Raw genomic sequence first — 141,195 nt, forward strand, 5'->3', positions numbered from 1 at the left:
AAGGTGCTCACTGTCCCAGGGGGCAACTCATGCGCAATTCCTTTGCTTTCGAAGCTCCCGCATCAATGGTTTTGTAGCTCAATGCGCGACTAACGTGCTCACTGTCGCAGGGGGCCACTCATGCGCCATTCCTTTGTGTTCGAAGCTCCCCCTCCATTGGTTTCGTATCTCAAAGCGCGACTGAGCTATCCACTATCCCAGGGACACCTATGCACCTCTCGTTTGCTTTCGAAGCTCCCGCTTCATTGGTTTTGTAGCTCAATGCACAACTAAGGTTGTCACATTCCAGGGGGCCACTCGTGCGCCATTACATTGCTTTCGAAGCTCCCGCTTAATTGCTTTTGTAGCTCAATGCGCGACTAAGCTGCTGACTGTCCCAGGGGGCCACTAATGCGCCTTTCCTTTGCTTTTGAAGCTCCCGCTGCATTGGTTTTGTAGATCAATGTGCGTCTGAGGTGCTGACTGTCCCAGGAGGCCACTCATGCGCCATTCCTTTGCTTTCGAAGCTCCCGCTTCATTGGTTTTGTAGCTCAATGCGCGACTAAGGTGCTCACTGTCCCAGGGGGCCACTCATGCGCCATTCCTTTGCTTTCGAAGCTCCCGCATCAATGGTTTTGTAGCTCAATGCGCGACTAACGTGCTCACTGTCGCAGGGGGCCACTCATGCGCCATTCCTTTGTGTTCGAAGCTCCCCCTCCATTGGTTTCGTATCTCAACGCGCGACTGAGCTATCCACTATCCCAGGGACCACCTATGCACCTCTCGTTTGCTTTCGAAGGTCCCGCTCCATTGGTTTTGTAGCTCAAAGCGCAACTGAGGTGTCCACTGTCCCATGGGGCCACTTGAGCATCTTTGCTATCCTTTTGAAGCTCCCGTTCGTTTAGTTTCGTAGCATAGCGTGACCAAAGTGGCCACTGGCCCAGGGGGCCACTTATAAGCCTGTGGTTTTCTGTCGAAGCTACCCCTCCAATGGTTTCCCCGCTTTAAGCGCGACTAAGGTGTCCTCTCCCAAATGGGACCACTTATGTGGCTTTACTTTCCTTTTCAAGCTCCCGCTCGGTTAATTTCATAGCTTAAAAAGCGCTACTATGGTGTCCACTGCCCCAGGGGGCCATTTATGCGCCAGTCGTTTGCTTCAGAAGCTCCCGCTTCATATGTTTTCTAACTTAAAGCGAGACTAGGGTGCTCACTGTGCCAGGGGGCCAATCATGCGCCTTTCCTTCACATTTGAAGCTCCCGCTTCATTGGTTTTGTAGCTCAATGCGGGACTAAGGTGCTGAATGTCGCAGGGGCCCACTCATGCACTTTCCTTTGCTTTCAAAGCTCCCGCTTCATATGTTTTGTAGCTTAATGCGAGACTAAGGTGCTCACTGTGCCAGGGGGCCACTCATGCGCCTTTTCTTTGCTTTCGAAGCTCCCGCTTCATTGGTTTTGTAGCTCAATGCGCGTCTGAGGTGCTGACTATCGCAGGGGCCCACTCATGCACTTTCTTTTGCTTTCAAAGCTCCCGCTTCATATGTTTTGTAGCTTAATGCGAGACCAAGGTGCTCACTGTCCCAGGCGGCCACTCATGCGCCTTTCCTTTGCTTTCGAAGCTCCCGCTTCATATGTTGTGTAGCTTATTTCGAGACTAAGCTGCTCACTGTCCCAGGGGGCCACTCATGTGCCTTTCCTTCGCTTTCGAAGCTCCCGCTTCATTGGTTTTGTAGCTCAATGCGCGACTAAGGTGCTCACTGTTCCAGGGGGCCACTCATGCGCCATTCCTTTGCTTTTGAAGCTCCCGTTTCATTGGTTTTATAGCTCAATGCGCGACTGAGGTGCTCACTGTCGCAGGGGGGCCACTCATGCGCCATTCCTTTCCTATCGAAGCTCCGGCTTCATTGGTTTTGTAGCTCAATGTGCGACTAAGGTGCTGACTTTCGCAGGGGGCCATTCATGCGCCTTTCTATTTGTTTCGAAGCTCCCGCTTCATTGATTTTGTAGCTCAACGCGCGAATAAGGTGCTGACTGTCGCAGGGGGCCACTCATGCGCCTTTCCTTTTGTTTCGAAACTCCGGCTTCATTGGTTTTGTAGCTCAATGCGCGACTAACGTGGTCACTGTCCCAGGGGGCCACTCATGCGCCTTTACTTTGCTTTCGAAGCTCCCGCTTCATTGGTTTTGTAGCTCAATGCAGGACTTAGGTGCTCACTGTCGCAGGTGCCCACTCATGCACCTTTCCTTTGCTTTCATAGCTCCCACTTCATATGTTTTGTAGGTTAATGCGAGACTGAGGTGCTCACTGTCCCAGGTGGCCACTCATGCGCCACTCTTTTGCTTTCGATGCTCCCGCTTCATTGGCTTTGTAGCTCAATGCGCGTCGGAGGTGCTGACTGTCGCAGGGGGCCACTAATGCGCTTCTCCTTTGCTTTTCAAGCTCCCGCATCATTGGTTTTGTAGCTCAATGCTCGACTAAAGTGCTCACTGTCGCAGGGGGCCACTCATGCGCCATTCCTTTGCGTTCGAAGCTCCCGCTCCATTGGTTTTGCAGCTCAATGCGCGACTAAGGTGCTCACTGTCCCAGGGGGCCACTCATGCGCCATTCCTTTGCTTTCGAAGCTCCCGCTTTATTGGTTTTGTAGCTCACTGCGCGACTAACGTGCTCACATTCGCAGGGGGCCACTCATGCGCCTTTTCTTTGCTTTTGAAGCGCCCGCTCCTTTGGTTTTGTAGCTCAATGCGCGACTAAGGTGCTGACTGTCCCAGGGGGCCACTCAGGCGCCATTCCTTTGCTTTCGAAGCTCCCGCATCAATGGTTTTGTAGCTCAATGCGCGACTAACGTGCTCACTGTCGCAGGGGGCCACTCATGCGCCATTCCTTTGCTCTCGAAGCTCTCGCTGCATTAGCTTTGGAGCTCAATGCGCGACTAAGGTGCTCACTGTCCCAGGGGGCCACTAATGCGCATAACCTTTGCTTTTGAAGCTCTCGATTCATTAGCTTTGCAGCTCAATGCGCGACTAAGGTGCTCACTGTCCCAGGGGGCAACTCATGCGCAATTCCTTTGCATTCGAAGCTGCCGCATCAATGGTTTTGTAGCTCATTGCGCGGCTAACGTGCTCACTGTCGCAGGGGGCCACTCATGCGCCATTCCTTTGTGTTCGAAGCTCCCCCTCCATTGGTTTCGTATCTCAAAGCGCGACTGATCTATCCACTATCCCAGGGACCACTTATGCACCTCTCGTTTGCTTTCGAAGGTCCCGCTCCATTGGTTTTGTAGCTCAAAGAGCAACTGAGGTGTCCACTGTCCCATGGGGCCACTTGAGCATCTTTGCTATCCTTTTGAAGCTGCCGTTCGTATAGTTTCGTAGCATAGCGTGACCAAGGTGGCCACTGGCCCAGGGGGCCAATTATAAGCCTGTGGTTTTCTGTCGAAGCTACCCCTCCAATGGTTGCCCAGCTTTAAGCGCGACTAAGGTGTCCTCTCCCAAATGGGACCACTTATGTGGCTTTACTTTCCTTTTCAAGCTCCCGCTCGGTTAATTTCATGGCTTAAAGCGCTACTAAGGTGTCCACTGCCCCAGGGGGCCATTTATGCGCCATTCGTTTGCTTCAGAAGCTCCCGCTTCATATGTTTTCTAACTTAAAGCGAGACTAGGGTGCTCACTGTCCCAGGGGTCCAATCATGCGCCTTTCCTTTGCTTTCGAAGCTCCCGCTTCATATGTTTTGTAGCTTAATGCGAGACTAAGCTGCTCAATGTCCCAGGGGGCCACTCATGCGCGTTTCCTTTACTTTTGAAGCTCCCGCTTCATTGGTTTTGTAGCTCAATGCGCGACTAAGGTGCTGACTGTCGCAGGGGGCCACTCATGCGCCATTCCTTTGCTTTCGAAGCTCCCGCTTTATTGGTTTTGTAGCTCAATGCGCGTCCGAGGTGCTTACTGTCCCAGGGGGGCCAGTCATACGCCCTTCCTTTGCTTTTGAAGCTCTCGCTCCATTGGTTTTGTAGCTCAATGCGCGACTAAGGTGCTCACTGTCCCAGGGGGCCACTCATGCGCCATTCCTTTGCTTTTGAAGCTCCCGCTCCATTGGTTTCGTAGCTTAAGGCGCGAATCGGGGATCCAGTGTCCCACTGACCACTTACGCACCTCTCTTTTGCTTTCGAAGGTCCCGCTCCATTGATTTTGTAGCTCAAAGCGCAACTGAGGTGTCCACTGTCCCATGGGGCCACTTGAGCGCCTTTGCTATCCTTTTGAAGCTCCCGTTCGTTTAGTTTCGAAGCATAGCGTGACCAAGGTGGCCACTGGCCCAGGGGGCCACTTATGAGCCTGTGGTTTGCTGTCGAAGCTACCCCTCCAATGGTTTCCCAGCTTAAAGCACGACTAAGGTGTCCTCTCCAAAATAGGACCACTTATGTGTCTTTACTTTACTTTTCCAGCTCCCGCTCGGTTAATTTCATAGCTTAAAGCGCTACTAAGGTGTCCACTGCCCGAGGGGGCCATTCAAGTGCCATTCGTTTGCTTCAGAAGCTCCCGCTTCATATGTTTTCTAGCTTCATGCGATACTAGGGTGCTCACTGTCCCAGGGGGCCACTCATGTGCCTTTCCTTTGCTTTCGAAGCTCCCGCTTCATATGTTTTGTAGCTTAATGCGAGACTAAGCTGCTCACTGTCCCAAGGAGCCACTCATGCACCTTTCCTTTGCTTTTGAAGCTCCCGCTTCATTCGTTTTGTAGCTCAATGCGCGACTAAGGTGCTGACTGTCGCAGGGGCCCACTCATGCACTTTCCTTTGCTTTCAAAGCTCCCGCTTCATATGTTTTGTAGCTTAATGCGAGACTAAGGTGCCCACTGTCCCAGGGGGCCACTCATGCGCCTTTTTTTGCTTTTGAAGTTCCCGCTTCGTTGGTTTTGTAGCTCAATGCGCGTCTGAGGTGCTGACTGTCGCAGGGGCCCACTCATGCACTTTCCTTTGCTTTCAAAGCTCCTGCTTCACATGTTTTGTAGCTTAATGCGAGACTAAGCTGCTCACTGTCCCAGGGGGCCACCCATGAGCCTTTCCTTTTCTTTTGAAGCTCCCGCTTCATTCGTTTTGTAGCTCAATGCGCGACTAAGGTGCTGACTGTCGCAGGGGCCCACTCATGCACTTTCCTTTGCTTTCAAAGCTCCCGTTTCATATGTTTTGTAGCTTAATGCGAGACTAAGGTGCTCACTGTCCTAGGGGGCCACTCATGCGCCTTTCCTTTGCTTTCGAAGCTCCCGCTTCATATGTTGTGTAGCTTAATTCGAGACTAAGCTGGTCACTGTCCCAGGGGGCCACTCATGCGCCTTTCCTTCGCTTTCGAAGCTCCCGCTTCATTGGTTTTGTAGCTCAATGCGCGACTCAGGCGCTCACTGTCCCAGGGGGCCACTCATGCGCCTTTGCTTTGCTTTCGAAGCTCCGGCTTCATTGGTTTTGTAGCTCAAATGCGCGACTAAGGTGCTCACTGTTCCAGGGGGCCACTCACGCGCCATTCCTTTGCTTTCGAAGCTCCCGCTTCACTGGTTTTGTAGCTCAATGCGCGACTGAGGAGCTCACTGTCCCAGGAGGGCCACTCATGCGCCATTCCTTTCCCATCGAAGCTCCGGCTTCATTGGTTTTGTAGCTCAATGTGCGACTAAGGTGGTCACTGTCCCAGGGGGCCACTCATGCGCCTTTCCTTTGCTTTCGAAGCTCCCGCTTCATTCGTTTTGTAGCTCAATGCGCGACTAAGGTGCTGACTGTCGCAGGGGCCCACTCATGCACTTTCCTTTGGTTTCAAAGCTCCCGCTTCATATGTTTTGTAGCTTAATGCGAGACTAAGGTGCTCACTGTCCCAGGGGGCCAATCATGCGCCTTTCCTTTGCTTTCGAAGCTCCCGCTTCATATGTTTTGTAGCTTAATGCGAGACTAAGCTGCTCAATGTCCCAGGGGGCCACTCATGCGCGTTTCCTTTACTTTTGAAGCTCCCGCTTCATTGGTTTTGTAGCTCAATGCGCGACTAAGGTGCTGACTGTCGCAGGGGGCCACTCATGCGCCATTCCTTTGCTTTCGAAGCTCCCGCTTTATTGGTTTTGTAGCTCAATGCGCGTCCGAGGTGCTTACTGTCCCAGGGGGGCCAGTCATACGCCCTTCCTTTGCTTTTGAAGCTCTCGCTCCATTGGTTTTGTAGCTCAATGCGCGACTAAGGTGCTCACTGTCCCAGGGGGCCACTCATGCGCCATTCCTTTGCTTTTGAAGCTCCCGCTCCATTGGTTTCGTAGCTTAAGGCGCGAATCGGGGATCCAGTGTCCCACTGACCACTTACGCACCTCTCTTTTGCTTTCGAAGGTCCCGCTCCATTGATTTTGTAGCTCAAAGCGCAACTGAGGTGTCCACTGTCCCATGGGGCCACTTGAGCGCCTTTGCTATCCTTTTGAAGCTCCCGTTCGTTTAGTTTCGAAGCATAGCGTGACCAAGGTGGCCACTGGCCCAGGGGGCCACTTATTAGCCTGTGGTTTGCTGTCGAAGCTACCCCTCCAATGGTTTCCCAGCTTAAAGCGCGACTAAGGTGTCCTCTCCAAAATAGGACCACTTATGTGTCTTTACTTTACTTTTCCAGCTTCCGCTCGGTTAATTTCATAGCTTAAAGCGCTACTAAGGTGTCCACTGCCCGAGGGGGCCATTCAAGTGCCATTCGTTTGCTTCAGAAGCTCCCGCTTCATATGTTTTCTAGCTTCATGCGATACTAGGGTGCTCACTGTCCCAGGGGGCCACTCATGTGCCTTTCCTTTGCTTTCGAAGCTCCCGCTTCATATGTTTTGTAGCTTAATGCGAGACTAAGCTGCTCACTGTCCCAAGGAGCCACTCATGCACCTTTCCTTTGCTTTTGAAGCTCCCGCTTCATTCGTTTTGTAGCTCAATGCGCGACTAAGGTGCTGACTGTCGCAGGGGCCCACTCATGCACTTTCCTTTGCTTTCAAAGCTCCCGCTTCATATGTTTTGTAGCTTAATGCGAGACTAAGGTGCTCACTGTCCCAGGGGGCCACTCATGCGCCTTTTTTTGCTTTTGAAGTTCCCGCTTCGTTGGTTTTGTAGCTCAATGCGCGTCTGAGGTGCTGACTGTCGCAGGGGCCCACTCATGCACTTTCCATTGCTTTCAAAGCTCCTGCTTCACATGTTTTGTAGCTTAATGCGAGACTAAGCTGCTCACTGTCCCAGGGGGCCACCCATGAGCCTTTCCTTTTCTTTTGAAGCTCCCGCTTCATTCGTTTTGTAGCTCAATGCGCGACTAAGGTGCTGACTGTCGCAGGGGCCCACTCATGCACTTTCCTTTGCTTTCAAAGCTCCCGTTTCATATGTTTTGTAGCTTAATGCGAGACTAAGGTGCTCACTGTCCTAGGGGGCCACTCATGCGCCTTTCCTTTGCTTTCGAAGCTCCCGCTTCATATGTTGTGTAGCTTAATTCGAGACTAAGCTGGTCACTGTCCCAGGGGGCCACTCATGCGCCTTTCCTTCGCTTTCGAAGCTCCCGCTTCATTGGTTTTGTAGCTCAATGCGCGACTCAGGCGCTCACTGTCCCAGGGGGCCACTCATGCGCCTTTGCTTTGCTTTCGAAGCTCCGGCTTCATTGGTTTTGTAGCTCAAATGCGCGACTAAGGTGCTCACTGTTCCAGGGGGCCACTCACGCGCCATTCCTTTGCTTTCGAAGCTCCCGCTTCATTGGTTTTGTAGCTCAATGCGCGACTGAGGAGCTCACTGTCCCAGGAGGGCCACTCATGCGCCATTCCTTTCCCATCGAAGCTCCGGCTTCATTGGTTTTGTAGCTCAATGTGCGACTAAGGTGGTCACTGTCCCAGGGGGCCACTCATGCGCCTTTCCTTTGCTTTCGAAGCTCCCGCTTCATTCTTTTTGTAGCTCAATGCGCGACTAAGGTGCTGACTGTCGCAGGGGCCCACTCATGCACTTTCCTTTGCTTTCAAAGCTCCCGCTTCATATGTTTTGTAGCTTAATGCGAGACTAAGGTGCTCACTGTCCCAGGGGGCCACTCATGCGCCTTTTTTTTGCTTTTGAAGTTCCCGCTTCATTGGTTTTGTAGCTCAATGCGCGTCTGAGGTGCTGACTGTCGCAGGGGGCCATTCATGCGCCTTTCTATTTGTTTCGAAGCTCCCGCTTCATTGATTTTGTAGCTCAACGCGCGAATAAGGTGCTGACTGTCGCAGGGGGCCACTCATGCGCCTTTCCTTTTGTTTCGAAACTCCGGCTTCATTGGTTTTGTAGCTCAATGCGCGACTAACGTGGTCACTGTCCCAGGGGGCCACTCATGCGCCTTTACTTTGCTTTCGAAGCTCCCGCTTCATTGGTTTTGTAGCTCAATGCGCGACTAAGGTGCTGACTGTCGCAGGGGGCCACTCATGCGCCTTACCTTTGCTTTCAAAACTTCCGCTTCATTGGTCTTGTAGCTCAATGCGCGACCAAGGTACTTACTGTCGGAGGGGGCCACTCATGTGCCTTTCCTTTGCTTTCGAAGCTTCCGCTTCATATGTTTTGTAGCTTAATGCGAGACTAAGCTGCTCAATGTCCCAGGGGCACTCATGCGCCTTTCCTTTACTTTTGAAGCTCCCGCTTCATTGGTTTTGTAGCTCAATGCGCGACTAAGGTGCTGACTGTCGCAGGGGCCCACTCATGCACTTTCCTTTGCATTCAAAGCTCCTGCTTCATATGTTTTGTAGCTTAATGCGAGACTAAGGTGCTCACTGTGCCAGGGGGCCACTCATGCGCCTTTTCTTTGCTTTCGAAGCTCCCGCTTCATTGGTTTTGTAGCTCAATGCGCGTCTGAGGTGCTGACTATCGCAGGGGCCCACTCATGCACTTTCCTTTGCTTTCAAAGCTCCCGCTTCATATGTTTTGTAGCTTAATGCGAGACCAAGGTGCTCACTGTCCCAGGCGGCCAATCATGCGCCTTTCCTTTGCTTTCGAAGCTCCCGCTTCATATGTTGTGTAGCTTATTTCGAGACTAAGCTGCTCACTGTCCCAGGGGGCCACTCATGCGCCTTTCCTTCGCTTTCGAAGCTCCCACTTCATTGGTTTTGTAGCTCAATGCGCGACTAAGGTGCTCACTGTTCCAGGGGGCCACTCATGCGCCAATTCTTTGCTTTTGAAGCTCCTGTTTCATTGGTTTTATAGCTCAATGCGCGACTGAGGTGCTCACTGTCGCAGGGGGGCCACTCATGCGCCATTCCTTTCCTATCGAAGCTCCGGCTTCATTGGTTTTGTAGCTCAATGTGCGACTAAGGTGCTGACTTTCGCAGGGGGCCATTCATGCGCCTTTCTATTTGTTTCGAAGCTCCCGCTTCATTGATTTTGTAGCTCAACGCGCGACTAAGGTGCTGACTGTCGCAGGGGGCCACTCATGCGCCTTTCCTTTTGTTTCGAAACTCCGGCTTCATTGGTTTTGTAGCTCAATGCGCGACTAACGTGGTCACTGTCCCAGGGGGCCACTCATGCGCCTTTACTTTGCTTTCGAAGCTCCCGCTTCATTGGTTTTGTAGCTCAATGCAGGACTTAGGTGCTGACTGTCGCAGGTGCCCACTCATGCACCTTTCCTTTGCTTTCATAGCTCCCACTTCATATGTTTTGTAGGTTAATGCGAGACTGAGGTGCTCACTGTCCCAGGTGGCCACTCATGCGCCACTCTTTTGCTTTCGATGCTCCCGCTTCATTGGCTTTGTAGCTCAATGCGCGACGGAGGTGCTGACTGTCGCAGGGGGCCACTCATGCTCCATTCCTTTGCTTTGGAACATCTCGCTTCATTAGCTTTGCAGCTCAATGCGCGACTAAGGTGCTCACTGTCCCAGGGGGCCACCCATGCGCCTCTTCTTTGCTTTCGAGGCTCCCGATTCATTGGTTTTGTAGGTCAATGCGCGACTAAGGTGCTCACATTCCAGGGGGCCACTCGTGTGCCATTCCTTTGCTTTCGAAGCTCCCGCTTCATTGGTTTTTTAGCTGAATGCGCGACTAGCTGCTCACATTCCCAGGGGGCCACTAATGGGCCTTTCCTTTGCTTTCGAAGCTCCCGCATCATTGGTTTTGTAGCTCAATGCTCGACTAAAGTGCTCACTGTCGCAGGGGGCCACTCATGCGCCATTCCTTTGCGTTCGAAGCTCCCGCTCCATTGGTTTTGCAGCTCAATGCGCGACTAAGGTGCTCACTGTCCCAGGGGGCCACTCATGCGCCATTCCTTTGCTTTCGAAGCTCCCGCTTTATTGGTTTTGTAGCTCACTGCGCGACTAACGTGCTCACATTCGCAGGGGGCCACTCATGCGCCTTTTCTTTGCTTTTGAAGCGCCCGCTCCTTTGGTTTTGTAGCTCAATGCGCGACTAAGGTGCTGACTGTCCCAGGGGGCCACTCAGGCGCCATTCCTTTGCTTTCGAAGCTCCCGCATCAATGGTTTTGTAGCTCAATGCGCGACTAACGTGCTCACTGTCGCAGGGGGCCACTCATGCGCCATTCCTTTGCTTTCGAAGCTCTCGCTGCATTAGCTTTGGAGCTCAATGCGCGACTAAGGTGCTCACTGTCCCAGGGGGCCACTAATGCGCATAACCTTTGCTTTTGAAGCTCTCGATTCATTAGCTTTGCAGCTCAATGCGCGACTAAGGTGCTCACTGTCCCAGGGGGCAACTCATGCGCAATTCCTTTGCATTCGAAGCTGCCGCATCAATGGTTTTGTAGCTCATTGCGCGACTAACGTGCTCACTGTCGCAGGGGGCCACTCATGCGCCATTCCTTTGTGTTCGAAGCTCCCCCTCCATTGGTTTCGTATCTCAAAGCGCGACTGATCTATCCACTATCCCAGGGACCACTTATGCACCTCTCGTTTGCTTTCGAAGGTCCCGCTCCATTGGTTTTGTAGCTCAAAGAGCAACTGAGGTGTCCACTGTCCCATGGGGCCACTTGAGCATCTTTGCTATCCTTTTGAAGCTGCCGTTCGTTTAGTTTCGTAGCATAGCGTGACCAAGGTGGCCACTGGCCCAGGGGGCCAATTATAAGCCTGTGGTTTTCTGTCGAAGCTACCCCTCCAATGGTTGCCCAGCTTTAAGCGCGACTAAGGTGTCCTCTCCCAAATGGGACCACTTATGTGGCTTTACTTTCCTTTTCAAGCTCCCGCTCGGTTAATTTCATAGCTTAAAGCGCTACTAAGGTGTCCACTGCCCCAGGGGGCCATTTATGCGCCATTCGTTTGCTTCAGAAGCTCCCGCTTCATATGTTTTCTAACTTAAAGCGAGACTAGGGTGCTCACTGTCCCAGGGGGCCAATCATGCGCCTTTCCTTTGCTTTCGAAGCTTCCGCTTCATATGTTTTGTAGCTTAATGCGAGACTAAGCTGCTCAATGTCCCAGGGGGCCACTCATGCGCGTTTCCTTTACTTTTGAAGCTCCCGCTTCATTGGTTTTGTAGCTCAATGCGCGACTAAGGTGCTGACTGTCGCAGGGGGCCACTCATGCGCCATTCCTTTGCTTTCGAAGCTCCCGCTTTATTGGTTTTTTAGCTCAATGCGCGTCCGAGGTGCTTACTGTCCCAGGGGGGCCAGTCATACGCCCTTCCTTTGCTTTTGAAGCTCTCGCTCCATTGGTTTTGTAGCTCAATGCGCGACTAAGGTGCTCACTTTCCCAGGGGGCCACTCATGCGCTATTCCTTTGCTTTTGAAGCTCCCGCTCCATTGGTTTCGTAGCTTAAGGCGCGAATCGGGGATCCAGTGTCCCACTGACCACTTACGCACCTCTCTTTTGCTTTCGAAGGTCCCGCTCCATTGATTTTGTAGCTCAAAGCGCAACTGAGGTGTCCACTGTCCCATGGGGCCACTTGAGCGCCTTTGCTATCCTTTTGAAGCTCCCGTTCGTTTAGTTTCGAAGCATAGCGTGACCAAGGTGGCCACTGGCCCAGGGGGCCACTTATGAGCCTGTGGTTTGCTGTCGAAGCTACCCCTCCAATGGTTTCCCAGCTTAAAGCGGGACTAAGGTGTCCTCTCCAAAATAGGACCACTTATGTGTCTTTACTTTACTTTTCCAGCTCCCGCTCGGTTAATTTCATAGCTTAAAGCGCTACTAAGGTGTCCACTGCCCGAGGGGGCCATTCAAGTGCCATTCGTTTGCTTCAGAAGCTCCCGCTTCATATGTTTTCTAGCTTCATGCGAGACTAGGGTGCTCACTGTCCCAGGGGGCCACTCATGTGCCTTTCCTTTGCTTTCGAAGCTCCCGCTTCATATGTTTTGTAGCTTAATGCGAGACTAAGCTGCTCACTGTCCCAAGGAGCCACTCATGCACCTTTCCTTTGCTTTTGAAGCTCCCGCTTCATTCGTTTTGTAGCTCAATGCGCGACTAAGGTGCTGACTGTCGCAGGGGCCCACTCATGCACTTTCCTTTGCTTTCAAAGCTCCCGCTTCATATGTTTTGTAGCTTAATGCGAGACTAAGGTGCTCACTGTCCCAGGGGGCCACTCATGCGCCTTTTTTTTGCTTTTGAAGTTCCCGCTTCATTGGTTTTGTAGCTCAATGCGCGTCTGAGGTGCTGACTGTCGCAGGGGCCCACTCATGCACTTTCCTTTGCTTTCAAAGCTCCTGCTTCACATGTTTTGTAGCTTAATGCGAGACTAAGCTGCTCACTGTCCCAGGGGGCCACCCAATAGCCTTTCCTTTTCTTTTGAAGCTCCCGCTTCATTCGTTTTGTAGCTCAATGCGCGACTAAGGTGCTGACTGTCGCAGGGGCCCACTCATGCACTTTCCTTTGCTTTCAAAGCTCCCGCTTCATATGTTTTGTAGCTTAATGCGAGACTAAGGTGCTCACTGTCCTAGGGGGCCACTCATGCGCCTTTCCTTTGCTTTCGAAGCTCCCGCTTCATATGTTGTGTAGCTTAATTCGAGACTAAGCTGGTCACTGTCCCAGGGGGCCACTCATGCGCCTTTCCTTCGCTTTCGAAGCTCCCGCTTCATTGGTTTTGTAGCTCAATGCGCGACTCAGGCGCTCACTGTCCCAGGGGGCCACTCATGCGCCTTTGCTTTGCTTTCGAAGCTCCGGCTTCATTGGTTCTGTAGCTCAAATGCGCGACTAAGGTGCTCACTGTTCCAGGGGGCCACTCACGCGCCATTCCTTTGCTTTCGAAGCTCCCGCTTCATTGGTTTTGTAGCTGAATGCGCGACTGAGGAGCTCACTGTCCCAGGAGGGCCACTCATGCGCCATTCCTTTCCCATCGAAGCTCCGGCTTCATTGGTTTTGTAGCTCAATGTGCGACTAAGGTGGTCACTGTCCCAGGGGGCCACTCATGCGCCTTTCCTTTGCTTTCGAAGCTCCCGCTTCATTCGTTTTGTAGCTCAATGCGCGACTAAGGTGCTGACTGTCGCAGGGGCCCACTCATGCACTTTCCTTTGCTTTCAAAGCTCCCGCTTCATATGTTTTGTAGCTTAATGCGAGACTAAGGTGCTCACTGTCCCAGGGGGCCACTCATGCGCCTTTTTTTTGCTTTTGAAGTTCCCGCTTCATTGGTTTTGTAGCTCAATGCGCGTCTGAGGTGCTGACTGTCGCAGGGGCCCACTCATGCACTTTCCTTTGCTTTCAAAGCTCCTGCTTCACATGTTTTGTAGCTTAATGCGAGACTAAGCTGCTCACTGTCCCAGGGGGCCACCCATGAGCCTTTCCTTTTCTTTTGAAGCTCCCGCTTCATTCGTTTTGTAGCTCAATGCGCGACTAAGGTGCTGACTGTCGCAGGGGCCCACTCATGCACTTTCCTTTGCTTTCAAAGCTCCCGCTTCATATGTTTTGTAGCTTAATGCGAGACTAAGGTGCTCACTGTCCCAGGGGGCCACTCATGCGCCTTTCCTTTGCTTTCGAAGCTCCCGCTTCATATGTTGTGTAGCTTAATTCGAGACTAAGCTGGTCACTGTCCCAGGGGGCCACTCATGCGCCTTTCCTTCGCTTTCGAAGCTCCCGCTTCATTGGTTTTGTAGCTCAATGCGCGACTCAGGCGCTCACTGTCCCAGGGGGCCACTCATGCGCCTTTGCTTTGCTTTCGAAGCTCCGGCTTCATTGGTTTTGTAGCTCAAATGCGCGACTAAGGTGCTCACTGTTCCAGGGGGCCACTCACGCGCCATTCCTTTGCTTTCGAAGCTCCCGCTTCATTGGTTTTGTAGCTCAATGCGCGACTGAGGAGCTCACTGTCCCAGGAGGGCCACTCATTCGCCATTCCTTTCCCATTGAAGCTCTGGCTTCATTGGTTTTGTAGCTCAATGTGCGACTAAGGTGGTCACTGTCCCAGGGGGCCACTCATGCGCCTTTCCTTTGCTTTCGAAGCTCCCGCTTCATTGGCTTTGTAGCTCAATGCGCGACTAAGGTGCTCACTGTTCCAGGGGGCCACCAATGCGCCTCTCCTTTGCTTTCGAGGCTCCCGCTTAATTGGTTTTGTAGCTCAATGCGCGACTAAGGTGCTCACATTCCAGGGGGCCACTCGTGCGCATTCCTTTGCTTTCGAAGCTCCCGTTTAATTGGTTTTGTAGCTCAATGCGCGACTAAGCTGCTCACATTCCCTGGGGGCCACTAATGCGCCTTTCCTTTGCTTTTTAAGCTCCCGCTCCATTGGTTTTGTAGATCAGTGCGCGTCTGAGGTGCTGACTGTCCCAGCGGGCCACTCATGCGTCATTCCATTGCTTTCGAAGCTTCCGCTTCATTGGTTTTGTAGCTCAATGCGCGACTAAGGTGCTCACTGTCCCAGGGGGCCACTCATGCGCCATTCCTTTTATTTATTTATTTATTTCGTGTACCCTCAGGGCCAGAGGCATTATAGAGGGGAGTGGTTACAAAAATTTAAGAAAAAAAATGTACAGTGCAGCAAACTAATTAGTAATACAAAAATGATTGCTCCTAGTTATACATTATTAGCTGTTGGGTTCTTGGTGTGCTGGTTAATAGTATATAATACACAAAATACAGCGCAGCAATACAGTGAAAAACAAACAAACAAAACGCTCGTACAAAAAACAACAAGAATATAGAATAAAAAGAAAGATGATGCTCCTACTTATACAAAGTTTCCTAATGCTGTTTTGAAGCGTTGGTTGTCAGTAATGGTAGCGGTAGATGCAGGAAGGTGATTCCACTCAGCAGCTGTGCGCCGAAGAAATGACTGAAACATGGCATTGGTTTTGCAAAATGCAATTCCGACTTTGTTATTGTGATCTAGCCTTGATGAAATGTATTGGGGAGGGGAGATCAGTTCGTGGCAAAGTGAAGGATGATAAAATATCTTGTGAAAAAGTGAGAGTCTAAGGGCTTTACGGCGAGATGCTAAAGATGGCAGGCTGAGATTTAATTTCATTGCAGAGATGCTGGCAGTTTGGTTATAATTACATACAATAAAACGAGCAGAATTATTCTGGACCATTTCTAATGAGTGAATTAGGTTTTGTTGAAAGGGATCCCACACTGCTGCAGCATACTCTAGCTTTGAGCGGACCAGTGTCTTATATAGAAGTAGTTTTAGGGAAGAAGGTGCCTTAGAGAAATTACGTTTTAGATATCCCAGCATGCGATTAGCATTATTAATTACGTAAGAAGTGTGAATGGACCAAGTGAGGTTGCTAGTAATATGGATACCAAGATATTTGTAAGAAGAAACAGGATCTAGAGGGACATTATTAAGGTGATAGGAAGGTAGCTGGCCGGATATTCTTGATACACGCAGAAATTTACATTTTTTGATGTTTAATTCCATTGACCATGATTGGCACCAAATACAGATAGCGTTAAGGTCTGATTGAAGAGAAGATATGTCATCGTCGCAAATTATTTCCCTGTAGATGACGCAATCATCTGCGAATAAATGAATGTTAGAGGAAACACAAGAGGGTAGATCATTAATGTAAATTAAAAAACGTAGAGGACCAAGTACCGACCCTTGAGGTACGCCGGACTGTACTTTACTTGGCTGCGAGGTTGAGTCATTAGCAGAAACGAATTGCGAACGGTTAAAAAGAAAGCATTCGATCCAAGCAAGCAGTTTGGTATCAATGTTAAGTTGATGTAACTTAAACATTAGAAGGTTATGGCATACTTTATCAAATGCTTTCGAGAAATCTAAAAATATACAGTCGGCAAGTGAACAGCGGTCAAGGATGACGTTTAGCTGATGCGTGAATGATACTAGTTGTGTTTCACATGAATAAGTCTTGCGGAAGCCATGTTGCGATGGTGAGAAAAATGAATTAGATTCGAGAAAGCTAGCTAGATTTGAGGCAAGGACATGTTCTAGAATTTTACATGGGGTGCAAGAGAGCGAGATAGGCCGGTAGTTAAAAGGACAATGCTTGTCACCTGATTTATGGAGTGGGATCACCTTCCCTACCTTCCATTCAGCCGGCAAAGAACTTTTTTCGAGCGACTGCTGGAATATCTTTGTTAGAAAAATGGAAGAATAACAGCTCGTTTTTTTTTCAAAAATTTCGCGTTGATTAAATCGTGCACAGAAGCGGAAGATGGTTTTCGAGATGAAATTATTGATTCGATGCCTTCTGCTTCAATGGTTATGGGAAACATTGCTGGATAAACATTGTTGTGCGTAGATTGGGGCGTAATATTGGTAGTTGAAGAAAAGTTGCGCAGGAAAACTTCGTTAAGTACAGACGCACATTCGTTAGCTGGAATAACATTGGAAGAGCTGTCAATCAAGGTTATCGTGTCATCCGCCCTGGGGTTAATCACACGCGAGAATTTTTTTATGTCGGTTTTAAGCATTGATGGCAGGGTATTATGAAGAAAGTTATTCTTTGCTTGTTTAAGCGCGGTTAAATACTCATGGGCTGCCAGTTTGTATTTAGTCCACTGTGTTATGCTAACAGAACCTTTCGCAGATTTGTAGAGACGCTTTTTTTATTAGACAAGCGCTTGAGACAGGTGCTGTACCATGGAGCGTTATGGTTACAGACAAGGGTGCGAAGTGGGATGTATTTGTTTGTTAATTCAGCAATTTTGGAAGAAAACATATTCCAGTTAGACTGAACACTACGGCAGTCAAAGTCTTGTAGAAAGACGTCAAGGAAGACTGATAATTCAGTATTAATGGCTTCAAAATTAGCTTTTGCATAATTTCGAAACGGTTTGAATTTTTTAACGGTTTTTGGTCGCAAGATATTCAAGTTGAATGAAAGGGCCGAATGGTCGCTCAAGCCGGGTAAGTACGTGATGTCGGAAACAAGATCAGGTTGCGCTGTTAATACAAGGTCCAGTGTGTTTGCGACAGATTCCATAATTCTTGTAGGCTGCGTAACAAGTTGTGAAAACGAAAAAACAGAGCACATTTCTAAGAACTCATTGGGTAATGAAGAAAAAGGCTGTAAGGTTGGAGATCCAGTGTTCCATACTATATTTGGTAGGTTAAAATCGCCAAGCAGAAATAAAGGTAACGTGGGATAACGGCATGTAACGATGTTAATGATATCATGTACCTCATTTACGAAGTTAGATGAATGGTTTGGGGGGCGGTAACAAACACCAATGATTATCTTCTGGTGGTTTAGTTCAACGATGGCCCAAACCATTTCTAAGTCAGTAGATACATGAATACACTGGGATGCAAGATCTTTCGAAATGGCTAAGAGCACGCCGCCTCCCTGTCGCATTGTTCGGTCACAACGATAGAGTGAAAAACGATGGGCGGTCTGAAAAAGTTCGTGATCTTGAACCTGTGAATGCAGCCACGTTTCTGTAAGCACTAAAATATTGGTATTGCAAGTATCTAAGACAGAAGTTAAGGAAGCGCGTTTATTCATGATGCTACGAATATTAGTAAAAAAAAACTGATACGTGGGACGCGTCTTGTCCACTTCCCCTCGCGCTTTCCTAACTTTGGACGTGTTCACAATCAACATGCTCGCCGCTATCTCGTGGTTCGTACGCGGCATTTTCACTGATGGTGTCTGTTGCCGGGTCATAGACGAACTGTTTTTTATTCATGATTAGTTTAGTGTATCTTAACTGGAAAGTACATGGTTGGGGCTGGCTTTTAGCGTACTCAATGAGTTTTTTTCGGGCATGGCGTGTGGCGGGCGAAAAATCTTCGGAAATAGAGACATCATTTTCTTTTAGCTTTGCTCGCGCGGAAAGTACTTTGTCTTTTGTTTTCGTGCTGGCGAACTTAACAACAATTGGGCGACACTTATGGCGCGTGTAGCGACCTATGCGATGGGCGCGTTCTATTGCTGTGTCGGGTAGGCTGTCGATCGCTTCGGCTAGTGCTGCCCTTACGTTCGACTCTGACTGTTCCCATGATTCGCGAGAATCGGGGATTCCATGAAAAATTAAATTATTGCGTCGAGATCTATCCTCAAGTTCGTCAACACGCAGTTTTAAAGAGTCGAGCCGATTTGTCTGGACTTGTGCTGACACTTGAATTCCAGCAATGTCATCATCGAGACGGTCTAATACCTTTGTTTTTTCTTCAAGATTGTCTAACCTCGTCTGGATTGCCTCAATTTTGGTCTCGATGTTCTTTTGACCATCCTTAATTGCCTTAACGTCGCTAACCAACTCGGCCTGGCCCTTAGCGGATTCTACAGATCGTGCCTGGAGGTCCTTTAATAGCCGAAAAAGAACTTCCATCTGCTCCGAAGGATTGGCGGGCAAATGTTGCAGTTCAAGTAATGCTTCAGTATTACGCGTGGTGGGCCCCGGATTAGTCTCTACATCACCGGAGCGCAGTATGAGCATCGCCATTGAGAAACAATCGCAGACAATTTCACAAAGCACTTGTTGGCACGGAAGCAATAGCAAGAACGGGTCGTCACTTTTCTTAGCATAAAGCGAAACGTTTTTACACACCTGCGAAGGGTGTGCTGCATGAGCCATGGTGTTCCAAATGCTGCTTCCGTGCCAATAAACGGACTGTCGCTCAGACAGCCGCTTAAATTGCCACTGCGATGTGACGTCAGAGTCGACGATGAAGGTACGTAGAAAGCCGGGCGCATTAACTGTAGTGGATCCAGGTGAAGATAGTTGAAGGGCTGCTGGTAGAATGCGTCATCGCTTGATTGTAGCAGCGCTGTGGAAATGTCATCCGCCGAGTATGCCGGGGGCGGACACAGCAGTACCAAGAACGCGAAGATCGTCTGCGAAGGGTAAAGATGCGCTGCATGAGCCATGGTGTTCCAAATGCTGCTTCCGTGCCAACTTTGCTTTCGAAGCTCCCGCTTCATTGGTTTTGTAGCTCCATGCGCGTCTGAGCTGCTGACTGTTGACTGTCCCAGGGGGGGCCACTCATACGCCCTTCCTTTGCTTTTGAAGATTCCGCTTCATTGGTTTTGTAGCTCAATGCGCGACTAAGGTGCTCACTGTCCCAGGGGGCCACTCATGCGCCATTCCTTTCCTTTTGAAGCTCCCGCTTTATTCGTTCTGTAGCTCAATGCGCGACTAAGGTGCTCACTGTCCCAGGGGGCCACTTATGCGCCTTTCATTCGCTTTTGAAGCTCCCGCTTCATTGGTTTTGTAGCTCAATGCGCGACTAAGGTGCTCACTGTCCCAGGGGGCCACTAATGCGCATTTCCTTTGCTTTTGAAGCTCTCGATTCATTAGCTTTGCAGCTCAATGCGCGACTAACGTGCTCACTGTCCCAGGAGGCAACTCATGCGCAATTCCTTTGCTTTCGAAGCTCCCGCATCAATGGTTTTGTAGCTCAATGCGCGACTAACGTGCACACTGTCACAGGGGGCCACTCATGAGCCTTTTCTTTGCTTTTGAAGCTCCCGCTTCATTGGTTTTGTAGCTCAATGCGCGACTAAGGTGCTCACTGTCCCAGGGGGCCACTAATGCGCATTTCCTTTGCTTTTGAAGCTCTCGCTTCATTAGCTTTGCAGCTCAATGCGCGACTAAGGTGCTCACTGTCCCAAGGGGGCAACTCATGCTCAATTCCTTTGCTTTCGAAGCTCCCGCATCAATGGTTTTGTAGCTCAATGCGCGACTTACGTGCTCACTGTCGTAGGGGGCCACTCATGCGCCATTCCTTTGTGTTCGAAGCTCCCCCTCCATTGGTTTCGTATCTCAAAGCGCGACTGAGCTATCCACTATCCCAGGGACCACTTATGCACCTCTCGTTTGCTTTCGAAGGTCCCGCTCCATTGGTTTTGTAGCTCAAAGCGCAACTGAGGTGTCCACTGTCCCATGGGGCCACTTGAGCATCTTTTCTATCCCTTTGAAGCTCCCGTTCGTTTAGTTTTGTAGCATCGCGTGACCAACGTGGCCACTGGCCCAGGGGACCACTTATAAGCCTGTGGTTTTCTGTCGAAGCTACCCCTCCAATGGTTTCCCAGCTTTAAGCGCGACTAAGGTGTCCTCTCCCATATGGGACCACTTATGTGGCTTTACATTCCTTTTCAAGCTCCCGCTCGGTTAATTTCATAGCTTAAAGCGCTACTAAGGCGCTCACTGTCCCAGGGGGCCAATCATGCGCCTTTCTTTTGCTTTCGAAGCTCCCGCTTCATTGGCTATGTAGCTTAATACGCGACTAAGGTGCTCAGTGTCGCGGGGGGCCATTCATGCGCCATTCCTTTGCTTTAGAAGCTCCCACTTCATTGGTTTTGTAGCTCAATGCGCGACTAAGGTGCTGACTGTCGCAGGGGCCACTCATGCGCCTTACCTTTGCTTTCAAACCTCCCGCTTCATTGGTTTTGTAGCTCAGAGCGCGACTAAGGTGCTCACTATCCCAGGGGGCCACCCATGCGCCTGTCCTTTGCTTTCGAAGCTGACGCTTTATTGCTTTTGTACCTTAATGCGCAACTAAGGTGCTCACATTCCAGGGGGCCACTCGTGCGCCATTACTTTGCTTTCGAAGCTCCCGCTTCATTGGTTTTGTAGCTCAATGCGCAACTAAGCTGCTCACTGTACCAGGCGGCCACTAATGCGCCTTTCCTTTCCTATCGAAGCTCCGGCTTCATTGGTTTTGTAGCTCAACGCGCGACTAAGGTGCTGACTGTCGCAGAGGGCCACTCACGCGCCTTTCCTTTTGTTTCGAAACTCCGGCTTCATTGGTTTTGTAGCTCAATGCGCGACTAAGGTGGTCACTGTCCCAGGGGGCCACTCATGCGCCTTTCTTTTGCTTTCGAAGCTCCCGCTTCATTGGTTTTGTAGCTCAATGCAGGACTAAGGTGCTGGCTGTCGCAGGCGGCCACTCATGCGCCTTTCCTTTTGTTTCGAAGCTCCCGCTTCATTGGTTTTGTAGCTCAACGCGCGACTAAGGTGCTGACTGTCGCAGGGGGCCACTCACGCGCCTTTCCTTTTGTTTCGAAACTCCGGCTTCATTGGTTTTGTAGCTCAATGCGCGACTAAGGTGGTCACTGTCCCAGGGGGCCACTGATGCGCCTTTCCTTTGCTTTCGAAGCTCCCGCTTCATTGGTTTTGTAGCTCAATGCAGGACTAAGGTGCTGACTGTCGCAGCGGCCCACTCATGCACTTTCTTTTCCTTTCAAAGCTCCCGCTTCATATGTTTTGTAGCTTAATGCGAGACTAAGGTGCTCACTGTCCCAGGGGGTCACTCATGCGCCTTTCCTTTGCTTTCGAAGTTTCCGCTTCATATGTTGTGTAGCTTAATTCGAGACTAAGCTGCTCACTGTCAAAGGGGAGCCACTCATGCGCCTTTCCTTCGCTTTCGAAGCTCCCGCTTTATTGGTTTTGTAGCTCAATGCGCGACTCGGACGCTCACTCTCCCAAGGGGCCACACATGCGGCTTTGCTTTGCTTTCGAAGCTCCCGCTTCATTGGTTTTGTAGCTCAAATGCGCGACTAAGGTGCTCACTGCTCCAGGGGCCACTCATGCGCCATTCCTTTGCTTTCGAAGCTCCGCTTCATTGGTTTTGTAGCTCAATGCGCGACTGAGGTGCTCACTGTCCCAGGAGGGCCACTCATGCGCCATTCCTTTCCCATCGAAGCTCCGGCTTCATTGGTTTTGTAGCTCAATCTGCGACTAAGGTGGTCACTGTCCCAAGGGGCCACTCATGCGCCTTTCTCTTGCTTTCGAAACTCCCGCTTCATTTGTTTTGTAGCTCAGTGCAGGACTAAGGTGCTGACTGTCGCAGGGGCCCACCCATGCGCCTCTCCTTTGCTTTCGAGGCTCCCGCTTAATTGGTTTTGTAGCTCAATGCGCGACTAAGGTGCTCACATTCCAGGGGGCCACTCGTGCGCCATTCCTTTGCTTTCGAAGCTCCCGCTTCATTGGTTTTGTAGCTCAATGCGCGACTAAGCTGCTCACATTCCCTGGGGGCCACTAATGCGCCTTTCCTTTGCTTTTGAAGCTCCCGCTCCATTGGTTTTGTAGATCAGTACGCGTCTGAGGTGCTGACTGTCCCATGGGGCCACTCATGCGCCATTCCATTGCTTTCGAAGCTCCCGCTTCATTGGTTTTGTAGCTCCATGCGCGTCTGAGCTGCTGACTGTCCCAGGGGGGGCCACTCATACGCCCTTCCTTTGCTTTTGAAGATCCCGCTTCATTGGTTTTCTAGCTCAATGCGCGACTAAGGTGCTGACTGTCCCAGGGGGCCACTATTGCGCCATTCCTTTGGTTTTGAAGCTCCCGCTTTATTTGTTTTGTAGCTCAATGCGCGACTAAGGTGCTCACTGTCCCAGGGGGCCACTAATGCGCCTTTCCTTTGCTTTTGAAGCTCCCGCTTCATTGGTTTTGTAGCTCAATGCGCGACAAAGGTGTTCAATGTCCCAGTGGCCCACTCATGCGCCTTTTCTTTGCTTTTGAAGCACCCGCTCCTTTGGTTTTGTAGCTCAATGCGCGACTTAGGTGCTGACTGTCCCAGGGGGCCACTCATGCGCCATTCCTTTGCTTTCGAACCTCTCGCTTCATTAGCTTTGCAGCTAACTGCGCGACTAAGGTGCTCACTGTCCCAGGGCGCCACTAATGCGCATTTCCTTTGCTTTTGAAGTTCTCGCTTCATTAGCTTTGCAGCTCAATGCGCGACTAAGGTGCTGACTGTCCCAGGGGGCAACTCATGCGCAATTCCTTTGCTTTTGAAGCTCCCGCATCAATGGTTTTGTAGCTCAATGCGCGACTAACGTGCTCACTCGCAGGGGGCCACTCATGAGCCTTTTCTTTGCTTTTGAAGCGCCCGCTCCTTTGGTTTTGTAGCTCAATGCGCGAATAAGGTGCTGACTGTCCCAGGGGGCCACTCATGCGCCATTCCTTTGCTTTCGAAGCTCTCGCTTCATTAGCTTTGCAGCTCAATGCGCGACTAAGGTGCTCACTGTCCCAGGGGGCCACTAATGCGCATTTCCTTTGCTTTTGAAGCTCTCGCTTCATTAGCTTTGCAGCTCAATGCGCGACTAAGGTGCTCACTGTCGCAGGGGGCCACTCATGCGCCATTCCTTTGTGTTCGAAGCTCCCCCTCCGTTGGTTTCGTATCTCAAAGCGCGACTGAGCTATCCACTCTCCCAGGGACCACTTATGCACCTCTCGTTTGCTTTCGAAGGTCCCGCTCCATTGGTTTTGTAGCTCAAAGCGCAACTGAGGTGTCCACTGTCCCATGGGGCCACTTGAGCATCTTTTCTATCCTTTTGAAGCTCCTTTTCGTTTAGTTTCGTAGCATAGCGTGACCAAGGTGGCCACTGGCCCAGGGGGCCACTTATAAGCCTGTGGTTTTCTGTCGAAGCTACCCCTCCAATGGCTTCCCAGCTTTAAGCGCGACTAAGGTGTCCTCTCCCAAATGGGACCACTTATGCGGCTTTACTTTCCTTTTCAAGCTCCCGCTCGGTTAATTTCATAGCTTAAAGCGCTACTAAGGTGTCCACTGCCCCAGGGGGCCATTCATGCGCCATTCGTTTGCTTCAGAAGCTCCCGCTTCATGTTTCCAACTTAAAGCGAGACTAGGGTGCTCACTGTCCCAGGGGGCCAATCATGCGCCTTTCTTTTGCTTTCGAAGCTCCCGCTTCATTGGCTATGTAGCTTAATACGCGACTAAGGTGCTCAGTGTCGCGGGGGGCCATTCATGCGCCATTCCTTTGCTTTAGAAGCTCCCACTTCATTGGTTTTGTAGCTCAATGCGCGACTAAGGTGCTGACTGTCGCAGGGGCCACTCATGCGACTTACCTTTGCTTTCAAACCTCCCGCTTCATTGGCTTTGTAGCTCAAAGCGCGACTAAGGTGCTCACTGTCCCAGGGGGCCACCTATGCGCCTGTCCATTGCTTTCGAAGCTGCCGCTTTATTGCTTTTGTAGCTCAATGCGCAACTAAGGTGCTCACATTCCAGGGGGCCACTCGTGCGCCATTAGATTGGTTTCGAAGCTCCCGCTTCATTGGTTTTGTAGCTCAATGTGCGACTAAGAAGCTGGCTGTCACAGGGGGCCACTCATGAGCATTTCCTTTTGTTTCTAAGCTCCCGCTTTATTGGTTTTGTAGCTCAACGCGCGACTAAGGTGCTGACTGTCGCAGGGGGCCACTCATGCGCCTTTCCTTTTGTTTCGAAACTCCGGGTTCATTGGTTTTGTAGCTCAATGCGCGACTAAGGTGGTCACTGTCCCAGGGGGCCACTCATGCGCCTTTCCTTTGCTTTCGAAGCTCCCACTTCATTGGTTTTGTAGCTCAATGCGGGACTAAGGTGCTGACTGTCGCAGGGGCCCACTCATGCACCTTTCGTTTGCTTTCAAAGCTCCCGCTTCATATGTTTTGTAGCTTAATGTGAGACTAAGGTGCTCACTGTCCCAGGGGGCCACTCATGCGCCTTTTCTTTGCTTTCGAAGCTTCCGCTTCATTGCTTTTGTAGCTCAATGCGCGTCTGAGGTGCTGACTGTCGCAGGGGCTCACTCATGCAGTTTCCTTTGCTTTAAAAGATTCCGCTTCATATGTTTTGTAGCTTAATGCGAGACTAAGCTGCTCACTGTCCCAGGGGGCCACTCATGAGCCTTTCCTTTGCTTTTGAAGCTCCCGCTTCATTCGTTTTGTAGCTCAATGCGCGACTAAGGTGCTGACTGTCGCAGGGGCCCACTCATGCACTTTCCTTTGCTTTCAAAGCTCCCGCTTCATATGTTTTGTAGCTTAATGCGAGACTAAGGTGCTCACTGTCCCAGGGGGCCACTCATGCGCCTTTCCTTTGCTTTCGAAGCTTCCGCTTCATATGTTGTGTAGCTTAATTCGAGACTAAGCTGCTCACTGTCCCAGGGGGCCACTCATGCGCCTTTCCTTCGCTTTCGAAGCTCCCGCTTCATTGGTTTTGTAGCTCAATGCGCGACTCAGGCGCTCACTGTCCCAAGAGGCCACTCATGCGCCTTTGCTTTGCTTTCGAAGCTCCCGGTTCATTGGTTTTGTAGCTCAATGCGCGACTGAGGTGCTCACTGTCCCAGGGGGCCACTCATGCGCCATTCCTTTGCTTTCGAAGCTCCCGCTTCATTGGCTTTGTAGCTCAATGCGCGACTATGGTGCTCACTGTCCCAAGGGGCCACTCATGCGCCTTTCTCTTGCTTTCGAAGCTCCCGCTTCATTGGTTTTGTAGCTCAGTGCAGGACTAAGGTGCTGACTGTCGCAGGGGCCCACTCATGCACCTTTCCTTTGCTTTCATAGCTCCCGCTTCATATGTTTTGTAGGGTAATGCCAGACTAAGGTGCTCATTGTCCCAGGGGGCCACTCATGCGCCATTCCTTTGCTTTCGAAGCTCCCGCTTCATTGGCTTTGTAGCTCAATGCGCGACTAAGGTGCTCACTGTCGCAGGGGGTCACTCATGCGCCATTCCTTTGCTTTTGAAGCGCCCGCTCCTTTGGTTTTGTAGCTCAATGCGCGACTAAGGTGCTCACTGTCCCAGGGGGCCACTCATGCGCCATTCCTTTGCTTTCGAAGCTCCCGCTTCATTGGCTTTGTAGCTCAATGCGCGACTATGGTGCTCACTGTCCCAAGGGGCAACTCATGCGCCTTTCTCTTGCTTTCGAAGCTCCCGCTTCATTGGTTTTGTAGCTCAGTGCTGGACTAAGGTGCTGACTGTCGCAGGGGCCCACTCATGCACCTTTCCATTGCTTTCATAGCTCCCGCTTCATATGTTTTGTAGGGTAATGCCAGACTAAGGTGCTCACTGTCCCAGGGGGCCACTCAGGCGCCATTCCTTTGCTTTCGAAGCTCCCGCATCAATGGTTTTGTAGCTCAATGCGCGACTAACGTGCTCACTGTCGCAGGGGGCCACTCATGCGCCATTCCTTTGCTTTCGAAGCTCTCGCTGCATTAGCTTTGGAGCTCAATGCGCGACTAAGGTGCTCACTGTCCCAGGGGGCCACTAATGCGCATAACCTTTGCTTTTGAAGCTCTAGATTCATTAGCTTTGCAGCTCAACGCGCGACTAAGGTGCTCACTGTCCCAGGGGGCAACTCATGCGCAATTCCTTTGCATTCGAAGCTGCCGCATCAATGGTTTTGTAGCTCATTGCGCGACTAACGTGCTCACTGTCGCAGGGGACCACTCATGCGCCATTCCTTTGTGTTCGAAGCTCCCCCTCCATTGGTTTCGTATCTCAAAGCGCGACTGATCTATCCACTATCCCAGGGACCACTTATGCACCTCTCGTTTGCTTTCGAAGGTCCCGCTCCATTGGTTTTGTAGCTCAAAGAGCAACTGAGGTGTCCACTGTCCCATGGGGCCACTTGAGCATCTTTGCTATCCTTTTGAAGCTGCCGTTCGTTTAGTTTCGTAGCATAGCGTGACCAAGGTGGCCACTGGCCCAGGGGGCCAATTATAAGCCTGCGGTTTTCTGTCGAAGCTACCCCTCCAATGGTTGCCCAGCTTTAAGCGCGACTAAGGTGTCCTCTCCCAAATGGGACCACTTATGTGGCTTTACTTTCCTTTTCAAGCTCCCGCTCGGTTAATTTCATAGCTTAAAGCGCTACTAAGGTGTCCACTGCCCCAGGGGGCCATTTATGCGCCATTCGTTTGCTTCAGAAGCTCCCGCTTCATATGTTTTCTAACTTAAAGCGAGACTAGGGTGCTCACTGTCCCAGGGGGCCAATCATGCGCCTTTCCTTTGCTTTCGAAGCTCCCGCTTCATATGTTTTGTAGCTTAATGCGCGACTAAGGTGGTCACTGTCCCAGGGGGCCACTGATGCGCCTTTCCTTTGCTTTCGAAGCTCCCGCTTCATTGGTTTTGTAGCTCAATGCGCGACTAAGGTGCTGACTGTCGCAGGGGGCCACTCATGCGCCATTCCTTTGCTTTCGAAGCTCCCGCTTTATTGGTTTTGTAGCTCAATGCGCGTCCGAGGTGCTTACTGTCCCAGGGGGGCCAGTCATACGCCCTTCCTTTGCTTTTGAAGCTCTCGCTCCATTGGTTTTGTAGCTCAATGCGCGACTAAGGTGCTCACTGTCCCAGGGGGCCACTCATGCGCCATTCCTTTGCTTTTGAAGCTCCCGCTCCATTGGTTTCGTAGCTTAAGGCGCGAATCGGGGATCCAGTGTCCCACTGACAACTTACGCACCTCTCTTTTGCTTTCGAAGGTCCCGCTCCATTGATTTTGTAGCTCAAAGCGCAACTGAGGTGTCCACTGTCCCATGGGGCCACTTGAGCGCCTTTGCTATCCTTTTGAAGCTCCCGTTCGTTTAGTTTCGAAGCATAGCGTGAATAATGTGGCCACTGGCCCAGGGGGCCACTTATGAGCCTGTGGTTTGCTGTCGAAGCTACCCCTCCAATGGTTTCCCAGCTTAAAGCGCGACTAAGGTGTCCTCTCCAAAATAGGACCACTTATGTGTCTTTACTTTACTTTTCCAGCTCCCGCTCGGTTAATTTCATAGCTTAAAGCGCTACTAAGGTGTCCACTGCCCGAGGGGGCCATTCAAGTGCCATTCGTTTGCTTCAGAAGCTCCCGCTTCATATGTTTTCTAGCTTCATGCGAGACTAGGGTGCTCACTCTCCCAGGGGGCCACTCATGTGCCTTTCCTTTGCTTTCGAAGCTCCCGCTTCATATGTTTTGTAGCTTAATGCGAGACTAAGCTGCTCACTGTCCCAAGGGGCCACTCATGCACCTTTCCTTTGCTTTTGAAGCTCCCGCTTCATTCGTTTTGTAGCTCAATGCGCGACTAAGGTGCTGACTGTCGCAGGGGCCCACTCATGCACTTTCCTTTGCTTTCAAAGCTCCCGCTTCATATGTTTTGTAGCTTAATGCGAGACTAAGCTGCTCACTGTCCCAGGGGGCCACTCATGCGCCTTTTTTTTGCTTTTGAAGTTCCCGCTTCATTGGTTTTGTAGCTCAATGCGCGTCTGAGGTGCTGACTGTCGCAGGGGCCCACTCATGCACTTTCCTTTGCTTTCAAAGCTCCTGCTTCACATGTTTTGTAGCTTAATGCGAGACTAAGCTGCTCACTGTCCCAGGGGGCCACCCATGAGCCTTTCCTTTTCTTTTGAAGCTCCCGCTTCATTCGTTTTGTAGCTCAATGCGCGACTAAGGTGCTTACTGTCGCAGGGGCCCACTCATGCACTTTCCTTTGCTTTCAAAGCTCCCGCTTCATATGTTTTGTAGCTTAATGCGAGACTAAGGTGCTCACTGTCCTAGGGGGCCACTCATGCGCCTTTCCTTTGCTTTCGAAGCTCCCGCTTCATATGTTGTGTAGCTTAATTCGAGACTAAGCTGGTCACTGTCCCAGGGGGCCACTCATGCGCCTTTCCTTCGCTTTCGAAGCTCCCGCTTCATTGGTTTTGTAGCTCAATGCGCGACTCAGGCGCTCACTGTCCCAGGGGGCCACTCATGCGCCTTTGCTTTGCTTTCGAAGCTCCGGCTTCATTGGTTTTGTAGCTCAAATGCGCGACTAAGGTGCTCACTGTTCCAGGGGGCCACTCACGCGCCATTCCTTTGCTTTCGAAGCTCCCGCTTCATTGGTTTTGTAGCTCAATGCGCGACTGAGGAGCTCACTGTCCCAGGAGGGCCACTCATGCGCCATTCCTTTCCCATCGAAGCTCCGGCTTCATTGGTTTTGTAGCTCAATGTGCGACTAAGGTGGTCACTGTCCCAGGGGGCCACTCATGCGCCTTTCCTTTGCTTTCGAAGCTCCCGCTTCATTCGTTTTGTAGCTCAATGCGCGACTAAGGTGCTCACTGTCCCAGGGGGCCACTCATGCGCCATTCCTTTGCTTTCGAAGCTCTCGCTTCATTAGCTTTGCAGCTCAATGCGCTACTAAGGTGCTCACTGTCCCAGGGGGCCACTAATGCGCATTTCCTTTGCTTTTGAAGCTCTCGCTTCATTAGCTTTGCAGCTCAATGCGCGACTAAGGTGCTCACTGTCCCAGGGGGCCACTCAGGCGCCATTCCTTTGCTTTCGAAGCTCCCGCATCAATGGTTTTGTAGCTCAATGCGCGACTAACGTGCTCACTGTCGCAGGGGGCCACTCATGCGCCATTCCTTTGCTTTCGAAGCTCTCGCTGCATTAGCTTTGGAGCTCAATGCGCGACTAAGGTGCTCACTGTCCCAGGGGGCCACTAATGCGCATAACCTTTGCTTTTGAAGCTCTAGATTCATTAGCTTTGCAGCTCAACGCGCGACTAAGGTGCTCACTGTCCCAGGGGGCAACTCATGCGCAATTCCTTTGCATTCGAAGCTGCCGCATCAATGGTTTTGTAGCTCATTGCGCGACTAACGTGCTCACTCTCGCAGGGGACCACTCATGCGCCATTCCTTTGTGTTCGAAGCTCCCCCTCCATTGGTTTCGTATCTCAAAGCGCGACTGATCTATCCACTATCCCAGGGACCACTTATGCACCTCTCGTTTGCTTTCGAAGGTCCCGCTCCATTGGTTTTGTAGCTCAAAGAGCAACTGAGGTGTCCACTGTCCCATGGGGCCACTTGAGCATCTTTGCTATCCTTTTGAAGCTGCCGTTCGTTTAGTTTCGTAGCATAGCGTGACCAAGGTGGCCACTGGCCCAGGGGGCCAATTATAAGCCTGCGGTTTTCTGTCGAAGCTACCCCTCCAATGGTTGCCCAGCTTTAAGCGCGACTAAGGTGTCCTCTCCCAAATGGGACCACTTATGTGGCTTTACTTTCCTTTTCAAGCTCCCGCTCGGTTAATTTCATAGCTTAAAGCGCTACTAAGGTGTCCACTGCCCCAGGGGGCCATTTATGCCCCATTCGTTTGCTTCAGAAGCTCCCGCTTCATATGTTTTCTAACTTAAAGCGAGACTAGGGTGCTCACTGTCCCAGGGGGCCAATCATGCGCCTTTCCTTTGCTTTCGAAGCTCCCGCTTCATATGTTTTGTAGCTTAATGCGCGACTAAGGTGGTCACTGTCCCAGGGGGCCACTGATGCGCCTTTCCTTTGCTTTCGAAGCTCCCGCTTCATTGGTTTTGTAGCTCAATGCGCGACTAAGGTGCTGACTGTCGCAGGGGGCCACTCATGCGCCATTCCTTTGCTTTCGAAGCTCCCGCTTTATTGGTTTTGTAGCTCAATGCGCGTCCGAGGTGCTTACTGTCCCAGGGGGGCCAGTCATACGCCCTTCCTTTGCTTTTGAAGCTCTCGCTCCATTGGTTTTGTAGCTCAATGCGCGACTAAGGTGCTCACTGTCCCAGGGGGCCACTCATGCGCCATTCCTTTGCTTTTGAAGCTCCCGCTCCATTGGTTTCGTAGCTTAAGGCGCGAATCGGGGATCCAGTGTCCCACTGACAACTTACGCACCTCTCTTTTGCTTTCGAAGGTCCCGCTCCATTGATTTTGTAGCTCAAAGCGCAACTGAGGTGTCCACTGTCCCATGGGGCCACTTGAGCGCCTTTGCTATCCTTTTGAAGCTCCCGTTCGTTTAGTTTCGAAGCATAGCGTGAATAATGTGGCCACTGGCCCAGGGGGCCACTTATGAGCCTGTGGTTTGCTGTCGAAGCTACCCCTCCAATGGTTTCCCAGCTTAAAGCGCGACTAAGGTGTCCTCTCCAAAATAGGACCACTTATGTGTCTTTACTTTACTTTTCCAGCTCCCGCTCGGTTAATTTCATAGCTTAAAGCGCTACTAAGGTGTCCACTGCCCGAGGGGGCCATTCAAGTGCCATTCGTTTGCTTCAGAAGCTCCCGCTTCATATGTTTTCTAGCTTCATGCGAGACTAGGGTGCTCACTCTCCCAGGGGGCCACTCATGTGCCTTTCCTTTGCTTTCGAAGCTCCCGCTTCATATGTTTTGTAGCTTAATGCGAGACTAAGCTGCTCACTGTCCCAAGGGGCCACTCATGCACCTTTCCTTTGCTTTTGAAGCTCCCGCTTCATTCGTTTTGTAGCTCAATGCGCGACTAAGGTGCTGACTGTCGCAGGGGCCCACTCATGCACTTTCCTTTGCTTTCAAAGCTCCCGCTTCATATGTTTTGTAGCTTAATGCGAGACTAAGCTGCTCACTGTCCCAGGGGGCCACTCATGCGCCTTTTTTTTGCTTTTGAAGTTCCCGCTTCATTGGTTTTGTAGCTCAATGCGCGTCTGAGGTGCTGACTGTCGCAGGGGCCCACTCATGCACTTTCCTTTGCTTTCAAAGCTCCTGCTTCACATGTTTTGTAGCTTAATGCGAGACTAAGCTGCTCACTGTCCCAGGGGGCCACCCATGAGCCTTTCCTTTTCTTTTGAAGCTCCCGCTTCATTCGTTTTGTAGCTCAATGCGCGACTAAGGTGCTTACTGTCGCAGGGGCCCACTCATGCACTTTCCTTTGCTTTCAAAGCTCCCGCTTCATATGTTTTGTAGCTTAATGCGAGACTAAGGTGCTCACTGTCCTAGGGGGCCACTCATGCGCCTTTCCTTTGCTTTCGAAGCTCCCGCTTCATATGTTGTGTAGCTTAATTCGAGACTAAGCTGGTCACTGTCCCAGGGGGCCACTCATGCGCCTTTCCTTCGCTTTCGAAGCTCCCGCTTCATTGGTTTTGTAGCTCAATGCGCGACTCAGGCGCTCACTGTCCCAGGGGGCCACTCATGCGCCTTTGCTTTGCTTTCGAAGCTCCGGCTTCATTGGTTTTGTAGCTCAAATGCGCGACTAAGGTGCTCACTGTTCCAGGGGGCCACTCACGCGCCATTCCTTTGCTTTCGAAGCTCCCGCTTCATTGGTTTTGTAGCTCAATGCGCGACTGAGGAGCTCACTGTCCCAGGAGGGCCACTCATGCGCCATTCCTTTCCCATCGAAGCTCCGGCTTCATTGGTTTTGTAGCTCAATGTGCGACTAAGGTGGTCACTGTCCCAGGGGGCCACTCATGCGCCTTTCCTTTGCTTTCGAAGCTCCCGCTTCATTCGTTTTGTAGCTCAATGCGCGACTAAGGTGCTCACTGTCCCAGGGGGCCACTCATGCGCCATTCCTTTGCTTTCGAAGCTCTCGCTTCATTAGCTTTGCAGCTCAATGCGCTACTAAGGTGCTCACTGTCCCAGGGGGCCACTAATGCGCATTTCCTTTGCTTTTGAAGCTCTCGCTTCATTAGCTTTGCAGCTCAATGCGCGACTAAGGTGCTCACTGTCCCAGGGGGCCACTCAGGCGCCATTCCTTTGCTTTCGAAGCTCCCGCATCAATGGTTTTGTAGCTCAATGCGCGACTAACGTGCTCACTGTCGCAGGGGGCCACTCATGCGCCATTCCTTTGCTTTCGAAGCTCTCGCTGCATTAGCTTTGGAGCTCAATGCGCGACTAAGGTGCTCACTGTCCCAGGGGGCCACTAATGCGCATAACCTTTGCTTTTGAAGCTCTAGATTCATTAGCTTTGCAGCTCAACGCGCGACTAAGGTGCTCACTGTCCCAGGGGGCAACTCATGCGCAATTCCTTTGCATTCGAAGCTGCCGCATCAATGGTTTTGTAGCTCATTGCGCGACTAACGTGCTCACTCTCGCAGGGGACCACTCATGCGCCATTCCTTTGTGTTCGAAGCTCCCCCTCCATTGGTTTCGTATCTCAAAGCGCGACTGATCTATCCACTATCCCAGGGACCACTTATGCACCTCTCGTTTGCTTTCGAAGGTCCCGCTCCATTGGTTTTGTAGCTCAAAGAGCAACTGAGGTGTCCACTGTCCCATGGGGCCACTTGAGCATCTTTGCTATCCTTTTGAAGCTGCCGTTCGTTTAGTTTCGTAGCATAGCGTGACCAAGGTGGCCACTGGCCCAGGGGGCCAATTATAAGCCTGCGGTTTTCTGTCGAAGCTACCCCTCCAATGGTTGCCCAGCTTTAAGCGCGACTAAGGTGTCCTCTCCCAAATGGGACCACTTATGTGGCTTTACTTTCCTTTTCAAGCTCCCGCTCGGTTAATTTCATAGCTTAAAGCGCTACTAAGGTGTCCACTGCCCCAGGGGGCCATTTATGCCCCATTCGTTTGCTTCAGAAGCTCCCGCTTCATATGTTTTCTAACTTAAAGCGAGACTAGGGTGCTCACTGTCCCAGGGGGCCAATCATGCGCCTTTCCTTTGCTTTCGAAGCTCCCGCTTCATATGTTTTGTAGCTTAATGCGCGACTAAGGTGGTCACTGTCCCAGGGGGCCACTGATGCGCCTTTCCTTTGCTTTCGAAGCTCCCGCTTCATTGGTTTTGTAGCTCAATGCGCGACTAAGGTGCTGACTGTCGCAGGGGGCCACTCATGCGCCATTCCTTTGCTTTCGAAGCTCCCGCTTTATTGGTTTTGTAGCTCAATGCGCGTCCGAGGTGCTTACTGTCCCAGGGGGGCCAGTCATACGCCCTTCCTTTGCTTTTGAAGCTCTCGCTCCATTGGTTTTGTAGCTCAATGCGCGACTAAGGTGCTCACTGTCCCAGGGGGCCACTCATGCGCCATTCCTTTGCTTTTGAAGCTCCCGCTCCATTGGTTTCGTAGCTTAAGGCGCGAATCGGGGATCCAGTGTCCCACTGACCACTTACGCACCTCTCTTTTGCTTTCGAAGGTCCCGCTCCATTGATTTTGTAGCTCAAAGCGCAACTGAGGTGTCCACTGTCCCATGGGGCCACTTGAGCGCCTTTGCTATCCTTTTGAAGCTCCCGTTCGTTTAGTTTCGAAGCATAGCGTGAATAATGTGGCCACTGGCCCAGGGGGCCACTTATGAGCCTGTGGTTTGCTGTCGAAGCTACCCCTCCAATGGTTTCCCAGCTTAAAGCGCGACTAAGGTGTCCTCTCCAAAATAGGACCACTTATGTGTCTTTACTTTACTTTTCCAGCTCCCGCTCGGTTAATTTCATAGCTTAAAGCGCTACTAAGGTGTCCACTGCCCGAGGGGGCCATTCAAGTGCCATTCGTTTGCTTCAGAAGCTCCCGCTTCATATGTTTTCTAGCTTCATGCGAGACTAGGGTGCTCACTCTCCCAGGGGGCCACTCATGTGCCTTTCCTTTGCTTTCGAAGCTCCCGCTTCATATGTTTTGTAGCTTAATGCGAGACTAAGCTGCTCACTGTCCCAAGGGGCCACTCATGCACCTTTCCTATGCTTTTGAAGCTCCCGCTTCATTCGTTTTGTAGCTCAATGCGCGACTAAGGTGCTGACTGTCGCAGGGGCCCACTCATGCACTTTCCTTTGCTTTCAAAGCTCCCGCTTCATATGTTTTGTAGCTTAATGCGAGACTAAGCTGCTCACTGTCCCAGGGGGCCACTCATGCGCCTTTTTTTTGCTTTTGAAGTTCCCCCTTCATTGGTTTTGTAGCTCAATGCGCGTCTGAGGTGCTGACTGTCGCAGGGGCCCACTCATGCACTTTCCTTTGCTTTCAAAGCTCCTGCTTCACATGTTTTGTAGCTTAATGCGAGACTAAGCTGCTCACTGTCCCAGGGGGCCACCCATGAGCCTTTCCTTTTCTTTTGAAGCTCCCGCTTCATTCGTTTTGTAGCTCAATGCGCGACTAAGGTGCTTACTGTCGCAGGGGCCCACTCATGCACTTTCCTTTGCTTTCAAAGCTCCCGCTTCATATGTTTTGTAGCTTAATGCGAGACTAAGGTGCTCACTGTCCTAGGGGGCCACTCATGCGCCTTTCCTTTGCTTTCGAAGCTCCCGCTTCATATGTTGTGTAGCTTAATTCGAGACTAAGCTGGTCACTGTCCCAGGGGGCCACTCATGCGCCTTTCCTTCGCTTTCGAAGCTCCCGCTTCATTGGTTTTGTAGCTCAATGCGCGACTCAGGCGCTCACTGTCCCAGGGGGCCACTCATGCGCCTTTGCTTTGCTTTCGAAGCTCCGGCTTCATTGGTTTTGTAGCTCAAATGCGCGACTAAGGTGCTCACTGTTCCAGGGGGCCACTCACGCGCCATTCCTTTGCTTTCGAAGCTCCCGCTTCATTGGTTTTGTAGCTCAATGCTCGACTGAGCAGCTCACTGTCCCAGGAGGGCCACTCATGCGCCATTCCTTTCCCATCGAAGCTCCGGCTTCATTGGTTTTGTAGCTCAATGTGCGACTAAGGTGGTCACTGTCCCAGGGGGCCACTCATGCGCCTTTCCTTTGCTTTCGAAGCTCCCGCTTCATTCGTTTTGTAGCTCAATGCGCGACTAAGGTGCTCACTGTCCCAGGGGGCCACTCATGCGCCATTCCTTTGCTTTCGAAGCTCTCGCTTCATTAGCTTTGCAGCTCAATGCGCTACTAAGGTGCTCACTGTCCCAGGGGGCCACTAATGCGCATTTCCTTTGCTTTTGAAGCTCTCGCTTCATTAGCTTTGCAGCTCAATGCGCGACTAAGGTGCTCACTGTCCCAAGGGGGCAACTCATGCTCAATTCCTTTGCTTTCGAAGCTCCCGCATCAATGGTTTTGTAGCTCAATGCGCGACTTACGTGCTGACTGTCGTAGGGGGCCACTCATGCGCCATTCCTTTGTGTTCGAAGCTCCCCCTCCATTGGTTTCGTATCTCAAAGCGCGACTGAGCTATCCACTATCCCAGGGACCACTTATGCACCTCTCGTTTGCTTTCGAAGGTCCCGCTCCATTGGTTTTGTAGCTCAAAGCGCAACTGAGGTGTCCACTGTCCCATGGGGCCACTTGAGCATCTTTTCTATCCTTTTGAAGCTCCCGTTCGTTTAGTTTTGTAGCATAGCGTGACCAACGTGGCCACTGGCCCAAGGGACCACTTATAAGCCTGTGGTTTTCTGTCGAAGCTACCCCTCCAATGGTTTCCCAGCTTTAAGCGTGACTAAGGTGTCCTCTCCCATATGGGACCACTTATGTGGCTTTACATTCCTTTTCAAGCTCCCGCTCGGTTAATTTCATAGCTTAAAGCGCTACTAAGGCGCTCACTGTCCCAGGGGGCCAATCATGCGCCTTTCTTTTGCTTTCGAAGCTCCCGCTTCATTGGCTATGTAGCTTAATACGCGACTAAGGTGCTCAGTGTCGCGGGGGGCCATTCATGCGCCATTCCTTTGCTTTAGAAGCTCCCACTTCATTGGTTTTGTAGCTCAATGCGCGACTAAGGTGCTGACTGTCGCAGGGGCCACTCATGCGCCTTACCTTTGCTTTCAAACCTCCCGCTTCATTGGTTTTGTAGCTCAAAGCGCGACTAAGGTGCTCACTGTCCCAGGGGGCCACCCATGCGCCTGTCCTTTGCTTTCGAAGCTGACGCTTTATTGCTTTTGTACCTTAATGCGCAACTAAGGTGCTCACATTCCAGGGGGCCACTCGTGCGCCATTACTTTGCTTTCGAAGCTCCCGCTTCATTGGTTTTGTAGCTCAATGCGCAACTAAGCTGCTCACTGTACCAGGGGGCCACTAATGCGCCTTTCCTTTCCTATCGAAGCTCCGGCTTCATTGGTTTTGTAGCTCAACGCGCGACTAAGGTGCTGACTGTCGCAGAGGGCCACTCACGCGCCTTTCCTTTTGTTTCGAAACTCCGGCTTCATTGGTTTTGTAGCTCAATGCGCGACTAAGGTGGTCACTGTCCCAGGGGGCCACTCATGCGCCTTTCTTTTGCTTTCGAAGCTCCCGCTTCATTGGTTTTGTAGCTCAATGCAGGACTAAGGTGCTGGCTGTCGCAGGCGGCCACTCATGCGCCTTTCCTTTTGTTTCGAAGCTCCCGCTTCATTGGTTTTGTAGCTCAACGCGCGACTAAGGTGCTGACTGTCGCAGGGGGCCACTCACGCGCCTTTCCTTTTGTTTCGAAACTCCGGCTTCATTGGTTTTGTAGCTCAATGCGCGACTAAGGTGGTCACTGTCCCAGGGGGCCACTGATGCGACTTTCCTTTGCTTTCGAAGCTCCCGCTTCATTGGTTTTGTAGCTCAATGCGCGACTAAGGTGCTGACTGTCGCAGGGGGCCACTCATGCGCCATTCCTTTGCTTTCGAAGCCCCCGCTTTATTGGTTTTGTAGCTCAATGCGCGTCCGAGGTGCTTACTGTCCCAGGGGGGCCAGTCATACGCCCTTCCTTTGCTTTTGAAGCTCTCGCTCCATTGGTTTTGTAGCTCAATGCGCGACTAAGGTGCTCACTGTCCCAGGGGGCCACTCATGCGCCATTCCTTTGCTTTTGAAGCTCCCGCTCCATTGGTTTCGTAGCTTAAGGCGCGAATCGGGGATCCAGTGTCCCACTGACCACTTACGCACCTCTCTTTTGCTTTCGAAGGTCCCGCTCCATTGATTTTGTAGCTCAAAGCGCAACTGAGGTGTCCACTGTCCCATGGGGCCACTTGAGCGCCTTTGCTATCCTTTTGAAGCTCCCGTTCGTTTAGTTTCGAAGCATAGCGTGAATAATGTGGCCACTGGCCCAGGGGGCCACTTATGAGCCTGTGGTTTGCTGTCGAAGCTACCCCTCCAATGGTTTCCCAGCTTAAAGCGCGACTAAGGTGTCCTCTCCAAAATAGGACCACTTATGTGTCTTTACTTTTCCAGCTCCCGCTCGGTTAATTTCATAGCTTAAAGCGCTACTAAGGTGTCCACTGCCCGAGGGGGCCATTCAAGTGCCATTCGTTTGCTTCAGAAGCTCCCGCTTCATATGTTTTCTAGCTTCATGCGAGACTAGGGTGCTCACTCTCCCAGGGGGCCACTCATGTGCCTTTCCTTTGCTTTCGAAGCTCCCGCTTCATTCGTTTTGTAGCTCAATGCGCGACTAAGGTGCTGACTGTCGCAGGGGCCCACTCATGCACTTTCCTTTGCTTTCAAAGCTCCCGCTTCATATGTTTTGTAGCTTAATGCGAGACTAAGGTGCTCACTGTAACAGGGGGCCACTCATGCGCCTTTTTTTTGCTTTTGAAGTTCCCGCTTCATTGGTTTTGTAGCTCAATGCGCGTCTGAGGTGCTGACTGTCGCAGGGGCCCACTCATGCACTTTCCTTTGCTTTCAAAGCTCCTGCTTCACATGTTTTGTAGCTTAATGCGAGACTAAGCTGCTCACTGTCCCAGGGGGCCACCCATGAGCCTTTCCGTTTCTTTTGAAGCTCCCGCTTCATTCGTTTTGTAGCTCAATGCGCGACTAAGGTGCTTACTGTCGCAGGGGCCCACTCATGCACTTTCCTTTGCTTTCAAAGCTCCCGCTTCATATGTTTTGTAGCTTAATGCGAGACTAAGGTGCTCACTGTCCTAGGGGGCCACTCATGCGCCTTTCCTTTGCTTTCGAAGCTCCCGCTTCATATGTTGTGTAGCTTAATTCGAGACTAAGCTGGTCACTGTCCCAGGGGGCCACTCATGCGCCTTTCCTTCGCTTTCGAAGCTCCCGCTTCATTGGTTTTGTAGCTCAATGCGCGACTCAGGCGCTCACTGTCCCAGGGGGCCACTCATGCGCCTTTGCTTTGCTTTCGAAGCTCCGGCTTCATTGGTTTTGTAGCTCAAATGCGCGACTAAGGTGCTCACTGTTCCAGGGGGCCACTCACGCGCCATTCCTTTGCTTTCGAAGCTCCCGCATCATTGGTTTTGTAGCTCAATGCGCGACTGAGGAGCTCACTGTCCCAGGAGGGCCACTCATGCGCCATTCCTTTCCCATCGAAGCTCCGGCTTCATTGGTTTTGTAGCTCAATGTGCGACTAAGGTGGTCACTGTCCCAGGGGGCCACTCATGCGCCTTTCCTTTGCTTTCGAAGCTCCCGCTTCATTCGTTTTGTAGCTCAATGCGCGACTAAGGTGCTCACTGTCCCAGGGGGCCACTCATGCGCCATTCCTTTGCTTTCGAAGCTCTCGCTTCATTAGCTTTGCAGCTCAATGCGCTACTAAGGTGCTCACTGTCCCAGGGGGCCACTAATGCGCATTTCCTTTGCTTTTGAAGCTCTCGCTTCATTAGCTTTGCAGCTCAATGCGCGACTAAGGTGCTCACTGTCCCAAGGGGGCAACTCATGCTCAATTCCTTTGCTTTCGAAGCTCCCGCATCAATGGTTTTGTAGCTCAATGCGCGACTTACGTGCTCACTGTCGTAGGGGGCCACTCATGCGCCATTCCTTTGTGTTCGAAGCTCCCCCTCCATTGGTTTCGTATCTCAAAGCGCGACTGAGCTATCCACTATCCCAGGGACCACTTATGCACCTCTCGTTTGCTTTCGAAGGTCCCGCTCCATTGGTTTTGTAGCTCAAAGCGCAACTGAGGTGTCCACTGTCCCATGGGGCCACTTGAGCATCTTTTCTATCCTTTTGAAGCTCCCGTTCGTTTAGTTTTGTAGCATAGCGTGACCAACGTGGCCACTGGCCCAGGGGACCACTTATAAGCCTGTGGTTTTCTGTCGAAGCTACCCCTCCAATGGTTTCCCAGCTTTAAGCGTGACTAAGGTGTCCTCTCCCATATGGGACCACTTATGTGGCTTTACATTCCTTTTCAAGCTCCCGCTCGGTTAATTTCATAGCTTAAAGCGCTACTAAGGCGCTCACTGTCCCAGGGGGCCAATCATGCGCCTTTCTTTTGCTTTCGAAGCTCCCGCTTCATTGGCTATGTAGCTTAATACGCGACTAAGGTGCTCAGTGTCGCGGGGGGCCATTCATGCGCCATTCCTTTGCTTTAGAAGCTCCCACTTCATTGGTTTTGTAGCTCAATGCGCGACTAAGGTGCTGACTGTCGCAGGGGCCACTCATGCACCTTACCTTTCCTTTCAAACCTCCCGCTTCATTGGTTTTGTAGCTCAAAGCGCGACTAAGGTGCTCACTGTCCCAGGGGGCCACCCATGCGCCTGTCCTTTGCTTTCGAAGCTGACGCTTTATTGCTTTTGTACCTTAATGCGCAACTAAGGTGCTCACATTCCAGGGGGCCACTCGTGCGCCATTACTTTGCTTTCGAAGCTCCCGCTTCATTGGTTTTGTAGCTCAATGCGCAACTAAGCTGCTCACTGTACCAGGGGGCCACTAATGCGCCTTTCCTTTCCTATCGAAGCTCCGGCTTCATTGGTTTTGTAGCTCAACGCGCGACTAAGGTGCTGACTGTCGCAGAGGGCCACTCACGCGCCTTTCCTTTTGTTTCGAAACTCCGGCTTCATTGGTTTTGTAGCTCAATGCGCGACTAAGGTGGTCACTGTCCCAGGGGGCCACTCATGCGCCTTTCTTTTGCTTTCGAAGCTCCCGCTTCATTGGTTTTGTAGCTCAATGCAGGACTAAGGTGCTGGCTGTCGCAGGCGGCCACTCATGCGCCTTTCCTTTTGTTTCGAAGCTCCCGCTTCATTGGTTTTGTAGCTCAACGCGCGACTAAGCTGCTGACTGTCGCAGGGGGCCACTCACGCGCCTTTCCTTTTGTTTCGAAACTCCGGCTTCATTGGTTTTGTAGCTCAATGCGCGACTAAGGTGGTCACTGTCCCAGGGGTCCACTGATGCGCCTTTCCTTTGCTTTCGAAGCTCCCGCTTCATTGGTTTTGTAGCTAAATGCAGGACTAAGGTGCTGACTGTCGCAGGGGCCCACTCATGCACCTTTCCTTTGCTTTCAAAGCTCCCGCTTCATACGTTTTGTAGCTTAATGCGAGACTAAGGTGCTCACTGTCCCAGGGGGAAACTCATGCGCCTTTTCTTTGCTTTCGAAGCTCCCGCTTCATTGGTTTTGTAGCTCAATGCGCGACTAAGGTGCTGACTGTCGCAGCTGCCCACTCATGCACTTTCTTTTGCTTTCAAAGCTCCGGCTTCATATGTTTTGTAGCTTAATGCGAGACTAAGGTGCTCACTGTCCCAGGGGGCCACTCATGCGCCTTTCCTTTGCTTTCGAAGCTTCCGCTTTATATGTTGTGTAGCTTAATTCGAGACTAAGCTGCTCACTGTCCCAGGGGAGCCACTCATGCGCCTTTCCTTCGCTTTCGAAGCTCCCGCTTTATTGGTTTTGTAGCTCAATGCGCGACTCAGACGCTCACTCTCCCAAGGGGCCACTCATGCGGCTTTGCTTTGCTTTCGAAGCTCCCGCTTCATTGGTTTTGTAGCTCAAATGCGCGACTAAGGTGCTCACTGTTCCAGGGGGCCACTCATGCGCCATTCCTTTGCTTTCGAAGCTCCCGCTTCATTGGTTTTGTAGCTCAATGCGCGACTGAGGTGCTCACTGTCCCAGGAGGGCCACTCATGCGCCATTCCTTTCCCATCGAAGCTCCGGCTTCATTGGTTTTGTAGCTCAATCTGCGACTAAGGTGGTCACTGTCCCAAGGGGCCACTCATGCGCCTTTCTCTTGCTTTCGAAACTCCCGCTTCATTTGTTTTGTAGCTCAGTGCAGGACTAAGGTGCTGACTGTCGCAGGGGCCCACCCATGCGCCTCTCCTTTGCTTTCGAGGCTCCCGCTTAATTGGTTTTGTAGCTCAATGCGCGACTAAGGTGCTCACATTCCAGGGGGCCACTCGTGCGCTTTTCCTTTGCTTTTGAAGCTCCCGCTCCATTGGTTTTGTAGATCAGTACGCGTCTGAGGTGCTGACTGTCCCAAGGGGCCACTCATGCGCCATTCCATTGCTTTCGAAGCTCCCGCTTCATTGGTTTTTGTAGCTCCATGCGCGTCTGAGCTGCTGACTGTCCCAGGGGGGGCCACTCATACGCCCTTCCTTTGCTTTTGAAGATCCCGCTTCATTGGTTTTGTAGCTCAATGCGCGACTAAGGTTCTGACGGTCCCAGGGGGCCACTATTGCGCCATTCCTTTGGTTTTGAAGCTCCCGCTTTATTTGTTTTGTAGCTCAATGCGCGACTAAGGTGCTCACTGTCCCAGGGGGCCACTAATGCGCCTTTCCTTTGCTTTTGAAGCTCCCGCTTCATTGGTTTTGTAGCTCAATGCGCGACAAAGGTGTTCAATGTCCCAGTGGCCCACTCATGCGCCTTTTCTTTGCTTTTGAAGCACCCGCTCCTTTGGTTTTGTAGCTCAATGCGCGACTTAGGTGCTGACTGTCCCAGGGGGCCACTCATGCGCCATTCCTTTGCTTTCGAACCTCTCGCTTCATTAGCTTTGCAGCTCACTGCGCGACTAAGGTGCTCACTGTCCCAGGGCGCCACTAATGCGCATTTCCTTTGCTTTTGAAGCTCTCGCTTCATTAGCTTTGCAGCTCAATGCGCGACTAAGGTGCTGACTGTCCCAGGGGGCAACTCATGCGCAATTCCTTTGCTTTTGAAGCTCCCGCATCAATGGTTTTGTAGCTCAATGCGCGACTAACGTGCTCACTCGCAGGGGGCCACTCATGAGCCTTTTCTTTGCTTTTGAAGCGCCCGCTCCTTTGGTTTTGTAGCTCAATGCGCGAATAAGGTGCTGACTGTCCCAGGGGGCCACTCATGCGCCATTCCTTTGCTTTCGAAGCTCTCGCTTCATTAGCTTTGCAGCTCGATGCGCGACTAAGGTGCTCACTGTCCCAGGGGGCCACTAATGCGCATTTCCTTTGCTTTTGAAGGTCTCGATTCATTAGCTTTGCAGCTCAATGCGCGACTAAGGTGCTCACTGTCGCAGGGGGCCACTCATGCGCCATTCCTTTGTGTTCGAAGCTCCCCCTCCGTTGGTTTCGTATCTCAAAGCGCGACTGAGCTATCCACTCTCCCAAGGACCACTTATGCACCTCTCGTTTGCTTTCGAAGGTCCCGCTCCATTGGTTTTGTAGCTCAAAGCGCAACTGAGGTGTCCACTGTCCCATGGGGCCACTTGAGCATCTTTTCTATCCTTTTGAAGCTCCTTTTCGTTTAGTTTCGTAGCATAGCGTGACCAAGGTGGCCACTGGCCCAGGGGGCCACTTATAAGCCTGTGGTTTTCTGTCGAAGCTACCCCTCCAATGGCTTCCCAGCTTTAAGCGCGACTAAGGTGTCCTCTCCCAAATGGGACCACTTATGCGGCTTTACTTTCCTTTTCAAGCTCCCGCTCGGTTAATTTCATAGCTTAAAGCGCTACTAAGGTGTCCACTGCCCCAGGGGGCCATTCATGCGCCATTCGTTTGCTTCAGAAGCTCCCGCTTCATATGTTTCTAACTTAAAGCGAGACTAGGGTGCTCACTGTCCCAGGGGGCCAATCATGCGCCTTTCTTTTGCTTTCGAAGCTCCCGCTTCATTGGCTATGTAGCTTAATACGCGACTAAGGTGCTGACTGTCGCAGGGGCCACTCATGCGACTTACCTTTGCTTTCAAACCTCCCGCTTCATTGGTTTTGTAGCTCAAAGCGCGACTAAGGTGCTCACTGTACCAGGGGGCCACCCATGCGCCTGTCCATTGCTTTCGAAGCTGCCGCTTTATTGCTTTTGTAGCTCAATGCGCAACTAAGGTGCTCACATTCCAGGGGGCCACTCGTGCGCCATTACATTGGTTTCGAAGCTCCCGCTTCATTGGTTTTGTAGCTCAATGTGCGACTAAGAAGCTGGCTGTCGCAGGGGGCCACTCATGAGCCTTTCCTTTTGTTTCTAAGCTCCCGCTTCATTGGTTTTGTAGCTCAACGCGCGACTAAGGTGCTGACTGTCGCAGGGGGCCACTCATGCGCCTTTCCTTTTGTTTCGAAACTCCGGGTTCATTGGTTTTGTAGCTCAATGCGCGACTAAGGTGGTCACTGTCCCAGGGGGCCACTCATGCGCCTTTGCTTTGCTTTCGAAGCTTCCGCTTTATATGTTGTGTAGCTTAATTCGAGACTAAGCTGCTCACTGTCCCAGGGGAGCCACTCATGCGCCTTTCCTTCGCTTTCGAAGCTCCCGCTTTATTGGTTTTGTAGCTCAATGCGCGACTCAGACGCTCACTCTCCCAAGGGGCCACTCATGCGGCTTTGCTTTGCTTTCGAAGCTCCCGCTTCATTGGTTTTGTAGCTCAAATGCGCGACTAAGGTGCTCACTGTTCCAGGGGGCCACTCATGCGCCATTCCTTTGCTTTCGAAGCTCCCGCTTCATTGGTTTTGTAGCTCAATGCGCGACTGAGGTGCTCACTGTCCCAGGAGGGCCACTCATGCGCCATTCCTTTCCCATCGAAGCTCCGGCTTCATTGGTTTTGTAGCTCAATCTGCGACTAAGGTGGTCACTGTCCCAAGGGGCCACTCATGCGCCTTTCTCTTGCTTTCGAAACTCCCGCTTCATTTGTTTTGTAGCTCAGTGCAGGACTAAGGTGCTGACTGTCGCAGGGGCCCACCCATGCGCCTCTCCTTTGCTTTCGAGGCTCCCGCTTAATTGGTTTTGTAGCTCAATGCGCGACTAAGGTGCTCACATTCCAGGGGGCCACTCGTGCGCTTTTCCTTTGCTTTTGAAGCTCCCGCTCCATTGGTTTTGTAGATCAGTACGCGTCTGAGGTGCTGACTGTCCCAAGGGGCCACTCATGCGCCATTCCATTGCTTTCGAAGCTCCCGCTTCATTGGTTTTTGTAGCTCCATGCGCGTCTGAGCTGCTGACTGTCCCAGGGGGGGCCACTCATACGCCCTTCCTTTGCTTTTGAAGATCCCGCTTCATTGGTTTTGTAGCTCAATGCGCGACTAAGGTTCTGACGGTCCCAGGGGGCCACTATTGCGCCATTCCTTTGGTTTTGAAGCTCCCGCTTTATTTGTTTTGTAGCTCAATGCGCGACTAAGGTGCTCACTGTCCCAGGGGGCCACTAATGCGCCTTTCCTTTGCTTTTGAAGCTCCCGCTTCATTGGTTTTGTAGCTCAATGCGCGACAAAGGTGTTCAATGTCCCAGTGGCCCACTCATGCGCCTTTTCTTTGCTTTTGAAGCACCCGCTCCTTTGGTTTTGTAGCTCAATGCGCGACTTAGGTGCTGACTGTCCCAGGGGGCCACTCATGCGCCATTCCTTTGCTTTCGAACCTCTCGCTTCATTAGCTTTGCAGCTCACTGCGCGACTAAGGTGCTCACTGTCCCAGGGCGCCACTAATGCGCATTTCCTTTGCTTTTGAAGCTCTCGCTTCATTAGCTTTGCAGCTCAATGCGCGACTAAGGTGCTGACTGTCCCAGGGGGCAACTCATGCGCAATTCCTTTGCTTTTGAAGCTCCCGCATCAATGGTTTTGTAGCTCAATGCGCGACTAACGTGCTCACTCGCAGGGGGCCACTCATGAGCCTTTTCTTTGCTTTTGAAGCGCCCGCTCCTTTGGTTTTGTAGCTCAATGCGCGAATAAGGTGCTGACTGTCCCAGGGGGCCACTCATGCGCCATTCCTTTGCTTTCGAAGCTCTCGCTTCATTAGCTTTGCAGCTCGATGCGCGACTAAGGTGCTCACTGTCCCAGGGGGCCACTAATGCGCATTTCCTTTGCTTTTGAAGGTCTCGATTCATTAGCTTTGCAGCTCAATGCGCGACTAAGGTGCTCACTGTCGCAGGGGGCCACTCATGCGCCATTCCTTTGTGTTCGAAGCTCCCCCTCCGTTGGTTTCGTATCTCAAAGCGCGACTGAGCTATCCACTCTCCCAAGGACCACTTATGCACCTCTCGTTTGCTTTCGAAGGTCCCGCTCCATTGGTTTTGTAGCTCAAAGCGCAACTGAGGTGTCCACTGTCCCATGGGGCCACTTGAGCATCTTTTCTATCCTTTTGAAGCTCCTTTTCGTTTAGTTTCGTAGCATAGCGTGACCAAGGTGGCCACTGGCCCAGGGGGCCACTTATAAGCCTGTGGTTTTCTGTCGAAGCTACCCCTCCAATGGCTTCCCAGCTTTAAGCGCGACTAAGGTGTCCTCTCCCAAATGGGACCACTTATGCGGCTTTACTTTCCTTTTCAAGCTCCCGCTCGGTTAATTTCATAGCTTAAAGCGCTACTAAGGTGTCCACTGCCCCAGGGGGCCATTCATGCGCCATTCGTTTGCTTCAGAAGCTCCCGCTTCATATGTTTCTAACTTAAAGCGAGACTAGGGTGCTCACTGTCCCAGGGGGCCAATCATGCGCCTTTCTTTTGCTTTCGAAGCTCCCGCTTCATTGGCTATGTAGCTTAATACGCGACTAAGGTGCTGACTGTCGCAGGGGCCACTCATGCGACTTACCTTTGCTTTCAAACCTCCCGCTTCATTGGTTTTGTAGCTCAAAGCGCGACTAAGGTGCTCACTGTACCAGGGGGCCACCCATGCGCCTGTCCATTGCTTTCGAAGCTGCCGCTTTATTGCTTTTGTAGCTCAATGCGCAACTAAGGTGCTCACATTCCAGGGGGCCACTCGTGCGCCATTACATTGGTTTCGAAGCTCCCGCTTCATTGGTTTTGTAGCTCAATGTGCGACTAAGAAGCTGGCTGTCGCAGGGGGCCACTCATGAGCCTTTCCTTTTGTTTCTAAGCTCCCGCTTCATTGGTTTTGTAGCTCAACGCGCGACTAAGGTGCTGACTGTCGCAGGGGGCCACTCATGCGCCTTTCCTTTTGTTTCGAAACTCCGGGTTCATTGGTTTTGTAGCTCAATGCGCGACTAAGGTGGTCACTGTCCCAGGGGGCCACTCATGCGCCTTTGCTTTGCTTTCGAAGCTCCCACTTCATTGGTTTTGTAGCTCAATGCAGGACTAAGGTGCTGACTGTCGCAGGGGCCCACTCATGCACCTTTCCTTTGCTTTCAAAGCTCCCGCTTCATATGTTTTGTAGCTTAATGTGAGACTAAGGTGCTCACTGTCCCAGGGGGCCACTCATGCGCCTTTTCTTTGCTTTCGAAGCTTCCGCTTCATTGCTTTTGTAGCTCAATGCGCGTCTGAGGTGCTGACTGTCGCAGGGGCTCACTCATGCAGTTTCCTTTGCTTTAAAAGATTCCGCTTCATATGTTTTGTAGCTTAATGCGAGACTAAGCTGCTCACTGTCCCAGGGGGCCACTCATGAGCCTTTCCTTTGCTTTTGAAGCTCCCGCTTCATTCGTTTTGTAGCTCAATGCGCGACTAAGGTGCTGACTGTCGCAGGGGCCCACTCATGCACTTTCCTTTGCTTTCAAAGCTCCCGCTTCATATGTTTTGTAGCTTAATGCGAGACTAAGGTGCTCACTGTCCCAGGGGGCCACTCATGCGCCTTTCCTTTGCTTTCGAAGCTTCCGCTTCATATGTTGTGTAGCTTAATTCGAGACTAAGCTGCTCACTGTCCCAGGGGGCAACTCATGCGCCTTTCCTTCGCTTTCGAAGCTCCCGCTTCATTGGTTTTGTAGCTCAATGCGCGACTCAGGCGCTCACTGTCCCAAGAGGCCACTCATGCGCCTTTGCTTTGCTTTCGAAGCTCCCGGTTCATTGGTTTTGTAGCTCAAATGCGCGACTAAGGTGCTCACTGTTCCAGGGGGCCACTCATGCGCCATTCCTTTGCTTTCGAAGCTCCCGCTTCATTGGTTTTGTAGCTCAATGCGCGACTGAGGTGCTCACTGTCCCAGGGGGCCACTCATGCGCCATTCCTTTGCTTTCGAAGCTCCCGCTTCATTGGCTTTGTAGCTCAGTGCGCGACTATGGTGCTCACTGTCCCAAGGGGCCACTCATGCGCCTTTCTCTTGCTTTCGAAGCTCCCGCTTCATTGGTTTTGTAGCTCAGTGCAGGACTAAGGTGCTGACTGTCGCAGGGGCCCACTCATGCACCTTTCCTTTGCTTTCATAGCTCCCGCTTCATATGTTTTGTAGGGTAATGCCAGACTAAGGTGCTCACTGTCCCAGGGGGCCACTCATGCGCCATTCCTTTGCTTTCGAAGCTCCCGCTTCATTGGCTTTGTAGCTCAATGCGCGACTAAGGTGCTCACTGTTCCAGGGGGCCACCCATGCGCCTCTCCTTTGCTTTCGAGGCTCCCGCTTAATTGGTTTTGTAGCTCAATGCGCGACTAAGGTGCTCACATTCCAGGGGGCCACTCGTGCGCCATTCCTTTGCTTTCGAAGCTGCCGCTTCATTGGTTTTGTAGCTCAATGCGCGACTAAGCTGCTCACATTCCCTGGGGGCCACTAATGCGCCTTTCCTTTGCTTTTGAAGCTCCCGCTACATTGGTTTTGTAGATCAGTGCGCGTCTGAGGTGCTGACTGTCCCAGGGGGCCACTCATACGCCATTCCATTGCTTTCGAAGCTCCCGCTTCTTTGGTTTTGTAGCTCAATGCGCGACTAAGGTGCTCACTCTCCCAGGGGGCCAGTCATGCGCCATTCCTTTGCTTTCTAAGCTCCCGCTTCATTGGTTTTGTAGCTCCATGCGCGTCTGAGCTGCTGACTGTCCCAGGGGGGCCACTCATACGCCCTTCGTTTGCTTTTGAAGATCCCGCTTCATTGGTTTTGTAGCTCAATGCGCGACTAAGGTGCTCACTGTCCCAGGGGGCCACTAATGCGCCTTTCCTTTGCTTTTGCAGCTCCCGCTTCATTGGTTTTGTAGCTCAATGCGCGACAAAGGTGTTCAATGTCCCAGGGGCCCACTCATGCGCCTTTTCTTTGCTTTTGAAGCGCCCGCTCCTTTGGTTTTGTAGCTCAATGCGCGACTTAGGTGCTGACTGTCCCAGGGGGCCACTCATGCGCCATTCCTTTGCTTTCGAAGCTCTCGCTTCATAAGCTTTGCAGCTCACTGCGCGACTAAGGTGCTCACTGTCCCAGGGGGCCACTAATGCGCATTTCCTTTGCTTTTGAACCTCTCGCTTCATTAGCTTTGCAGCTCAATGCGCGACTAAGGTGCTCACTGTCCCAGGGGGCAACTCATGCGCAATTCCTTTGCTTTCGAAGCTCCCGCATCAATGGTTTTGTAGCTCAATGCGCGACTAACGTGCTCACTGTCGCAGGGGGCCACTCATGAGCCTTTTCTTTGCTTTTGAAGCGCCCGCTCCTTTGGTTTTGTAGCTCAATGCGCGACTAAGGTGCTGACTGTCCCAGGGGGCCACTCATGCGCCATTCCTCTGCTTTCAAAGCTCTCGCTTCATTAGAATTGCAGCTCAATGCGCGACTAAGGTGCTCACTGTCCCAGGGGGCCACTCATGCGCCATTCCTTTGCTTTCGAAGCTCCCGCTTCATTGGCTTTGTAGCTCAATGCGCGACTAAGGTGCTCACTGTTCCAGGGGGCCACCCATGCGCCTCTCCTTTGCTTTCGAGGCTCCCGCTTAATTGGTTTTGTAGCTCAATGCGCGACTAAGGTGCTCACATTCCAGGGGGCCACTCGTGCGCCATTCCTTTGCTTTCGAAGCTGCCGCTTCATTGGTTTTGTAGCTCAATGCGCGACTAAGCTGCTCACATTCCCTGGGGGCCACTAATGCGCCTTTCCTTTGCTTTTGAAGCTCCCGCTACATTGGTTTTGTAGATCAGTGCGCGTCTGAGGTGCTGACTGTCCCAGGGGGCCACTCATACGCCATTCCATTGCTTTCGAAGCTCCCGCTTCTTTGGTTTTGTAGCTCAATGCGCGACTAAGGTGCTCACTGTCCCAGGGGGCCAGTCATGCGCCATTCCTTTGCTTTCTAAGCTCCCGCTTCATTGGTTTTGTAGCTCCATGCGCGTCTGAGCTGCTGACTGTGCCAGGGGGGCCACTCATACGCCCTTCATTTGGTTTCGAAGCTCTCGCTTCATTAGCTTTGCAGCTCACTGCGCGACTAAGGTGCTCACTGTCCCAGGGGGCCACTAATGCGCATTTCCTTTGCTTTTGAAGCTCTCGCTTCATTAGCTTTGCAGCTCAATGCGCGACTAAGGTGCTCACTGTCCCAGGGGGCAACTCATGCGCAATTCCTTTGCTTTCGAAGCTCCCGCATCAATGGTTTTGTAGCTCAATGCGCGACTAACGTGCTCACTGTCGCAGGGGGCCACTCATGAGCCTTTTCTTTGCTTTTGAAGCGCCCGCTCCTTTGGTTTTGTAGCTCAATGCGCGACTAAGGTGCTGACTGTCCCAGGGGGCCACTCATGCGCCATTCCTCTGCTTTCAAAGCTCTCGCTTCATTAGAATTGCAGCTCAATGCGCGACTAAGGTGCTCACTGTCCCAGGGGGCCACTAATGCGCATTTCCTTTGCTTTTGAAGCTCTCGCTTCATTAGCTTTGCAGCTCAATGCGCGACTAAGGTGCTCACTGTCCCAGGGGGCAACTCATGCGCAATTCCTTTGCTTTCGAAGCTCCCGCATCAATGGTTTTGTAGCTCAATGCGCGACTAACGTGCTCACTGTTGCAGGGGGCCACTCATGCGCCATTCCTTTGTGTTCGAAGCTCCCCCTCCATTGGTTTCGTATCTCAAAGCGCGACTGAGATATCCACTATCCCAGGGACCACTTATGCACCTCTCGTTTGCTTTTGAAGGTCCCGCTCCATTGGTTTTGTAGCTCAAAGCGCAACTGAGGTGTCCACTGTCCCATGGGGCCACTTGAGCATCTTTTCTATCCTTTTGAAGCTCCCGTTCGTTTAGTTTCGTAGCATAGCGTGACCAAGGTGGCCACTGGCCCAGGGGGCCACTTATAAGCCTGTGGTTTTCTGTCGAAGCTACCCCTCCAATGGTTTCCCAGCTTTAAGCGCGACTAAGGTGTCCTCTCCCAAATGGGACCACTTATGTGGCTTTACTTTCCTTTTCAAGCTCCCGCTCGGTTAATTTCACAGCTTAAAGCGCTACTAAGGTGTCCACTGCCCCAGGGGGCCATTCATGCGCCATTCGTTTGCTTCAGAAGCTCCCGCTTCATATGTTTTCTAACTTAAAGCGAGACTAGGGTGCTCACTGTCCCAGGGGGCCAATCATGCGCCTTTCTTTTGCTTTCGAAGCTCCCGCTTCATTGGCTATGCAGTGTTGCGACCCGGGTAGCATGGCCGGGGACCGGTGACGGGACGAGGAGTATGGGAGACTGGGTTTAGAAGAAGGTAACGAAAAACTTTATACACTTATTTACATTATTTACATAGAGCGGGACTGAGAATGACTCTCAGTGGAAGGGGAACGTCTTCGTCAACCGCAGTCAACTGGAGCTATCAGGCTTCTCTCGGCCACACTCAGAGCCGAGTTAAATATCGTTCGGTTTCCCCAGATCCCTGGCTGGGGAATAATGTTCGGAGAGCACTGTCCAATCGGATGGACCGAAGGGGACGTTCTTGTTACCACCCATGGCATGGCAGGTGCGGGCTTTTCCACTCTCTCGCAGCTGGGTCGATGAGAGGGGGAGATGCTGACTCATCCAGCCCGGCTTGAAAGGAATCTCTCGCAGTCTTCCTGCAGGTGTATGAACTTGCTTCCCCGCGGAATGTCCAGAACACGAGTCGAGTCGGGAACACAGCCGTCTTCAGTTTACAGCCAGCCACGTCGCCTCGGCATCCACGGTGGTTGCTCGGACAATAGCTCCTGGGCATCGCCTGCCTTCGTCGCCGCTGCCAGTCACCTGCACTCCGCTTCCGCTGGGGTCGCTGCTGACATTTGCTGCTGACATTCCTGCTGCTGACAATGGCCGCTGACATTCCTGCTGCTGACATTCGTGCTGCTGACAATGGCCCTTGCCTTCTCTGCTACACTAATCCGCTGAGGCTCGGAGGGGCATTCCAAGCATCCCACTTCACCACGCCGTCGCGAGGTTGTCGGCCTCGTCGATTGTTCACGATTGCTGCTTGATCGGGCCCACGTGGTTAGAAGTACGGTCACAACAGCTCGTCCGCCGCCAGGTAGAGGCCTCGAAAGGGGTTACGGCTCCTCGCTGTCCTCTGAAGAGGCCGCGTCAGCCAGGCAGGTCCTCTATTTCCTGGGTGATCCAAGGGTCGGTGTCTGCAAGCCAAGGGTCTCGGGTAGAGCATTAGTGGTCAAATCTGCACGATGCCCCCACCCCGGCAAGGCAAGAGCACCACCCTTCTCCCGAGTCGTGCCAGGCAAAACAAAGAACAAATTTACTCCCCTTTTTGGCTCCCCCCCCCCTCAGGCGGTCTGGTTGGGTGAGCTGCGGGCGATGAACGTGACCTATGCGGGCGATTTAATGCCACCGCATTTTTTTCCAATTTTGAAACAGGTTTTGTTCTGGAGAAATTACAGCTGCCGTTGCGATTCACAGACCAACGGCTCCGATAGATCAGACGAGGAGATAGTAGAGCTCCACTACTGTTCACGTAATCTCAAGCGCTAATCTATGCATAACACACAAAATCCACACACTGCAACTATCCATTCCAAAACCTCCAATGGTGTCACACCAAAAAAAGAAACTCTTTTACGCAGAGAATCAACAAGCGTCTTTAAGCTACATCATTACGGCTAGAAAACACGAAGTACAAAATCTCGCACAGGCATGAAAGCTCAACACTTCGTTTTCGTTTTTCTGCCGTACATGAATAAAAAAACAAACATCAAATACAAGACGCATGTATTCTTGGAATACACCTACTTCAGTCGCGCCCGGCGTGGTCGGGCTGCCGTTCTACCAGCTACTGTTTCCAAAAAGCTGCGGGGCTGATTAGTTCCGTCTCTTTGCGACTGGTATGCAAAGCCCGGGCAGCGCTGAAAAAGCTTTACACGAAAGAGGCGCTTCCCTCTCTCCCGGTTCCCTGCATGTCTCGTCTCTGTCTGACCCGCGCGCGCTCTACGGCGTCCTTTTGTCTGGCGGCCGCGCGCTTCTTTCTTCAGCCAGGAGCAGGTGTCACATGTCTCCTGACAAACCTTGGTGCGGTCCAACAATGGAGCAAGTGGCTTACGCCCTGCATGCTGCGGCCCCCTCCGACTTGCGGGTCTTCTGTGGCGCTCTTTTGTGCGGCGGCCTTGCACCCTTATCCCCAGGACGCCACCCGCGTTGCATGCCTTCACGCGTAGCCGTTTTCCGGAAATTTCGCCGGTTGACTTTCTTTTTCGGTCAAAATTTCTCGTGTTGCAAACAAGTGCTAAGCTGCCGGCTCTCGCCTTAGTTGAGCCATCAATTCTCAAAGGCTCATCGTTTCCGCCTTTTTTCTTGCGCAGCAAAGCCACTTGATCTTTGCTCAGAGTGTCAGCCAACGGCTCATCTGAACCGCTCGCTCCCGTGATATCCGCTGAACACGATGGTTCGCTCTCCTGCGGTCTGTACCTAGCCGCTGCGATATTGCTTACACTGAGCTGCTCTTTGTCGGGTGTTCGGTCGCGTGCGGAATTTTCCTCGCGTAGGGAAACTACCTGAGCCCTACTGTCAGTGCTAGGTAACGACCTCTCTGAAAAAATTACAAGGAACTTTAGCGGCTAAAGTGCTGAAAGGCGAAAGCCTGAGTGCTGCATTCTGCTACGCGATTGTTCACTTCACATTTTGTTGGTGCCTTAATTAACTGCCAATTAATGACGCTTAAGCTTCGCCTTTAGGAGTGGAACGCGACAGCGTGTTGTAGCGCTGCCACTGAGTCCATTGAACGCCACCACCCGTTCGGCGCGACGCCTTGCCCTTTGAACGCAATGCTTTTTGAGGAAAGTAAATGGCGCAGTAATTCTCTGTCGTCTCGGTGACACCTGAGCCGCACTGTACAGGAAGGGAGGAAGTGGAGTGAAAGAAGAAAGAGGGGCCGTAGTGAAGAAAATGAAAATTGTATTTGAGGAAAGGAAATTACGCATTAACTGTCTCGCATATCTCAGTAGACACTAGTCGAAAATTGTATTTGACGAAAGAAAGTTGCGCAGTAACTGTCTCACATATTTCGGGGGACACCCGTCAAAATTCGCGCGTGGTGACATCACGACAATTTGGACCAATCTGAAACGCGGACAAATACGCCTTGCTCGTCGGTGAATTGGTTTTTGAGGAAAGGAAATGCATCTGTCTCTCGTATCTCGGTGGACACCTAAACCTCGCCGTAACGGGAAGGGAGGAAGATGGGAGTGAACGAAGACACCGTATTCACTAGACGCACCTTTGTTCATTCCAAACCATCGAGCTGGCATGGCCGAGTGGTAGCGTGCTCGACTCGCACTCCGGAGACCGGGGTTCGATTCCCAAGCTCGGCCAATTTCTTACTCGGTTTTATTTATTTATCTGGTCTGACTAGAAAGGTTAATTGGACTAATTGGTGAAGTAAGCAATTAACTAAACTCAAACTTACTTGGAGCATCACTATACGATCCCTTTAATTGGTTGCATGGTTAGTAGCCAAAGTACAATTGGCCCCGTTTGAAATTCGCGCACTGTGACGTTACGACCGTTTCGACCAACTGAAAAGCGTGACATTTCTTGTCGACAGCTCCTGCTTACAACGATGAGGCATTAAAGGCTTCCGCCTTAAAATTCGCACGCCTCAGTGATTTTGTCTGAGCTCGGTGCTTCACTGTCTGGCGTTCTGTCGCGGGCCGCTGCGATTCTGTCGTCATCTACCTTCAAAGGACCTTTCTCGGGTGTCTCACCAGCTGTATTCAGATCAGGTTTTTCGCAGTCTATCTGACCCTGAGCTTCCTTTGCCTCGTCTTTACCTCTCAAATCGGCATGGCTCTGAGGGGTCGATATTGTCCTGTGGCACATTTCTTTGTTTCCAGCGAGTTCAAACAAATCATCGCTAGTGCCTTTGTTATGGTGCAGCGCTGATGCGCATTCCTCGCTTACAATCGATCTTTCACCTGTCGCTTTCAGTGCGCGACTGCTTTCTGGGGGGCTACATTTCGGCGCCGCGCCTACACCTATCTGGGTTGCAACGGCGATCTGTGTGGCAACGCACTTTTCCGCTAACGCTGTGCCGTGGCCTGGCGCTTCAGCGCCGCTTTCAGGTGACCTAAGGCAGCCGCGCTCTGTGCCGCAGATTATCACCTCCACTTCCTGACTGCCACTGTTTGCCAACTGCGCCGGCGGAGGACCTTCTCTGGTTTTGTCATTTCGTTGACATAAAACCTCCCTGCAGCCTATCTGGCGCGGAACCTCTGCCTTTAAATCATCCGTCGCAGTTTGTGCTGAACTGGCAGTTCTTCCGGGGCTTGAACCTGCCCTGTCACTGCTCTTCTGAGCAACTTTTTTGTGCGTAGCTGTCCAAGCGGGGCTCGTTGGCTGGTCGCTGACGCACTGATGGGAGCGCTGCTCGCTGCCATCACTTCGGCCTTTTGACTCGGTCTCTACACGAATTCCGAAGTATCGGAAGAGGGCACTTTTTGCTTTGTCGTAGTTGTCGGCATCCTCATCGGACAGTCGCGCTAATACGGCGGCGACATCACAAGGGAGGACAGCCAGCAACATCATTGACCATTCGCCCTGATCTAGCTCCTCTTCCGTACATATCTGTTCAAAACTCGCGAGGAAAGTTCTGAAGCTCTCGCCTCTTCGAAAAGTCCTCAACCGATCTCGGGCCCTTCGCCATATGAGAAGCCTTCGCCTTTCTCGCTCCGCTTTTGCTGCTTCTGCCTGAACTTCAGCCAGCTTCACCTCCAGTTGCCTCATTTCTCGCGCCACCTCATCTTTCCTCTTTCGTTCCGCTAATTCCAATTCCTCTTTTCGTCTTCGTTCCTGCAATTCCAATTCCTCTTTTCTTCTTCGTTCCGCGAGTTGCTCTTTTCTTTTCTGTTCCTCCAACTCTTCTTTTCGCTTTTGTTCCTCCAATTCCAGTTCCTCCCAGTGCTCCACTATCTCCTCATCCTCAAAACCGAAGTCCTCTATCGCACTGACAATCTGCAATTTCTTCATAGTTATCCCACAATTAATTCCCAATTCCCCAGATAAGCAGATCAGGTCCATCTTCCGCAGCTTTCGCCAATCCATGACTGCCCTTAAATACTCGGTAACAATGTGATCGCAAATCTCTCAAGGATGTTGTTGGTGCAGCGCAAGGTTTAAATCCAAACAGGCTACTGCAACCAACTTACACTACTAGGAAGAGCAGCACAAAAGCTAAGCCTGGCAATACTCAAGGAGAGAAGGCAGTACACTCACCAAAACCGGAGCACGGACACCACGCAGACGATTCCACCGCTGCCAACCAGTTGTTGCGACCCGGGTAGCATGGCCGGGGACCGGTGATGGGACGAGGAGTATGGGAGACTGGGTTTAGAGGAAGGTAACGAAAAACTTTATACACTTATTAAGCATGAAATGCTTTTAGCTCCCGTTGTCGGCAGTGTGGTGACGTCACGCCGAGACCGAGATCCACTCATCCGGGCACTGAAATCCACTCATCCGGGCACTGAATTCCAGTTATCCGGGCACTGAATTCCAGTTATCCGGGCACTGAAATCCACTCATCCGGGCACTGAATTCCAGTCATCCGGGCACTGAATTCCAGTTATCCGGGCACTGAAATCCACTCATCCGGGCACTGAATTCCAGTTATCCGGGCACTGAATTCCAGTTATCCGGGCACTGAAATCCACTCATCCGGGCACTGAATTCCAGTCATCCGGGCACTGAATTCCAGTTATCCGGGCACTGAAATCCACTCATCCGGGCACTGAATTCCAGTTATCCGGGCACTGAAATCCACTCATCCGGGCACTGAATTCCAGTCATCCGGGCACTGAATTCCAGTTATCCGGGCACTGAAATCCACTCATCCGGGCACTGAATTCCAGTCATCCGGGCTCTGAAACGAGAACATCCGGGCACCGTACGAGACTTAACGAGATTTAACGAGACTCTCTAAGCCCTCCTACGCGACCGGCATGCAAGCGCCGGTTGGTCTCCAAACGAGACAAAAAATAACTGCTGCCAGTGCCTTCTCAATGTTTATCAAGATATCAGTGGAGCTGTGGGTTTGATAATGCACGGAATTATAATTTCCGATTTCTAATAACGCGTGCAAAAAGCACATAAATGCCACGTTACACTTCGTTGTCATACGTGATCCGGGGGAGAAGCGCTGCGTTCAAAGGGCAAGGCATCGCGCCGAACGGGTGGTGGCGTTCCTCCCTTTCATTACGGCGCGGTTCGGGTGTCCACCGAGATGGCAGAGAATTACTGCGCCATTTCCTTTCCTCAAAAAACCTTGCGTTCAAATGGCAAGGCATCGCGCTGAACGGGTGGTGGCGTTCCTCCCTTCCTGTACGGTGCGGTTCGGGTGTCCACCGAGATGACATTAGGCCCTTAAACATTTCATGCTTGCTCTACTCTCGGTTACGGGAGAGGCAGAGAATTTTTTACATTATTTACATAGAGCGGGACTGAGAATGACTCTAAGTGGAAGGGGAACGTCTTCGTCAACCGCAGTCGCCTGGAGCTAGCAGGCTTCTCTCGGCCACACTCACAGCCGAGTTAAATATCGTTCGGTTTCCCCAGATCCCTGGCTGGCATAGAGTTTCTTACTAATACCTAGAGGGAAAGCTGGCGGCCCGTCTATGGGAGTTTGCATGGCGACTCCTCGAGACCACTTCAGCCACCATGGGTGCTCAAAGCATCATGGGGCGGTGAGCTGCTTGTTGCGGAACTGCAACTTTTGGCCAAAAAATAATAGAAAAATAAAGCTGTTTGATAACTACGATTGTCCTAACATTCAATATCTTGTCTAATGATTGCAACAAATGAGCAGAAAAGCATTTAAGTGCAAAGTTTGCCCAGAATAAGAGATGACTAGCTTTCCTATTGGCCAAGTGATGAACACTACAAAAACAAATATTTCGTAATTAACAGGCGCACTTTTAAAAGTAAATATGTTTTAAAAAAAATGTTGTTGCTTAGATACTTTAAGAGGTTTTTTAATGGCATTTCGAAAGAGTAGAACCTTTTATTGACGTCGTGTGCCATCGTGTTTTCACTACTATGACTTTTGCACACTGCGTTCGCGCGAAAGTCGTCTGCGCATACACGAACAGCGTGTTTGGAATGAAACATCTTAGTAATGACACTCCGTGTTCCTGAAAAACTACGACTGTCTCGCAACAAGTAGCTCACTGCCCCATGATGCTTTGAGCGTCCATGGTGGCTGAAGTGCAGCGCCGCCAGCTTTCCCTCTAGGTAATAGTAAGAAACTCTATGCTGGCTGGGGAATAATGTTCGGAGAGCACTGTTCAATCGGATGGACCGAAGGGGACGTTCTTGTTACCACCCACGGCAGGGCAGGTGCGGGCTTTTCCACTCTCTCGCAGCTGGGTCGATGAGAGGGGGAGATGCTGACTCATCCAGCCCGGCTAGAAAGGAATCTCCCGCAGTCTTCCAGCAGGTGAATGAACTTGCTTCCCCGCGGAATGTCCAGAACACGAGACGAGTCGGGAACACAGCCGTCTTCAATTTACAGCCAGCCACGTCGCCTCGGCATTGTTGACGCTGCCACCAGTTGTTGGCGAAGATGGGTCGGTTCGGGGTCTCTTGCTAGCTCGCTGCTGCTGCTGCTGCTCGCTTGACGGAACCGTGGTCAAGCTTCGACACCCGTTCCCACCACCACCACCAGGACAGGAGTGTCGCCAAGTCAAAGAGTTAAGTGATGGGAGGAAGATTAAAAGAGGGTTTATTTACATCTTTTTACAACATGGTTAGAGACTGAAGTGAGAGCTCTAGTGAGGCTCTGATGGGGCTAAGAGAGGCTTGAAGTGAGCTCTACGGGAGGCTATAGTGGGAGGCTATGGGAGGCTAGCCCGCCGCACTCGTTGTCGACTTTTATACTGTTCTCCTTCCCTAAATTCCCTAGGTTGAGGACGCCCACGCCGGGGTGGGAGGGGCCCAGATCACAAACAACACAAACTTGTGCGCACAAACACACCACTGCACTTAGGGCCACGCCCCCGTCACATGTGGAGTCTGAGGGAAAGAAGGTTGTCGAGGTAGCGTTGACTGCGGTAGGTGATGTCCTCCGGCCAGTCGAAGGTTTCTGTGGGTCACCGACATCTGCTGATAATCAAAGACACCCGCCGCTCGAGGCCGGACGCGAGGTCACGAAAAGGCCGAAAGTGGTTCCTCGTGCTTGGGTCGGAGATGATGCCCGCCAGCTTGTCGCGATGCTTGGCACGCCAAAGAGCAACAGGAGACGAGGCCCTTTGTTCCCTGGCATGGTCACGGCAAATGGGGAAGATAACGTTCGTCTCCCCGAGGCGGCGGCGGCGTTCTACACGTGCAGGCACTTTGTGTAGGGGGTCTGGTTTTGGTCCTGCACTCCAACCGGGCAAACTCCGTAATTGAAGCCAGCTGTCACCTGGGTCCTCTCAGTGCGTGCGGTCCATGGCGGCAGGCCCGAAAGTAATCACGCTGAAGTCGCTCGCAGCCATATACAGTGGAAACAGGTGTGCTGGCTGGTTCCAAACGAGACCCGCTGACGTCGATCTTAATAGCTCCTCCGCGGCCCGGAAAATCTCGAATGGCCAGCGTTCCCCACCGCTGGGCAGGAAGAGATGGGCTCGCGTCCACGTTGATATCTTGGCTTGCAACATCAACTCCCAAGGCAAACCCAAAACACCAACAAAGGAAAGCACAGATGGGACGTTCCAAACAACAAAGCACCGCTCCACGCGCAAGCGCTTGGAATTCACTCAAGACCCACCAGGCTTCCTTTTAGTTCCAAACAAAATCCTGCTCCAGAATGCTGACCCCTCAATTTTTCCCGAATTTAGTGTCAAAGCGAGCGTCCGCGTCACATCTGAGGTCGCCAAAGACAGACTGCCACGTTGTACGATAAGCGGTGGTGTGTCAAAGCCTACAAATTTTGAATAGAAACTCCATTCCTTATCAATCAAGCTCTGATCCCCAATACCACCCGAATATCGAAAGTCTGCTCAAAATTTGGCCCACGCTCAGTTTAATTTTCTGGCTCTTCTCAAAGAACCTTGATCGCTCGAGACTGAGATCAACTGCTCCAGTTAAACTCACAAAAATGCGACTGCTCATCAAAATCGGTAATACTTCCAGTACTGGCGCAAAACTTCTCTTAAACTCATGGTGTCAGGCACCATAACCTGTACACAAGCTGCTACAGCTGTTCTCCACAAAATTGTGGCACCTTCACTTCATTCGGTTAATCTCCGAATACCGCAATCGGATAACTAACCACGCGCCAGTAAACACGAGTAAGCAGATATGCATAGTTATGCGCACTTTCTTTGCCTTCGCAATGGATTAGCTACACTGCCGTTAATGTAGCAACAACCCCCTGGTATCTTAACCAAGTCTGACACGTCTGAGTCCACTATCGATACAAAAGAAATCTGTGCCAACCTTCAAACACAGCAAAACTTGAATGCTCTGAACGGTTCTAACTATGCAAACAGCACATCGTCTACTCAGGAATCTTCGCTACACTCCTTTAAGTGTCCTTCTTTCTCGGTAGCATGGCAAATTGAACTCTCATTTCTGACTCAGACTTTAATCTTTCTCAATTTTAAGAGAAAACACAGTAACTTCCGATCAGTCTAGCTCAAAACAAAGTAGCCTTTCCCTTTTTGATTTCGCACACACATAAAAGGAACAAAAAAAAACAGCTACTTCGAATGGCTACGCGGGGGTGGAAGCTGACTCACCTCCGCCGTGTCGAAGTGATTAGCCCTTCAGACGCGCCCTCTGGGGTCGCGCTTTGACTGATGACACTGCTGTCATTTCGCTACAAAAGGCCACTGAAAAAAGCCATCTACGACTCCTTCTGTCGTCTCCGCGCCCCCTCGACACGCTCAGAAAGCCTTGGTAGGGCATGCAAAGTCGAGAACCGGCTCTTGGCGACGCACAGCGACCAGCGCGAGAAGCTGTTCTTTGTTCTCGCCCCCAGCACGAAGCTCGGCTGCCCTTTCGCCCTGCGCGCTTCCCGGAATCCAGTGCCAAAAGTGAAGGACGCATCCTTCTTTTCAATTGCGTGCGGTGAACATGCCTGCGTGCGGGGTCTCTGTTTCTCAATCCCTGTGCTCGCATGCGCTGACGGTCGCGCAACCTAGCGCCTCCCGGTCTCTCGGGCAGCTTTGCCTTTTCCCTTTCCGCCTTCTTGTCAGGTACGGGTTGTCTGGGCTTTCCCGCAGGCCGATGCCCTTTGAAAAACCCCCCTCCTGCTCTGCTTGGAAGATGCGGTCTTCCCTTTCTGTTACTGCGGTCCGGTTTACAACAATCCCCGCGGGTCGCCTGACCAGTAACTTTAGCCCCAAACTTGCGAGCTCTAATGCGGGAAGGCTTTTCTTTCCCTTCTGCCGCATTTCCACCTGTGATAACATTATCACCTGTCCGCGCGCCTGAATTTAGGGCCTGACATTTCAACCTTTTCTTTTTTGTCCTTGCCCTTTTCCTTTTTCTCTTTGGACTTTCCGCGTGCACCACCTGAGCCAAGACTGTTTCCTCCAGCCCTTGACATGCATCGCGTGATCCTTCATTAGTCACAAAATTGACCTCTGTGCCTTCGCAGCAGACGGTCATCTCAACGGAGCTGACAGACGGACCTTCAGCTGCCCCGGAAATGAGCAGTTCGCTCCCCTGAAGGTAGTCCTCCGCAGCTGGCTTATCGCTCTCAGTGCTTTCCTCAGAAACGCACTGCTCATCTATAATCGGGCTCTCGTCCTTTGTTTCAGCATGGCGTTCAATACTGCGTTCTAACTCAACAGCAGCTTCACACTCTTTATACGCCAGCTTCGCCGAGGTAGCCACAACATTGGCTTGTTCACTGACGCCGCAGTGACGCTTTAACTCACAGTTGCCACGATTCTCAATCACTAAAGGGCTTCCCTTTGTTTCCTTTTCGAAACGTCTACCTTTGGGGAAGTTATCCCTTTCACTCCCGTGCCGGTTAGTCGCCTGTACAGGCCCCTTTCTAGCGTCCTCGCGCTTAACCAAATCGGCCACGGTTCCTACTCTCGCTGCACCGCCTCTCTTCGGAGCTCTCTCTTTTCTAAACCGCGGGTGCCGGTTAGACTCAGCTTCTCTGCCCTTAATCGCAGGTTTGCGACTACCTGACTGGGCGACGGTCTGTTTAGCTAGCTTGGGAAGTCTCTCTTGGCTCGGCTTTGTCCGACGCCATCCATGCCCTCTCCACTCGTTTTTTGAATGAGCTCTCGCGGAGTTACACTTAGCTAAGTCGGAGACGGTCTCTGTAGCCTCTCTATTTTGGCCGTGCTCTGTCGTGTGCCATCCATGCCGGTTTTGCGCCATTTCGCAATCCTGTATTATGGCGTCATGTCTCTCTAACTCGGCGATGGACTGGAACATTGAAGGCCATATCTGGACGGAGATAGCGTCACTCATTGCTACTTCGTTCCCATTAAGACCACTGAGCATTGCGAGCCGCCTTTTCTCAGCCTCGAGTTTAAGCTCTTTTAGCTCCGCTGCTAGCTTCTCCATACGCTCCTGGTGCTGTGCCTCTCGTTCCTCTCTTTCCGCTTCCTCAGCTCTTTTACGCTCCTCTTCTTTTGCCCACCTGTGCGTATTATCCCAAGCAATTTCAAAATCATCTTCTTCTTCCGTTTCAAAACTTTTGATTGCCTGGATAATATCCGAATCTTTCGCTCTTTCCTCCACATCCACACTTAACTCATCGCACAAGAACAACAGTTCTGTCCTCGACAACCTCGTCAGGTCCACGGTCGCTGCTTTTAAATATTGGCTTTGCTCGCTCATGGTGATTCTGTGCAACTACCCCTGTGCTACAGACATGAAAACACCCGATCAACCAGCAGTTCAAATTATTAACCCAGAATTTGAAGCCTGGAGGATCCAAAGCAAAAGCCAAACACTCACCCGCAGATGCAGCACCATGTCACCCGGTTCATCCCACCGCTGCCACCAGTTGTTGACGCTGCCACCAGTTGTTGGCGAAGATGGGTCGGTTCGGGGTCGCTTGCTAGCTCGCTGCTGCTCGCTTGACGGAACCGTGGTCAAGCTTCGACACCCGTTCCCACCACCACCACCAGGACAGGAGTGCCGCCAAGTCAAAGAGTTAAGTGATGGGAGGAAGATTACAAGAGGGTTTATTTACATCTTTTTACAACATGGTTAGAGACTGAAGTGAGAGCGCTAGTGAGGCTCTGATGGGGCTAAGAGAGGCTTGAAGTGAGCTCTACGGGAGGCTATAGTGGGAGGCTATGGGAGGCTAGCGCGCCGCACTCGTTGTCGACTTTTATACTGTTCTCCTTCCCTAAATTCCCTAGGTTGAGGACGCCCACGCCGGGGTGGGAGGGGCCCAGATCACAAACAACACAAACTTGTGCGCACAAACACACCACTGCACTTAGGGCCACGCCCCCGTCACATGTGGAGTCTGAGGGAAAGAAGGTTGTCGAGGTAGCGTTGACTGCGGTAGGTGATGTCCTCCGGCCAGTCGAAGGTTTCTGCGGGTCACCGACATCTGCTGATAATCAAAGACACCCGCCGCTCGAGGCCGGACGCGAGGTCACGAAAAGGCCGAAAGTGGTTCCTCGTGCTTGGGTCGGAGATGATGCCCGCCAGCTTGTGGCGATGATCGGCACGCCAAAGAGCAACAGGAGACGAGGCCCTTTGTTCCCTGGCACGGTCATGGCAAATGGGGAAGATAACGTTCGTCTCCCCGAGGCGGCGGCGGCGTTCTACACGTGCAGGCACTTAGGAAGGGGGTCTGGTTTTGGTCCTGCACTCCAACCGGGCAAACTCCGTAATTGAAGCCAGCTGTCACCTGGGTCCTCTCAGTGCGTGCGGTCCATGGCGGCAGGCCCGAAAGTAATCACGCTGAAGTCGCTCGCAGCCATATACAGTGGAAACAGGTGTGCTGGCTGGTTCCAAACGAGACCCGCTGACGTCGATCTTAATAGCATCCACGGTGGTTGCTCGGACAATAGCTCCTGGGCATCGCCTGCCTTCGTCGCCGCTGCCAGTCACCTGCACTCCGCTTCCGCTGGGGTTGCTGCTGACATTTGCTGCTGACATTCCTGCTGCTGACAATGGCCGCTGACATTCCTGCTGCTGACAATGGCCCTTGCCTTCTCTGCTACACTAATCCGCTGAGGCTAGGAGGGGCATTCCATGCATCCCACTTCACCACCGCCGTCGCGAGGTTGTCGGCCTCGTCGATTGTTCACGATTGCTGCTTGATCGGGCCCACGTGATTAGAAGTACGGTCAAAACAGTAGCTTAATACGCGACTAAGGTGCTCAGTGTCGCGGCGGGCCATTCATGGGCCATTCATTTGCTTTCGAAGCTCCCACTTCATTGGTTTTGTAGCTCAATGCGCGACTAAGGTGCTGACTGTCGCAGGGGCCATTCATGCGCCTTACCTTTGCTTTCAAACCTTCCGCTTCATTGGTTTTGTAGCTCAATGCGCGACTAAGGTGCTCACTGTCCCAGGGGGCACCCATGCGCCTGTTCTTTGCTTTCGAAGCTGCCGCTTTATTGGTTTTGTAGCTCAATGCGCAACTAAGGTGCTCACATTCCAGGGGGCCACTCGTGCGCCATTACTTTGCTTTCGAAGCTCCCGCTTCATTCGTTTTGTAGCTCAATGCGCGACTAAGCTGCTCACTGTCCCAGGGGGCCACTAATGCGCCTTTCCTTTCCTATCGAAGCTCCGGCTTCATTGGTTTTGTAGCTCAATGTTCGACTAAGGTGCTCACTGTCGCAGGGGGCACTCATGCGCCTTTCCTTTTGGTTCGAAACTCCGCTTCATTGCTTTTGTAGCTCAATGCGCGACTAAGGTGGTCACTGTCCAAGGGGGCCACTCATGTGCCTTTCCTTTGCTTTCGAAGCTCCCGCTTCATTGGTTTTTTTTTATTTTTTATTTATTTACAAATACTGCTATCCCAGTTGGGACATTGCAGGAGTGGTACATAGGATGGAAAACAGATAAAACAGTAGGATAGTGCATAAACATAAACAAACAAACAAACAAACATAAACATTTACATAAACAAAAGTGTGCTATTAATAAGAAAATACATGATTAGACAATTCTTGCGCAAAGCGGTCAACAGACATCTGACGTAATGTAATATCCAAATTATTCCATAGCTCCACTGTCGAAGGAAAAAATGAATATTTGAAAGAGTCCAAAAACGGCATAAACGGCACAATGTTAAGCGGGTTAGTACGGCGAGTGACACGTGCTGAAGAACTGGCGAAAGAAAAGAAAAGCGGGGCGTCAACATAAATGCATTTGTTGATGATCTTGTGAATAGTGATAAGGCGATCACATATGCGTCTGTGTTGAAGTGTGTCAAGTGATAAGGTGCGGGCATGAGCTGTGGGAGAGAACTGGCGGTCATAACGTTTATATATAAATCTTATTGCTTTATTATGCACATTTTCTAGTTTAGTGATGTCTTTAGCGAAATGCGGTGACCAGACTGCCGAGGCGTATTCAAGCACAGGCCTTACCAGAGATTTGTACGCCGTCAACTTACAGTTTTTAGTCGAATCCTTTAAGGTGCGTTTTAAAAATCCGAGTTTCTTCAGTGCCTTGGAGCAAGTTAAATCGACGTGTTTTGACCAATTTAAGTTAGAACAAAAGGTTACTCCTAGGTACTTGAACTCGTTTACGTGCGTTAGTTGATGAGTGCTGTTAGTGTACGAAAAACGCAAAGGATTCTTCTTGTTAGTGAATGTCATCGACACAGTTTTACTGAAATTTATCTTCATCTGCCATGTGTTGCTCCAAGCACAGAATGAAGAAAACACATTATTTAAAATTAGCTGGTCGCATGCATTACTTATGTTTGAATACAGAACGCAGTCATCTGCATATAGACGAATTTTAACAGGTGTGTTAGCAGTTATCTGGACGACGTCATTAATGTAGATGAGAAATAGAAGCTCAATGCAGGACTAAGGTGCTGCCTGTCGCAGAGGCCCACTCATGCACCTTTCCTTTGCTTTCATAGCTCCCGCTTCATATGTTTTGTCGGTTAATGCGAGACTAAGGTGCTCACTGTCCCAGGGGGCCACTCATGCGCCATTCCTTTGCTTTCGAAGCTCCCGCTTCATTGGCTTTGTAGCTCAATGCGCGACTAAGGTGCTCACTGTCCCAGGGGGCCACCCATGCGCCTCTCCTTTGCTTTCGAGGATCCCGCTTCATTGGTTTTGTAGCTCAATGCGCGACTAAGGTGCTCACATTCCAGCGGGCCACTCGTGCGCCATTCCTTTGCTTTCGAAGCTCCCGCTTCATTGGTTTTGTAGCTCAATGCGCGACTAAGGTGCTCACATTCCCGGGGGCCACTCATGCGCCATTCCTTTGCTTTCGAAGCTCCCGCTTCATTGGTTTTGTAGCTCAATGCGCGACTAAGGTGCTCACTGTCCCAGGGGGCCACTCATGCGCCATTCCTTTGCTTTCGAAGCTCCCGCTTCATTGGTTTTGCAGCTCAATGCGCGTCTGAGGTGCTGACTGTCCCAGGGGGGGCCACTCATACACCCTTCCTTTGCTTTTCAAGATCCCGCTTCATTTGTTTTGTAGCTCAATGCGCGACTAAGGTGCTGACTGTCCCAGGGGGCCACTCATGCGCCAGTCCTTTGCTTTTGAAGCTCCCGCTTTATTCGTTTTGTAGCTCAATGCGCGACTAAGGTGCTCACTGTCCCAGGGGGCCAATAATGCGCCTTTTCTATGCTTTTGAAGCGCCCGCTCCTTTGGCTCCATTGGTTTTGTAGCTCAATGCGCGACTAAGGTGCTGACTGTCCCAGGGGGCCATTCATACCCCATTCCTTTGCTTTCGAAGCTCTCGCTTCATTAGCATTGCAGCTCAATGCGCGACTAAGGTGCTCACTGTCCCAGGGGGCCACTAAAGCGCATTTCCTTTGCTTTTGAAGCTCTCGCTTCATTAGCTTAGCAGCTCAATGCGCGACTAAGGTGCATACTGTCCCAGGGGGCAACTCATGCGCAATTCCTTTGCTTTCGAAGCTCCCGCATCAATGGTTTTGTAGCTCAATGCGCGACTAACGTGCTCACTGTCGCAGGGGCTACTCATGCGCCTTTTCTTTGCTTTTGAAGCGCCCGCTCCTTTGGTTTTGTAGCTCAATGCGGGACTGAGGTGCTGACTGTGCCAGGGGGCCACTCATGCGCCATTCCTTTGCATTCGAAGCTATCGCTTCATTAGCTTTGCAGCTCAATGCGCGACTAAGGTGCTCACTGTCCCAGGGGGCCACTAATGCGCATTTTTTTGCTTTTGAAGCTCTCGCTTCATTAGCTTTGCAGCTCAATGCGCGACTAAGGTGCTCACTTTCCCAGGGGGCAACTCATGCGCAATTCCTTTGCTTTCGAAGCTCCCGCATCAATGGTTTTGTAGCTCAATGCGCGACTGACGTGCTCACTGTCGCAGGGGGCCACTCATGCGCCATTCCTTTGTGTTCGAAGCTCCCCCTCCATTGGTTTCGTATCTCAAAGCGCGACTGAGCTATCCACTATCCCAGGGACCACTTATGCACCTCTCGTTTGCTTTCGAAGGTCCCGCTCCATTGGTTTTGTAGCTCAAAGCGCAACTGAGGTGTCCACTGTCCCATGGGGCCACTTGAGCATCTTTGCTATCCTTTTGAAGCTCCCGTTCGTTTAGTTTCGTAGCATAGCGTGACCAAGGTGGCCACTGGCCCAGGGGGACACTTATAAGCCTGTGGTTTTCTCTCGAAGCTACCCCTCCAATGGTTTCCCAGCTTAAAGCGCGACTAAGGTGTCCTCTCCCAAATGGGACAACTTATGTGGCTTTACTTTCCTTTTCAAGCTCCCGCTCGGTTAATTTGATAGCTTAAAGCGCTACTAAGGTGTCCACTGCCCCAGGGGGCCATTCATGCGCCATTCGTTTGCTTCAGCAGCTCCCGCTTCATTCGTTTTGTAGCTCAATGCGCCACTAAGGTGCTGATGGTTGAAAAACAGCGCACAAGACTAGACACAAGAGTAAAGGAGACGACAGGACAGCGACTAAGGTGCTGACTATCCCAGGGGGCCACTCATGCGCCATTCCTTTGCTTGTGTCTTTGCTTGTGTCCTTACTCTTGTGTCTAGTCTTTTGTGCGCTGTTTTTCAACCATGAACCTATACCAACTCGCAAAACTTAACGTTCTACTAAGGTGCTGACTCTCCCAGGGGCCCACTCATGCACATTCCTTTCCTTTCAAAGCTCCCGCTTCATATATTTTGTAGCTTAATGCGAGACTAAGGTGCTCACTCTCCCAGGGGGCCACTCATGCGCCTTTGCTTTCGAAGCTCCCGCTTCATATATTGTGTAGCTTAATTCGAGCCTAAGCTGCTCACTGTCCCAGGGGGCCACTCATGCTCCTTTCCTTCGCTTTCGAAGCTCCCGCTCCATAGGTTTTGTAGCTCAATGCGCGACTCAGGCGCTCAATGTCCCAGGGGGCCACCCATGCGCCTCTCCTTTGCTTTCGAGGCTGCCGCTTCATTGGTTTTGTAGCTCAATGCGCGACTAGGTGCTCACATTCCAGGGGGCCACATGTGCGCCATTCCTTTGCTTTCGAAGCTCCCGCTTCATTGGTTTTGTAGCTCAATGCGCGACTAACCTGCTCACATTCCCAGGGGCCCACTAATGCGCCTTTCCTTTGCTTTTGAAGCTCCCGCTCCATTGGTTTTGTAGCTCAATGCGCGACTAAGGTGCTGACTGTCCCAGGGGGCCACTCATGCGCCATTTCTTTGCTTTCGAAGCTCTCGCTTCATTAGCTTTGCAGCTCAATTCGCCACTAAGGTGCTCACTGTCCCAGGGGGCCGCACATGCACCATTCCTTTGCTTTCAAAGCTCCCGCTTCATTGGTTTTGTAGCTCAATGCGCATCTTAGGTGCTGACTGTCCCAGGGGAGCCAATCATACGCCCTTCCTTTGCTTTTGAAGATCCCGCTTCATTGGTTTTGTAGCTCAATGCGCGACTAAGGTGCTGACTGTCCCAGGGGGCCACAAATTCGCCTTTCCTTTGCTTTTGAAGCACCCGCTTCATTGGTTTTGTAGCTCAATGCGCGACAAAGGTGTTCAATGTCCCAGAGGGCCACTTATGCGCCTTTTCTTTGCTTCTGAAGCGCCCGCTCCTTTGGTTTTGTAGCTATATGCGCGACTAAGGTGCTGACTGTCCCAGGGGGCCACTCATGCGCCATTCCTTTGCTTTCGAAGCTCTCGCGTCATTAGCTTTGCAGCTCAATTCGCGACTAAGGTGCTCACTGTCCCAGGGGGCCACTAATGCGCATTTCCTTTGCTTTTGAAGCTCTCGCTTCATTAGCTTTGCAGCTCAATGCGCGACTAAGATGCTCACTGTCCCAGGGGACAACTCATGCGCAATTCCTTTGCTTTCGAAGCTCCCGCATCAATGGTTTTGTAGCTCAATGCGCAACTGAGGTGTCCACTGTCCCATGGGGCCACTTGAGCATATTTGCTATCCTTTTGAAGCTCCCGTTCGTTTAGTTTCGTAGCATAGCGTGACCAAGGTGGCCACTGGCCCAGGGGGCCACTTATAAGCCTGTGGTTTTCTGTCGAGGCTACCCCTCCAATGGTTTCCCAGCTTAAAGCGCGACTAAGGTGTCCTCTCCCAAATGAGACCACTTATGTGGCTTTACTTTCCTTTTCAAGCTCCCGCTCGGTTAATTTCATAGGTTAAAGGGCTACTAAGGTGTCCACTGCCCCAGGGGGCCATTCATGCGCCATTCGTTTGCATCAGAATCTCCCGCTTCATTCGTTTTGTAGCTTAATGCGCGACTAAGGTGCTCACTGTCCCAGGGGGCCACTCATGCGCCTTTCCTTTGCTTTCGAAGCTTCGCTTCATATGTGGTGTAGCTTAATTCGAGACTAAGCTGCTCACTGTCCCAGGGGGCCACTCATGCGCCTCTCCTTCGCTTTCGTAGCTACCGATTCATTGCTTTTGTAGCTCAATGCGCGTCAAGCGCTAACTGTCCCAGGGGGCCACTCATGCGCCTTTGCTTTGCTTTTGAAGCTCCCACTTCATTGGTTTTGTAGTCCAAATGCGAGACTAAGGTGCTGACTGTTCCAGGGGGCCACTCATGCGTCATTCCTTTGCTTTCGAAGCTCCCGCTTCATTGGTTTTGTAGCTCAATGCGCGACTGAGGCGCTCACTATCCCAGGGGGGCCACACATGCGCCATTCCTTTCCTATCGAAGCTCCCGCTTCATTGGTTTTGTAGCTCAACGCGCGACTAAGGTGCTGACTGTCGCAGGCGGCCACTCATGCGCCTTTCCTTTTGTTTCGAAGCTCCGGCTTCATTGCTTTTGTAGCTCAATGCGCGACTAAGGTGGTCACTGTCCCAGGGGGCCACTCATGCGCCTTTCCTTTACTTTTGAAGCGCCCGCTCCTTTGGTTTTGTAGCTCAATGCGTGACTAAGGTGCTGACTGTCCCAGGGGGCCAATCATGCGCCATTCCTTTCCTTTCGAAGCTCTCGCTTCATCAGCTTGGCAGCTTAATGCGCGATTAAGGTGCTCACTGTCCCAAGGGGCCACTAATGCGCATTTCCTTTGCTTTTGAAGCTCTCGCTTCATTAGCTTTCCAGCTCAATGCGCGACTAAGGTGCTCACTGTCCCAAGGGGCAACTCATGCGCAATTCCTTTGCTTTCGAAGCTCCCGCATCAATGGTTTTATAGCTAAATGCGCGACTAACGTGCTCACTGTCGCAGGGGGCCACTCATGCGCCATTCCTTTGTGTTCGAAGCTCCCCCTCCATTGGTTTCGTATCTCAAAGCGCGACTGATCTATCCACTATCCCAGGGACCACTTATGCACCTCTCGTTTGCTTTCGAAGGTCCCGCTTCATTGGTTTTGTAGCAAAAACGCAACTGAGGTGTCCACCGTCCCATGGGGCCACTTGAGCATCTTTGCTATCCTTTTGAAGCTCCCGTTCGTTTAGTTTCGTAGCATAGCGTGACCAAGGTGGCCACTGGCCCAGGGGGCCACTTATAAGCCTGTGGTTTTCTGTCGAAGCTACCCCTCCAATGGTTTCCCAGCTTAAAGCGCGACTAAGGTGTCCTCTCCCAAATGGGACCACTTATGTGGCTTTACTTTCCTTTTCAAGCTCCCGCTCGGTTAATTTCATAGCTTAAAGCGCTACTAAGGTGTCCATTGCCCCAGGGGGCCATTCATGCGCCATTCGTTTGCTTCAGAAGCTCCCGCTTCATTCGTTTTGTAGCTCAATGCGAGACTAAGGTGCTCACTGTCCCAGGGGGCCACTCATGCCCCTCTCCTTTGATTTCGAAGCTCCGGCTTCATTGCTTTTGTAGCTCAATGCGCGACTAAGGTGGTCACACTCCCAGGGGGCCACTCATGCGCCTTTCCTTTGCTTTCGAAGCTCCCGCTTCATTGGTTTTGTAGCTCAATGCAGGACTAAGGTGCTGACTGTCCAGAACCAACTCATGCACCTTTCCTTTGCTTTCATAGCTCCCGCTTCATATGTTTTGTAGGTTAATCTGAGAATAAGGTGCTCACTGTCCCAGGGGGCCACTCATGCGCCATTCCTTTGCTTTCGAAGCTCCCGCTTCATTGGCTTTGTAGCTCAATGCGCGACTAAGGTGCTCACTGAAACAGGGGGCCATCCATGCGCCTCTCCTTTGCTTTCGAGGCTCCCGCTTCATTGGTTTTGTAGCTCAACGCGCGACTAAGGTGCTCACATTCCAGGGGGCCACTCGTGCGCATTCCTTTGCTTTCTAAGCTTCCGCTTCATTGATTTTGTAGCTCAATGCGCGACTAAGCTGCTCACATTCCCAGGGGGCCACTAATGCGCCTTTCCTTTGCTTTTGAAGCTCCCGCTCCATTGGTTTTGTAGATCAATGCGCGTCTGAGGTGCTGACTGTCCCAGGGGGCCACTCATGCGCCATTCCATTCCTTTCGAAGCTTCCGCTTCATTGGTTTTGTAGCTCAATGCGCGTCTGAGGTGCTGACTGTCCCAGGGGGGCCACTCATACGCCCTTCCTTTGCTTTTGAAGATCCCGCTTCATTGGTTTTGTAGCTCAATGCGCGACTAAGGTGCTGACTGTCCCAGGGGGCCACTAATGCGCATTTCCTTTGCTTTTGAAGCTCTCGCTTCATTAGCTTTGCAGCTCAATGCGCGACTAAGGTGCTCACTGTCCCAGGGGGCAACTCATTCGCAATTCCTTTGCTTTCGAAGCTCCCGCATCAATGGTTTTGTAGCTCAATGCGCGACTAACGTGCTCACGGGCGCAGGGGGCCACTCATGCGCCTTTTTTTTTCTTTTGAAGCGCCCGCTCCTTTGGTTTTGTAGCTCAATGCGCGACTAAGGTGCTGACTGTCCCAGGGCGCAACTCATGCGCCATTCCTTTGCTTTCGAAGCTCTCGCTTCGTTAGCTTAGCAGCTCAATGCGCGACTAAGGTGCTCACTGTCCCAGGGGGCCACTAATGCGCATTTCCTTTGCTTTTGAAGCTCTCGCTTCATTAGCTTTGCAGCTCAATGCGCGACTAAGGTGCTCACTGTCCCAGGGGGCAACTCATGCGCAATTCCTTTGCTTTCGAAGCTCCCGCATCAATGGTTTTGTAGCTCAATGCGCGACTAACGTGCTCACTGTCGAAGGGGGCCACTCATGCGCCATTCCTTTGTGTTCGAAGCTCCCCCTCCATTGGTTTCGTATCTCAAAGCGCGACTGACCTATCCACTATCCCAGGGACCACTTATGCACCTCTCGTTTGCTTTCGAAGGTCCCGCTCCATTGGTTTTGTAGCTCAAAGCGCAACTGAGGTGTCCACTGTCCCATGGGGCCACTTGAGCATCTTTGCTATCCTTTTGAAACTCCCGTTCGTTTAGCTTCGTAGCATAGCGTGACCAAGGTGGCCACTGGCCCAGGGGGCCACTTATAAGCCTGTGGTTTTCTATCGAAGCTACCCCTCCAATGGTTTCTCAGCTTAAAGCGCGACTAAGGTGTCCTCTCCCAAATGGGACCACTTATGTGGCTTTACTTTCCTTTTCAAGCTCCCGCTCGGTTAATTTCATAGCTTAAAGCGCTACTAAGGTGTCCACTGCCCCAGGGGGCTATTCATGCGCCATTCGTTTGCTTCAGAAGCTCCCGCTTCATATGTTTTCTAACTTAAAGCGAGACTAGAGTGCTCACTGTCCCAGGGGCCAATCATGCGCCTTTCTTTCGCTTTCGAAGCTCCCGCTTCATTGGCTATGTATCTTAATACGCGACTAAGGTGCTCAGTGTCGCTGGGGGCCATTCATGCGCCATTCCTTTGCTTTCGAAGCTCTCACTTCATTGGTTTTGTAGCTCAATGCACGACTAAGCTGCTCACTGTCCCAGGGGGCCACTAATGCGCCTTTCCTTTGCTTTTGAAGCTCCCGCTCCATTGGTTTTGTAGATCAATGCGCGTCTGAGGTGCTGACTGTCCCAGGAGGCCACTCATGCGCCATTGCTTTGCTTTCGAAGCTCCCGCTTCATTGGTTTTGTAGCTCAATGCGCGACTAAGGTGCTCACTGTCCCAGGGGCCCACTCATGCGCCATTCCTTTGCTTTCGAAGCTCCCGCTTCATTGGTTTTGTAGCTCAATGCGCGACTAAGCTGCTGACTGTCGCAGGGGGCCACTCATGCACCTTACCTTTGCTTTTGAAGCTCTCGCTCCAGTGGTTTTGTAGATCAATGCGCGTCTGATGTGCTGACTGTCCCAAGAGGCCACTCATGCGCCATTCCTTTGCTTTCGAAGCTCCCGCTTCATTGCTTTTGTAGCTCAATGCGCGACTAAGTTGCTCACTGTCCCAGGGGGCCACTCATGCGCCATTCCTTTGCTTTCGAAGCACCCGCTTCATTGGTTTTGTAGCTCAATGCGCGACTAAGGTGCTGACTGTTCCAGGGGGCCACTCATGCGTCATTCCTTTGCTTTCGAAGCTCCCGCTTCATTGGTTTTGTAGCTCAATGCGCGACTGAGGCGCTCACTATCCCAGGGGGGCCACACATGCGCCATTCCTTTCCTATCGAAGCTCCCGCTTCATTGGTTTTGTAGCTCAACGCGCGACTAAGGTGCTGACTGTCGCAGGCGGCCACTCATGCGCCTTTCCTTTTGTTTCGAAGCTCCGGCTTCATTGCTTTTGTAGCTCAATGCGCGACTAAGGTGGTCACTGTCCCAGGGGGCCACTCATGCGCCTTTCCTTTACTTTTGAAGCGCCCGCTCCTTTGGTTTTGTAGCTCAATGAGTGACTAAGGTGCTGACTGTCCCAGGGGGCCAATCATGCGCCATTCCTTTCCTTTCGAAGCTCTCGCTTCATCAGCTTGGCAGCTTAATGCGCGATTAAGGTGCTCACTGTCCCAAGGGGCCACTAATGCGCATTTCTTTTGCTTTTGAAGCTCTCGCTTCATTAGCTTTCCAGCTCAATGCGCGACTAAGGTGCTCACTGTCCCAAGGGGCAACTCATGCGCAATTCCTTTGCTTTCGAAGCTCCCGCATCAATGATTTTGTAGCTAAATGCGCGACTAACGTGCTCACTGTCGCAGGGGGCCACTCATGCGCCATTCCTTTGTGTTCGAAGCTCCCCCTCCATTGGTTTCGTATCTCAAAGCGCGACTGATCTATCCACTATCCCAGGGACCACTTATGCACCTCTCGTTTGCTTTCGAAGCTCCCGCTTCATTGGTTTTGTAGCAAAAACGCAACTGAGGTGTCCACCGTCCCATGGGGCCACTTGAGCATCTTTGCTATCCTTTTGAAGCTCCCGTTCGTTTAGTTTCGTAGCATAGCGTGACCAAGGTGGCCACTGGCCCAGGGGGCCACTTATAAGCCTGTGGATTTCTCTCGAAGCTACCCCTCCAATGGTTTCCCAGCTTAAAGCGCGACTAAGGTGTCCTCTCCCAAATGGGACCACTTATGTGGCTTTACTTTCCTTTTCAAGCTCCCGCTCGGTTAATTTCATAGCTTAAAGCGCTACTAAGGTGTCCATTGCCCCAGGGGGCCATTCATGCGCCATTCGTTTGCTTCAGAAGCTCCCGCTTCATTCGTTTTGTAGCTCAATGCGAGACTAAGGTGCTCACTGTCCCAGGGGGCCACTCATGCCCCTCTCCTTTGATTTCGAAGCTCCGGCTTCATTGCTTTTGTAGCTCAATGCGCGACTAAGGTGGTCACACTCCCAGGGGGCCACTCATGCGCCTTTCCTTTGCTTTCGAAGCTCCCGCTTCATTGGTTTTGTAGCTCAATGCAGGACTAAGGTGCTGACTGTCCAGAACCAACTCATGCACCTTTCCTTTGCTTTCATAGCTCCCGCTTCATATGTTTTGTAGGTTAATCTGAGAATAAGGTGCTCACTGTCCCAGGGGGCCACTCATGCGCCATTCCTTTGCTTTCGAAGCTCCCGCTTCATTGGCTTTGTAGCTCAATGCGCGACTAAGGTGCTCACTGAAACAGGGGGCCATCCATGCGCCTCTCCTTTGCTTTCGAGGCTCCCGCTTCATTGGTTTTGTAGCTCAACGCGCGACTAAGGTGCTCACATTCCAGGGGGCCACTCGTGCGCATTCCTTTGCTTTCTAAGCTTCCGCTTCATTGATTTTGTAGCTCAATGCGCGACTAAGCTGCTCACATTCCCAGGGGGCCACTAATGCGCCTTTCCTTTGCTTTTGAAGCTCCCGCTCCATTGGTTTTGTAGATCAATGCGCGTCTGAGGTGCTGACTGTCCCATGGGGCCACTCATGCGCCATTCCATTCCTTTTGAAGCTTCCGCTTCATTGGTTTTGTAGCTCAATGCGCGTCTGAGGTGCTGACTGTCCCAGGGGGGCCACTCATACGCCCTTCCTTTGCTTTTGAAGATCCCGCTTCATTGGTTTTGTAGCTCAATGCGCGACTAAGGTGCTGACTGTCCCAGGGGGCCACTAATGCGCATTTCCTTTGCTTTTGAAGCTCTCGCTTCATTAGCTTTGCAGCTCAATGCGCGACTAAGGTGCTCACTGTCCCAGGGGGCAACTCATTCGCAATTCCTTTGCTTTCGAAGCTCCCGCATCAATGGTTTTGTAGCTCAATGCGCGACTAACGTGCTCACGGTCGCAGGGGGCCACTCATGCGCCTTTTTTTTCTTTTGAAGCGCCCGCTCCTTTGGTTTTGTAGCTCAATGCGCGACTAAGGTGCTGACTGTCCCAGGGCGCCACTCATGCGCCATTCCTTTGCTTTCGAAGCTGTCGCTTCGTTAGCTTAGCAGCTCAATGCGCGACTAAGGTGCTCACTGTCCCAGGGGGCCACTAATGCGCATTTCCTTTGCTTTTGAAGCTCTCGCTTCATTAGCTTTGCAGCTCAATGCGCGACTAAGGTGCTCACTGTCCCAGGGGGCAACTCATGCGCAATTCCTTTGCTTTCGAAGCTCCCGCATCAATGGTTTTGTAGCTCAATGCGCGACTAACGTGCTCACTGTCGAAGGGGGCCACTCATGCGCCATTCCTTTGTGTTCGAAGCTCCCCCTCCATTGGTTTCGTATCTCAAAGCGCGACTGACCTATCCACTATCCCAGGGACCACTTATGCACCTCTCGTTTGCTTTCGAAGGTCCCGCTCCATTGGTTTTGTAGCTCAAAGCGCAACTGAGGTGTCCACTGTCCCATGGGGCCACTTGAGCATCTTTGCTATCCTTTTGAAACTCCCGTTCGTTTAGTTTCGTAGCATAGCGTGACCAAGGTGGCCACTGGCCCAGGGGGCCACTTATAAGCCTGTGGTTTTCTGTCGAAGCTACCCCTCCAATGGTTTCTCAGCTTAAAGCGCGACTAAGGTGTCCTCTCCCAAATGGGACCACTTATGTGGCTTTACTTTCCTTTTCAAGCTCCCGCTCGGTTAATTTCATAGCTTAAAGCGCTACTAAGGTGTCCACTGCCCCAGGGGGCTATTCATGCGCCATTCGTTTGCTTCAGAAGCTCCCGCTTCATATGTTTTCTAACTTAAAGCGAGACTAGAGTGCTCACTGTCCCAGGGGCCAATCATGCGCCTTTCTTTCGCTTTCGAAGCTCCCGCTTCATTGGCTATGTATCTTAATACGCGACTAAGGTGCTCAGTGTCGCTGGGGGCCATTCATGCGCCATTCCTTTGCTTTCGAAGCTCTCACTTCATTGGTTTTGTAGCTCAATGCACGACTAAGCTGCTCACTGTCCCAGGGGGCCACTAATGCGCCTTTCCTTTGCTTTTGAAGCTCCCGCTCCATTGGTTTTGTAGATCAATGCGCGTCTGAGGTGCTGACTGTCCCAGGAGGCCACTCATGCGCCATTGCTTTGCTTTCGAAGCTCCCGCTTCATTGGTTTTGTAGCTCAATGCGCGACTAAGGTGCTCACTGTCCCAGGGGCCCACTCATGCGCCATTCCTTTGCTTTTGAAGCTCCCGCTTCATTGGTTTTGTAGCTCAATGCGCGACTAAGCTGCTGACTGTCGCAGGGGGCCACTCATGCACCTTACCTTTGCTTTTGAAGCTCTCGCTCCAGTGGTTTTGTAGATCAATGCGCGTCTGATGTGCTGACTGTCCCAAGAGGCCACTCATGCGCCATTCCTTTGCTTTCGAAGCTCCCGCTTCATTGGTTTTGTAGCTCAATGCGCGACTAAGTTGCTCACTGTCCCAGGGGGCCACTCATGCGCCATTCCTTTGCTTTCGAAGCACCCGCTTCATTGGTTTTGTAGCTCAATGCGCGACTAAGGTGCTGACTGTCGCAGGGGGCCACTCATGTGCCTTACCCTTGCTTTCGACGCTCCCGCTTCATTGGTTTTGTAGCTCAATGCGCGACCAATGTACTTACTGTCGCAGGGGGCCACTCATGTGCCTTTCCTTTACTTTCGAAGCTTCCGCTTCATATGTTTTGTAGCTTAATGCGAGACTAAGCTGCTCAATGTCCCAGGGGGCCACTCATGCGCCTTTCCTTTACTTTTGAAGCTCCCGATTCATTGGTTTTGCAGCTCAATGCACAACTAAGGTGCTGACTGTCGCAGAGGCCCACTCATGCACTTTCCTTTGCTTTCAAAGCTCCCGCTTCATATGTTTTTTAGCTTAATGCGAGACTAAGGTGCTCACTGTCCCAGGGGGCCACTCATGAGCCTTTCCTTTGCTTTTGAAGCTCCCGCTTCATTCGTTTTGTAGCTCAATGCGCGACTAAGGTGCTGACTGTCGCAGATCCCACTCATGCACTTTCCTTTGCTTTCAAAGCTTCCGCTTCATTGGTTTTGTAGCTCAATACGCGACTCAGGCGCTCACTGTCCCAGGGTGCCACTCATGCGCCTTTGCTTTGCTTTCGAAGCTCCCGCTTCATTGGTTTTGAATCCAAATGCGCGACTAAGGTGCTCACTGTTCCAGGGGGCCACTCATGCGCCATTACTTTGCTTTTGAAGCTCCCGCCCCATTGGTTTTGTAGCTCAATGCGCGACTTAGGTGCTGACTGTCCCAAGGGGCCACTCACGCGCCATTCCTTTTCTTTCGGAGCTCCCGCTTCATTGGTTTTGTAGCTCAATGCGCGACTAAGGTGCTCACATTCCAGGGGGCCACTCATGCGCCATTCCTTTGCTTTCGAAGCTTCCGCTTCATTGCTTTTGTAGCTCAATGCGCGACTAAGGTGCTCATTGTCCCAGGGGGCCACTAATGCGCCTTTCCTTTGCTTTTGAAGCTCCCGCCCCATTGGTTTTGTAGCTCAATGCGCGACTTAGGTGCTGACTGTCCGAAGGGGCCACTCACGCGCCATTCCTTTTCTTTCGAAGCTCCCGCTTCATTGGTTTTGTAGCTCAATGCGCGTCTGAGGTGCTGACTGTCCCACGGGGCCACTCATGCGCCATTCCTTTGCTTTCCAAGCTCCCGCTTCATTGGTTTTGTAGCTCAATGCGCGTCTGAGGTGCTGACTGTCCCACGGGGCCACTCATGCGCCATTCCTTTGCTTTCCAAGCTCCCGCTTCATTGGTTTTGTAGCTCAATGCGCGACAAAGGTACTCACTGTCCCAGGGGGCCACTCATGCGCCATTGCTTTGCTTTCGAAGCTCCCGCTTCATTGGTTTTGTAGCTCAATGCGCGACTAAGGTGCTGACTGTCCCAGGGGGCCACTCCTGCGCCATTCCTTTGCTTTTGAAGCTCCCGCTCCTTTCGTTTTGTAGCTCAATGCGCGACTAAGGTGCTCACTGTCTCAGCGGGCCACTAATGCGCCTCTCCTTTGCTTTTGAAGCTCCCGCTCCATTGGTTTTGTAGCTCAATGCGCAACTAAGGTGCTCACTGTCCCAGGGGGCCACTCATGCGCCTTTGCTTTGCTTTCGAAGCTCCCGCTTCATTGGTTTTGAATCCAAATGCGCGACTAAGGTGCTCACTGTTCCAGGGGGCCACTCATGCGCCATTACTTTGCTTTTGAAGCTCCCGCCCCATTGGTTTTGTAGCTCAATGCGCGACTTAGGTGCTGACTGTCCCAAGGGGCCACTCACGCGCCATTCCTTTTCTTTCGGAGCTCCCGCTTCATTGGTTTTGTAGCTCAATGCGCGACTAAGGTGCTCACATTCCAGGGGGCCACTCATGCGCCATTCCTTTGCTTTCGAAGCTCCCGCTTCATTGGTTTTGTATCTCAATGCGCGTCTGAGGTGCTGACTGTCACAGGGGTCCACTCCTGCGCCATTCCTTTCCTTTTGAAGCTCCCGCTCCTTTGGTTTTGTAGCTCAATGCGCGACTAAGGTGCTGACTGTCGCAGGGGGCCACTCGTGCTCCATTCCTTTGCTTTTGAAGCTCCCGCCCCATTGGTTTTGTAGCTCAATGCGCGACTTAGGTGCTGACTGTCCCAAGGGGCCACTCACTCGCCATTCCTTTTCTTTCGAAGCTCCCGCTTCATTGGTTTTGTAGCTCAATGCGCGTCTGAGGTGCTGACTGTCCCACGGGGCCACTCATGCGCCATTCCTTTGCTTTCGAAGCTCCCGCTTCATTGGTTTTGTAGCTCAATGCGCGACTAAGGTGCTCACTGTCCCAGGGGGCCACTCATGCGCCATTGCTTTGCTTTCGAAGCTCCCGCTTCATTGGTTTTGTAGCTCAATGCGCGACTAACGTGCTCACTGTCGCAGGGGGCCACTCATGCGCCATTCCTTTACGTTCGTAGCTCCCTCTTCATTGGTTTTGTAGCTCAATGCGCGACTAAGGTGCTCACTGTCCCAGGGGGGCACTCATGCGCCATTCGTTTGCTTTCGAAGCTCCCTATTCATTGGCTTTGTAGCTCAATGCGCGACTAAGGTGCTCACTGTCCCAGGGGGCCACTCATGCGCCTCTCCTTTGCTTTCGAAGCTCCCGCTTCATTGGTTTTGTAGCTCAATTCGTGACCAAGGTGCTCACTGTCCCAGGGGGCCACTCATGCGCCATTCCTTTGCTTTCGAAACTTCCCCTTCATTGGTTTTGTAGCTCAATGCGCGACTAAGGTGCTCATTGTCCCAGGGGGCCACTACTGCGCCTTTCCATTGCTTTTGAAGCTCCCGCCCCATTGGTTTTGTAGCTCAATGCGCGACTTAGGTGCTGACTGTCCCAAGGGGCCAATCACGCGCCATTCCTTTTCTTTCGAAGCTCCCGCTTCATTGGTTTTGTAGCTCAATGCGCGTCTGAGGTGCTGACTGTCCCACGGGGCCACTCATGCGCCATTCCTTTGCTTTCCAAGCTCCCGCTTCATTGGTTTTGTAGCTCAATGCGCGACTCAGGTGCTCACTGTCCCAGGGGGCCACTCATGCGCCATTGCTTTGCTTTCGAAGCTCCCGCTTCATTGGTTTTGTAGCTCAATGCGCGACTAAGGTGCTGACTGTCCCAGGGGGCCACTCCTGCGCCATTCCTTTGCTTTTGAAGCTCCCGCTCCTTTCGTTTTGTAGCTCAATGCGCGACTAAGGTGCTCACTGTCTCAGCGGGCCACTAATGCGCCTCTCCTTTGCTTTTGAAGCTCCCGCTCCATTGGTTTTGTAGCTCAATGCGCAACTAAGGTGCTCACTGTCCCAGGGGGCCACTCATGTGCCATTCCTTTGCTTTCGAAGCTCCCGCTTCATTGGTTTTGTATCTCAATGCGCGTCTGAGGTGCTGACTGTCACAGGGGTCCACTCCTGCGCCATTCCTTTCCTTTTGAAGCTCCCGCTCCTTTGGTTTTGTAGCTCAATGCGCGACTAAGGTGCTGACTGTCGCAGGGGGCCACTCGTGCTCCATTCCTTTGCTTTTGAAGCTCCCGCCCCATTGGTTTTGTAGCTCAATGCGCGACTTAGGTGCTGACTGTCCCAAGGGGCCACTCACTCGCCATTCCTTTTCTTTCGAAGCTCCCGCTTCATTGGTTTTGTAGCTCAATGCGCGTCTGAGGTGCTGACTGTCCCACGGGGCCACTCATGCGCCATTCCTTTGCTTTCGAAGCTCCCGCTTCATTGGTTTTGTAGCTCAATGCGCGACTAAGGTGCTCACTGTCCCAGGGGGCCACTCATGCGCCATTGCTTTGCTTTCGAAGCTCCCGCTTCATTGGTTTTGTAGCTCAATGCGCGACTAACGTGCTCACTGTCGCAGGGGGCCACTCATGCGCCATTCCTTTACGTTCGTAGCTCCCTCTTCATTGGTTTTGTAGCTCAATGCGCGACTAAGGTGCTCACTGTCCCAGGGGGGCACTCATGCGCCATTCGTTTGCTTTCGAAGCTCCCTATTCATTGGCTTTGTAGCTCAATGCGCGACTAAGGTGCTCACTGTCCCAGGGGGCCACTCATGCGCCTCTCCTTTGCTTTCGAAGCTCCCGCTTCATTGGTTTTGTAGCTCAATTCGTGACCAAGGTGCTCACTGTCCCAGGGGGCCACTCATGCGCCATTCCTTTGCTTTCGAAACTTCCCCTTCATTGGTTTTGTAGCTCAATGCGCGACTAAGGTGCTCATTGTCCCAGGGGGCCACTACTGCGCCTTTCCATTGCTTTTGAAGCTCCCGCCCCATTGGTTTTGTAGCTCAATGCGCGACTTAGGTGCTGACTGTCCCAAGGGGCCAATCACGCGCCATTCCTTTTCTTTCGAAGCTCCCGCTTCATTGGTTTTGTAGCTCAATGCGCGTCTGAGGTGCTGACTGTCCCACGGGGCCACTCATGCGCCATTCCTTTGCTTTCCAAGCTCCCGCTTCATTGGTTTTGTAGCTCAATGCGCGACTAAGGTGCTCACTGTCCCAGGGGGCCACTCATGCGCCATTGCTTTGCTTTCGAAGCTCCCGCTTCATTGGTTTTGTAGCTCAATGCGCGACTAAGGTGCTGACTGTCCCAGGGGGCCACTCCTGCGCCATTCCTTTGCTTTTGAAGCTCCCGCTCCTTTCGTTTTGTAGCTCAATGCGCGACTAAGGTGCTCACTGTCTCAGCTGGCCACTAATGCGCCTCTCCTTTGCTTTTGAAGCTCCCGCTCCATTGGTTTTGTAGCTCAATGCGCAACTAAGGTGCTCACTGTCCCAGGGGGCCACTCATGTGCCATTCCTTTGCTTTCGAAGCTCCCGCTTCATTGGTTTTGTATCTCAATGCGCGTCTGAGGTGCTGACTGTCACAGGGGTCCACTCCTGCGCCATTCCTTTCCTGTTGAAGCTCCCGCTCCTTTGGTTTTGTAGCTCAATGCGCGACTAAGGTGCTGACTGTCGCAGGGGGCCACTCGTGCTCCATTCCTTTGCTTTTGAAGCTCCCGCCCCATTGGTTTTGTAGCTCAATGCGCGACTTAGGTGCTGACTGTCCCAAGGGGCCACTCACTCGCCATTCCTTTTCTTTCGAAGCTCCCGCTTCATTGGTTTTGTAGCTCAATGCGCGTCTGAGGTGCTCACTGTCCCAGGGGGCCACTCATGCGCCATTGCTTTGCTTTCGAAGCTCCCGCTTCATTGGTTTTGTAGCTCAATGCGCGACTAACGTGCTCACTGTCGCAGGGGGCCACTCATGCGCCATTCCTTTACGTTCGTAGCTCCCTCTTCATTGGTTTTGTAGCTCAATGCGCGACTAAGGTGCTCACTGTCCCAGGGGGGCACTCATGCGCCATTCGTTTGCTTTCGAAGCTCCCTATTCATTGGCTTTGTAGCTCAATGCGCGACTAAGGTGCTCACTGTCCCAGGGGGCCACTCATGCGCCTCTCCTTTGCTTTCGAAGCTCCCGCTTCATTGGTTTTGTAGCTCAATTCGTGACCAAGGTGCTCACTGTCCCAGGGGGCCACTCATGCGCCATTCCTTTGCTTTCGAAACTTCCCCTTCATTGGTTTTGTAGCTCAATGCGCGACTAAGGTGCTCATTGTCCCAGGGGGCCACTAATGCGCCTTTCCATTGCTTTTGAAGCTCCCGCCCCATTGGTTTTGTAGCTCAATGCGCGACTTAGGTGCTGACTGTCCCAAGGGGCCAATCACGCGCCATTCCTTTTCTTTCGAAGCTCCCGCTTCATTGGTTTTGTAGCTCAATGCGCGTCTGAGGTGCTGACTGTCCCACGGGGCCACTCATGCGCCATTCCTTTGGTTTCGAAGCTCCCGCTTCATTGGTTTTGTAGCTCAATGCGCGACTAAGGTGCTCACTGTCCCAGGGGGCCACTCATGCGCCATTCCTTTGCTTTTGAAGCTCCCGCTCCTTTGGTTTTGTAGCTCAATGCGCGACTAAGGTGCTGACTGTCGCAGGGGGCCACTCGTGCTCCATTCCTTTGCTTTTGAAGCTCCCGCCCCATTGGCTTTGTAGCTCAATGCGCGACTTAGGTGCTGACTGTCCCAGGGGGCCACTCACTCGCCATTCCTTTTCTTTCGAAGCTCCCGCTTCATTGGTTTTGTAGCTCAATGCGCGACAAAGGTGTTCAATGTCCCAGGGGGCCACTCATGCGCCTTTCCTTTGATTTCGAAGCTCCCGCATCATTGGTTTTGTAGCTCAATGCTCGAATAACGTGCTCACTGTCCCAGGGGACAACTCATGCGCAATTCCTTTGCTTTCGAAGCTCCCGCATCAATGGTTTTGTAGCTCAATGATCGACTAACGTGCTTACTGTCGCAGGGGGCCACTCATGCGCCTTTTCTTTTGTTTCGAAGCTCCGGCTTCATTGCTTTTGTAGCTCAATGCGCGACTAAGGTGGTCACTGTCCCAGGGGGCCACTCATGCGCCTTTCCTTTGCTTTCGAAGCTCCCGCTTCATTGGTTATGTAGCTCAATGCGCGACTAAGGTGCTCACATTCCAGGGGGCCAATCATGCGCCATTCCTTTTCTTTCGAAGCTCCCGCTTCATTGGTTTTGTAGCTCAATGCGCGTCTGAGGTGCTGACTGTCCCACGGGGCCACTCATGCGCCATTCCTTTGCTTTCGAAGCTCCCGCTTCATTCGTTTTGTAGCTCAATGCGCGACTAAGGTGCTGACTGTGGCAGGGGCCCACTCATGCACTTTCCTTTCCTTTCAAAGCTCCCGCTTCATATGTTTTGTAGCTTTATGCGAGACTAAGGTGCTCACTGTCCCAGGGGGCCACTCATGCCCCTTTCCTTTGCTTTCGAAGCTCCGGCTTCATTGCTTTTGTAGCTCAATGCGCGACTAAGGTGGTCACACTCCCAGGGGGCCACTCATGCGCCTTTCCTTTGCTTTCGAAGCTCCCGCTTCATTGGTTTTGTAGCTCAATGCAGGACTAAGGTGCTGACTGTCCCAGAACCAACTCATGCACCTTTCCTTTGCTTTCATAGCTCCCGCTTCATATGTTTTGTAGGTTAATCTGAGACTAAGGAGCTCACTGTCCCAGGGGGCCACTCATGCGCCATTCCTTTGCTTTCGAAGCTCCCGCTTCATTGGCTTTGTAGCTCAATGCCCGACTAAGGTGGTCACTGATCCAGGGGGCCACACATGCGCCTCTCCTTTGCTTTCGAGGCTCCGCTTCATTGGTTTTGTAGCTCAATGCGCAACTAAGGTGTTCACATTCCAGGGGGACATTCGTGCGCATTCCTTTGCTTTCTAAGCTCCCGCTTCATTGATTTTGTAGCTCAATGCGCGACTAAGCTGCTCACATTCCCAGGGGGCCACTAATGTGCCTTTCCTTTGCTTTTGAAGCTCCCGCTCCATTGGTTTTGTAGATCAATGCGCGTCTGAGGTGCTGACTGTCCCAGAGGGCCACTCATGCACCATTCCATTCCTTTCGAAGCTTCCGCTTCATTGTTTTGTAGCTCAATGCGCGACTAAGGTGCTCACTGTCCCAGGGGGCCACTCATGCGCCATTCCTTTGCTTTCGAAGCTCCCGCTTCATTGGTTTTGTAGTTCAAATGCGCGACTAAGGTGCTAACTGTTCCAGGGGGCCACTCATGCGTCATTCCTTTGCTTTCGAAGATCCCGCTTCATTGGTTTTGTAGCTCAATGCGCGACTGAGGTGCTCACTGTCCCAGGGGGGCCACTTATGCGCCATTCCTTTCCTATCGAAGCTCCGGCTTCATTAGTTTTGTAGCTCAATGTGCGACTAAGGTGCTGAATGTCCCAGGGGGCCATTCATGCGCCTTTCCTTTTGTTTCGAAGCTCCCGCTTCACTGGTTTTGTAGCTCAACGCGCGACTACGGTGCTGACTGCCGTAGGCGGCCACTCATGTGCCTTTCCTTTTGTTTCGAAGCTCCGTCTTCATTGCTTTCGTAGCTCAATGCGCGACTAAGGTGGTCACTGTCCCAGGGGGCCACTCATGCGCCTTTCCTTTGCTTTCGAAGCTCCCGCTTCATTGGTTTTGTAGCTCAATGCAGGACTAAGGAGCTCACATTCCAGGGGGCCACTCGTGCGCCATTCCTTTGCTTTTGAAGCACCCGCTTCATTGGTTTTGTAGCTCAATGCGCGACAAAGGTGTTCAATGTCCCAAGGGGCCACTCATGCGCATTCCTTTGCTTTCGAAGCTCTCGCTTCATTAGGTTTTCCGCTCAATGTGCGACTAAGGTGCTCACTGTCCCAGAGGGCCACTAATGCGCATTTCCTTTGCTTTTGAAGCTGTCGCTTCATTAGCTTTGCAGCTCAATGCGCGACTAAGGTGCTCACTGTCCCAGGGGGCAACTCATGCGCAATTCCTTTGCTTTCGAAGCTCCCACATCAATGGTTTCGTAGCTTAATGCGCGACTAACGTGCTCACTGTCGCAGGGGGCCACTCATGCGCCTTTTCTTTGCTTTTGAAGCGCCCCCTCCTTTGGTTTTGTAGTTCAATGCGTGACTAAGGTGCTGACTGTCCCAGGGGGCCACTCATGCGCCATTCCTTTGCCTTCGAAGCTCTCGCTTCATTAGCTTGGCAGCTCAATGCGCAATTAAGGTGCTCACTGTCTCAAGGGGCCACTAATGCGCATTTCCTTTGCTTTTGAAGCTCTCGCTTCATTAGCTTTGCAGCTCAATGCGCGACTAAGGTGCTCACTGTCCCAAGGGGCAACTCATGCGCAATTCCTTTGCTTTCGAAGCTCCCGCATCAATGGTTTTGTAGCTCAATGATCGACTAACGTGCTCACTGTCGCAGGGGGCCCGTCATGCGCCTTTTCTTTGCTTTTGAAGCGCCCGCTCCTTTGCTTTTGTAGCTCAATGCGCGACTTAGGTGCTGACTGTCCGAAGGGGCCACTCACGCGCCATTCCTTTTCTTTCGAAGCTCCCGCTTCATTGGTTTTGTAGCTCAATGCGCGTCTGAGGTGCTGACTGTCCCACGGGGCCACTCATGCGCCATTCCTTTGCTTTCCAAGCTCCCGCTTCATTGGTTTTGTAGCTCAATGCGCGTCTGAGGTGCTGACTGTCCCACGGGGCCACTCATGCGCCATTCCTTTGCTTTCCAAGCTCCCGCTTCATTGGTTTTGTAGCTCAATGCGCGACAAAGGTACTCACTGTCCCAGGGGGCCACTCATGCGCCATTGCTTTGCTTTCGAAGCTCCCGCTTCATTGGTTTTGTAGCTCAATGCGCGACTAAGGTGCTGACTGTCCCAGGGGGCCACTCCTGCGCCATTCCTTTGCTTTTGAAGCTCCCGCTCCTTTCGTTTTGTAGCTCAATGCGCGACTAAGGTGCTCACTGTCTCAGCGGGCCACTAATGCGCCTCTCCTTTGCTTTTGAAGCTCCCGCTCCATTGGTTTTGTAGCTCAATGCGCAACTAAGGTGCTCACTGTCCCAGGGGGCAACTCATGTGCCATTCCTTTGCTTTCGAAGCTCCCGCTTCATTGGTTTTGTATCTCAATGCGCGTCTGAGGTGCTGACTGTCACAGGGGTCCACTCCTGCGCCATTCCTTTCCTTTTGAAGCTCCCGCTCCTTTGGTTTTGTAGCTCAATGCGCGACTAAGGTGCTGACTGTCGCAGGGGGCCACTCGTGCTCCATTCCTTTGCTTTTGAAGCTCCCGCCCCATTGGTTTTGTAGCTCAATGCGCGACTTAGGTGCTGACTGTCCCAAGGGGCCACTCACTCGCCATTCCTTTTCTTTCGAAGCTCCCGCTTCATTGGTTTTGTAGCTCAATGCGCGTCTGAGGTGCTGACTGTCCCACGGGGCCACTCATGCGCCATTCCTTTGCTTTCGAAGCTCCCGCTTCATTGGTTTTGTAGCTCAATGCGCGACTAAGGTGCTCACTGTCCCAGGGGGCCACTCATGCGCCATTGCTTTGCTTTCGAAGCTCCCGCTTCATTGGTTTTGTAGCTCAATGCGCGACTAACGTGCTCACTGTCGCAGGGGGCCACTCATGCGCCATTCCTTTACGTTCGTAGCTCCCTCTTCATTGGTTTTGTAGCTCAATGCGCGACTAAGGTGCTCACTGTCCCAGGGGGGCACTCATGCGCCATTCGTTTGCTTTCGAAGCTCCCTATTCATTGGCTTTGTAGCTCAATGCGCGACTAAGGTGCTCACTGTCCCAGGGGGCCACTCATGCGCCTCTCCTTTGCTTTCGAAGCTCCCGCTTCATTGGTTTTGTAGCTCAATTCGTGACCAAGGTGCTCACTGTCCCAGGGGGCCACTCATGCGCCATTCCTTTGCTTTCGAAACTTCCCCTTCATTGGTTTTGTAGCTCAATGCGCGACTAAGGTGCTCATTGTCCCAGGGGGCCACTAATGCGCCTTTCCATTGCTTTTGAAGCTCCCGCCCCATTGGTTTTGTAGCTCAATGCGCGACTTAGGTGCTGACTGTCCCAAGGGGCCAATCACGCGCCATTCCTTTTCTTTCGAAGCTCCCGCTTCATTGGTTTTGTAGCTCAATGCGCGTCTGAGGTGCTGACTGTCCCACGGGGCCACTCATGCGCCATTCCTTTGGTTTCGAAGCTCCCGCTTCATTGGTTTTGTAGCTCAATGCGCGACTAAGGTGCTCACTGTCCCAGGGGGCCACTCATGCGCCATTCCTTTGCTTTTGAAGCTCCCGCTCCTTTGGTTTTGTAGCTCAATGCGCGACTAAGGTGCTGACTGTCGCAGGGGGCCACTCGTGCTCCATTCCTTTGCTTTCGAAACTTCCCCTTCATTGGTTTTGTAGCTCAATGCGCGACTAAGGTGCTCATTGTCCCAGGGGGCCACTACTGCGCCTTTCCATTGCTTTTGAAGCTCCCGCCCCATTGGTTTTGTAGCTCAATGCGCGACTTAGGTGCTGACTGTCCCAAGGGGCCAATCACGCGCCATTCCTTTTCTTTCGAAGCTCCCGCTTCATTGGTTTTGTAGCTCAATGCGCGTCTGAGGTGCTGACTGTCCCACGGGGCCACTCATGCGCCATTCCTTTGCTTTCCAAGCTCCCGCTTCATTGGTTTTGTAGCTCAATGCGCGACTAAGGTGCTCACTGTCCCAGGGGGCCACTCATGCGCCATTGCTTTGCTTTCGAAGCTCCCGCTTCATTGGTTTTGTAGCTCAATGCGCGACTAAGGTGCTGACTGTCCCAGGGGGCCACTCCTGCGCCATTCCTTTGCTTTTGAAGCTCCCGCTCCTTTCGTTTTGTAGCTCAATGCGCGACTAAGGTGCTCACTGTCTCAGCGGGCCACTAATGCGCCTCTCCTTTGCTTTTGAAGCTCCCGCTCCATTGGTTTTGTAGCTCAATGCGCAACTAAGGTGCTCACTGTCCCAGGGGGCCACTCATGTGCCATTCCTTTGCTTTCGAAGCTCCCGCTTCATTGGTTTTGTATCTCAATGCGCGTCTGAGGTGCTGACTGTCACAGGGGTCCACTCCTGCGCCATTCCTTTCCTTTTGAAGCTCCCGCTCCTTTGGTTTTGTAGCTCAATGCGCGACTAAGGTGCTGACTGTCGCAGGGGGCCACTCGTGCTCCATTCCTTTGCTTTTGAAGCTCCCGCCCCATTGGTTTTGTAGCTCAATGCGCGACTTAGGTGCTGACTGTCCCAAGGGGCCACTCACTCGCCATTCCTTTTCTTTCGAAGCTCCCGCTTCATTGGTTTTGTAGCTCAATGCGCGTCTGAGGTGCTGACTGTCCCACGGGGCCACTCATGCGCCATTCCTTTGCTTTCGAAGCTCCCGCTTCATTGGTTTTGTAGCTCAATGCGCGACTAAGGTGCTCACTGTCCCAGGGGGCCACTCATGCGCCATTGCTTTGCTTTCGAAGCTCCCGCTTCATTGGTTTTGTAGCTCAATGCGCGACTAACGTGCTCACTGTCGCAGGGGGCCACTCATGCGCCATTCCTTTACGTTCGTAGCTCCCTCTTCATTGGTTTTGTAGCTCAATGCGCGACTAAGGTGCTCACTGTCCCAGGGGGGCACTCATGCGCCATTCGTTTGCTTTCGAAGCTCCCTATTCATTGGCTTTGTAGCTCAATGCGCGACTAAGGTGCTCACTGTCCCAGGGGGCCACTCATGCGCCTCTCCTTTGCTTTCGAAGCTCCCGCTTCATTGGTTTTGTAGCTCAATTCGTGACCAAGGTGCTCACTGTCCCAGGGGGCCACTCATGCGCCATTCCTTTGCTTTCGAAACTTCCCCTTCATTGGTTTTGTAGCTCAATGCGCGACTAAGGTGCTCATTGTCCCAGGGGGCCACTAATGCGCCTTTCCATTGCTTTTGAAGCTCCCGCCCCATTGGTTTTGTAGCTCAATGCGCGACTTAGGTGCTGACTGTCCCAAGGGGCCAATCACGCGCCATTCCTTTTCTTTCGAAGCTCCCGCTTCATTGGTTTTGTAGCTCAATGCGCGTCTGAGGTGCTGACTGTCCCACGGGGCCACTCATGCGCCATTCCTTTGGTTTCGAAGCTCCCGCTTCATTGGTTTTGTAGCTCAATGCGCGACTAAGGTGCTCACTGTCCCAGGGGGCCACTCATGCGCCATTCCTTTGCTTTTGAAGCTCCCGCTCCTTTGGTTTTGTAGCTCAATGCGCGACTAAGGTGCTGACTGTCGCAGGGGGCCACTCGTGCTCCATTCCTTTGCTTTTGAAGCTCCCGCCCCATTGGCTTTGTAGCTCAATGCGCGACTTAGGTGCTGACTGTCCCAGGGGGCCACTCACTCGCCATTCCTTTTCTTTCGAAGCTCCCGCTTCATTGGTTTTGTAGCTCAATGCGCGACAAAGGTGTTCAATGTCCCAGGGGGCCACTCATGCGCCTTTCCTTTGATTTCGAAGCTCCCGCATCATTGGTTTTGTAGCTCAATGCTCGAATAACGTGCTCACTGTCCCAGGGGACAACTCATGCGCAATTCCTTTGCTTTCGAAGCTCCCGCATCAATGGTTTTGTAGCTCAATGATCGACTAACGTGCTTACTGTCGCAGGGGGCCACTCATGCGCCTTTTCTTTTGTTTCGAAGCTCCGGCTTCATTGCTTTTGTAGCTCAATGCGCGACTAAGGTGGTCACTGTCCCAGGGGGCCACTCATGCGCCTTTCCTTTGCTTTCGAAGCTCCCGCTTCATTGGTTATGTAGCTCAATGCGCGACTAAGGTGCTCACATTCCAGGGGGCCAATCATGCGCCATTCCTTTTCTTTCGAAGCTCCCGCTTCATTGGTTTTGTAGCTCAATGCGCGTCTGAGGTGCTGACTGTCCCACGGGGCCACTCATGCGCCATTCCTTTGCTTTCGAAGCTCCCGCTTCATTCGTTTTGTAGCTCAATGCGCGACTAAGGTGCTGACTGTGGCAGGGGCCCACTCATGCACTTTCCTTTCCTTTCAAAGCTCCCGCTTCATATGTTTTGTAGCTTTATGCGAGACTAAGGTGCTCACTGTCCCAGGGGGCCACTCATGCCCCTTTCCTTTGCTTTCGAAGCTCCGGCTTCATTGCTTTTGTAGCTCAATGCGCGACTAAGGTGGTCACACTCCCAGGGGGCCACTCATGCGCCTTTCCTTTGCTTTCGAAGCTCCCGCTTCATTGGTTTTGTAGCTCAATGCAGGACTAAGGTGCTGACTGTCCCAGAACCAACTCATGCACCTTTCCTTTGCTTTCATAGCTCCCGCTTCATATGTTTTGTAGGTTAATCTGAGACTAAGGTGCTCACTGTCCCAGGGGGCCACTCATGCGCCATTCCTTTGCTTTCGAAGCTCCCGCTTCATTGGCTTTGTAGCTCAATGCCCGACTAAGGTGGTCACTGATCCAGGGGGCCACACATGCGCCTCTCCTTTGCTTTCGAGGCTCCGCTTCATTGGTTTTGTAGCTCAATGCGCAACTAAGGTGTTCACATTCCAGGGGGACACTCGTGCGCATTCCTTTGCTTTCTAAGCTCCCGCTTCATTGATTTTGTAGCTCAATGCGCGACTAAGCTGCTCACATTCCCAGGGGGCCACTAATGTGCCTTTCCTTTGCTTTTGAAGCTCCCGCTCTATTGGTTTTGTAGATCAATGCGCGTCTGAGGTGCTGACTGTCCCAGAGGGCCACTCATGCACCATTCCATTCCTTTCGAAGCTTCCGCTTCATTGTTTTGTAGCTCAATGCGCGACTAAGGTGCTCACTGTCCCAGGGGGCCACTCATGCGCCATTCCTTTGCTTTCGAAGCTCCCGCTTCATTGGTTTTGTAGTTCAAATGCGCGACTAAGGTGCTAACTGTTCCAGGGGGCCACTCATGCGTCATTCCTTTGCTTTCGAAGATCCCGCTTCATTGGTTTTGTAGCTCAATGCGCGACTGAGGTGCTCACTGTCCCAGGGGGGCCACTTATGCGCCATTCCTTTCCTATCGAAGCTCCGGCTTCATTAGTTTTGTAGCTCAATGTGCGACTAAGGTGCTGAATGTCGCAGGGGGCCATTCATGCGCCTTTCCTTTTGTTTCGAAGCTCCCGCTTCACTGGTTTTGTAGCTCAACGCGCGACTACGGTGCTGACTGCCGTAGGCGGCCACTCATGTGCCTTTCCTTTTGTTTCGAAGCTCCGTCTTCATTGCTTTCGTAGCTCAATGCGCGACTAAGGTGGTCACTGTCCCAGGGGGCCACTCATGCGCCTTTCCTTTGCTTTCGAAGCTCCCGCTTCATTGGTTTTGTAGCTCAATGCAGGACTAAGGAGCTCACATTCCAGGGGGCCACTCGTGCGCCATTCCTTTGCTTTTGAAGCACCCGCTTCATTGGTTTTGTAGCTCAATGCGCGACAAAGGTGTTCAATGTCCCAAGGGGCCACTCATGCGCATTCCTTTGCTTTCGAAGCTCTCGCTTCATTAGCTTTTCCGCTCAATGTGCGACTAAGGTGCTCACTGTCCCAGAGGGCCACTAATGCGCATTTCCTTTGCTTTTGAAGCTGTCGCTTCATTAGCTTTGCAGCTCAATGCGCGACTAAGGTGCTCACTGTCCCAGGGGGCAACTCATGCGCAATTCCTTTGCTTTCGAAGCTCCCACATCAATGGTTTCGTAGCTTAATGCGCGACTAACGTGCTCACTGTCGCAGGGGGCCACTCATGCGCCTTTTCTTTGCTTTTGAAGCGCCCCCTCCTTTGGTTTTGTAGTTCAATGCGTGACTAAGGTGCTGACTGTCCCAGGGGGCCACTCATGCGCCATTCCTTTGCCTTCGAAGCTCTCGCTTCATTAGCTTGGCAGCTCAATGCGCAATTAAGGTGCTCACTGTCTCAAGGGGCCACTAATGCGCATTTCCTTTGCTTTTGAAGCTCTCGCTTCATTAGCTTTGCAGCTCAATGCGCGACTAAGGTGCTCACTGTCCCAAGGGGCAACTCATGCGCAATTCCTTTGCTTTCGAAGCTCCCGCATCAATGGTTTTGTAGCTCAATGATCGACTAACGTGCTCACTGTCGCAGGGGGCCCGTCATGCGCCTTTTCTTTGCTTTTGAAGCGCCCGCTCCTTTGCTTTTGTAGCTCAATGCGCGACTTAGGTGCTGACTGTCCGAAGGGGCCACTCACGCGCCATTCCTTTTCTTTCGAAGCTCCCGCTTCATTGGTTTTGTAGCTCAATGCGCGTCTGAGGTGCTGACTGTCCCACGGGGCCACTCATGCGCCATTCCTTTGCTTTCCAAGCTCCCGCTTCATTGGTTTTGTAGCTCAATGCGCGACTAAGGTGGTCACTGTCCCAGGGGGCCACTCATGCGCCTTTCCTTTGCTTTCGAAGCTCCCGCTTCATTGGTTATGTAGCTCAATGCGCGACTAAGGTGCTCACATTCCAGGGGGCCAATCATGCGCCATTCCTTTTCTTTCGAAGCTCCCGCTTCATTGGTTTTGTAGCTCAATGCGCGTCTGAGGTGCTGACTGTCCCACGGGGCCACTCATGCGCCATTCCTTTGCTTTCGAAGCTCCCGCTTCATTCGTTTTGTAGCTCAATGCGCGACTAAGGTGCTGACTGTGGCAGGGGCCCACTCATGCACTTTCCTTTCCTTTCAAAGCTCCCGCTTCATATGTTTTGTAGCTTTATGCGAGACTAAGGTGCTCACTGTCCCAGGGGGCCACTCATGCCCCTTTCCTTTGCTTTCGAAGCTCCGGCTTCATTGCTTTTGTAGCTCAATGCGCGACTAAGGTGGTCACACTCCCAGGGGGCCACTCATGCGCCTTTCCTTTGCTTTCGAAGCTCCCGCTTCATTGGTTTTGTAGCTCAATGCAGGACTAAGGTGCTGACTGTCCCAGAACCAACTCATGCACCTTTCCTTTGCTTTCATAGCTCCCGCTTCATATGTTTTGTAGGTTAATCTGAGACTAAGGTGCTCACTGTCCCAGGGGGCCACTCATGCGCCATTCCTTTGCTTTCGAAGCTCCCGCTTCATTGGCTTTGTAGCTCAATGCCCGACTAAGGTGGTCACTGATCCAGGGGGCCACACATGCGCCTCTCCTTTGCTTTCGAGGCTCCGCTTCATTGGTTTTGTAGCTCAATGCGCAACTAAGGTGTTCACATTCCAGGGGGACACTCGTGCGCATTCCTTTGCTTTCTAAGCTCCCGCTTCATTGATTTTGTAGCTCAATGCGCGACTAAGCTGCTCACATTCCCAGGGGGCCACTAATGTGCCTTTCCTTTGCTTTTGAAGCTCCCGCTCTATTGGTTTTGTAGATCAATGCGCGTCTGAGGTGCTGACTGTCCCAGAGGGCCACTCATGCACCATTCCATTCCTTTCGAAGCTTCCGCTTCATTGTTTTGTAGCTCAATGCGCGACTAAGGTGCTCACTGTCCCAGGGGGCCACTCATGCGCCATTCCTTTGCTTTCGAAGCTCCCGCTTCATTGGTTTTGTAGTTCAAATGCGCGACTAAGGTGCTAACTGTTCCAGGGGGCCACTCATGCGTCATTCCTTTGCTTTCGAAGATCCCGCTTCATTGGTTTTGTAGCTCAATGCGCGACTGAGGTGCTCACTGTCCCAGGGGGGCCACTTATGCGCCATTCCTTTCCTATCGAAGCTCCGGCTTCATTAGTTTTGTAGCTCAATGTGCGACTAAGGTGCTGAATGTCGCAGGGGGCCATTCATGCGCCTTTCCTTTTGTTTCGAAGCTCCCGCTTCACTGGTTTTGTAGCTCAACGCGCGACTACGGTGCTGACTGCCGTAGGCGGCCACTCATGTGCCTTTCCTTTTGTTTCGAAGCTCCGTCTTCATTGCTTTCGTAGCTCAATGCGCGACTAAGGTGGTCACTGTCCCAGGGGGCCACTCATGCGCCTTTCCTTTGCTTTCGAAGCTCCCGCTTCATTGGTTTTGTAGCTCAATGCAGGACTAAGGAGCTCACATTCCAGGGGGCCACTCGTGCGCCATTCCTTTGCTTTTGAAGCACCCGCTTCATTGGTTTTGTAGCTCAATGCGCGACAAAGGTGTTCAATGTCCCAAGGGGCCACTCATGCGCATTCCTTTGCTTTCGAAGCTCTCGCTTCATTAGCTTTTCCGCTCAATGTGCGACTAAGGTGCTCACTGTCCCAGAGGGCCACTAATGCGTATTTCCTTTGCTTTTGAAGCTGTCGCTTCATTAGCTTTGCAGCTCAATGCGCGACTAAGGTGCTCACTGTCCCAGGGGGCAACTCATGCGCAATTCCTTTGCTTTCGAAGCTCCCACATCAATGGTTTCGTAGCTTAATGCGCGACTAACGTGCTCACTGTCGCAGGGGGCCACTCATGCGCCTTTTCTTTGCTTTTGAAGCGCCCCCTCCTTTGGTTTTGTAGTTCAATGCGTGACTAAGGTGCTGACTGTCCCAGGGGGCCACTCATGCGCCATTCCTTTGCCTTCGAAGCTCTCGCTTCATTAGCTTGGCAGCTCAATGCGCAATTAAGGTGCTCACTGTCTCAAGGGGCCACTAATGCGCATTTCCTTTGCTTTTGAAGCTCTCGCTTCATTAGCTTTGCAGCTCAATGCGCGACTAAGGTGCTCACTGTCCCAAGGGGCAACTCATGCGCAATTCCTTTGCTTTCGAAGCTCCCGCATCAATGGTTTTGTAGCTCAATGATCGACTAACGTGCTCACTGTCGCAGGGGGCCCGTCATGCGCCTTTTCTTTGCTTTTGAAGCGCCCGCTCCTTTGCTTTTGTAGCTCAATGCGCGACTTAGGTGCTGACTGTCCGAAGGGGCCACTCACGCGCCATTCCTTTTCTTTCGAAGCTCCCGCTTCATTGGTTTTGTAGCTCAATGCGCGTCTGAGGTGCTGACTGTACCACGGGGCCACTCATGCGCCATTCCTTTGCTTTCCAAGCTCCCGCTTCATTGGTTTTGTAGCTCAATGCGCGTCTGAGGTGCTGACTGTCCCACGGGGCCACTCATGCGCCATTCCTTTGCTTTCCAAGCTCCCGCTTCATTGGTTTTGTAGCTCAATGCGCGACAAAGGTACTCACTGTCCCAGGGGGCCACTCATGCGCCATTGCTTTGCTTTCGAAGCTCCCGCTTCATTGGTTTTGTAGCTCAATGCGCGACTAAGGTGCTGACTGTCCCAGGGGGCCACTCCTGCGCCATTCCTTTGCTTTTGAAGCTCCCGCTCCTTTCGTTTTGTAGCTCAATGCGCGACTAAGGTGCTCACTGTCTCAGCGGGCCACTAATGCGCCTCTCCTTTGCTTTTGAAGCTCCCGCTCCATTGGTTTTGTAGCTCAATGCGCAACTAAGGTGCTCACTGTCCCAGGGGGCCACTCATGTGCCATTCCTTTGCTTTCGAAGCTCCCGCTTCATTGGTTTTGTATCTCAATGCGCGTCTGAGGTGCTGACTGTCACAGGGGTCCACTCCTGCGCCATTCCTTTCCTTTTGAAGCTCCCGCTCCTTTGGTTTTGTAGCTCAATGCGCGACTAAGGTGCTGACTGTCGCAGGGGGCCACTCGTGCTCCATTCCTTTGCTTTTGAAGCTCCCGCCCCATTGGTTTTGTAGCTCAATGCGCGACTTAGGTGCTGACTGTCCCAAGGGGCCACTCACTCGCCATTCCTTTTCTTTCGAAGCTCCCGCTTCATTGGTTTTGTAGCTCAATGCGCGTCTGAGGTGCTGACTGTCCCACGGGGCCACTCATGCGCCATTCCTTTGCTTTCGAAGCTCCCGCTTCATTGGTTTTGTAGCTCAATGCGCGACTAAGGTGCTCACTGTCCCAGGGGGCCACTCATGCGCCATTGCTTTGCTTTCGAAGCTCCCGCTTCATTGGTTTTGTAGCTCAATGCGCGACTAACGTGCTCACTGTCGCAGGGGGCCACTCATGCGCCATTCCTTTACGTTCGTAGCTCCCTCTTCATTGGTTTTGTAGCTCAATGCGCGACTAAGGTGCTCACTGTCCCAGGGGGGCACTCATGCGCCATTCGTTTGCTTTCGAAGCTCCCTATTCATTGGCTTTGTAGCTCAATGCGCGACTAAGGTGCTCACTGTCCCAGGGGGCCACTCATGCGCCTCTCCTTTGCTTTCGAAGCTCCCGCTTCATTGGTTTTGTAGCTCAATTCGTGACCAAGGTGCTCACTGTCCCAGGGGGCCACTCATGCGCCATTCCTTTGCTTTCGAAACTTCCCCTTCATTGGTTTTGTAGCTCAATGCGCGACTAAGGTGCTCATTGTCCCAGGGGGCCACTAATGCGCCTTTCCATTGCTTTTGAAGCTCCCGCCCCATTGGTTTTGTAGCTCAATGCGCGACTTAGGTGCTGACTGTCCCAAGGGGCCAATCACGCGCCATTCCTTTTCTTTCGAAGCTCCCGCTTCATTGGTTTTGTAGCTCAATGCGCGTCTGAGGTGCTGACTGTCCCACGGGGCCACTCATGCGCCATTCCTTTGGTTTCGAAGCTCCCGCTTCATTGGTTTTGTAGCTCAATGCGCGACTAAGGTGCTCACTGTCCCAGGGGGCCACTCATGCGCCATTCCTTTGCTTTTGAAGCTCCCGCTCCTTTGGTTTTGTAGCTCAATGCGCGACTAAGGTGCTGACTGTCGCAGGGGGCCACTCGTGCTCCATTCCTTTGCTTTTGAAGCTCCCGCCCCATTGGCTTTGTAGCTCAATGCGCGACTTAGGTGCTGACTGTCCCAGGGGGCCACTCACTCGCCATTCCTTTTCTTTCGAAGCTCCCGCTTCATTGGTTTTGTAGCTCAATGCGCGACAAAGGTGTTCAATGTCCCAGGGGGCCACTCATGCGCCTTTCCTTTGATTTCGAAGCTCCCGCATCATTGGTTTTGTAGCTCAATGCTCGAATAACGTGCTCACTGTCCCAGGGGACAACTCATGCGCAATTCCTTTGCTTTCGAAGCTCCCGCATCAATGGTTTTGTAGCTCAATGATCGACTAACGTGCTTACTGTCGCAGGGGGCCACTCATGCGCCTTTTCTTTTGTTTCGAAGCTCCGGCTTCATTGCTTTTGTAGCTCAATGCGCGACTAAGGTGGTCACTGTCGCAGGGGGCCACTCATGCGCCTTTCCTTTGCTTTCGAAGCTCCCGCTTCATTGGTTATGTAGCTCAATGCGCGACTAAGGTGCTCACATTCCAGGGGGCCAATCATGCGCCATTCCTTTTCTTTCGAAGCTCCCGCTTCATTGGTTTTGTAGCTCAATGCGCGTCTGAGGTGCTGACTGTCCTACGGGGCCACTCATGCGCCATTCCTTTGCTTTCGAAGCTCCCGCTTCATTCGTTTTGTAGCTCAATGCGCGACTAAGGTGCTGACTGTGGCAGGGGCCCACTCATGCACTTTCCTTTCCTTTCAAAGCTCCCGCTTCATATGTTTTGTAGCTTTATGCGAGACTAAGGTGCTCACTGTCCCAGGGGGCCACTCATGCCCCTTTCCTTTGCTTTCGAAGCTCCGGCTTCATTGCTTTTGTAGCTCAATGCGCGACTAAGGTGGTCACACTCCCAGGGGGCCACTCATGCGCCTTTCCTTTGCTTTCGAAGCTCCCGCTTCATTGGTTTTGTAGCTCAATGCAGGACTAAGGTGCTGACTGTCCCAGAACCAACTCATGCACCTTTCCTTTGCTTTCATAGCTCCCGCTTCATATGTTTTGTAGGTTAATCTGAGACTAAGGTGCTCACTGTCCCAGGGGGCCACTCATGCGCCATTCCTTTGCTTTCGAAGCTCCCGCTTCATTGGCTTTGTAGCTCAATGCCCGACTAAGGTGGTCACTGATCCAGGGGGCCACACATGCGCCTCTCCTTTGCTTTCGAGGCTCCGCTTCATTGGTTTTGTAGCTCAATGCGCAACTAAGGTGTTCACATTCCAGGGGGACACTCGTGCGCATTCCTTTGCTTTCTAAGCTCCCGCTTCATTGATTTTGTAGCTCAATGCGCGACTAAGCTGCTCACATTCCCAGGGGGCCACTAATGTGCCTTTCCTTTGCTTTTGAAGCTCCCGCTCCATTGGTTTTGTAGATCAATGCGCGTCTGAGGTGCTGACTGTCCCAGAGGGCCACTCATGCACCATTCCATTCCTTTCGAAGCTTCCGCTTCATTGTTTTGTAGCTCAATGCGCGACTAAGGTGCTCACTGTCCCAGGGGGCCACTCATGCGCCATTCCTTTGCTTTCGAAGCTCCCGCTTCATTGGTTTTGTAGTTCAAATGCGCGACTAAGGTGCTAACTGTTCCAGGGGGCCACTCATGCGTCATTCCTTTGCTTTCGAAGATCCCGCTTCATTGGTTTTGTAGCTCAATGCGCGACTGAGGTGCTCACTGTCCCAGGGGGGCCACTTATGCGCCATTCCTTTCCTATCGAAGCTCCGGCTTCATTAGTTTTGTAGCTCAATGTGCGACTAAGGTGCTGAATGTCGCAGGGGGCCATTCATGCGCCTTTCCTTTTGTTTCGAAGCTCCCGCTTCACTGGTTTTGTAGCTCAACGCGCGACTACGGTGCTGACTGCCGTAGGCGGCCACTCATGTGCCTTTCCTTTTGTTTCGAAGCTCCGTCTTCATTGCTTTCGTAGCTCAATGCGCGACTAAGGTGGTCACTGTCCCAGGGGTTCACTCATGCGCCTTTCCTTTGCTTTCGAAGCTCCCGCTTCATTGGTTTTGTAGCTCAATGCAGGACTAAGGAGATCACATTCCAGGGGGCCACTCGTGCGCCATTCCTTTGCTTTTGAAGCACCCGCTTCATTGGTTTTGTAGCTCAATGCGCGACAAAGGTGTTCAATGTCCCAAGGGGCCACTCATGCGCATTCCTTTGCTTTCGAAGCTCTCGCTTCATTAGCTTTTCCGCTCAATGTGCGACTAAGGTGCTCACTGTCCCAGAGGGCCACTAATGCGCATTTCCTTTGCTTTTGAAGCTGTCGCTTCATTAGCTTTGCAGCTCAATGCGCGACTAAGGTGCTCACTGTCCCAGGGGGCAACTCATGCGCAATTCCTTTGCTTTCGAAGCTCCCACATCAATGGTTTCGTAGCTTAATGCGCGACTAACGTGCTCACTGTCGCAGGGGGCCACTCATGCGCCTTTTCTTTGCTTTTGAAGCGCCCCCTCCTTTGGTTTTGTAGTTCAATGCGTGACTAAGGTGCTGACTGTCCCAGGGGGCCACTCATGCGCCATTCCTTTGCCTTCGAAGCTCTCGCTTCATTAGCTTGGCAGCTCAATGCGCAATTAAGGTGCTCACTGTCTCAAGGGGCCACTAATGCGCATTTCCTTTGCTTTTGAAGCTCTCGCTTCATTAGCTTTGCAGCTCAATGCGCGACTAAGGTGCTCACTGTCCCAAGGGGCAACTCATGCGCAATTCCTTTGCTTTCGAAGCTCCCGCATCAATGGTTTTGTAGCTCAATGATCGACTAACGTGCTCACTGTCGCAGGGGGCCCGTCATGCGCCTTTTCTTTGCTTTTGAAGCGCCCGCTCCTTTGCTTTTGTAGCTCAATGCGTGACTAAGGTGCTGACTGTCCCAAGGGGCCACTCATGCGCCATTCCTTTGCTTTCGAAGCTCTCGCTTCATTAGCTTTGCAGCTCAATGCGCGACTAAGGTGCTCACTGTCCCAGGGGGCCACTAATGCGCATTTCCTTTGCTTTTGAAGCTCTCGCTTCATTAGCTTTGCAGCTCAATGCGCGACTAAGGTGCTCACTGTCCCAGGGGGCAACTCATGCGCAATTCCTTTGCTTTCGAAGCTCCCGCATCAATGGTTTTGTAGCTCAATGCGCAACTGAGGTGTCCACTGTCCCATGGGGCCACTTGAGCATATTTGTTATCCTTTTGAAGCTCCCGTTCGTTTAGTTTCGTAGCATAGCGTGACCAAGGTGGCCACTGGCCCAGGGGGCCACTTATAAGCCTGTTGTTTTCTGTTGAGGCTACCCCTCCAATGGTTTCCCAGCTTAAAGCTCGACTAAGGTGTCGTCTCCCAAATGAGACCACTTATGTGGCTTTACTTTCCTTTTCAAGCTCCCGCTCGGTTAATTTCATAGCTTAAAGCGCTACTAAGGTGTGCACTGCCCCAGGGGGCCATTCATGCGCCATTCGTTTGCATCAGAATCTCCCGCTTCATTCATTTTGTAGCTTAATGCGCGACTAAGGTGCTCACTGTCCCAGGGGGCCACTCATGCGCCTTTCCTTTGCTTTCGAAGCTTCGCTTCATATGTGGTGTAGCTTAATTCGAGACTAAGCTGCTCACTGTCCCAGGGGGCCACTCATGCGCCTTTCCTTCGCTTTCGTAGCTACCGATTCATTGGTTTTGTAGCTCAATGCGCGACTGAGGCGCTAACTGTCCCAGGGGGCCACTCATGCGCCTTTGATTTGCTTTCGAAGCTCCCACTTCATTGGTTTTGTAGTCCAAATGCGAGACTAAGGTGCTCACATTCCAGGGGGCCACTCGTGCGCATTCCTTTGCTTTCTAAGCTCCCGCTTCATTGATTTTGTAGCTCAATGCGCGACTAAGCTGCTCACATTCCCAGGGGGCCACTAATGCGCCTTTCCTTTGCTTTTGAAGCTCCCGCTCCATTGGTTTTGTAGATCAATGCGCGTCTGAGGTGCTGACTGTCCCAGAGGGCCACTCATGCACCATTCCATTCCTTTCGAAGCTTCCGCTTCATTGGTTTTGTAGCTCAATGCGCGACTAAGGTGCTCACTGTCCCAGGGGGCCACTCATGCGCCATTCCTTTGCTTTCGAAGCTCCCGCTTCATTGGTTTTGTAGCTCAATGCGCGTCTGAGGTGCTGACTGTCTCAGGGGGGCCACTCATACGCCCTTCCTTTGCTTTTGAAGATCCCGCTTCATTGGTTTTGTAGCTCAATGCGCGACTAAGGTGCAGACTGTCCCAGGGGGCCACTAATGCGCATTTGCTTTGCTTTTGAAGCTCTCGCTTCATTAGCTTTCCAGCTCAATGCGCGACTAAGGTGCTCACTGTCCCAGGGGGCAACTCATTCGCAATTCCTTTGCTTTCGAAGCTCCCGCATCAATGGTTTTGTGGCTCAATGCGCGACTAACGTGCTCAATGTCGCAGGGGGCCACTCATGCGCCTTTTTTTTTGCTTTTGAAGCGCCCGCTCCTTTGGTTTTGTAGCTCTATGCGCGACTAAGGTGCTGACTGTCCCAGGGGGCCACTCATGCGCCATTCCTTTGCTTTCGAAGCTCTCGCTTCATTAGCTTAGCAGCTCAATGCGCGACTAAGGTGCTCACTGTCCCAGGGGGCCACTAATGCGCATTTCCTTCGCTTTTGAAGCTCTCGCTTCATTAGCTTTGCAGCTCAATGCGCGACTAAGGTGCTCACTGTCCCAGGGGGCAACTCATGCGCAATTCCTTTGCTTTCGAAGCTCCCGCATCAATGGTTTTGTAGCTCAATGCGCGACTAACGTGCTCACTGTCGCAGGGGGCCACTCATGCGCCTTTCCTTTACTTTTGAAGCGCCCGCTCCTTTGGTTTTGTAGCTCAATGCGTGACTAAGGTGCTGACTGTCCCAGGGGGCCAATCATGCGCCATTCCTTTCCTTTCGAAGCTCTCGCTTCATTAGCTTGGCAGCTTAATGCGCGATTAAGGTGCTCACTGTCCCAAGGGGCCACTAATGCTCATTTCCTTTGCTTTTGAAGCTCTCGCTTCATTAGCTTTGCAGCTCAATGCGCGACTAAGGTGCTCACTGTCCCAAGGGGCAACTCATGCGCAATTCCTTTGCTTTCGAAGCTCCCGCATCAATGGTTTTGTAGCTCAATGCGCGACTAACGTGCTCACTGTCGCAGGGGGCCACTCATGCGCCATTCCTTTGTGTTCGAAGCTCCCCCTCCATTGGTTTCGTATCTCAAAGCGCGACTGATCTATCCACTATCCCAGGGACCACTTATGCACCTCTCGTTTGCTTTCGAAGCTCCCGCTTCATTGGTTTTGTAGCTCAAAGCGCAACTGAGGTGTCCATCGTCCCATGGGGCCACTTGAGCATCTTTGCTATCCTTTTGAAGCTCCCGTTCGTTTAGTTTCGTAGCATAGCGTGACCAAGGTGGCCACTGGCCCAGGGGGCCACTTATAAGCCTGTGGTTTTCTGTCGAAGCTACCCCTCCAATGGTTTCCCAGCTTAAAGCGCGACTAAGGTGTCCTCTCCCAAATGGGACCACTTATGTGGCTTTACTTTCCTTTTCAAGCTCCCGCTCGGTTAATTTCATAGCTTAAAGCGCTACTAAGGTGTCCATTGCCCCAGGGGGCCATTCATGCCCCATTCGTTTGCTTCAGAAGCTCCCGCTTCATTCGTTTTGTAGCTCAATGCGCGACTAGGGTGCTAACTGTCCCAGGGGGCCACTCATGCCCCTTTCCTTTGCTTTCGAAGCTCGGGCTTCATTGCTTTTGTAGCTCAATGCGCGACTAAGGTGGTCACACTCCCAGGGGGCCACTCATGCGCCATTCCTTTGCTTTCGAAGCTCCCGCTCCATTGGTTTTGTAGCTCAATGCAGGACTAAGGTGCTGACTGTCGCAGAACCAACTCATGCACCTTTCCTTTGCTTTCATAGCTCCCGTTTCATATGTTTTGTAGGTTAATCTGAGAATAAGGTGCTCACTGTCCCAGGGGGCCACTCATGCGCCATTCCTTTGCTTTCGAAGCTCCCGCTTCATTGGCTTTGTTGCTCAATGCGCGACTAAGGTGCTCACTGATCCAGGGGGCCACCCATGCGCCTCTCCTTTGCTTTCGAGGATCCCGCTTCATTGGTTTTGTGGCTCAATGCGCGACTAAGGTGCTCACATTCCAGGGGGCCACTCGTGCGCATTCCTTTGCTTTCTAAGCTCCCGCTTCATTGATTTTGTAGCTCAATGCGCGACTAAGCTGCTCACATTTCCAGGGGGCCACTAATGCGCCTTTCCTTTGCTTTTGAAGCTCCCGCTCCATTGGTTTTGTAGATCAATGCGCGTCTGAGGTGCTGACTGTCCCAGAGGGCCACTCATGCACCATTCCATTCCTTTCGAAGCTTCCGCTTCATTGGTTTTGTAGCTCAATGCGCGACTAAGGTGCTCACTGTCCCAGGGGGCCACTCATGCGCCATTCCTTTGCTTTCGAAGCTCCCGCTTCATTGGTTTTGTAGCTCAATGCGCGTCTGAGGTGCTGACTGTCCCAGGGGGGCCACTCATACGCCCTTCCTATGCTTTTGAAGATCCCGCTTCATTGGTTTTGTAGCTCAATGCGCGACTAAGGTGCTGACTGTCCCAGGGGGCCACTAATGCGCATTTCCTTTGCTTTTGAAGCTCTCGCTTCATTAGCTTTGCAGCTCAATGCGCGCCTAAGGTGCTCACTGTCCCAGGGGGCCACTCATTCGCAATTCCTTTGCTTTCGAAGCTCCCGCATCAATGGTTTTGTAGCTCAATGCGCGACTAACGTGCTCACTGTCGCAGGGGGCCACTCATGCGCCTTTCCTTTACTTTTGAAGCGCCCGCTCCTTTGGTTTTGTAGCTCAATGCGTGACTAAGGTGCTGACTGTCCCAGGGGGGCAATCATGCGCCATTCCTTTCCTTTCGAAGCTCTCGCTTCATTAGCTTGGCAGCTTAATGCGCGATTAAGGTGCTCACTGTCCCAAGGGGCCACTAATGCGCATTTCCTTTGCTTTTGAAGCTCTCGCTTCATTAGCTTTGCGGCTCAATGCGCGACTAAGGTGCTCACTGTCCCAAGGGGCAACTCATGCGCAATTCCTTTGCTTTCGAAGCTCCCGCATCAATGGTTTTGTAGCTCAATGCGCGACTAACGTGCTCACTGTCGCAGGGGGCCACTCATGCGCCATTCCTTTGTGTTCGAAGCTCCCCCTCCATTGGTTTCGTATCTCAAAGCGCGACTGATCTATCCACTATCCCAGGGACCACTTATGCACCTCTCGTTTGCTTTCGAAGGTCCCGCTTCATTGGTTTTGTAGCTAAAAGCGCAACTGAGGTGTCCACCGTCCCATGGGGCCACTTGAGCATCTTTCCTATCCTTTTGAAGCTCCCGTTCGTTTAGTTTCGTAGCATAGCGTGACCAAGGTGGCCACTGGCCCAGCGGGCCACTTATAAGCCTGTGGTTTTCTGTCGAAGGTACCCCTCCAATGGTTTCCCAGCTTAAAGCGCGACTAAGGTGTCCTCTCCCAAATGGGACCACTTATGTGGCTTTACTTTCCTTTTCAAGCTCCCGCTCGGTTAATTTCATAGCTTAAAGCGCTACTAAGGTGTCCATTGCCCCAGAGGGCCATTCATGCGCCATTCGTTTGCTTCAGAAGCTCCCGCTTCATTCGTTTTGTAGCTCAATGCGCGACTAGGGTGCTGACTGTGGCAGGGGCCCACTCATGCACTTTCCTTTCCTTTCAAAGCTCCCGCTTCATATGTTTTGTAGCTTTATGCGAGACTAAGGTGCTCACTGTCCCAGGGGGCCACTCATGCCCCTTTCCTTTGCTTTCGAAGCTCCGGCTTCATTGCTTTTGTAGCTCAATGCGCGACTAAGGTGGTCACACTCCCAGGGGGCCACTCATGCGCCTTTCCTTTGCTTTCGAAGCTCCCGCTTCATTGGTTTTGTAGCTCAATGCAGGACTAAGGTGCTGACTGTCGCAGAACCAACTCATGCACCTTTCCTTTGCTTTCATAGCTCCCGCTTCATATGTTTTGTAGGTTAATCTGAGAATAAGGTACTCACTCTCCCAGGGGGCCACTCATGCGCCATTCCTTTGCTTTCGAAGCTCCCGCTTCATTGGTTTTGTAGCTCAATGCGCGACTAAGGTGCTCACATTCCAGGGGGCCACTCGTGCGCATTCCTTTGCTTTCTAAGCTTCCGCTTCATTGATTTTGTAGCTCAATGCGCGACTAAGCTGATCACATTCCCAGGGGGCCACTAATGCGCCTTTCCTTTGCTTTTGAAGCTCCCGCTCCATTGGTTTTGTAGATCAATGCGCGTCTGAGGTGCTGACTGTCCCAGGGGGCCACTCATGCACCATTCCATTCCTTTCGAAGCTTCCGCTTCATTGGTTTTGTAGCTCAATGCGCGACTAAGGTGCTGACTGTCCCAGGGGGGCCACTCATACGCCCTTCCTTTGCTTTTGAAGATCCCGCTTCATTGGTTTTGTAGCTCAATGCGCGACTAAGGTGCTGACTGTCCCAGGGGGCCACTCATGCGCCATTCCTTTGCTTTCGAAGCTCTCGCTTCGTTAGCTTAGCACTCAATGCGCGACTAAGGTGCTCACTGTCCCAGGGGGCCACTAATGCGCATTTCCTTTGCTTTTGAAGCTCTCGCTTCATTAGCTTTGCAGCTCAATGCGCGACTAAGGTGCTCACTGTCCCAGGGGGCAACTCATGCGCAATTCCTTTGCTTTCGAAGCTCCCGCATCAATGGTTTTGTAGCTCAATGCGCGACTAACGTGCTCACTGTCGCAGAGGGCCACTCATGCGCCATTCCTTTGTGTTCGAAGCTCCCCCTCCATTGGTTTCGTATCTCAAAGGGCGACTGAGCTATCCACTATCCCAGGGATAACTTATGCACCTCTCGTTTGCTTTCGAAGGTCCCGCTCCATTGGTTTTGTAGCTCAAAGCGCAACTGAGGTGTCCACTGTCCCATGGGGCCACTTGAGCATCTTTGCTATCCTTTTGAAACTCCCGTTCGTTTAGTTTCGTAGCATAGCGTGACCAAGGTGGCCACTGGCCCAGGGGGCCACTTATAAGCCTGTGGTTTTCTGTCGAAGCTACCCCTCCAATGGTTTCTCAGCTTAAAGCGCGACTAAGGTGTCCTCTCCCAAATGGGACCACTTATGTGGCTTTACTTTCCTTTTCAAGCTCCCGCTCGGTTAATTTCATAGCTTAAAGCGCTACTAAGGTGTCCACTGCCCCAGGGGGCCATTCATGCGCCATTCGTTTGCTTCAGAAGCTCCCGCTTCATTGGCTATGTAGCTTAATACGCGACTAAGCTGCTCACAGTCCCAGGGGGCCACTAATGCGCCTTTCCTTTGCTTTTGAAGCTCCCGCTCCATTGGTTTTGTAGATCAATGCGCGTCTGAGGTGCTGACTGTCCCAGGAGGCCACTCATGTGCCATTGCTTTGCTTTCGAAGCTCCCGCTTCATTGGTTTTGTAGCTCAATGCGCGACTAAGGTGCTCACTGTCCCAGGGGCCCACTCATGCGCCATTCCTTTGCTTTCGAAGCTCCCGCTTCATTGGTTTTGTAGCTCAATGCGCGACTAAGCTGCTGACTGTCGCAGGGGGCCACTCATGCACCTTACTTTTGCTTTTGAAGCTCCCGCTCCATTGGTTTTGTAGATCAATGCGCGTCTGATGTGCTGACTGTCCCAGGAGGCCACTCATGCGCCATTCCTTAGCTTTCGAAGCTCCCGCTTCATTGGTTTTGTAGCTCAATGCGCGACCAAGTTGCTCACTGTCCCAGGGGGCCACTCATGCGCCATGCCTTTGCTTTCGAAGCACCCGCTTCATTGGTTTTGTAGCTCAATGCGCGACTAAGGTGCTGACTTTCGCAGGGGGCCACTCATGTGCCTTACCTTTGCTTTCGAAGCTCCCGCTTCATTGGTTTTGTAGCTCTATGCGCGACCAATGTACTTACTGTCGCAGGGGGCCACTCATGTGCCTTTCCTTTACTTTCGAAGCTTCCGCTTCATATGTTTTGTAGCTTAATGCGCGACTAAGCTGCTCAATGTCCCAGGGGGCCACTCATGCGCCTTTCCTTTACTTTTGAAGCTCCCGATTCATTGGTTTTGCAGCTCAATGCGCGACTAAGGTGCTGACAGTCGCAGGGGCCCACTCATGCACTTTTCTTTGCTTTCAAAGCTCCCGCTTCATATGTTTTTTAGCTTAATGCGAGACTAAGGTGCTCACTGTCCCAGGGGGCCACTCATGCGCCATTCCTTTGTGTTCGAAGCTCCCCCTCCATTGGTTTCGTATCTCAAAGCGCGACTGATCTATCCACTATCCCAGGGACCACTTATGCACCTCTCGTTTGCTTTCGAAGCTCCCGCTTCATTGGTTTTGTAGCTCAAAGCGCAACTGAGGTGTCCATCGTCCCATGGGGCCACTTGAGCATCTTTGCTATCCTTTTGAAGCTCCCGTTCGTTTAGTTTCGTAGCATAGCGTGAACAAGGTGGCCACTGGCCCAGGGGGCCACTTATAAGCCTGTGGTTTTCTGTCGAAGCTACCCCTCCAATGGTTTCCCAGCTTAAAGCGCGACTAAGGTGTCCTCTCCCAAATCGGACCACTTATGTGGCTTTACTTTCCTTTTCAAGCTCCCGCTCGGTTAATTTCATAGCTTAAAGCGCTACTAAGGTGTCCATTGCCCCAGGGGGCCATTCATGCCCCATTCGTTTGCTTCAGAAGCTCCCGCTTCATTCGTTTTGTAGCTCAATGCGCGACTAGGGTGCTCACTGTCCCAGGGGGCCACTCATGCCCCTTTCCTTTGCTTTCGAGGATCCCGCTTCATTGGTTTTGTGGCTCAATGCGCGACTAAGGTGCTCGCATTCCAGGGGGCCACTCGTGCGCATTCCTTTGCTTTCTAAGCTCCCGCTTCATTGATTTTGTAGCTCAATGCGCGACTAAGCTGCTCACATTTCCAGGGGGCCACTAATGCGCCTTTCCTTTGCTTTTGAAGCTCCCGCTCCATTGGTTTTGTAGATCAATGCGCGTCTGAGGTGCTGACTGTCCCAGAGGGCCACTCATGCACCATTCCATTCCTTTCGAAGCTTCCGCTTCATTGGTTTTGTAGCTCAATGCGCGACTAAGGTGCTCACTGTCCCAGGGGGCCACTCATGCGCCATTCCTTTGCTTTCGAAGCTCCCGCTTCATTGGTTTTGTAGCTCAATGCGCGTCTGAGGTGCTGACTGTCCCAGGGGGGCCACTCATACGCCCTTCCTATGCTTTTGAAGATCCCGCTTCATTGGTTTTGTAGCTCAATGCGCGACTAAGGTGCTGACTGTCCCAGGGGGCCACTAATGCGCATTTCCTTTGCTTTTGAAGCTCTCGCTTCATTAGCTTTGCAGCTCAATGCGCGCCTAAGGTGCTCACTGTCCCAGGGGGCCACTCATTCGCAATTCCTTTACTTTTGAAGCTCCCGATTCATTGGTTTTGCAGCTCAATGCGCGACTAAGGTGCTGACAGTCGCAGGGGCCCACTCATGCACTTTTCTTTGCTTTCAAAGCTCCCGCTTCATATGTTTTTTAGCTTAATGCGAGACTAAGGTGCTCACTGTCCCAGGGGGCCACTCATGCGCCATTCCTTTGTGTTCGAAGCTCCCCCTCCATTGGTTTCGTATCTCAAAGCGCGACTGATCTATCCACTATCCCAGGGACCACTTATGCACCTCTCGTTTGCTTTCGAAGCTCCCGCTTCATTGGTTTTGTAGCTCAAAGCGCAACTGAGGTGTCCATCGTCACATGGGGCCACTTGAGCATCTTTGCTATCCTTTTGAAGCTCCCGTTCGTTTAGTTTCGTAGCATAGCGTGACCAAGGTGGCCACTGGCCCAGGGGGCCACTTATAAGCCTGTGGTTTTCTGTCGAAGCTACCCCTCCAATGGTTTCCCAGCTTAAAGCGCGACTAAGGTGTCCTCTCCCAAATGGGACCACTTATGTGGCTTTACTTTCCTTTTCAAGCTCCCGCTCGGTTAATTTCATAGCTTAAAGCGCTACTAAGGTGTCCATTGCCCCAGGGGGCCATTCATGCCCCATTCGTTTGCTTCAGAAGCTCCCGCTTCATTCGTTTTGTAGCTCAATGCGCGACTAGGGTGCTCACTGTCCCAGGGGGCCACTCATGCCCCTTTCCTTTGCTTTCGAGGATCCCGCTTCATTGGTTTTGTGGCTCAATGCGCGACTAAGGTGCTCACATTCCAGGGGGCCACTCGTGCGCATTCCTTTGCTTTCTAAGCTCCCGCTTCATTGATTTTGTAGCTCAATGCGCGACTAAGCTGCTCACATTTCCAGGGGGCCACTAATGCGCCTTTCCTTTGCTTTTGAAGCTCCCGCTCCATTGGTTTTGTAGATCAATGCGCGTCTGAGGTGCTGACTGTCCCAGAGGGCCACTCATGCACCATTCCATTCCTTTCGAAGCTTCCGCTTCATTGGTTTTGTAGCTCAATGCGCGACTAAGGTGCTCACTGTCCCAGGGGGCCACTCATGCGCCATTCCTTTGCTTTCGAAGCTCCCGCTTCATTGGTTTTGTAGCTCAATGCGCGTCTGAGGGGCTGACTGTCCCAGGGGGGCCACTCATACGCCCTTCCTATGCTTTTGAAGATCCCGCTTCATTGGTTTTGTAGCTCAATGCGCGACTAAGGTGCTGACTGTCCCAGGGGGCCACTAATGCGCATTTCCTTTGCTTTTGAAGCTCTCGCTTCATTAGCTTTGCAGCTCAATGCGCGCCTAAGGTGCTCACTGTCCCAGGGGGCCACTCATTCGCAATTCCTTTGCTTTCGAAGCTCCCGCATCAATGGTTTTGTAGCTCAATGCGCGACTAACGTGCTCACTGTCGCAGGGGGCCACTCATGCGCCTTTCCTTTACTTTTGAAGCGCCCGCTCCTTTGGTTTTGTAGCTCAATGCGTGACTAAGGTGCTGACTGTCCCAGGGGGCCAATCATGCGCCATTCCTTTCCTTTCGAAGCTCTCGCTTCATTAGCTTGGCAGCTTAATGCGCGATTAAGGTGCTCACTGTCCCAAGGGGCCACTAATGCGCATTTCCTTTGCTTTTGAAGCTCTCGCTTCATTAGCTTTGCGGCTCAATGCGCGACTAAGGTGCTCACTGTCCCAAGGGGCAACTCATGCGCAATTCCTTTGCTTTCGAAGCTCCCGCATCAATGGTTTTGTAGCTCAATGCGCGACTAACGTGCTCACTGTCGCAGGGGGCCACTCATGCGCCATTCCTTTGTGTTCGAAGCTCCCCCTCCATTGGTTTCGTATCTCAAAGCGCGACTGATCTATCCACAATCCCAGGGACCACTTATGCACCTCTCGTTTGCTTTCGAAGGTCCCGCTTCATTGGTTTTGTAGCTAAAAGCGCAACTGAGGTGTCCACCGTCCCATGGGGCCACTTGAGCATCTTTCCTATCCTTTTGAAGCTCCCGTTCGTTTAGTTTCGTAGCATAGCGTGACCAAGGTGGCCACTGGCCCAGCGGGCCACTTATAAGCCTGTGGTTTTCTGTCGAAGGTACCCCTCCAATGGTTTCCCAGCTTAAAGCGCGACTAAGGTGTCCTCTCCCAAATGGGACCACTTATGTGGCTTTACTTTCCTTTTCAAGCTCCCGCTCGGTTAATTTCATAGCTTAAAGCGCTACTAAGGTGTCCATTGCCCCAGAGGGCCATTCATGCGCCATTCGTTTGCTTCAGAAGCTCCCGCTTCATTCGTTTTGTAGCTCAATGCGCGACTAGGGTGCTGACTGTGGCAGGGGCCCACTCATGCACTTTCCTTTCCTTTCAAAGCTCCCGCTTCATATGTTTTGTAGCTTTATGCGAGACTAAGGTGCTCACTGTCCCAGGGGGCCACTCATGCCCCTTTCCTTTGCTTTCGAAGCTCCGGCTTCATTGCTTTTGTAGCTCAATGCGCGACTAAGGTGGTCACACTCCCAGGGGGCCACTCATGCGCCTTTCCTTTGCTTTCGAAGCTCCCGCTTCATTGGTTTTGTAGCTCAATGCAGGACTAAGGTGCTGACTGTCGCAGAACCAACTCATGCACCTTTCCTTTGCTTTCATAGCTCCCGCTTCATATGTTTTGTAGGTTAATCTGAGAATAAGGTACTCACTCTCCCAGGGGGCCACTCATGCGCCATTCCTTTGCTTTCGAAGCTCCCGCTTCATTGGTTTTGTAGCTCAATGCGCGACTAAGGTGCTCACATTCCAGGGGGCCACTCGTGCGCATTCCTTTGCTTTCTAAGCTTCCGCTTCATTGATTTTGTAGCTCAATGCGCGACTAAGCTGATCACATTCCCAGGGGGCCACTAATGCGCCTTTCCTTTGCTTTTGAAGCTCCCGCTCCATTGGTTTTGTAGATCAATGCGCGTCTGAGGTGCTGACTGTCCCAGGGGGCCACTCATGCACCATTCCATTCCTTTCGAAGCTTCCGCTTCATTGGTTTTGTAGCTCAATGCGCGACTAAGGTGCTGACTGTCCCAGGGGGGCCACTCATACGCCCTTCCTTTGCTTTTGAAGATCCCGCTTCATTGGTTTTGTAGCTCAATGCGCGACTAAGGTGCTGACTGTCCCAGGGGGCCACTAATGCGCATTTCCTTTGCTTTTGAAGCTCTCGCTTCATTAGCTTTGCAGCTCAATGCGCGACTAAGGTGCTCACTGTCCCAGGGGGCAACTCATTCGCAATTCCTTTGCTTTCGAAGCTCCCGCATCAATTTGTAGCTCAATGCGCGACTAAGGTGCTCACTGTCCCAGGGGGCCACTCATGCGACATTCCTTTGCTTTCGAAGCTCCCGCCTCATTGGTTTTGTAGCTCAATGCGCGACTAACGTGCTCACTGTCGCAGGGGGCCACTCATGCGCCTTTTTTTTGCTTTTGAAGCGCCCGCTCCTTTGGTTTTGTAGCTCAATGCGCGACTAAGGTGCTGACTGTCCCAGGGGGCCACTCATGCGCCATTCCTTTGCTTTCGAAGCTCTCGCTTCGTTAGCTTAGCACTCAATGCGCGACTAAGGTGCTCACTGTCCCAGGGGGCCACTAATGCGCATTTCCTTTGCTTTTGAAGCTCTCGCTTCATTAGCTTTGCAGCTCAATGCGCGACTAAGGTGCTCACTGTCCCAGGGGGCAACTCATGCGCAATTCCTTTGCTTTCGAAGCTCCCGCATCAATGGTTTTGTAGCTCAATGCGCGACTAACGTGCTCACTGTCGTAGGGGGCCACTCATGCGCCATTCCTTTGTGTTCGAAGCTCCCCCTCCATTGGTTTCGTATCTCAAAGGGCGACTGAGCTATCCACTATCCCAGGGATAACTTATGCACCTCTCGTTTGCTTTCGAAGGTCCCGCTCCATTGGTTTTGTAGCTCAAAGCGCAACTGAGGTGTCCACTGTCCCATGGGGCCACTTGAGCATCTTTGCTATCCTTTTGAAACTCCCGTTCGTTTAGTTTCGTAGCATAGCGTGACCAAGGTGGCCACTGGCCCAGGGGGCCACTTATAAGCCTGTGGTTTTCTGTCGAAGCTACCCCTCCAATGGTTTCTCAGCTTAAAGCGCGACTAAGGTGTCCTCTCCCAAATGGGACCACTTATGTGGCTTTACTTTCCTTTTCAAGCTCCCGCTCGGTTAATTTCATAGCTTAAAGCGCTACTAAGGTGTCCACTGCCCCAGGGGGCCATTCATGCGCCATTCGTTTGCTTCAGAAGCTCCCGCTTCATTGGCTATGTAGCTTAATACGCGACTAAGCTGCTCACAGTCCCAGGGGGCCACTAATGCGCCTTTCCTTTGCTTTTGAAGCTCCCGCTCCATTGGTTTTGTAGATCAATGCGCGTCTGAGGTGCTGACTGTCCCAGGAGGCCACTCATGTGCCATTGCTTTGCTTTCGAAGCTCCCGCTTCATTGGTTTTGTAGCTCAATGCGCGACTAAGGTGCTCACTGTCCCAGGGGCCCACTCATGCGCCATTCCTTTGCTTTCGAAGCTCCCGCTTCATTGGTTTTGTAGCTCAATGCGCGACTAAGCTGCTGACTGTCGCAGGGGGCCACTCATGCACCTTACTTTTGCTTTTGAAGCTCCCGCTCCATTGGTTTTGTAGATCAATGCGCGTCTGATGTGCTGACTGTCCCAGGAGGCCACTCATGCGCCATTCCTTAGCTTTCGAAGCTCCCGCTTCATTGGTTTTGTAGCTCAATGCGCGACTAAGTTGCTCACTGTCCCAGGGGGCCACTCATACGCCATGCCTTTGCTTTCGAAGCACCCGCTTCATTGGTTTTGTAGCTCAATGCGCGACTAAGGTGCTGACTGTCGCAGGGGGCCACTCATGTGCCTTACCTTTGCTTTCGAAGCTCCCGCTTCATTGGTTTTGTAGCTCTATGCGCGACCAATGTACTTACTGTCGCAGGGGGCCACTCATGTGCCTTTCCTTTACTTTCGAAGCTTCCGCTTCATATGTTTTGTAGCTTAATGCGCGACTAAGCTGCTCAATGTCCCAGGGGGCCACTCATGCGCCTTTCCTTTACTTTTGAAGCTCCCGATTCATTGGTTTTGCAGCTCAATGCGCGACTAAGGTGCTGACAGTCGCAGGGGCCCACTCATGCACTTTTCTTTGCTTTCAAAGCTCCCGCTTCATATGTTTTTTAGCTTAATGCGAGACTAAGGTGCTCACTGTCCCAGGGGGCCACTCATGCGCCATTCCTTTGTGTTCGAAGCTCCCCCTCCATTGGTTTCGTATCTCAAAGCGCGACTGATCTATCCACTATCCCAGGGACCACTTATGCACCTCTCGTTTGCTTTCGAAGCTCCCGCTTCATTGGTTTTGTAGCTCAAAGCGCAACTGAGGTGTCCATCGTCCCATGGGGCCACTTGAGCATCTTTGCTATCCTTTTGAAGCTCCCGTTCGTTTAGTTTCGTAGCATAGCGTGACCAAGGTGGCCACTGGCCCAGGGGGCCACTTATAAGCCTGTGGTTTTCTGTCGAAGCTACCCCTCCAATGGTTTCCCAGCTTAAAGCGCGACTAAGGTGTCCTCTCCCAAATGGGACCACTTATGTGGCTTTACTTTCCTTTTCAAGCTCCCGCTCGGTTAATTTCATAGCTTAAAGCGCTACTAAGGTGTCCATTGCCCCAGGGGGCCATTCATGCCCCATTCGTTTGCTTCAGAAGCTCCCGCTTCATTCGTTTTGTAGCTCAATGCGCGACTAGGGTGCTCACTGTCCCAGGGGGCCACTCATGCCCCTTTCCTTTGCTTTCGAAGCTCCGGCTTCATTGCTTTTGTAGCTCAATGCGCGACTAAGGTGGTCACACTCCCAGGGGGCCACTCATGCGCCATTCCTTTGCTTTCGAAGCTCCCGCTCCATTGGTTTTGTAGCTCAATGCAGGACTAAGGTGCTGACTGTCGCAGAACCAACTCATGCACCTTTCCTTTGCTTTCATAGCTCCCGTTTCATATGTTTTGTAGGTTAATCTGAGAATAAGGTGCTCACTGTCCCAGGGGGCCACTCATGCGCCATTCCTTTGCTTTCGAAGCTCCCGCTTCATTGGCTTTGTTGCTCAATGCGCGACTAAGGTGCTCACTGATCCAGGGGGCCACCCATGCGCCTCTCCTTTGCTTTCGAGGATCCCGCTTCATTGGTTTTGTGGCTCAATGCGCGACTAAGGTGCTCACATTCCAGGGGGCCACTCGTGCGCATTCCTTTGCTTTCTAAGCTCCCGCTTCATTGATTTTGTAGCTCAATGCGCGACTAAGCTGCTCACATTTCCAGGGGGCCACTAATGCGCCTTTCCTTTGCTTTTGAAGCTCCCGCTCCATTGGTTTTGTAGATCAATGCGCGTCTGAGGTGCTGACTGTCCCAGAGGGCCACTCATGCACCATTCCATTCCTTTCGAAGCTTCCGCTTCATTGGTTTTGTAGCTCAATGCGCGACTAAGGTGCTCACTGTCCCAGGGGGCCACTCATGCGCCATTCCTTTGCTTTCGAAGCTCCCGCTTCATTGGTTTTGTAGCTCAATGCGCGTCTGAGGTGCTGACTGTCCCAGGGGGGCCACTCATACGCCCTTCCTATGCTTTTGAAGATCCCGCTTCATTGGTTTTGTAGCTCAATGCGCGACTAAGGTGCTGACTGTCCCAGGGGGCCACTAATGCGCATTTCCTTTGCTTTTGAAGCTCTCGCTTCATTAGCTTTGCAGCTCAATGCGCGCCTAAGGTGCTCACTGTCCCAGGGGGGCACTCATTCGCAATTCCTTTGCTTTCGAAGCTCCCGCATCAATGGTTTTGTAGCTCAATGCGCGACTAACGTGCTCACTGTCGCAGGGGGCCACTCATGCGCCTTTCCTTTACTTTTGAAGCGCCCGCTCCTTTGGTTTTGTAGCTCAATGCGTGACTAAGGTGCTGACTGTCCCAGGGGGCCAATCATGCGCCATTCCTTTGCTTTCGAAGCTCTCGCTTCGTTAGCTTAGCACTCAATGCGCGACTAAGGTGCTCACTGTCCCAGGGGGCCACTAATGCGCATTTCCTTTGCTTTTGAAGCTCTCGCTTCATTAGCTTTGCAGCTCAATGCGCGACTAAGGTGCTCACTGTCCCAGGGGGCAACTCATGCGCAATTCCTTTGCTTTCGAAGCTCCCGCATCAATGGTTTTGTAGCTCAATGCGCGACTAACGTGCTCACTGTCGCAGGGGGCCACTCATGCGCCATTCCTTTGTGTTCGAAGCTCCCCCTCCATTGGTTTCGTATCTCAAAGCGCGACTGATCTATCCACTATCCCAGGGACCACTTATGCACCTCTCGTTTGCTTTCGAAGGTCCCGCTTCATTGGTTTTGTAGCTAAAAGCGCAACTGAGGTGTCCACCGTCCCATGGGGCCACTTGAGCATCTTTCCTATCCTTTTGAAGCTCCCGTTCGTTTAGTTTCGTAGCATAGCGTGACCAAGGTGGCCATTGGCCCAGGGGGCCACTTATAAGCCTGTGGTTTTCTGTCGAAGGTACCCCTCCAATGGTTTCCCAGCTTAAAGCGCGACTAAGGTGTCCTCTCCCAAATGGGACCACTTATGTGGCTTTACTTTCCTTTTCAAGCTCCCGCTCGGTTAATTTCATAGCTTAAAGCGCTACTAAGGTGTCCATTGCCCCAGAGGGCCATTCATGCGCCATTCGTTTGCTTCAGAAGCTCCCGCTTCATTCGTTTTGTAGCTCAATGCGCGACTAAGCTGCTCACAGTCCCAGGGGGCCACTAATGCGCCTTTCCTTTGCTTTTGAAGCTCCCGCTCCATTGGTTTTGTAGATCAATGCGCGTCTGAGGTGCTGACTGTCCCAGGAGGCCACTCATGTGCCATTGCTTTGCTTTCGAAGCTCCCGCTTCATTGGTTTTGTAGCTCAATGCGCGACTAAGGTGCTCACTGTCCCAGGGGCCCACTCATGCGCCATTCCTTTGCTTTCGAAGCTCCCGCTTCATTGGTTTTGTAGCTCAATGCGCGACTAAGCTGCTGACTGTCGCAGGGGGCCACTCATGCACCTTACTTTTGCTTTTGAAGCTCCCGCTCCATTGGTTTTGTAGATCAATGCGCGTCTGATGTGCTGACTGTCCCAGGAGGCCACTCATGCGCCATTCCTTAGCTTTCGAAGCTCCCGCTTCATTGGTTTTGTAGCTCAATGCGCGACTAAGTTGCTCACTGTCCCAGGGGGCCACTCATGCGCCATGCCTTTGCTTTCGAAGCACCCGCTTCATTGGTTTTGTAGCTCAATGCGCGACTAAGGTGCTGACTGTCGCAGGGGGCCACTCATGTGCCTTACCTTTGCTTTCGAAGCTCCCGCTTCATTGGTTTTGTAGCTCTATGCGCGACCAATGTACTTACTGTCGCAGGGGGCCACTCATGTGCCTTTCCTTTACTTTCGAAGCTTCCGCTTCATATGTTTTGTAGCTTAATGCGCGACTAAGCTGCTCAATGTCCCAGGGGGCCACTCATGCGCCTTTCCTTTACTTTTGAAGCTCCCGATTCATTGGTTTTGCAGCTCAATGCGCGACTAAGGTGCTGACAGTCGCAGGGGCCCACTCATGCACTTTTCTTTGCTTTCAAAGCTCCCGCTTCGTATGTTTTTTAGCTTAATGCGAGACTAAGGTGCTCACTGTCCCAGGGGGCCACTCATGAGCCTTTCCTTTGCTTTTGAAGCTCCCGCTTCATTCGTTTTGTAGCTCTATGCGCGACTAAGGTGCTGACTGTCGCAGATCCCACTCATGCACTTTCCTTTGCTTTCAAAGCTCCGGCTTCATAAGTTTTGTAGCTTAATGCGAGACTAAGGTGCTCGCTGTCCCAGGGGGCCACTCATGCGTCTTTCCTTTGCTTTCGAAGCTCCCGCTACATATGTTGTGTAGCTTAATTCGAGACTAAGCTGCTCACTGTCCCAGGGGGGCACTCATGCGCCTTTCCTTCGCTTTCGAAGCTTCCGCTTCATTGGTTTTGTAGCTAATACGCGACTCAGGCGCTCACTGTCCCAGGGTGCCACTCATGCGCCTTTGCTTTGCTTTCGAAGCTCCCGCTTCATTGGTTTTGTAGCCAAATGCGCGACTAAGGTGCTCACTGTTCCAGGGGGCCACTCATACGCCATTACTTTGCTTTTGAAGCTCCCGCCCCATTGGTTTTGTAGCTCAATGCGCGACTTAGGTGCTGACTGTCCCAAGGGGCCACTCACGCGCCATTCCTTTTCTTTCGAAGCTCCCGCTCCTTTGGTTTTGTAGCTCAATGCACGACTAAGGTGCTGACTGTCGCAGGGGGCCACTCGTGCTCCATTCCTTTGCTTTCGAAGCTACCGCTTCATTGGCTTTGTAGCTATATGCGCGACTAAGGTGCTCACTGTCCCAGGGGGCCACTCATGCGCCTCCCTTTGCTTTCGAAGCTCCCGCTTCATTGGTTTTGTAGCTCAATGCGCGACTAAGGTGCTCACATTCCAGGGGGCCACTCATGCGCCATTCCTTTGCTTTCGAAGCTTCCGCTTCATTGCTTTTGCAGCTCAATGCGCGACTAAGGTGCTCATTGTCCCAGGGGGCCACTAATGCGCCTTTCCTTTGCTTTTGAAGCTCCCGCCCCATTGGTTTTGTAGCTCAATGCGCGACTTAGGTGCTGACTGTCCTAAGGGGCCACTCACGCGCCATTCCTTTTCTTTCGAAGCTCCCGCTTCATTGGTTTTGTAGCTCAATGCGCGTCTGAGGTGCTGACTGTCCCACGGGGCCACTCATGGGCCATTCCTTTGCTTTCGAAGCTCCCGCTTCATTGGTTTTGTAGCTCAATGCGCGTCTGAGGTGCTGACTGTCCCACGGGGCCACTCATGCGCCATTCTTTTGCTTTCGAAGCTCCCGCTTTATTGGTTTTGTAGCTCAATGCGCGACTAAGGTGCTCACTGTCCCAGGGGGCAACTCATGCGCCATTGCTTTGCTTTCGAAGCTCCCGCTTCATTGGTTTTGTAGCTCAATGCGCGACTAAGGTGCTGACTGTCTCAGGGGGCCACTCCTGCGCCATTCCTTTGCTTTTGAAGCTCCCGCTCCTTTGGTTTTGTAGCTCGATGCGCGACTAAGGTGCTGACTGTCTCAGCGGGCCACTAATGCGCCTCTCCTTTGCTTTCGAAGCTCTCGCTTCATTAGCTTTGCAGCTCAATGCGCGACTAAGGTGCTCACTGTCCCAGGGGGCCACTAATGCGCATTTCCTTTGCTTTTGAAGCTCTCGCTTCATTAGCTTTGCAGCTCAATGCGCGACTAAGGTGCTCACTGTCCCAGGGGGCAACTCATGCGCAATTCCTTTGCTTTCGAAGCTCCCGCATCAATGGTTTTGTAGCTCAATGCGCAACTGAGGTGTCCACTGTCCCATGGGGCCACTTGAGCATATTTGTTATCCTTTTGAAGCTCCCGTTCGTTTAGTTTCGTAGCATAGCGTGACCAAGGTGGCCACTGGCCCAGGGGGCCACTTATAAGCCTGTTGTTTTCTGTTGAGGCTACCCCTCCAATGGTTTCCCAGCTTAAAGCGCGACTAAGGTGTCCTCTCCCAAATGAGACCACTTATGTGGCTTTACTTTCCTTTTCAAGCTCCCGCTCGGTTAATTTCATAGCTTAAAGCGCTACTAAGGTGTGCACTGCCCCAGGGGGCCATTCATGCGCCATTCGTTTGCATAAGAATCTCCCGCTTCATTCATTTTGTAGCTTAATGCGCGACTAAGGTGCTCACTGTCCCAGGGGGCCACTCATGCGCCTTTCCTTTGCTTTCGAAGCTTCGCTTCATATGTGGTGTAGCTTAATTCGAGACTAAGCTGCTCACTGTCCCAGGGGGCCACTCATGCGCCTTTCCTTCGCTTTCGTAGCTACCGATTCATTGGTTTTGTAGCTCAATGCGCGACTGAGGCGCTAACTGTCCCAGGGGGCCACTCATGCGCCTTTGATTTGCTTTCGAAGCTCCCACTTCATTGGTTTTGTAGTCCAAATGCGAGACTAAGGTGCTCACATTCCAGGGGGCCACTCGTGCGCATTCCTTTGCTTTCTAAGCTCCCGCTTCATTGATTTTGTAGCTCAATGCGCGACTAAGCTGCTCACATTCCCAGGGGGCCACTAATGCGCCTTTCCTTTGCTTTTGAAGCTCCCGCTCCATTGGTTTTGTAGATCAATGCGCGTCTGAGGTGCTGACTGTCCCAGAGGGCCACTCATGCACCATTCCATTCCTTTCGAAGCTTCCGCTTCATTGGTTTTGTAGCTCAATGCGCGACTAAGGTGCTCACTGTCCCAGGGGGCCACTCATGCGCCATTCCTTTGCTTTCGAAGCTCCCGCTTCATTGGTTTTGTAGCTCAATGCGCGTCTGAGGTGCTGACTGTCTCAGGGGGGCCACTCATACGCCCTTCCTTTGCTTTTGAAGATCCCGCTTCATTGGTTTTGTAGCTCAATGCGCGACTAAGGTGCAGACAGTCCCAGGGGGCCACTAATGCGCATTTGCTTTGCTTTTGAAGCTCTCGCTTCATTAGCTTTCCAGCTCAATGCGCGACTAAGGTGCTCACTGTCCCAGGGGGCAACTCATTCGCAATTCCTTTGCTTTCGAAGCTCCCGCATCAATGGTTTTGTGGCTAAATGCGCGACTAACGTGCTCAATGTCGCAGGGGGCCACTCATGCGCCTTTTTTTTTGCTTTTGAAGCGCCCGCTCCTTTGGTTTTGTAGCTCTATGCGCGACTAAGGTGCTGACTGTCCCAGGGGGCCACTCATGCGCCATTCCTTTGCTTTCGAAGCTCTCGCTTCATTAGCTTAGCAGCTCAATGCGCGACTAAGGTGCTCACTGTCCCAGGGGGCCACTAATGCGCATTTCCTTCGCTTTTGAAGCCCTCGCTTCATTAGCTTTGCAGCTCAATGCGCGACTAAGGTGCTCACTGTCCCAGGGGGCAACTCATGCGCAATTCCTTTGCTTTCGAAGCTCCCGCATCAATGGTTTTGTAGCTCAATGCGCGACTAACGTGCTCACTGTCGCAGGGGGCCACTCATGCGCCTTTCCTTTACTTTTGAAGCGCCCGCTCCTTTGGTTTTGTAGCTCAATGCGTGACTAAGGTGCTGACTGTCCCAGGGGGCCAATCATGCGCCATTCCTTTCCTTTCGAAGCTCTCGCTTCATTAGCTTGGCAGCTTAATGCGCGATTAAGGTGCTCACTGTCCCAAGGGGCCACTAATGCTCATTTCCTTTGCTTTTGAAGCTCTCGCTTCATTAGCTTTGCAGCTCAATGCGCGACTAAGGTGCTCACTGTCCCAAGGGGCAACTCATGCGCAATTCCTTTGCTTTCGAAGCTCCCGCATCAATGGTTTTGTAGCTCAATGCGCGACTAACGTGCTCACTGTCGCAGGGGGCCACTCATGCGCCATTCCTTTGTGTTCGAAGCTCCCCCTCCATTGGTTTCGTATCTCAAAGCGCGACTGATCTATCCACTATCCCAGGGACCACTTATGCACCTCTCGTTTGCTTTCGAAGCTCCCGCTTCATTGGTTTTGTAGCTCAAAGCGCAACTGAGGTGTCCATCGTCCCATGGGGCCACTTGAGCATCTTTGCTATCCTTTTGAAGCTCCCGTTCGTTTAGTTTCGTAGCATAGCGTGACCAAGGTGGCCACTGGCCCAGGGGGCCACTTATAAGCCTGTGGTTTTCTGTCGAAGCTACCCCTCCAATGGTTTCCCAGCTTAAAGCGCGACTAAGGTGTCCTCTCCCAAATGGGACCACTTATGTGGCTTTACTTTCCTTTTCAAGCTCCCGCTCGGTTAATTTCATAGCTTAAAGCGCTACTAAGGTGTCCATTGCCCCAGGGGGCCATTCATGCCCCATTCGTTTGCTTCAGAAGCTCCCGCTTCATTCGTTTTGTAGCTCAATGCGCGACTAGGGTGCTCACTGTCCCAGGGGGCCACTCATGCCCCTTTTCTTTGCTTTCGAAGCTCCGGCTTCATTGCTTTTGTAGCTCAATGCGCGACTAAGGTGGTCACACTCCCAGGGGGCCACTCATGCGCCATTCCTTTGCTTTCGAAGCTCCCGCTTCATTGGTTTTGTAGCTCAATGCGCGTCTGAGGTGCTGACTGTCCCAGGGGGGCCACTCATACGCCCTTCCTATGCTTTTGAAGATCCCGCTTCATTGGTTTTGTAGCTCAATGCGCGACTAAGGTGCTGACTGTCCCAGGGGGCCACTAATGCGCATTTCCTTTGCTTTTGAAGCTCTCGCTTCATTAGCTTTGCAGCTCAATGCGCGCCTAAGGTGCTCACTGTCCCAGGGGGCCACTCATTCGCAATTCCTTTGCTTTCGAAGCTCCCGCATCAATGGTTTTGTAGCTCAATGCGCGACTAACGTGCTCACTGTCGCAGGGGGCCACTCATGCGCCTTTCCTTTACTTTTGAAGCGCCCGCTCCTTTGGTTTTGTAGCTCAATGCGTGACTAAGGTGCTGACTGTCCCAGGGGGCCAATCATGCGCCATTCCTTTCCTTTCGAAGCTCTCGCTTCATTAGCTTGGCAGCTTAATGCGCGATTAAGGTGCTCACTGTCCCAAGGGGCCACTAATGCGCATTTCCTTTGCTTTTGAAGCTCTCGCTTCATTAGCTTTGCGGCTCAATGCGCGACTAAGGTGCTCACTGTCCCAAGGGGCAACTCATGCGCAATTCCTTTGCTTTCGAAGCTCCCGCATCAATGGTTTTGTAGCTCAATGCGCGACTAACGTGCTCACTGTCGCAGGGGGCCACTCATGCGCCATTCCTTTGTGTTCGAAGCTCCCCCTCCATTGGTTTCGTATCTCAAAGCGCGACTGATCTATCCACTATCCCAGGGACCACTTATGCACCTCTCGTTTGCTTTCGAAGCTCCCGCTTCATTGGTTTTGAGGCTCAAAGCGCAACTGAGGTGTCCATCGTCCCATGGGGCCACTTGAGCATCTTTGCTATCCTTTTGAAGCTCCCGTTCGTTTAGTTTCGTAGCATAGCGTGACCAAGGTGGCCACTGGCCCAGGGGGCCACTTATAAGCCTGTGGTTTTCTGTCGAAGCTACCCCTCCAATGGTTTCCCAGCTTAAAGCGCGACTAAGGTGTCCTCTCCCAAATGGGACCACTTATGTGGCTTTACTTTCCTTTTCAAGCTCCCGCTCGGTTAATTTCATAGCTTAAAGCGCTACTAAGGTGTCCATTGCCCCAGGGGGCCATTCATGCCCCATTCGTTTGCTTCAGAAGCTCCCGCTTCATTCGTTTTGTAGCTCAATGCGCGACTAGGGTGCTCACTGTCCCAGGGGGCCACTCATGCCCCTTTTCTTTGCTTTCGAAGCTCCGGCTTCATTGCTTTTGTAGCTCAATGCGCGACTAAGGTGGTCACACTCCCAGGGGGCCACTCATGCGCCATTCCTTTGCTTTCGAAGCTCCCGCTTCATTGGTTTTGTAGCTCAATGCGCGTCTGAGGTGCTGACTGTCCCAGGGGGGCCACTCATACGCCCTTCCTATGCTTTTGAAGATCCCGCTTCATTGGTTTTGTAGCTCAATGCGCGACTAAGGTGCTGACTGTCCCAGGGGGCCACTAATGCGCATTTCCTTTGCTTTTGAAGCTCTCGCTTCATTAGCTTTGCAGCTCAATGCGCGCCTAAGGTGCTCACTGTCCCAGGGGGCCACTCATTCGCAATTCCTTTGCTTTTGAAGCTCTCGCTTCATTAGCTTTGCGGCTCAATGCGCGACTAAGGTGCTCACTGTCCCAAGGGGCAACTCATGCGCAATTCCTTTGCTTTCGAAGCTCCCGCATCAATGGTTTTGTAGCTCAATGCGCGACTAACGTGCTCACTGTCGCAGGGGGCCACTCATGCGCCATTCCTTTGTGTTCGAAGCTCCCCCTCCATTGGTTTCGTATCTCAAAGCGCGACTGATCTATCCACTATCCCAGGGACCACTTATGCACCTCTCGTTTGCTTTCGAAGGTCCCGCTTCATTGGTTTTGTAGCTAAAAGCGCAACTGAGGTGTCCACCGTCCCATGGGGCCACTTGAGCATCTTTCCTATCCTTTTGAAGCTCCCGTTCGTTTAGTTTCGTAGCATAGCGTGACCAAGGTGGCCACTGGCCCAGCGGGCCACTTATAAGCCTGTGGTTTTCTGTCGAAGGTACCCCTCCAATGGTTTCCCAGCTTAAAGCGCGACTAAGGTGTCCTCTCCCAAATGGGACCACTTATGTGGCTTTACTTTCCTTTTCAAGCTCCCGCTCCGTTAATTTCATAGCTTAAAGTGCTACTAAGGTGTCCATTGCCCCAGAGGGCCATTCATGCGCCATTCGTTTGCTTCAGAAGCTCCCGCTTCATTCGTTTTGTAGCTCAATGCGCGACTAGGGTGCTGACTGTGGCAGGGGCCCACTCATGCACTTTCCTTTCCTTTCAAAGCTCCCGCTTCATATGTTTTGTAGCTTTATGCGAGACTAAGGTGCTCACTGTCCCAGGGGGCCACTCATGCCCCTTTCCTTTGCTTTCGAAGCTCCGGCTTCATTGCTTTTGTAGCTCAATGCGCGACTAAGGTGGTCATACTCCCAGGGGGCCACTCATGCGCCTTTCCTTTGCTTTCGAAGCTCCCGCTTCATTGGTTTTGTAGCTCAATGCAGGACTAAGGTGCCGACTGTCGCAGAACCAACTCATGCACCTTTCCTTTGCTTTCATAGCTCCCGCATCATATGTTTTGTAGGTTAATCTGAGAATAAGGTACTCACTCTCCCAGGGGGCCACTCATGCGCCATTCCTTTGCTTTCGAAGCTCCCGCTTCATTGGTTTTGTAGCTCAATGCGCGACTAAGGTGCTCACATTCCAGGGGGCCACTCGTGCGCATTCCTTTGCTTTCTAAGCTTCCGCTTCATTGATTTTGTAGCTCAATGCGCGACTAAGCTGATCACATTCCCAGGGGGCCACTAATGCGCCTTTCCTTTGCTTTTGAAGCTCCCGCACCATTGGTTTTGTAGATCAATGCGCGTCTGAGGTGCTGACTGTCCCAGGGGGCCACTCATGCACCATTCCATTCCTTTCGAAGCTTCCGCTTCATTGGTTTTGTAGCTCAATGCGCGACTAAGGTGCTGACTGTCCCAGGGGGGCCACTCATACGCCCTTCCTTTGCTTTTGAAGATCCCGCTTCATTGGTTTTGTAGCTCAATGCGCGACTAAGGTGCTGACTGTCCCAGGGGGCCACTAATGCGCATTTCCTTTGCTTTTGAAGCTCTCGCTTCATTAGCTTTGCAGCTCAATGCGCGACTAAGGTGCTCACTGTCCCAGGGGGCAACTCATTCGCAATTCCTTTGCTTTCGAAGCTCCCGCATCAATTTGTAGCTCAATGCGCGACTAAGGTGCTCACTGTCCCAGGGGGCCACTCATGCGACATTCCTTTGCTTTCGAAGCTCCCGCCTCATTGGTTTTGTAGCTCAATGCGCGACTAACGTGCTCACTGTCGCAGGGGGCCACTCATGCGCCTTTTTTTGCTTTTGAAGCGCCCGCTCCTTTGGTTTTGTAGCTCAATGCGCGACTAAGGTGCTGACTGTCCCAGGGGGCCACTCATGCGCCATTCCTTTGCTTTCGAAGCTCTCGCTTCGTTAGCTTAGCACTCAATGCGCGACTAAGGTGCTCACTGTCCCAGGGGGCCACTAATGCGCATTTCCTTTGCTTTTGAAGCTCTCGCTTCATTAGCTTTGCAGCTCAATGCGCGACTAAGGTGCTCACTGTCCCAGGGGGCAACTCATGCGCAATTCCTTTGCTTTCGAAGCTCCCGCATCAATGGTTTTGTAGCTCAATGCGCGACTAACGTGCTCACTGTCGCAGGGGGCCACTCATGCGCCATTCCTTTGTGTTCGAAGCTCCCCCTCCATTGGTTTCGTATCTCAAAGGGCGACTGAGCTATCCACTATCCCAGGGATAACTTATGCACCTCTCGTTTGCTTTCGAAGGTCCCGCTCCATTGGTTTTGTAGCTCAAAGCGCAACTGAGGTGTCCACTGTCCCATGGGGCCACTTGAGCATCTTTGCTATCCTTTTGAAACTCCCGTTCGTTTAGTTTCGTAGTATAGCGTGACCAAGGTGGCCACTGGCCCAGGGGGCCACTTATAAGCCTGTGGTTTTCTGTCGAAGCTACCCCTCCAATGGTTTCTCAGCTTAAAGCGCGACTAAGGTGTCCTCTCCCAAATGGGACCACTTATGTGGCTTTACTTTCCTTTTCAAGCTCCCGCTCGGTTAATTTCATAGCTTAAAGCGCTACTAAGGTGTCCACTGCCCCAGGGGGCCATTCATGCGCCATTCGTTTGCTTCAGAAGCTCCCGCTTCATTGGCTATGTAGCTTAATACGCGACTAAGCTGCTCACAGTCCCAGGGGGCCACTAATGCGCCTTTCCTTTGCTTTTGAAGCTCCCGCTCCATTGGTTTTGTAGATCAATGCGCGTCTGAGGTGCTGACTGTCCCAGGAGGCCACTCATGTGCCATTGCTTTGCTTTCGAAGCTCCCGCTTCATTGGTTTTGTAGCTCAATGCGCGACTAAGGTGCTCACTGTCCCAGGGGCCCACTCATGCGCCATTCCTTTGCTTTCGAAGCTCCCGCTTCATTGGTTTTGTAGCTCAATGCGCGACTAAGTTGCTCACTGTCCCAGGGGGCCACTCATGCGCCATGCCTTTGCTTTTGAAGCTCCCGCTTCATTCGTTTTGTAGCTCAATGCGCGACTAAGGTGGTGACTGTCGCAGATCCCACTCATGCACTTTCCTTTGCTTTCAAAGCTCCGGCTTCATACGTTTTGTAGCTTAATGCGAGACTAAGGTGCTCGCTGTCCCAGGGGGCCACTCATGCGCCTTTCCTTTGCTTTCGAAGCTCCCGCTACATATGTTGTGTAGCTAATACGCGACTCAGGCGCTCACTGTCCCAGGGTGCCACTCATGCGCCTTTGCTTTGCTTTCGAAGCTCCCGCTTCATTGGTTTTGTAGCTCAATGCGCGACTTAGGTGCTGACTGTCCCAAGGGGCCACTCACGCGCCATTCCTTTTCTTTCGAAGCTCCCGCTCCTTTGGTTTTGTAGCTCAATGCACGACTAAGGTGCAGACTGTCGCAGGGGGCCACTCGTGCTCCATTCCTTTGCTTTCGAAGCTACCGCTTCATTGGCTTTGTAGCTATATGCGCGACTAAGGTGCTCACTGTCCCAGGGGGCCACTCATGCGCCTCCCTTTGCTTTCGAAGCTCCCGCTTCATTGGTTTTGTAGCTCAATGCGCGACTAAGGTGCTCACATTCCAGGGGGCCACTCATGCTCCATTCCTTTGCTTTCGAAGCTTCCGCTTCATTGCTTTTGTAGCTCAATGCGCGACTAAGGTGCTCATTGTCCCAGGGGGCCACTAATGCGCCTTTCCTTTGCTTTTGAAGCTCCCGCCCCATTGGTTTTGTAGCTCAATGCGCGACTTAGGTGCTGACTGTCCTAAGGGGCCACTCACGCGCCATTCCTTTTCTTTCGAAGCTCCCGGTTCATTGGTTTTGTAGCTCAATGCGCGTCTGAGGTGCTGACTGTCCCACGGGGCCACTCATGGGCCATTCCTTTGCTTTCGAAGCTCCCGCTTCATTGGTTTTGTAGCTCAATGCGCGTCTGAGGTGCTGAATGTCCCACGGGGCCACTCATGCGCCATTCTTTTGCTTTCGAAGCTCCCGCTTTATTGGTTTTGTAGCTCAATGCGCGACTAAGGTGCTCACTGTCCCAGGGGGCAACTCATGCGCCATTGCTTTGCTTTCGAAGCTCCCGCTTCATTGGTTTTGTAGCTCAATGCGCGACTAAGGTGCTGACTGTCCCAGGGGGCCACTCCTGCGCCATTCCTTTGCTTTTGAAGCTCCCGCTCCTTTGGTTTTGTAGCTCGATGCGCGACTAAGGTGCTGACTGTCTCAGCGGGCCACTAATGCGCCTCTCCTTTGCTTTTGAAGCTCCCGCTCCATTGGTTTTGTAGCTCAATGCGCAACTAAGGTGCTCACTGTCCCAGGGGGCCACTCATGTGCCATTCCTTTGCTTTCGAAGCTCCCGCTTCATTGGTTTTGTATCTCAATGCGCGTCTGAGGTGCTGACTGTCCCAGGGGTCCACTCCTGCGCCATTCCTTTGCTTTTGAAGCTCCCGCTCCTTTGGTTTTGTAGCTCAATGCGCGACTAAGGTGCTGACTGTCGCAGGGGGCCACTCGTTCTCCATTGCTTTTGAAGCTCCCGCCCCATTGGTTTTGTAGCTCAATGCGCGACTTAGGTGCTGACTGTCCCAGGGGGCCACTCACTCGCCATTCCTTTTCTTTCGAAGCTCCCGCTTCATTGGTTTTGTAGCTCAATGCGCGTCTGAGGTGCTGACTGTCCCACGGGGCCACTCATGCGCCATTCCTTTGCTTTCGAAGCTCCCGCTTCATTGGTTTTGTAGCTCAATGCGCGACTAAGGTGCTCACTGTCCCAGGGGGCCACTCATGCGCCATTGCTTTGCTTTCGAAGCTCTCGCTTCATTGGTTTTGTAGCTCAATGCGCGACTAAGGTGCTGACTGTCCCAGGGGGCCACTCCTGCGCCATTCCTTTGCTTTTGATGCTCCCGCTCATTTCGTTTTGTAGCTCAATGCGCGACTAACGTGCTCACTGTCGCAGGGGGCCACTCATGCGCCATTCCTTTACGTTCGTAGCTCCCGCTCCATTGGTTTTGTAGCTCAATGCGCGACAAAGGTGCTCACTGATCCAGGGGGCCACACATGCGCCTCTCCTTTGCTTTCGAGGCTCCCGCTTCATTGGTTTTGTAGCTCAATGCGCAACTAAGGTGTTCACATTCCAGGGGGACACTCGTGCGCATTCCTTTGCTTTCTAAGCTCCCGCTTCATTGATTTTGTAGCTCAATGCGCGACTAATCTGCTCACATTCCCAGGGGGCCACTAATGTGCCTTTCCTTTGCTTTTGAAGCTCCCGCTCCATTGGTTTTGTAGATCAATGCGCGTCTGAGGTGCTGACTGTCCCAGAGGGCCACTCATGCACCATTCCATTCCTTTCGAAGCTTCCGCTTCATTGTTTTGTAGCTCAATGCGCGACTAAGATGCTCAATGTCCCAGGGGGCCACTCATGCGCCATTCCTTTGCTTTCGAAGCTCCCGCTTCATTGGTTTTGTGGTTCAAATGCGCGACTAAGGTGCTAACTGTTCCAGGGGGCCACTCATGCGTCATTCCTTTGCTTTCGAAGATCCCGCTTCATTGGTTTTGTAGCTCAATGCGCGACTGAGGTGCTCACTGTCCCAGGGGGGCCACTTATGCGCCATTCCTTTCCTATCGAAGCTCCGGCTTCATTAGTTTTGTAGCTCAATGTGCGACTAAGGTGCTGAATGTCGCAGGGGGCCATTCATGCGCCTCTCCTTTTGTTTCGAAGCTCCCGCTTCACTGGTTTTGTAGCTCAACGCGCGACTACGGTGCTGACTGCCGCAGGCGGCCACTCATGTGCCTTTCCTTTTGTTTCGAAATTCCGTCTTCATTGCTTTCGTAGCTCAATGCGCGACTAAGGTGGTCACTGTCCCAGGGGGCCACTCATGCGCCTTTCCTTTGCTTTCGAAGCTCCCGCTTCATTGGTTTTGTAGCTCAATGCAGGACTAAGGAGCTCACATTCCAGGGGGCCACTCGTGCGCCATTCCTTTGCTTTTGAAGCACCCGCTTCATTGGTTTTGTAGCTCAATGCGCGACAAAGGTGTTCAATGTCCCACGGGGCCACTCATGCGCATTCCTTTGCTTTCGAAGCTCTCGCTTCATTAGCTTTTCAGCTCAATGCGCGACTAAGGTGCTCACTGTCCCAGGGGGCCACTAATGCGCATTTCCTTTGCTTTTGAAGCTGTCGCTTCATTAGCTTTGCAGCCCAATGCGCGACTAAGGTGCTCACTGTCCCAGGGGGCAACTCATGCGCAATTCCTTTGCTTTCGAAGCTCCCACATCAATGGTTTCGTAGCTTAATGCGCGACTCACGTGCTCACTGTCGCAGGGGGCCACTCATGCGCCTTTTCTTTGCTTTTGAAGCGCCCCCTCCTTTGGTTTTGTAGTTCAATGCGTGACTAAGGTGCTGACTGTCCCAGGGGGCCACTCATGCGCCATTCCTTTGCTTTCGAAGCTCTCGCTTCATTAGCTTGGCAGCTCAATGCGCGATTAAGGTGCTCACTGTCTCAAGGGGCCACTAATGCGCATTTCCTTTGCATTGAAGCTCTCGCTTCATTAGCTTTGCAGCTCAATGCGCGACTAAGGTGCTCACTGTCCCAAGGGGCAACTCATGCGCAATTCCTTTGCTTTCGAAGCTCCCGCATCAATGGTTTTGTAGCTCAATGATCGACTAACGTGCTCACTGTCGCAGGGGGCCCGTCATGCGCCTTTTCTTTGCTTTTGAAGCGCCCGCTCCTTTGGTTTTGTAGCTCAATGCGTGACTAAGGTGCTGACTGTCCCAAGGGGCCACTCATGCGCCATTCCTTTGCTTTCGAAGCTCTCGCTTCATTAGCTTTGCAGCTCAATGCGCGACTAAGGTGCTCACTGTCCCAGGGGGCCACTAATGCGCATTTCCTTTGCTTTTGAAGCTCTCGCTTCATTAGCTTTGCAGCTCAATGCGCGACTAAGGTGCTCACTGTCCCAGGGGGCAACTCATGCGCAATTCCTTTGCTTTCGAAGCTCCCGCATCAATGGTTTTGTAGCTCAATGCGCAACTGAGGTGTCCACTGTCCCATGGGGCCACTTGAGCATATTTGTTATCCTTTTGAAGCTCCCGTTCGTTTAGTTTCGTAGCATAGCGTGACCAAGGTGGCCACTGGCCCAGGGGGCCACTTATAAGCCTGTTGTTTTCTGTCGAGGCTACCCCTCCAATGGTTTCCCAGCTTAAAGCGCGACTAAGGTGTCCTCTCCCAAATGAGACCACTTATGTGGCTTTACTTTCCTTTTCAAGCTCCCGCTCGGTTAATTTCATAGCTTAAAGCGCTACTAATGTGTGCACTGCCCCAGGGGGCCATTCATGCGCCATTCGTTTGCATCAGAATCTCCCGCTTCATTCATTTTGTAGCTTAATGCGCGACTAAGGTGCTCACTGTCCCAGGGGGCCACTCATGCGCCTTTCCTTTGCTTTCGAAGCTTCGCTTCATATGTGGTGTAGCTTAATTCGAGACTAAGCTGCTCACTGTCCCAGGGGGCCACTCATGCGCCTTTCCTTCGCTTTCGTAGCTACCGATTCATTGGTTTTGTAGCTCAATGCGCGACTGAGGCGCTAACTGTCCCAGGGGGCCACTCATGCGCCTTTGATTTGCTTTCGAAGCTCCCACTTCATTGGTTTTGTAGTCCAAATGCGAGACTAAGGTGCTCACATTCCAGGGGGCCACTCGTGCGCATTCCTTTGCTTTCTAAGCTCCCGCTTCATTGGTTTTGTAGATCAATGCGCGTCTGAGGTGCTGACTGTCCCAGAGGGCCACTCATGCACCATTCCATTCCTTTCGAAGCTTCCGCTTCATTGGTTTTGTAGCTCAATGCGCGACTAAGGTGCTCACTGTCCCAGGGGGCCACTCATGCGCCATTCCTTTGCTTTCGAAGCTCCCGCTTCATTGGTTTTGTAGCTCAATGAGCGTCTGAGGTGCTGACTGTCCCAGGGGGGCCACTCATACGCCCTTCCTTTGCTTTTGAAGATCCCGCTTCATTGGTTTTGTAGCTCAATGCGCGACTAAGGTGCAGACTGTCCCAGGGGGCCACTAATGCGCATTTCCTTTGCTTTCGAAGCTTCCGCTTCATTGGTTTTGTAGCTCAATGCGCGACTAAGGTGCTCACTGTCCCAGGGGGCCACTCATTCGCAATTCCTTTGCTTTCGAAGCTCCCGCATCAATGGTTTTGTGGCTCAATGCGCGACTAACGTGCTCAATGTCGCAGGGGGCCACTCATGCGCCTTTTTTTTGCTTTTGAAGCGCCCGCTCCTTTGGTTTTGTAGCTCTATGCGCGACTAAGGTGCTGACTGTCCTAGGGGGCCACTCATGCGCCATTCCTTTGCTTTCGAAGCTCTCGCTTCATTAGCTTAGCAGCTCAATGCGCGACTAAGGTGCTCACTGTCCCAGGGGGCCACTAATGCGCAATTCCTTTGCTTTCGAAGCTCCCGCATCAATGGTTTTGTAGCTCAATGCGCGACTAACGTGCTCACTGTCGCAGGGGGCCACTCATGCGCCTTTCCTTTACTTTTGAAGCGCCCGCTCCTTTGGTTTTGTAGCTCAATGCGTGACTAAGGTGCTGACTGTCCCAGGGGGCCAATCATGCGCCATTCCTTTCCTTTCGAAGCTCTCGCTTCATTAGCTTGGCAGCTTAATGCGCGATTAAGGTGCTCACTGTCCCAAGGGGCCACTAATGCTCATTTCCTTTGCTTTTGAAGCTCTCGCTTCATTAGCTTTGCAGCTCAATCCGCGACTAAGGTGCTCACTGTCCCAAGGGGCAACTCATGCGCAATTCCTTTGCTTTCGAAGCTCCCGCATCAATGGTTTTGTAGCTCAATGCGCGACTAACGTGCTCACTGTCGCAGGGGGCCACTCATGCGCCATTCCTTTGTGTTCGAAGCTCCCCCTTCATTGGTTTCGTATCTCAAAGCGCGACTGATCTATCCACTATCCCAGGGACCACTTATGCACCTCTCGTTTGCTTTCGAAGCTCCCGCTTCATTGGTTTTGTAGCTCAAAGCGCAACTGAGGTGTCCACCGTCCCATGGGGCCACTTGAGCATCTTTGCTATCCTTTTGAAGCTCCCGTTCGTTTAGTTTCGTAGCATAGCGTGACCAAGGTGGCCACTGTCCCAGGGGGCCACTTATAAGCCTGTGGTTTTCTGTCGAAGCTACCCCTCCAATGGTTTCCCAGCTTAAAGCGCGACTAAGGTGTCCTCTCCCAAATGGGACCACTTATGTGGCTTTACTTTCCTTTTCAAGCTCCCGCTCGGTTAATTTCATAGCTTAAAGCGCTACTAAGGTGTCCATTGCCCCAGGGGGCCATTCATGCCCCATTCGTTTGCTTCAGAAGCTCCCGCTTCATTCGTTTTGTAGCTCAATGCGCGACTAGGGTGCTCACTGTCCCAGGGGGCCACTCATGCCCCTTTCCTTTGCTTTCGAAGCTCCGGCTTCATTGCTTTTGTAGCTCAATGCGCGACTAAGGTGGTCACACTCCCAGGGGGCCACTCATGCGCCATTCCTTTGCTTTCGAAGCTCCCGCTTCATTGGTTTTGTAGCTCAATGCAGGACTAAGGTGCTGACTGTCGCAGAACCAACTCATGCACCTTTCCTTTGCTTTCATAGCTCCCGTTTCATATGTTTTGTAGGTTAATCTGAGAATAAGGTGCTCACTGTCCCAGGGGGCCACTCATGCGCCATTCCTTTGCTTTCGAAGCTCCCGCTTCATTGGCTGTGTTGCTCAATGCGCGACTAAGGTGCTCACTGATCCAGGGGGCCACCCATGCGCCTCTCCTTTGCTTTCGAGGATCCCGCTTCATTGGTTTTGTGGCTCAATGCGCGACTAAGGTGCTCACATTCCAGGGGGCCACTCGTGCGCATTCCTTTGCTTTCTAAGCTCCCGCTTCATTGATTTTGTAGCTCAATGCGCGACTAAGCTGCTCACATTTCCAGGGGGCCACTAATGCGCCTTTCCTTTGCTTTTGAAGCTCCCGCTCCATTGGTTTTGTAGATCAATGCGCGTCTGAGGTGCTGACTGTCCCAGAGGGCCACTCATGCACCATTCCATTCCTTTCGAAGCTCCCGCTCCATTGGTTTTGTAGCTCAATGCGCAACTAAGGTGCTCACTGTCCCAGGGGGCCACTCATGTGCCATTCCTTTGCTTTCGAAGCTCCCGCTTCATTGGTTTTGTATCTCAATGCGCGTCTGAGGTGCTGACTGTCCCAGGGGTCCACTCCTGCGCCATTCCTTTGCTTTTGAAGCTCCCGCTCCTTTGGTTTTGTAGCTCAATGCGCGACTAAGGTGCTGACTGTCGCAGGGGGCCACTCGTTCTCCATTGCTTTTGAAGCTCCCGCCCCATTGGTTTTGTAGCTCAATGCGCGACTTAGGTGCTGACTGTCCCAGGGGGCCACTCACTCGCCATTCCTTTTCTTTCGAAGCTCCCGCTTCATTGGTTTTGTAGCTCAATGCGCGTCTGAGGTGCTGACTGTCCCACGGGGCCACTCATGCGCCATTCCTTTGCTTTCGAAGCTCCCGCTTCATTGGTTTTGTAGCTCAATGCGCGACTAAGGTGCTCACTGTCCCAGGGGGCCACTCATGCGCCATTGCTTTGCTTTCGAAGCTCTCGCTTCATTGGTTTTGTAGCTCAATGCGCGACTAAGGTGCTGACTGTCCCAGGGGGCCACTCCTGCGCCATTCCTTTGCTTTTGATGCTCCCGCTCATTTCGTTTTGTAGCTCAATGCGCGACTAACGTGCTCACTGTCGCAGGGGGCCACTCATGCGCCATTCCTTTACGTTCGTAGCTCCCGCTCCATTGGTTTTGTAGCTCAATGCGCGACAAAGGTGCTCACTGATCCAGGGGGCCACACATGCGCCTCTCCTTTGCTTTCGAGGCTCCCGCTTCATTGGTTTTGTAGCTCAATGCGCAACTAAGGTGTTCACATTCCAGGGGGACACTCGTGCGCATTCCTTTGCTTTCTAAGCTCCCGCTTCATTGATTTTGTAGCTCAATGCGCGACTAATCTGCTCACATTCCCAGGGGGCCACTAATGTGCCTTTCCTTTGCTTTTGAAGCTCCCGCTCCATTGGTTTTGTAGATCAATGCGCGTCTGAGGTGCTGACTGTCCCAGAGGGCCACTCATGCACCATTCCATTCCTTTCGAAGCTTCCGCTTCATTGTTTTGTAGCTCAATGCGCGACTAAGATGCTCACTGTCCCAGGGGGCCACTCATGCGCCATTCCTTTGCTTTCGAAGCTCCCGCTTCATTGGTTTTGTGGTTCAAATGCGCGACTAAGGTGCTGACTGTCCCAGGGGGCCACTAATGCGCATTTCCTTTGCTTTTGAAGCTCTCGCTTCATTAGCTTTGCAGCTCAATGCGCGCCTAAGGTGCTCACTGTCCCAGGGGGCAACTCATTCGCAATTCCTTTGCTTTCGAAGCTCCTGCATCAATGGTTTTGTAGCTCAATGCGCGACTAACGTGCTCAATGTCGCAGGGGGCCACTCATGCGCCTTTTTTTTTGCTTTTGAAGCGCCCGCTCCTTTGGTTTTGTAGCTCTATGCGCGACTAAGGTGCTGACTGTCCCAGGGGGCCACTCATGCGCCATTCCTTTCCTTTCGAAGCTCTCGCTTCATTAGCTTAGCAGCTCAATGCGCGACTAAGGTGCTCACTGTCCCAGGGGGCCACTAATGCGCATTTCCTTTGCTTTTGAAGCTCCCGCTTCATTAGCTTTGCAGCTCAGCGCGCGACTAAGGTGCTCACTGTCCCAGGGGGCTACTCATGCGCAATTCCTTCGCTTTCGAAGCTCCCGCATCAATGGTTTTGTAGCTCAATGCGCGACTAACGTGCTCACTGTCGCAGGGGGCCACTCATGCGCCTTTCCTTTACTTTTGAAGCGCCCGCTCCTTTGGTTTTGTAGCTCAATGCGTGACTAAGGTGCTGACTGTCCCAGGGGGCCAATCATGCGCCATTCCTTTCCTTTCGAAGCTCTCGCTTCATTAGCTTGGCAGCTTAATGCGCGATTAAGGTGCTCACTGTCCCAAGGGGCCACTAATGCGCATTTCCTTTGCTTTTGAAGCTCTCGCTTCATTAGCTTTGCGGCTCATTGCGCGACTAAGGTGCTCACTGTCCCAAGGGGCAACTCATGCGCAATTCCTTTGCTTTCGAAGCTCCCGCATCAATGGTTTTGTAGCTCAATGCGCGACTAACGTGCTCACTGTCGCAGGGGGCCACTCATGCGCCATTCCTTTGTGTTCGAAGCTCCCCCTCCATTGGTTTCGTATCTCAAAGCGCGACTGATCTATCCACTATCCCAGGGACCACTTATGCACCTCTCGTTTGCTTTCGAAGGTCCCGCTTCATTGGTTTTGTAGTTAAAAGCGCAACTGAGGTGTCCACCGTCCCATGGGGCCACTTGAGCATCTTTCCTATCCTTTTGAAGCTCCCGTTCGTTTAGTTTCGTAGCATAGCATGACCAAGGTGGCCACTGGCCCAGGGGGCCACTTATAAGCCTGTGGTTTTCTGTCGAAGGTACCCCTCCAATGGTTTCCCAGCTTAAAGCGCGACTAAGGTGTCCTCTCCCAAATGGGACCACTTATGTGGCTTTACTTTCCTTTTCAAGCTCCCGCTCGGTTAATTTCATAGCTTAAAGCGCTACTAAGGTGTCCATTGCCCCAGAGGGCCATTTATGCGCCATTCGTTTGCTTCAGAAGCTCCCGCTTCATTCGTTTTGTAGCTCAATGCGCGACTAGGGTGCTGACTGTGGCAGGGGCCCACTCATGCACTTTCCTTTCCTTTCAAAGCTCCCGCTTCATATGTTTTGTAGCTTTATGCGAGACTAAGGTGCTCACTGTCCCAGGGGGCCACTCATGCCCCTTTCCTTTGCTTTCGAAGCTCCGGCTTCATTGCTTTTGTAGCTCAATGCGCGACTAAGGTGGTCACACTCCCAGGGGGCCACTCATGCGCCTTTCCTTTGCTTTCGAAGCTCCCGCTTCATTGGTTTTGTAGCTCAATGCAGGACTAAGGTGCTGACTGTCGCAGAACCAACTCATGCACCTTTCCTTTGCTTTCATAGCTCCCGCTTCATATGTTTTGTAGGTTAATCTGAGAATAAGGTACTCACTCTCCCAGGGGGCCACTCATGCGCCATTCCTTTGCTTTCGAAGCTCCCGCTTCATTGGTTTTGTAGCTCAATGCGCGACTAAGGTGCTCACATTCCAGGGGGCCACTCGTGCGCATTCCTTTGCTTTCTAAGCTTCCGCTTCATTGATTTTGTAGCTCAATGCGCGACTAAGCTGATCACATTCCCAGGGGGCCACTAATGCGCCTTTCCTTTGCTTTTGAAGCTCCCGCTCCATTGGTTTTGTAGATCAATGCGCGTCTGAGGTGCTGACTGTCCCAGGGGGCCACTCATGCACCATTCCATTCCTTTCGAAGCTTCCGCTTCATTGGTTTTGTAGCTCAATGCGCGACTAAGGTGCTGACTGTCCCAGGAGGGCCACTCATACGGCCTTCCTTTGCTTTTGAAGATCCCGCCTCATTGGTTTTGTAGCTCAATGCGCGACTAAGGTGCTGACTGTCCCAGGGGGCCACTAATGCGCATTTCCTTTGCTTTTGAAGCTCTCGCTTCATTAGCTTTGCAGCTCAATGCGCGACTAAGGTGCTCACTGTCCCAGGGGGCAACTCATCCGCAATTCCTTTGCTTTCGAAGCTCCCGCATCAATTTGTAGCTCAATGCGCGACTAAGGTGCTCACTGTCCCAGGGGGCCACTCATGCGACATTCCTTTGCTTTCGAAGCTCGCGCCTCATTGGTTTTGTAGCTCAATGCGCGACTAACGTGCTCACTGTCGCAGGGGGCCACTCATGCGCCTTTTTTTGCTTTTGAAGCGCCCGCTCCTTTGGTTTTGTAGCTCAATGCGCGACTAAGGTGCTGACTGTCCCAGGGGGCCACTCATGCGCCATTCCTTTGCTTTCGAAGCTCTCGCTTCGTTAGCTTAGCACTCTATGCGCGACTAAGGTGCTCACTGTCCCAGGGGGCCACTAATGCGCATTTCCTTTGCTTTTGAAGCTCTCGCTTCTTTAGCTTTGCAGCTCAATGCGCGACTAAGGTGCTCACTGTCCCAGGGGGCAACTCATGCGCAATTCCTTTGCTTTCGAAGCTCCCGCATCAATGGTTTTGTAGCTCAATGCGCGACTAACGTGCTCACTGTCGCAGGGGGCCACTCATGCGCCATTCCTTTGTGTTCGAAGCTCCCCCTCCATTGGTTTCGTATCTCAAAGCGCGACTGAGCTATCCACAATCCCAGGGATAACTTATGCACCTCTCGTTTGCTTTCGAAAGTCCTGCTCCATTGGTTTTGTAGCTCAAAGCGCAACTGAGGTGTCCACTGTCCCATGGGGCCACTTGAGCATCTTTGCTATCCTTTTGAAACTCCCGTTCGTTTAGTTTCGTAGCATAGCGTGACCAAGGTGGCCACTGGCCCAGGGGGCCACTTATAAGCCTGTGGTTTTCTGTCGAAGCTACCCCTCCAATGGTTTCTCAGCTTAAAGCGCGACTAAGGTGTCCTCTCCCAAATGGGACCACTTATGTGGCTTTACTTTCCTTTTCAAGCTCCCGCTCGGTTAATTTCATAGCTTAAAGCGCTACTAAGGTGTCCACTGCCCCAGGGGGCCATTCATGCGCCATTCGTTTGCTTCAGAAGCTCCCGCTTCATTGGCTATGTAGCTTAATACGCGACTAAGCTGCTCACAGTCCCAGGGGGCCACTAATGCGCCTTTCCTTTGCTTTTGAATCTCCCGCTCCATTGGTTTTGTAGATCAATGCGCGTCTGAGGTGCTGACTGTCCCAGGAGGCCACTCATGTGCCATTGCTTTGCTTTCGAAGCTCCCGCTTCATTGGTTTTGTAGCTCAATGCGCGACTAAGCTGCTGACTGTCGCAGGGGGCCACTCATGCACCTTACTTTTGCTTTTGAAGCTCCCGCTCCATTGGTTTTGTAGATCAATGCGCGTCTGATGTGCTGACTGTCCCAGGAGGCCACTCATGCGCCATTCCTTAGCTTTCGAAGCTCCGGCTTCATTGGTTTTGTAGCTCAATGCGCGACTAAGTTGCTCACTGTCCCAGGGGGCCACTCATGCGCCATGCCTTTGCTTTCGAAGCACCCGCTTCATTGGTTTTGTAGCTCAATGCGCGACTAAGGTGCTGACTGTCGCAGGGGGCCACTCATGTGCCTTACCTTTGCTTTCGAAGCTCCCGCTTCATTGGTTTTGTAGCTCTATGCGCGACCAATGTACTTACTGTCACAGGGGGCCACTCATGTGCCTTTCCTTTACTTTCGAAGCTTCCGCTTCATATGTTTTGTAGCTTAATGCGCGACTAAGCTGCTCAATGTCCCAGGGGGCCACTCATGCGCCTTTCCTTTACTTTTGAAGCTCCCGATTCATTGGTTTTGCAGCTCAATGCGCGACTATGGTGCTGACTGTCGCAGGGGCCCACTCATGCACTTTTCTTTGCTTTCAAAGCTCCCGCTTCATATGTTTTTTAGCTTAATGCGAGACTAAGGTGCTCACTGTCCCAGGGGGCCACTTATGAGCCTTTCCTTTGCTTTTGAAGCTCCCGCTTCATTCGTTTTGTAGCTCAATGCGCGACTAAGGTGCTGACTGTCGCAGATCCCACTCATGCACTTTCCTTTGCTTTCAAAGCTCCGGCTTCATACGTTTTGTAGCTTAATGCGAGACTAAGGTGCTCGCTGTCCCAGGGGGCCACTCATGCGCCTTTCCTTTGCTTTCGAAGCTCCCGCTACATATGTTGTGTAGCTTAATTCGAGACTAAGCTGCTCACTGTCCCAGGGGGGCACTCATGCGCCTTTCCTTCGCTTTCGAAGCTTCCGCTTCATTGGTTTTGTAGCTAATACGCGACTCAGGCGCTGACTGTCGCAGGGGGCCACTCGTGCTCCATTCCTTTGCTTTCGAAGCTACCGCTTCATTGGCTTTGTAGCTATATGCGCGACTAAGGTGCTCACTGTCCCAGGGGGCCACTCATGCGCCTCCCTTTGCTTTCGAAGCTCCCGCTTCATTGGTTTTGTAGCTCAATGCGCGACTAAGGTGCTCACATTCCAGGGGGCCACTCATGCGCCATTCCTTTGCTTTCGAAGCTTCCGCTTCATTGCTTTTGTAGCTCAATGCGCGACTAAGGTGCTCATTGTCCCAGGGGGCCACTAATGCGCCTTTCCTTTGCTTTTGAAGCTCCCGCCCCATTGGTTTTGTAGCTCAATGCGCGACTTAGGTGCTGACTGTCCTAAGGGGCCACTCACGCGCCATTCCTTTTCTTTCGAAGCTCCCGCTTCATTGGTTTTGTAGCTCAATGCGCGTCTGAGGTGCTGACTGTCCCACGGGGCCACTCATGGGCCATTCCTTTGCTTTCGAAGCTCCCGCTTCATTGGTTTTGTAGCTCAATGCGCGTCTGAGGTGCTGACTGTCCCACGGGGCCACTCATGCGCCATTCCTTTGCTTTCGAAGCTCCCGCTTTATTGGTTTTGTAGCTCAATGCGCGACTAAGGTGCTCACTGTCCCAGGGGGCCACTCATGCGCCATTGCTTTGCTTTCAAAGCTCCCGCTTCATTGGTTTTGTAGCTCAATGCGCGACTAAGGTGCTGACTGTCCCAGGGGGCCACTCCTGCGCCATTCCTTTGCTTTTGAAGCTCCCGCTCCTTTGGTTTTGTAGCTCAATGCGCGACTAAGGTGCTGACTGTCTCAGCGGGCCACTAATGCGCCTCTCCTTTGCTTTTGAAGCTCCCGCTCCATTGGTTTTGTAGCTCAATGCGCAACTAAGGTGCTCACTGTCCCAGGGGGCCACTCATGTGCCATTCCTTTGCTTTCGAAGCTCCCGCTTCATTGGTTTTGTATCTCAATGCGCGTCTGAGGTGCTGACTGTCCCAGGGGTCCACTCCTGCGCCATTCCTTTGCTTTTGAAACTCCCGCTCCTTTGGTTTTGTAGCTCAATGCGCGACTAAGGTGCTGACTGTCGCAGGGGGCCACTCGTGCTCCATTCCTTTGCTTTTGAAGCTCCCGCCCCATTGGTTTTGTAGCTCAATGCGCGACTTAGGTGCTGACTGTCCCAGGGGGCCACTCACTCGCCATTCCTTTTCTTTCGAAGCTCCCGCTTCATTAGTTTTGTAGCTCAATGCGCGTCTGAGGTGCTGACTGTCCCACGGGGCCACTCATGCGCCATTCCTTTGCTTTCGAAGCTCCCGCTTCATTGGTTTTGTAGCTCAATGCGCGACTAAGGTGCTCACTGTCCCAGGGGGCCACTCATGCGCCATTGCTTTGCTTTCGAAGCTCTCGCTTCATTGGTTTTGTAGCTCAATGCGCGACTAAGGTGCTGACTGTCCCAGGGGGCCACTCCTGCGCCATTCCTTTGCTTTTGATGCTCCCGCTCATTTCGTTTTGTAGCTCAATGCGCGGCTAACGTGCTCACTGTCGCAGGGGGCCACTCATGCGCCATTCCTTTACGTTCGTAGCTCCCGCTCCATTGGTTTTGTAGCTCAATGCGCGACTATGGTGCTCACTGTCCCAGGGGGCAACTTATGCGCCATTGCTTTGCTTTCGAAGCTCCCGCTTTATTGGTTTTGTAGCTCAATGCGCGTCCGAGGTGCTGACTGTCCCAGAGGGGCCACTCATAGGCCCTTCCTTTGCTTTTGAAGCTCTCGCTCCATTGGTTTTGTAGCTCAATGCGCGACTAAGGTGCTCACTGTCCCAGGG

This window comes from Amblyomma mixtum, chromosome 10 (genome assembly GCF_055824585.1).
Source record: "Amblyomma mixtum isolate Tamu chromosome 10, ASM5582458v1, whole genome shotgun sequence".
NCBI lineage: Eukaryota > Metazoa > Arthropoda > Arachnida > Ixodida > Ixodidae > Amblyomma > Amblyomma mixtum.